The 114,372-nt window shown below is 41.4% G+C and overlaps 1 protein-coding gene across 5 annotated transcripts; it reads left to right on the top strand.

Annotated features, from left to right (window-relative positions):
• Nucleotides 1-29,020: 29,020 nt before the first annotated feature.
• Nucleotides 29,021-93,283, top strand: Zfr (zinc finger RNA binding protein). 5 transcript variants are annotated; one of them, XM_052160088.1, is made up of 21 exons: nt 29,023-29,155; nt 29,445-29,544; nt 45,631-45,654; nt 46,759-47,041; nt 48,133-48,277; nt 50,352-50,570; nt 55,965-56,212; nt 59,408-59,599; nt 60,047-60,338; nt 62,507-62,703; nt 64,186-64,305; nt 66,253-66,398; nt 69,020-69,182; nt 69,864-70,069; nt 71,389-71,539; nt 75,443-75,584; nt 80,023-80,120; nt 80,966-81,061; nt 88,996-89,107; nt 89,210-89,307; nt 91,807-93,283. In XM_052160088.1, the coding sequence occupies exons 1-21, from the start codon at nt 29,119-29,121 to the stop codon at nt 91,984-91,986; spliced, it is 3,249 nt and encodes a 1,082-aa protein (XP_052016048.1). In that variant the 5' UTR covers nt 29,023-29,118; the 3' UTR covers nt 91,987-93,283. The 5 variants fall into 5 exon arrangements, with proteins under 5 accessions (XP_052016052.1, XP_052016048.1, XP_052016049.1 ...); XM_052160089.1 differs by lacking the exon at nt 45,631-45,654; XM_052160090.1 differs by lacking the exon at nt 59,408-59,599.
• Nucleotides 93,284-114,372: the final 21,089 nt, after the last annotated feature.

Raw genomic sequence — 114,372 nt, 5'->3', positions numbered from 1 at the left:
AAGTGTTCTCAGAAGAGCTCTGGTTCCTTTTATAAAAGATTGTGTATCTTCAGATTGATAACTCTGCCATGTTCGCTTCCTGAAAGTCAGCGCTGGCTCGTGAAAAGTTTGTTAAACAAACAACATCCTCAATGTGAAATGCCCACCCTCACTCTAAGCTGCTTCTGCCTTTTCAAAGCATTGAATGAAGACTCCATTGGGTTTTATAGTGGCTTTCTGATTTTGGTAGTCTATACAAGAAGGGAATTTGGAAGTTCTTCTATATTGTTGAGTGTCTGCCCATGACCTGCCTGAAATACCGTAACTGTTTATGGAAAGTATCTTTAATAAAGCTGGTTACAGTTGGATTGGAAAAAGAGAAAAGAAAATACCTTCAGAAAACTCAGAACTCACTCACATGTCTTGATCTCTGGGATGAAGTAGAGGATTTTGTTACAAAAACAAATGTTAGCTGGAATGTGGCTTGGTGGTAAAGTGTTTGCATAGCATGTATTAAAGTCCTGGATTTTATCTCCAGTGCTTGGGAAAAAAAAAAAAAAAGGTCTGGTTCTAAAGGGAAAAGTGTGTGGTAGTAAAAAGTGCTCGGTGCACGGTCCAGATAAGACAAGAAGGACCCGATTAAGTCACTGGCTAAACTCAAAGTTTCCTGGAAGAGATGGGAAAGACAGAAAAGATGGCATTCCAGGGAAACCAACTGTTCCAGGAAAAGGCAGAAAAGTCATTCAAGACCCGAGAATCAAACGCAGGTTGCAGAGAATGTAAGCCACTGAAGCGAGCCCAGGACTGAGAGTGAGCAGATGGCGCAGGCCCAGCGTTAGCTCTGTGGACTGAGCGCTACTCCAGCTGGACTGAAGCGAGGACCGAGGGAAGTGGGCAGGTTTCCAGGACGCACGCGGGAGCAATGTCTAATGAACGCTGGTAGTGAACAGGCTAGGTGGGTTTCCTGGGCGTCTCCGCTGTGCCTCAGCCCTGCGAAGGCCTGAGCGCAGGACGGAGGGTGTCCTTGAGGCAGGCATGGCGGGCACGCCTGTAATCCCAGAATTTTCGAGCAGGAGACTCTGCTACATTGCAAGTTTGAGGCTTGCTTGGGCTATGTAAGACAGTGTCTCAAAAGACAGACAGATAGACAAGAAGGAGGGAAGGAGAGAGGGAGGGAGAAAAGAGAGAAGAAAAAGAAGGAAGGAAGGAAGGAAAGAAGGAAGGAAGGAAGGAAGGAAGGAAGGAAGGAAGGAAGGAAGGAAGGAAGGAAGGAAGGAAGGAAGGAGAAAAGAAAAGAGAAACTAACCCAAAGAAAATATAAGAGGCTATATCAAAGGACAGAGCGCCAAGTGGCCAGTAAACACACGGAGAAAGTGGGATTTAGAAGTTTGCAGGCTGAAGAGATGGCCCAGTGGCTTAAAGTGTTTGCTGTGTAATCAAGAGGACCACAGTACAGATGCCCAGCGCACCAATGCCAGATAGGGTTCCACAAACACCTGTAACCTCTGGACTGAGGCAGGTGTGGGGGGCTGGAGTTGCTGGCTGCGGGCCTAACCGAAAGGCAAGAGCTCTTGCCTCCGTGAGGCCCTGCCTCAGAGGAATAAGGCAGAGCACTAAAAAGAAGATATGTGTCATTCTGGCCTCCATGCATGCACAGGTGCATCTACCCACACATGTGTGAGCATATACCACACACACACACACACACCACATTTTCTTTTAGAGAATGGGCGTGGCTACGCTGTCTGTAACTCCGCTGCTAGGAGTTAGAGACAGGCTGATGTGGAGAGCTGGCTGGCTGGCCAGTCCAGTAAGAGACTCTGTCTTGGGAAACAAGGCAGAGGACGATAGAGAAGAAAACCTGATGTCCTGCAGCCTCTGTGGGTACACACCATGGGCCGTATGCACCGTACATACTAAGTCAATGAACAACAAACTATGACAAAGAAAGCCGGAGCCAGGTCTAGAGTGACACACTAACCCCAGCACTTGGGAGACTCAGGCCTGAGGCCATCCTGGGCTGCATGATGAGTTCCAGGCCAGCCTGGACTACAATACCTTGTCAAAAATAACAGAAGTTTAATACCGCTTGGGTGGCTCAGAAATGAACCAAAAATAAAATACAGTGACTGCAAGAAACAAGAGTGTGTCAAATGCTAACCCCCACAAGAGGAGGCCATTTTCTTCCATGTATAGTACTGTATGGCTCTCTAACTCACCTCTTAATGAAGTCGTGATTTCTGGGTGGTAGGCACGGAGTGATAGCCTTGCTTGCCCGCTCTGCTGGCCTTGGTTCCAAGCGACAGAGGTGCCAGCGAGAACCACCGCACCGCACCGGCTGAGTGAGCTACTCCCTGACAGGACTGGACACAAGGGCTTTTTCTGCCTGTCTTCCTCTCTTGTCTGCCACAGCCTTTGTCTCTGGTAATCATAACTTTTCTATATTACTACACATGGTGTACTTAGAGTCATTGTGAGGTAGCTTTGGACAAGGCAGTAACAGGAATTGTCAGTGACATCAGGGTGGGTGATGGAGACACAGCTGTATGCAGCGTGGTAGCAGAGAGAATCTCAGGGCAAGTCAGGAGAAAGCAAAGCACTTAGGAAAACAACATTATGTGCCCAGTGTGGGTGTGGGCTTCTCCAGAGAGTCCTCCAAGAGCCACACACAAGGTGGCCTCTGAAGCCACATCTTGAAGGGTTACTAAGGGACACAACTGAGGTCCCAGAAGGTCCCTGAGGTGTGTGGGATATGATTACATCTGACAAGGTGAAACCGTAGACCATGAGGGCTTTACAACAGCGTCAAAATATGTTCTTCCCTCAATAAACAAGAGTTTTTTGTTTCATTGTGGAGTTTCCAGAGATTACAGGCCTATGTCTGGGAAAAGAGCAATCACACTCAAAGATCTTCCACACTTAGGCCTTCACCACGGCCCATTGCTCCGTTAACCTTCTCATCTGAGATATCTCTAAAGTGATGTCGTCTCCGTGAAGGCTAGCTGCACAGCAGGCTCTGTTCCTTGTGATGGAATCCCTGACTGTCAGCTGGCGAGAACTTGAACCGGATTCTGCAGTAAAGGGCTCGTTCCTCCATTGCCCCTTTCTGTCTGTCCATCTTCTCTCAGCCATCACAGGGAGAATGTGGGATCCTGCTCTCTAAGTCCAGAGGTCGGGAAGCCTGAGTAGCAATGTACTGAGGATGTCCAGGGAGAAAATGGGTCCTTGAGTAGAGCACTCACGCCCACCGTCCCTGCATCTGTGTTCTCCTTAGGCACCTCAGAGGCGGGATAATGGAATAATGCCCCTCCCTCCCGAGAAGGCCATCTGCCTTCCTCAGTTTACCAATCCAAATGCTAACTTAAAAAAAAAATACTTTGGGAGCTGGAGAGATGGCTCAGAGGTTAAGAGCACTGGCTGCTCTTCCAGAGGTCCTGAGTTCAATTCCTAGAAACAACATGGTGGCTCATAGCCATCTGTAATGAGATCTGGTGCTCTCTTCTGGCCTGTAGGCATAGGTGCAGGCAAAATACTATATATATTAAATAAATAAATCTTTAAAAATATAACAACAAACAAAAACCCCTCAGTGAGACATGAAGAAAGATCCTTCAGGCTATGGGATTTTGCAGAAAGTCCCACTGCAATGATCGCCACCATCTCTAGAGTCTCCCATCTTCCAGGATAAAGCCCCAATCTGCTAAACCATCACTCTCTTCCCCTGACCCCAGCTTCCGCCAACACCAGTCCACTTTCCCACCAAGATGGCGCCTGACTTTCCTCCATACTTCACATGAGTAAGTCCGTACAGTGGTCCCTTGTGTCTGTCTCCTTTCACCCGGCTTGATTTCATCCATGCTGCCAGACTTGTCTTCCTTCCTAAAGTAATAAAACCCTCTCATGACTTTCTTCAAAATCCAGCCCAGATCCAGGTCCAATGGCACAGGCCCATAATCCTAGTCAGTAAGGAGGTGGATGGCTGGAAGATCACACGTTCAAGACCACGCATGATGTCACCAGGGAAACTGGCATTCCCTCTGTGGGTTCTTAGTCTGTCTTAGTTGGGGTTTTATGCCTGTGATGAGGCACCATGACCACAGTAACTTGTATAAAGGAAAACAGTTACAGTTTAGTCCATTGTCATCATGGAGGGAGACAAGGAGCACACAGGCAGGCATGACGTCAGAGAAGGCCCTGAGAGTTCTATTACACTCTGATCTACAGGCAGCAGAAGACTGTGAGCCACACTTGGGCGTAGCTTGAGCATGTGAGGCCTTAAGGACCACCCCTACAATGACACACTTCCTCCACCAAGGACACACCCATTCCACCAAGGCCACACCTCCTAATAGTGCCACGCCCTATGGGCCAACCATTCAAACGCATGAGTCTATGGGGGGCCATATTTATTCAAACCAGTCTATTATTAATATCTAATAATAAGTTGTCTTTTAATAAAGAATTTAGAAACAGACTTGTAATGAGGACAGTTCTATTGATTTGAGAGAGAGACAAGGCAGGCAATTTGTAAATCTCAGCAGCTCCCAGAAGGAAGGAGATGGAAAAGAGGGGGAAAAAAAGAAAGCCATGCCTTTAAGAAAACAGACAGGTTCAGTAATGGAGGCCAGCAGACAGCTACTCGGCAGACACACAGCTGCGTGGCAGAAGAGTTTCAGAAGGAAAAAGAGTGAGAAAGTCTAGAATGTCCAGGAGGGCATACCCAGGTTTTGCTTAGTATCTGGAAGAAAAAGAAGAGATGGAAGAAAAAGAGGAAGTTACACATTTCTGAGCAACTCAGGCATTGGGCAGGCTGTGGTCTTACACAATTGGCGTTCTACAAGCAGTTGCAGGGGAGAGATTACTGGGAAGGCTAGGTTTATTATATCATTAAAGGGATGATCACTCTCCCCATCTCCTTACCATGGCGTTAGGTGAACCAGCTTTCTAAAGAGTAGTCTCTTGGATGGATGACTGACAGGTCCAACTGGATTGACTCTTAAGGGAGGAGACAATAGTGTTCAGTATTCTAATCTTTGCAGCAGATCTCTCCATCAGAACTGCCTGCAGTTCCCACAGAGGCCAGAAGAGGGCACTAGGCCCACCCTCATCCCCAGGAACTGCATGGTTGTGAGCTACCATGTGGGTGTTGGAACTGAACCTAGATCCTATGGAAGAGCAGAAATGCTCTTAACTGCGGAAGCCATCTCTCTAGCCTCAAGATTCCATTCTCCTGACCTTCAATAGGACTTAGCAGAACCCTGATCCTCTGGTCTCCACGGCTACTATCAGGAATGAAATCACCAAAACAAAACTCCTTTGCTTTTTGTTTGTTTTTTAAATTTTTAAATGGTTAAAATAAACAATTTTGATACTTGAAGGAGTACATTCTTTTTTAAACTTTTAAAAATTATTTTATGAGTTCTAGGCCAGCCTTGTCTACAGAGTGAGTTCCAGGACAGCCAGGGCTATACAGAGAAACCCTGTCTCGAAAAAAACAAATCCAAATAAATAAATAAATAAATAAAAATAAATAAAAATAAATAAATGAATAAAATAAAAAATAAAAAAATAAAAAAAATATTTAATTACGTTCCAGACGTTTCCCCCTTCCGGTCTCCACACACACACACACATACAGGTCTTCATCCCATTCCTCCTCCCCTTTGCCTCTGTCAGAGTGCTCCCCCACCGCAACCCCTGTGCATCCCCGGTCCCTGGGGCCTCAAGTCTTTCCAGGATTAGGCAAGTCCTTTCCAACTGAGGCCAGATAAGGTAGTTGTCTCAGTCAGGCTTTGTATTCCTGCACAAACATGACCAAGAAGCAAGTTGGGGAGGAAAGGGTTTATTCAGCTTACACTTCCACATTGCTGTTCATCACCAAAGGAGGTCAGAACTGGAACTCAAGCAGGTCAGGAAGCAGGAGCTGATGCAGAGGCTATGGAGGGATGTTTCTTTACTGGCTTGCTTCCCCTGCTTGCTCAGCTTGCTTTCTTATAGAACCCAGACCACCAGCCCAGGGATGGCACTGCCCACAAGGGACCCTCCCCTCTTGATCACTAACTGAGAAAATGCCCCACAGGCTGTATCTCATGGAAGCACTTCTCCAACTGAAGCTCCTTTCTCTGTGATAACTCCAGCCTGTGTCAAGTTGACACACAGAACCAACCAGTACAGTAGTTAGTTCTCTGCTATCTATGTGCTGGGGGTCTCAGACTCTTGGTGGCTTAGTCTCTGGGAGGCCCCCCACCCCCGCGGGGTCCAGGTTAGTTGAGACTGATGGTCTACTTATGGGGTTGCTATCCCCTTCAGCTGAAGGAGCACATTCTTAATAGCTAGAACTATCAACTATGTCCAGTGCTCATTTCCCCTATAATATCAGGGAAAGTATTGAAATAATTCTTACATATGAAAATAAATTACCACAGAACCAGGCTTGCAAATAAAGAGCAAGAAAAAGTGTACTCCACAGTTTTCCTTCACAAAAACACCTTCAGCTGAGTGATGGCAGAAAGAAGGGATTATTTAACTCCGACTCTGGAAGGCTGACTGGCCGACGGCGCGGCGCTGGCTTTGTCCGGGGGCCTCTGGATGAACATCATGGTGGTTGGCTTCATGATGAAATAAAGAACCAGAGAAGTAGGAGCAGGGCCAGGCTTTTTCTTTCATAACGATCCTTTCTCACTAAAACCAGGTCCTAGAAGAATGACACCGGTTTTTGAAGGGCCATGACTGCCTGCCTCACATGCTCTGCCTCAGAAAGATGCTACTGTCTTTGACATCAGCCTCCATACACGGGAATCTCGGGGGACACACTGAAATCCATATCCAGAGCAGAACAAGGAAACGTCTTTGTAGTTGTATGAAAACCTGCAGCATGAATACACTTCAAGCCAAGCCTGGTTGTCTGCTGTCACGTCATTAGTGTATAGCTCTTGGGGTTAAAGCTACTGGCTCCAGAACTCTGTGCTCTGACTCTCCACCCTGCTTTCTGTAATTTCACCTTCCCAAGACTTAAATTTAGCCTGAAGGTTAAAAGAAAATGTCAAAAAGGTCCAAAGTTTAGGCTGGAGGATAAAAATCAAGACGATGTACCAAAGCGACAGTAATAAAGGAATATCTTAGGCTCCCAGCCCTCACAGTTCAGCCTCCTCCTCAATCAGGACGTCTCCATGGCAACTCACTTGTGCCTCTGAACAGTCATGAGGCACGTTGGATTACTGCTCTGCTCTCCTCCCTCCTGGCAATTGAATTATCACAGCCGTTGCCACGGGACACGTCAGGATCTCTCGCTGAGACGGGCAGAGACGTTTCGTGATCTGTTGACATTGGCTTGACGACGCAGTGTGTTTGTCAGTTGAATATTAATAGATGAGGATGTTTTTAAAGTGTTTGTCGGTTGAATATTAATAGATGAGGATGTTCTTAAGGTGTATGTATGGCTTGGCTGACGGCCTTGACGTGGGAGAGCTGTGTGGCAGCCTTGAACTGGACCCACAGCTGGAAGCAGCGCCATCACAACTGATTTGGACACTTACAGGTGGCATACACATATGCTATTAATATTGGGAGCCACTGAACGTTGCTGGTTTTGTCCACAGGTTCATTGTGGTGACACCTGACAGTCCCAGCCCCCTCCTCGGACTTAGCCCAGTGTTTATCATGATGTCCTCATGTCATTTTGACAGTCACTCCCCAACAGACGTGCACCTCCCCTCTGGTTGCACAGGTCTGTCTTTCCTGTGACTAATTCTGACCTCCCTGTCACATCGCCCTCATGTCTGTGGTCAGAGGTAAGGTGCTCTTTGCCTGCTGCTCCATTCAAACGCCTATGACCAAGTTAACCCCATGAGACCACAAGTGGGGCCACTCTGCTATCACCTAGAGCTCTTCAGTTTGACTTATAATAATAATTAGTAGTAGTAATACATTATTAGTAATAAAAATATAATAATTGTTGCTGTTCCTGTTATTTCAGTATAGAACTCTTGTGCCCAAGGGACTGAGAGCAGTCAGCTGGGTCTAAAGATCACTTGAGGTTCTCCATGGAACTATAGTCAAGCCTCTCTCCTCACTAACCCAAAACAGTACTTAAATGATAAGCATGACCTCGCTTACTGGGATGAGTTGCTTGCTTTCTAGAATACATCCGAGAAGGTTGCAACAATGTCATTGGTCTTTAGTCAAATGTGACACATATCCTCCCGGAGCCAGCTGATGATTTTTTTTTTGTGCACCAAGCCTGAGGTTCTCTTGAGAGAAGACCCTCAGAAGCTTAAGTCTACACATATGGACTCTACCGAGGGCAAGAGGCCAGTGAATAGCACTTCCATTATGATCTTCCACGATCTAGAGCTGTGGTTCCCAACCTGTGGCTCATGACCCCTTTAGGAGATCCAGGGATTGACCATTGGAAAACATAGATGCTTACATTATGATTCAAAACAGTAGCAAGATTACAGTTATGAAGTAGCAACGAAAATAATTTTATGGTTGGAGTTACCACAATGTGAGGAACTGAGTTAAGGGTCAGCATCAGGAAGGTTGAGAACCGCTGATCTGGAGAATATGAGCCTGTCTAGGCCTGGAACAGTCGATCATTAATGCATCCAACAAACGCTCAGCTATGGCACTATATACTAGAAACAGAAGGTGTCTTAGGGTTTTACTGCTGTGAACAGACACCATGACCAAGGCAGCTTTTATAAGGACAACATTTAATTGGGGCTGGCTTACAGGTTCAGAGGTTCAGTCCATTATTTTTTTTATTCAATATATTCTTTATTTACATTTCAAATGATTTCCCCTTTCCTTGATTTCCCCCCTCCCTGAAAGTCCCATAAGCCCTCTTCCCTCCCCCTCTTCCCCCATCCACCCCTTCCCACTTCGCTGTCCTGGTATTCTCCCCTACACTGCTGCACTGAGCCTTTCTAGAACCAGGAGCCACTCCTTCCTTCTTCTTGGACATCATTTGATATGTGGGTTGTGTCTTGGGTATTCCAAGCTTCTAGGCTAATACCTGCTTATCATTGAGTGCATACCATGAGTGTTCTTTTGAGACTGGATTACCTCACTTAGGATGATGTTCTCCAGCTCCATCCATTTGTCTAAGAATTTCATGAATTCATTGTTTCTAATGGCTGAATAGTACTCCATTGTGTAGATATACCACATTTCTTGTATCCATTCCTCAGTTGAGGGACATCTGGGTTCTTTCCAGCTACTGGCTGTTATAAACAGGGCTGCTATCAGTCCATTATTGTTAAGGCAGGAGCATGGCAGCATTCAGGAAGGCATGGTGCAGGAGGAGCTGAGAGTTCTATATCTTGTTACAAAGACACAGAGAAGACTGGCCTCTAAGCAACTGGGATGAGAGTCTTAAAGCCCATGCCCACTGTGACACACCTACTCCAACAAGGCCACACCTACTCATCAGGGCCACACCTCCTAACAGTGCCACTCCCTGGGCCAAGCATACACAAACCATCACAGAAGGGGAAGGGACAAAACCTGAGCCATCACAAAGCTTATGTAATGAGAAAGAGGGGAAGGAAATAGAAACTAAAGATGTAAATATATCATTTTAAGTACAATTTTTAAAAACAAGCTAAATGATTGGAAGGAAGATACCTGCGAGAAGCCAAGTTCCATCCCCAAGACCCACGCAGTGGAAGGAGAAAACTCATCTGCTCAGGTTGTCCTCTTATGAATGTCACACATCACACACACATACACACACACACATGCACACACACACATACATCACACACACATCACACACACATACACACACACATCACACACACACATCTCACACACACACACACATATACAAACATCACGCAAGCATGCACACACACATCTCACACACATCACACACACATACATCACGCAAGCATGCACACACACTCATCACACACACACACACACACACGCATGCACATGCACACATGCACACATGCACATACATACTAATAAATGTAATTTAGAAGAAAAGAACATACATGTCTATTTGTCTCAATTCTCATCTACCCTGTGGTTTAATAGACACACACAGATGAAGCACACAGAATTTTATCATTGTTTTGGCCTAGAAAACTCTGAACTCCTTCCGTTTGGTTCTGTTGTTGCTATTCTCGGTGCTGTGGTTGCTGTTGCTGCTGTTGCTGCTGTTGCTACTGTAATTGTTCTTGATGCCATTGCTATTGTTGTTTAGTTTTTGGAGATAAGGTCTCAAAGTAGCCTCCAACTCACCACAATCTCCACAGCTTAGCCTCCTAAGTGCATGGACCACCAGACCCACATCCTCTTCTCATTCTTTATAAAGAGCACAATCAACTATGTTCTCTGTACCTCTGTTCATACCTCTGTTCATGGAGGTGGGGCCTCAAGGGTCTGGGCGACCCTTCTAAGTCACACACAGGGCTGGGTGCCCTGGCTTGTGTCTGGAGCAGGAAGAGGCTCCGCTGAGGCTGTAGCTCTGAATCCAAAAGCAGCAGCCAAACCCTGGCTGGGCTACGGCCAGCGATCCAGAGGAGCTGACAATTTACTCTGTGCTGTGCATGATTTCCCACACACGCTGTGGCCAGCGGTGCCAATTATGTTGAGTGGGAACAGGAAAATGAGGGCGAATATTTCATAGCATCTGAAATTTTCTGCTCTCTTTTCAGTGAGAATCTAAGCTCTAAAATAACTCTCACTGTTGCTAGGGCAGAAATCATCACATGGAACCTAACTGTATTGAGTATATCAGACTCTATCTATATACAGGTCTCTCTCTACAAGCCCAGTCTGCCTCCAGCCCGTGATCCTCCATCTCAGCCTCCGGCCTCCTGCGTGCTGAGGTGCAAGCCTGCGCCACTATGCCTAGCTAAATCTTTTTCTCCCTCCACTTCTTTCTTTCTCTTTTCTCTCTTCTGTTTTTTTTCCCCCTCTGAGACAGGGTCTCTTGTGTCCCAGGGTGGACTCTAGCTCACTATGTAACCCAAAGATGACCTTGAACTTGATCCTCCTGCCTCCACTCAGGTGCTGGGATTACACCAAGATGATGGAACTGTACCACTATGCCTGGTTTATATGGTGCTGATGCTCAAACCCAGGATTCATATATGCTGAGCATACATCACCTGCACGACGTCCCAACCCTACCTCTATTTATAATACTTGCAATTCATCTATTTAAAAAAATGAAAAACAAAACAAAAACCAAAAGGCAAAGGGTTAAGAGATGTTGTCGTCTGTGGTTAAAAGCACTTGCTGTTTTTTCAGAGGACCCAAGTTTCGTTCCCAGCACCCACATCGGGCAGTTCCCAACCCCCTTAAACTCCAGTTCCAGTGGACTCAACGCCCTCTTGTGGTCTCGGTGGGCAACTGCACACACATGGTACACATACATGCACCCAGTACACATGCAGGCACCCATCCACATTGAGTAAATGAATGGATGGATGCAGACGATGCTGTGCAACACTGCTCTCAGAATGCAGTGATTAACACAGGAGGCTTCCGTGACCTCAGAGGTGAGAGAGTTGCTCCTTGACAGTGAGCGAGAGAACGGAAGGAGGCAGAGAGCCCCCGCCGAGTGTCCTCTAATTGTCCCACAGGTTCCAGAGCTGTCCTCCGTTCCTCTTTAGATGCCAGTTGTTGTTTTACCTGTGCTTCTGAACATCCAACTAAAAATGGGTCCCATGACGCCATCCTTGAGTTCAGTTGTTTGCTTGAGTGGCTCATGGAACTCATATGAACACTTAATTATAGTTGCAGGTTTATTAGAGAGGCAATTGCAAAGGACACAGATAAGGCTGATGGGATGGCTCAGTGAGCACTTGCTCCTGTCCCCGTGCCTGTCACCATGCCCAGGACCCACATGCTGGGAGGACAGATCCTGAAAGCTGGCCTCTGGCTCCTGCATACATACTATGGCATACACATGCCAATATATAGACACATGTTGTCTTAGTTACTATTCTATTGTTGTCCCCGCCCCCCCCCCCAAAAAAAGCATAACCAGGGCAACTTAGAAAAGAAAGCATTTAATTGAGGGCTTGCTTTACAGCTTCAGAGTTAGTCCATGATCATTATAGTGGTGACAGCGGCTATAATGGTGAGCACAGCGGCAGGCAGGCAGCAGGCAGGCAGGCATGGTGCTGGAACAGTAGTTGAGAGTTTACATCTTATCTAAAGACAGAGGGAGACTGGGTCTGGCATGGGCTTTTGAAACGTCAAAGCCCACCCACATGACACACCTCCACTGCAAGACCACACCTCCTAATCCTTCCCAAACAATTCCATTGACTGGTGACCAAATATTCAAATATATGAGCCTATGGTGTTTATCTGCATGCAAACCAACATACATACTCACATACAAAACACATAAAAATATAATTTAAAAAAATTAACTGATATGAAAGGTGAGCTTTGGGGTGAGAGGCCCCACACCCTTGCTGATACAAGCAGGCACGAGAGCTGTCCCAGGTAATATGGATGCCAAAGGGAACTTAGGTGAAGGAAGATTTACCATTCGCTATGCCCTGAGGAAAACTTCTTAGCAGGGCTGAGAGATGGCTCAAGTGGTTAAGAGCTCTGACTGCTCTTCCAGAGGTCCTGAGTTCAATTCCCAGCAACCACATGGTGGCTGATAACCATCTGTAATCCCCCTCTTCTGAGCTGTCTGAAGACAGCTATGGTATACCCATAAGTAAATCAATGTATACATGTGTGTATGTGTGTGTGTGTGTGTGTGTGTGTGTGTGTATCTTCTTAGCAAAAGAAGATTCTCCTGTGTTGGAGGCAGAATGACATAAGGGACGAAAGTTTTAGGATCAGACACTGGTTTCAGTCCCTGGGTCTTTAGCTTATTAGTTATGTGAGCCTGGGGATGTTACTTAACATCTCTGCTAAGTTTTCTCAACAGAAACTAGGGGCAACAACAGTACCTTACAGGGAACCCCCGATGCAATTCCCAGCACCCCTACTCAAAAGGATGTAGGACTCAAACACGGCTAGAATCTCAGTGGGCTGTAACATATAAACACTTGAGTTCTTTTGACAGTTTAAATATGATTCTGGGAAATGTCAGGATGTGTATGTAAGGCAAGAGTTGGTCACACTGAATACTTTCTGCTCTTTCTACAGACCATCTCACCATTTCAGAAAATTGCATCACCGCTGCCCTAATTAGCCAGTCCCTGGCCCAGTTCAGTGAGCATTTGCAACTGTTGTATCCCAGGAGAAGCTTACAAAAGGCACAAGCTCTGGTGTGGACAGTATCTTCCAGAGAATGTTCCCCCAAACACTAATATACAGGAAGGCATATGAGTTCACTAGAAAGTTTTTTCCTCTTGCCCTTTCTTTATTCTTCGACTAAGGCAGCATATTGATTTTTAATTATAAAATTACACTTTTTATTTATTTAGGTTTGTTGTGAGAGCAGGTGAGATCATTGCTTTTCTTGGGACTCTGGTTAATGTCTCACTAGATGCAACCCGAAGGGTAAGGGTTGCTTTGGGCTCACGGAGTCAGGGCATCCAGTCCATCCTAGCAGGAGAATACAGTGGCAGGTATTTCCTTGGTGAAGTCTGAGGAGCAGGGCTGGGGCTCCTTGTAGCTCAGTGGAACAAAAAGCAAAGAGGCTGGGCCGAGCTATGAACCTAAACCTTGCTCTGCCACAGTAATCCATTTCTTCTAACAACCTCTCTAGACAGGCACAGCCTCCAAAACACACCATTGAAAACCAGGCCATCAAGCCCATGAGCCTGGACAGACAATTGACACTCAATTGTAACATGTTCTAGCTGTGTAGCCCAGAATGGCCTCTAGTGTTATTAGTCATGCCCCTGTTTTCCAAGTACTGACCACATTTTTATTTTAAGAAAGGCAAAATTAGGAGCCAATAAAATTAGGAGCTCAGTAGGTAAAAGTGCTTGCTCAACAAACCTGAGGAGCTGAGGTCAATCCCCAGACCCCACAGTAGAAGGAGAAAACCAACTCCAGAGAGCTTTCCTGAGCTCCGGGACACCATGCACACCATGGCACATGCATGTCTGCACACACACACACACACACACACACACATACACACACACACCAAACAAATGGATGAATGAATAACTAAAGCTGATCTTGGAGGCACATGCAGGCAATGCCAATCCCAGGAGGACCAGGAGCACTGGACAGGAGTCAGATCAACTGCACCTACATAGGGAGACTTGAAGGAAAGAGGGAGGGAGGCGGGGAGATGGGAGGGAGGGAGAAAGAGAGAAAAGGGGAAACTTCAAACTTATACACATGAGAAAGGGGGTCAGGGAGAATGTGAGGGGGACCAGAGAGGGTAATAGGGATGAGTACAATAAAAATACATTATAGACATGTAAGACAATGTCATAATGAAACCCATTATTATGCATAATTAATATATCTAATAACAGTTACACATGCACTGTGTAAAATTATCTATAATTCAGAAGAGAATAGGATATTTTAATAAATTTGTTACAATAGAAAAAGACATAGAGCTGAGATTACTGGGTCATGTCTGTCAGCCCAGGACTTGGAGGCAGAGGCAGGAGTTCAAAGCCATCCTTGGCTACAGGGAGAGGTCAAGGGCAGCCTAAACTACATGAAACCCTGTCTCAAACACAAAGCCAGGGCTGGCATGTGGCTTGTTGGTAAAATGCTGGCCCAGCATGCACTGCGGTTGGTCCCTGCCACCATACAGAACAGGGCACAGTGACACCTGCCCGTAACCCCAGCACTTGGAATATAGAGGCAGGAGGACCAGGAGTTCAAAGTCATCCTTGGCTATATAGTCTGTTCAAGGCCAGTCTGGGCTTTATGAGCCTCTGTCTCAAAACAAAACAAAAACAAAAAAACAAAAACAAAAAACAAAGAAAATCAAAGCAAAACAGATTTAAGATTGATAGAGCACCACTGTTCTATAGAGCAATTAATATCAATTATTTCTTTAACAAAGTAACCCTTATGTTAAAGTAATGGTGCATTCAAGAATATATAAATCATGATTTAAGGGCTTTCTATGGAATACATATTTATAAATTAAATTTTATGTTACCTATGACCTTAATGGACTCTAATATTAATCAGTCCTTTCCCAATCACTTTGCACCAATTAACGAGGCTTACAACAGAGTCAGATGTTACTCATCTTCCGAACTTGATGCACACAACAGTGGAGACTCTGTACCTGTTTGGAGGTTAAAACTACATCTACGAGAGTCATCCACGGGGCAGTAGATCCTTCATCCCTGTTGCCAGCAGTCAGCCTTAGGAATAGGATTTATTTGACCATTTGACTATTAGTGAACACTTGAGTAGTGCCCAACTTGGAACTGGTTTGAGTGGTTGTCTCTGTGAACACTCTTGCGTATAGCTGTTAGTAGATATATAAGCACATTTCTCAAGTGCGTCTGGGCCACTTGTGTCCTTAAACTTTAGTGAATGGATTCCATGAAATAGTTCTCCCAAACGAGTGGAACAGCTGGCATCTCCACCAGAGTCCTGGCAGTTCTCCTTGCTGCACTCTCTCTTCTCAATATTTCAATGTTTTCTTCTAACCCCATATTGCAGAGAATAGCATCTATAGGTCTGTGAGACTTTGCTACACGAAACTAGCAAAATACTAGTGTGACCATTCTAACTAACATTCATGTCCCTTCTGAATGCATTCAGAGCACTGCTTAGGGGACAGTTGGATACCCTCAGGGTGGGCACCACTTAGGGGGACAGTTGGATACCCTCAGGGTGGGCACCACTTAGGGAGACAGTTGGATACACTCAGGGTGGGCATTGCTTAGGGCCACCACTGGCAAATCTTACAAGACAGGCCAGGGAGGCTCTCGGCCAAGCCTCCCCACTCGATCTTGTGAAATGGATGGCTTGCTCCAGACTCCTCTGGGCAGAGGAAAGGATTGTTCAGAGGCTCCTGGCCTCCTGCCCAGCTATGACTGCAGTAGGAGGAGTCTGGGGAGGCAGAGGAAGGAGAAACACGGGGGCTGCTTGACAGCTAGAAAGCAGACTCAAGGTAGGTGGGAACGAGGAAAGTCAGGGTACAAATGACTGTATTTCAAAGATGGATGCAAATCACTGTAGCAGAAGTAAGTCTTAAATTGAAAGATTAATTCATTATGTAGTGAAAACTTTGTATAGCCTCCACAAGAGCAAGTAATGGAAAAAGTACCGTCCCTTTTGCCTCTCAGATTCCCTGACCTCTGGCTCGTTCTACAAGCAGCCTGTGCCTGGGGAAGTACACACACAGGACTCTTTAGTCAGTTATTCAGTTTCTCTGTTGTCTTCCGTGGTTTGTAGACTCAGTGGTTCACCGGGAGTAGAAATGTATTGGCCCATGGTTTTGGAGGCTGTAAGTAACAAGGGGCCAGCATCTGGTAAACATCTCCTCACTGTCATTATGGGATGGAAGGATCAAGGTCCAGCATCTGGTAAACATCTCCTCACTGTCATTATGTGATGGAAGGTGAAAAGCAAGGAACTGTGTGTCCTCATGTGGCAAAAGGAAAAAAAAAAAAAAGAACTCACTTCTGCAAGCCTTCCCTATAGCTCCATTAATCGCCTTTTTTATTTCTGTAACACAATACCTGAAAGAATGAACATAAAAAGAAGAAAGGTTTGTTTTGACTTATGGTTTCAAAGTTTTAGCCCATATCCAGTTGGCCCTATCACCCTGGGACTGTAGCAAGCAGTCCATTGTGATGGGGAACTCGGCAGAGGAAGCTGTGTACATCATGGAAGTCAAGAAGCAAGAGACCAAGGAAGCAAACACTGACCCACAATCCCCTTTGAGGGCATAGCCGGACAACCTAAGATGCTAAGATGCTGCCACTAGGCATCTTGGGCTTCCAAAGCATCCAAATAGCACCAAGCTGAGCATCAACATTTTACATCTGAATTTTATCAGTGACTTCAATCCATCAGCTCTGAGCGACTCTCATTGGGTGGTACTGGGGGGGTTAAGCTCCCAACTTGTTATAGCACTGGGGTTAGGACAATATGACCTGGGCACAGTGTGCCCAGCTTCCATGTCAGTGAGACTCATGGGGGAGGGGAGAAGACACACGCAGTTTGTGCGACCTATTACACAACCTAAGCTTTCCATCCCAAACGCCCTGCAGTGCTGGTTTAGTGAGGCTGTGCTGGGATTCGGGGATCTGTTCTGATAGAGGAATCCGGAGGAGGTCCTTAGCATCAGGAAGTTGGAGGAACATTGGGTTTAGATGCTCCAACATGGAAATGTTTTTCAGTTGCCTAGGAGCACAAATGTGCTGTTGCTTTATAGAGATAAGAAGCCGGAGGCTGGCATGATGGTTCAGCAGGTAAGAGCGTCTGCGGCCCAGCCCGATGACCTGAGTTAGATTCCTGGGGCCCTCGAGGTAGAAGGAAAGAACTGGCTCTCATGAGTTCTCCTCTAGTTCATGTGTGTGTGTGGCATGCACATACATGTGCACACACAGAGACACATGCACACACAATAAATAAATGTAGTAATTTTAAAGAGAAGTTTCTGAGCAATAAAGAGGAAAGGTGATTTCATGACCACACAATATAATTATATATGATATATATATACATACATATGTATATACATATACAAACACACACACACACAGAGAGAGAGAGAGAGAGAGAGAGAGAGAGAGAGAGAGAGAGAGAGAGAGAGAGGCTGGTGAGATGTCTCAGCTGGTAAAGACACTTGCTGACAAGTCTGTCCACTTGAGTTCAGTCCCGAGGACCTACATGGTGGGGGTGAGAACCGACTCCTTACACATGTCCTCTGACTGTCACAAGTATGCTGTAACACATGTGTGTGCATACACAGGTACACAAAAGAAATAAAGAAAATGTGGCTTTAAAAACTAAAATGTATCTGCTGCTGGGCAGTGATGGTGCATGTCTTTAACTCCAGCACTCAGGAGGCAGTTCATGGATCTCTGTGAGTTTGAGGCCAGCCTGGTCTACAGGGCTAGTTTCAGGACAGCCAGGGCTTCACAGAGACACCCTGTTTCAAAACCAAAGCAAACCAACCAAGCAAAGAAAAAGCTAAAATCCCTCATTGGCCCTTAGACAGGACGTCTGTGACGGCTGGTCACTTGGTATTATTGCTTTTCCACACTCCACAGCTTTTTATTCGTAATGGGCCTTCTGATATGGATTCACAGAGGGACAGCTTTGCAAGGCACCCTGGTGAAGAGCACAGCTCAGTGGCGAGGAGAGTACGGAACTTCTCCACAGACAGGAACACAGGAGCGAGCGCCTGGAGACGGCAGCCGGATGAAAGCTTTCCTGGGGAAAGTGTCCATTCGGCTTTTGCTAAAATCCCAGCTTAGATAACACACGACACAGGCACAGGCCTAGGCTGCAAACTCAGAAAGCACTGCCGGCCTAAGGACGCCCCCCCCCACGCCCCCCACGGAAGCATGGCTCGAGCAGTTACAGACCTGACAAGCTGGTCTTACTGCCTGGATCCGTCCTTCTCCCAGGCCCGCCTCTGCGCCTCCACACACTGCTCTTCCTTGGCTTCTAGGCTTTTCTGTTTCTTGGCACGTTAGGTCAAACTATTCATGCTGAAGACGCCATCTGTTTTCTTCTAAGATCTTAACTAGTGCTGTGTAATATACCATGTGCTCCAGGAAGCAGAAGTAGAGGAATGGAATTAGCTTGCTCATGTGTGTGTGGGGGGGGTGGGGGGTGGGGGGGGTGGAGGTACACACGGCCTTCATTCTGCTCTGGAACAGGGGCATGGAGAGAACCTGGCATGGATCGGCGGCTTGGGTTGCCATACTAGGGCTGCAGAGGGCACAAAATGGAGTAAACTGGCAGCACAAGGCATTGAAAAACCAATGACTAGCCAACTAAGAAAGCAGCCATCCAGAAGGCCTTAGTGGCCATTTTAACTAAGACCCTCATTTGTGAAGTCACGGTTGCGGGAGGGGAAGGGAGGCATACCCAGAGCATAATGGTAAGGACTGCAGTGTTTCAGCGTCAGTTAAAGGCCAAATTTTGGTAAGTTTTGAAATTAGGACGCAGGTGTAAAAGGGCCCGCCATTGAATCGGGCCGTGTGGACAGGGTAGGCAGAGCTCTATCTGACCCCTTCTATACTCCCTGGGCTGCAGCTGTCCCTGGACAAGGCTTCTGTGCTGAGGCTGCTTCACAAACTAACGCCTCTTCTGGAGACCCACGTCCACCTGCACCCAAAACCATATTACCTCAAAGTACAATCCTTCGGACACATCTTAGGATTTTTGAGCCGACATAGGTTCCATTGGGATATATCCTGCTGTCTGTGGCCTGCACTACTCGCTGCCTGACCCTACCTGCCCTTGGGAGTTGAGGGTGAGTTGACACAGAGTCAATGACTCAGGCTCCAGGAGCAGGTGAGAACGCTGAAGCAAACTCCTTTAATACCCTCCACCCACGCCCCCACTGGGCCCAAGAAAGCATCTCTTCTAAACAGCAGTTCCTGATTGGCTGGCACTGTCTGCGCCAGCAATCCTTAGTCTCTCTGCCAGTCCTTAGTCAGGTCCTCAAAACTGAGCACAAAACTCTTAAGGTTTTATAGACAGACTGTGTCAGCTGCTCACCCAGGTGAGAATCTACGCCTGAGAAGGTTCTGGAGCCTGGTAGAAACTAAAGCACTGAGTCTGAAGCTCTACAGCACCCATTCTTGCTTCAATACTGTAACAAAAAACCTGAGGCAGTTAAATTTATGAAATAAAAAAATGTGTATATAGCTCACTGCTCTGGAGATTCAAGGGCAAGCACCAGCATCATCTCGTGGTGGGTGGTGGGCAGTGTCACATTGTGGAGAGCTGTGGCAGATGAGGGTGGGCAGTGCCACACTGTAGGGAGCACATGGTTGAAGAAGAGGTCACAACTCAAAGCCAGAAGCCAGAGAACCATACGCAGCATGTGCTCCTGACACTCAAGGGGCCTAAGAGAGCTACTTCCATCTCTTCCAACACAGGGAGCTAAGCATCGCCACCAGGCCCTTCCTCTTAAAGGCTCCATCTCCCAACACTGCCTGATCACCGAGGCTGAAGCTTCCAACACATGAGCCACTAGGAGGCACACTTAAACAGTAGCCAAGCCACAGCAGACATCAAGTTCCCTCAGACAAAGAGAACTGCCAACCGCAAATCAAAGATAATCTGATTTCCAGACCGCAAAACTAATGTTCAGCATTCCAGAACAGGATCTCCTGCAGACATGTAAACACACATGTGCACATATCAGGGTGGGTCAGTTCCCTAGGTGCTGAGGAGACCATGAAAAGGAAATGGCCCAGACTCTCTGAGCCTGGTGGCATAGAGCTGCTACCCCAGGTGTTCAGAAGATGGAGGCAGCAGGCTTACAAATGGAAGAGCTGCCTGCTCTAGAGTGAAGCCAAGGCCAGGCTGAGCACTTGGGTAGACCCTGTCTCAAAGGATAAAAGGGGGGTGTGTGGCTCAGTGGTAGAAGCCCATATGAAGTTCTAGATTCAGTCCTCACTACAGAAGGAAGGAAGGAAGGAAGGAAGGAAGGAAGGAAGGAAGGAAGGAAGGAAGGAAGGGAGAGGGAGAAAGATAGAGGAAAGAAAGTTCCAGAATGCCATGGTAACAGCTCCTTTTCCCTTGTACCCTCTTCTTGTAGCTATTTGTAGAACCCCATAGGGCTCCCTATAAGAAAGACAAGGAAGAAATCAAGGGCCTGAGTCAGTACTCAGTCACTTGGAAGGCTGGCAGGGGCCACTAATATCTATGACTGACCCTGCTGCTCCGCCTGGGGGCATTCTAAGGAGACACGATGTTCTAATTGTAGTGCATATGCTGCCAAAGTGAGCACCTGGAACACAGTGTCAAAGGCCGGGCTACAGGAGTGTACCTTACCATTTGCTTCCCACAGAAGGATAACAGTATCTAGTGTTTGCATGTCTGCCTATATGCAAAGTCACAGATGAACCGAACTCAGGTCCTCTGGATGACTAGCAACCATCTGTCCAGCCCCAGAAGATATTATTCCATTTGTGTAGAAGCATGCATATGTATCAAAGAAATTAGAATAAGAGAGATTTGTGTTAATAGACCTAATCGTAGCTTTGGAATATTAAAAGGAATTGAATAATGAAAAAAAGATAAGAGAAAGTTATGACAAGAAAATCCAGATACATTACAAACCTTTCAGAAAGGTCACAGGGAGTAAATAATACTCATGGCCCATGTATCTGAGGTCCCCCAAAATTTAATACACACCATTGTTCATTGCAAAAGAACTCTAAAGATATGATTAAAGTGATCCTGCATTATCCAGACAGATTCAAAGATCCCAAGTGAGGAAGACAGGAGTATTAGAGTCAGAGAATGAGTTGGAGACATTTTTGTTTTGATGATACGCTTGTAGACAATCTCTTACATGTTTGCCTCTTTCATTAACATATATACATATATACACACATACACATATATACATATAGATCTCTGTATGTGTGTGTGCACATGCATATATGTGTAGAGACCAGAAGACAGCCTGAGACACCTCTCTTTCCACTCTGTGGGGTCTTGGGGATAGAACACAGGCCATCAGACATGGCAGCAAGCATCAATACCTTGTGAGTTGTCAAATCATTAATGTGAGCCCTCATTCATTCATTGGTTAAAAGGAGTGCTTGGTGAGGAGAGAGCACACCGATGTTAAGGAACTTGACAAAGTTATGTTATCAAGACTGAGACGAAGCTCAGTGGTGGAGTACTTGAATATACAATGGCCCAATCCTTAGCAACACACACACACACACACACACACACACACACACGGTCACACACATGGTGACACAAGGTCATTGTCAGCTAGTAGTAGAACCGGGATTTGAACTTGGATCATCAGACTCCGCTACTATACTATCCCATACAGTAGCCACTAGTTACATGTAAGTCTTTACATTTAAATTAATATAGTTTCTGCAGCACTAGTTGCATGTCAAGTACTCATTAATGGCTACCAGGTTGAGCAGTTAGAGAATAATTTCATATTGAAATAAAATCCTATTGGATAGTCTTGCTCTAGAGTGTGGCTCCAGATCAATATGCCTTTTAGCATTTGCTTATTGATATGGTTACCAGTGTCTAAGTGAGAAGAGAGTGGCTGGGACTCTTCAAGCTGTATTTATTTTTATATCTTAATATATTTTTAGCAGTGCTGGGGATGGGACCCGTGTACATGTGAGTGCCACCAAGTTGAAGCTCAGCCCCTCCATGCCTTTAAATAGTTTTGCCTCATGACTGTGTGGAGTTCTTCAAGTTCTTCAAATTCTTAGGAATGTATTACCGACACAATGAAACCCTTTATAACACTAGTGTTTGGTATTGAGACTCGGCAGTGAACATGGTGAGTCAGAATGTCAAAGGAGCCAGGAGGAGAAAATTATGTTAGTATCTACTTATATGCCAGTTATCACGATGGGTGGCAGCTGGGTGGGGGGAGGCTGGAAGGTATTAACGACATATGTCTTTGATATGTTGCTGTCAAGTATTTAAGTGCCTACTTATTCTAGGCATGGTCGCAGGCATCAGAAACTCAGTGGTCAGATGTAGTTCCTGACCCTGAGGAGCTCATGTTCTTTCCTGAGAGGAAGATAGATACACAGTTAGGTATAACAAGTTTATGAGTGTCGGGAGATGAGAAGTATGGAGAGGTAACTAGGGAGACGACGATGAACGTTCCAGAAGTTCATAAGGGAGAAACAGCTGCAGGCACTGAGCCTGGGAACAAACAAAGCTGGAGACCTGCCACCAAGATCACATGTAGTGAGAGGTTCCTCTGACGTGTTTTGGGGTCACAGTGTATCTATCATAAAGGATTGGCATGCTGGAGTCAATACACAAGCCTATAAAATTTAAATTCTGCCTCTGCCGACCTTGATGGTTTTTATAAAAGAACCAATAGAGACGATATATCGTAATGTACATGGCTGTTCACAGACTGCCGTTTAAAAAAAACTTAGATTCCTTATATCTCTACAGAGATGGGTTTAGGGGATCTGACCCTTATGAAAAGATCACTAGACTGCTTAGGTCACCTTAGGCAAGACGTGCGTGAACCATGGAAGAACTGGGGCGGGGAGAGGAAGAAAAGTTTAGATATTAAAGAAAATAAACGAAGCAGAACGTGCCTGTACAAGCTTATCATTCCGGCAGTCCTCGATCTGAGGTGGGAGGACTGTGCTTTTGATGCCAGCCTAGACTACATCATGAAACCCCGTCGCAACAAGGTATACCAACATTCTCCTCCTAGATCTGAGTCAGCAGAAATGCGATATAGAGGTCATCTCAAGAACTTCCACCAAGTGCGGTGGCGCACAGCCACAGTCCCAAAACTGAGACTAAGAAAGTAAAGTCTCCAGCCTGGGCTAGAGAGCAAGACTCTCTCCGAACTTGACAATGGGGCTTCAAAACACTATGCTAAGTGAAAAGAAGTAGGCCAAAAAGTCAGATCTCCTTAGGGTCTATTCATATGTCCAAAATACACAAATCCATGGAGGTAGAAAGTACTTTTGTGGCCAGGCCTGAGGTGTACCCTGGGTTACCCTCACAGGAGACTAAGGCTGGAGGATTGTTGCCAGTCTTTGTTACATTGTAAATACCAGTCCAGGCAGGGCCACATAGTAAAGAAAAATGGGGAAGGGGGCTGGGATTCAAGGGTCTGGGTTCAACGCCTAGAATTTGAAAAACAAACAATACCCAATCAGGGGTTGGGAGAACATGAAGACACGTGGCTGCTAATGGGTATAGAATTCATTACTACAGTGACAAAAATATTCTGAAGTTAGTTGTGGGAGTTCTATACCTCGGGGAATGTGTTAAAGGTCACTGAACTAAATACGTTAAAAGAGTGATTCTCACAGTATGTGAAATTCAGCCTTTCTTTTGCGAGGGTAAGTTGAGACAGCCTCACTCTGCAGGGCGGACTGGTCTAAAACTCACCATATTTTAGCACAGGCTGGCCACGAGTCGTGCTCTTCCTCGCTCTAGTGAAGAGTTGTTACTGCTATGATAAAACGCCATATCTCAAGGCAGCATGGGGGAGGGGATATTTGATCTTACGACTCTTCAGATCATTTTCCATCACTGAGGTAACTCAGGGCAGGGACTCAAGGCAGGAACCTGGAGGCAGTAACCATGGAGGAGCACTGCTCAGCACCCTAGAAATGGCACCCCACCACCACCACCCCCAGTAAGCTGGGCCTCCTCCACATCAATCATTTATTAAGACAGAGCCCCGGACACACCTACAAGAGAATCTTCTGGAGACATTTTGTCAACTAAGATTCCCTCTTCCCAAATATGTGTAGGTTTGTGTCAAACTGACTAAAACCAACCAGCACTCACTATATATTCTTCTTGATACATAGTAGCTAATGTGACCTGCTTTCTGCTTGGTGTCAGGAAACCAGGTCTTTCAGGAAACCAGGCCCCCAAGGTACAGTTGACAACAGGCTTTCTCAAACTAGCTCCACCTTGTGGCTAACAGAACTGCCAATTAACATTTTCTAATTTGTCTTCGGATGCTAGAGGAGGTTCATAATTATAACCCCAAGAACTGTGGGAATCCAGCACTGCATTCTGACTCATCAAAGCATGATTAAGTTGTGCATCCTCTAGCTTGATCGTTCTTCAACTGCTTTCTAGTGACTTGTCACTAGGCATTCAATATTGGCACTCTGCCCTCAGAAAGATTGTCGTTTGGTGGGAGAACTACACACCCGCCAAACCATCACACAAGGAATATAAAGTTGTAGCTGTGAGGAGGCAAATACGCAAAGTTGCATCGTGCTCTGTGAACAGAACAGTCTGATCAGTTGAAGAGGTCACAGAGGGGACATCGTGAAGGGCCATAGAGGGCTGGCTGCGCTGAGTTTAGTCCTCCACACAAGAGGCACACGAAAGGCAAAGAGAAGCAAGAATTCTAGGCAAGGAGATTGTAAGATGCCCTGTGGGGGGGGAGGGGGCGGGGAAGCCATGTGAATAGGAGGTCAAGTTGTTGAAATGTTGAGAATATGGAGTTTATAGAGTATAGGTGACAAACAGGCAGAACGGCTAGACCATGTAAAGACTTTAAACTTTGAAGTCAGGTTTGTCTTGAGAAGGATGAGGACAGACCTTGGCCAGGTCTGCACTTCGAACCATTTCCTGAGGTGAAGTTCTAGATAGATGGCATGGATAGCTGCCTCCAGTCAAGCGTTCCTTTGTGTATTTGCCTATGTAGTTCCTATACATGTGCTTGGGAGCGTCTGCATACGTGTGTGTGTGTGTGTGTGTGTGTGTGTGATTGCACATAGAAGCCAGAGGTAGAGGTCAGGTGGCTTTTTTAACTGCAGCGGACGTGAGCCTTTCTGGTTGAACTGGCTAGGCAGGGAGCCCCAGGGGTCTTCCTGCAGCATCCCACTTCTGCCCTTCTCCCCTTGTCCAGAGCTGAGGCTGTGGGTGCAGGCCACAGCAGCTTTTCCTTGGGGAGCTGAGGTCCATGGGCCTCACCTCTTGCACGCATGGACCCAGCTCCCCATCTTGTTCCGTTGCTTATTCGTTGCCGATGCTGTTTTGTTTGGAAGCAGGATCTCACGTACCCCAGGTCAGGTTCAAACTTCCTATGTAGGCAAGGATGGCCTTGAACTTCCGATGTCTGGCTCCTGTCTTTCTGGCGCTGAGATTACAGGGGTCACCAATTGTGCTCAGTTTATGCGATGACTGGGCTTAAAGCCAGAGCTTCGTGGATGCCAGCCTTGGGGAGCACCCCACCAGCTCAGCTACATCCTCTGCTCCAGTCAAGGTTTGTTTTCTGTTGTTAGCCCAGGGGATTGTGTGCTGCCCTGTGGCCTGGCTGGGCATTCTGTGACAAGCTCCGTGAGCTTGAAGCCATAAAGTTCTTGGATTGTAGGTGGATATTCTGCATGGAGTATTCACTTCCTAGAAGGTTGATTTAAAAAAAGAACATCCAGCCTTGCTTGTTTGAAGTGTGTGTGTGTGTGTGTGTGTGTTATGCAAGCAGATGGATAGATAGATGGATAGATGGATGGATGGATAAATGGATGAATGGATGGATGGATGGATATAGATGGATGGAAGGATGGATAGATAGATGGATAGATAGCAGATGGATGGATAGATGGATGGATAAATGGATGGATGGATGGATAGATAGATATAGATGGATGAATGGATAGATGGATAGGTGGATACATGGATAGATGGATGAATGGATGGATGGATGGATGGATAGATAGATAGATATGGATGGATGGATAGAGATACGCTTGTGTGTATCCATGGACATATGTAGAGGTCAGAGGACAACCTTGAGGAGTCAGTTCTCTCCTTCCACCTTTCCATGAGTTTCAGCAGTCAAACTTGAGCCTCCACGTTTGCATACCAAGCACCTAAATCCTGCTGAGCCATCTCTCAGGGTCTTAGTTTTGTTTTGTTTTTAATAAGGTTAGGTGCTGCTTTACATCCGTCCCATCTAAGCCTTACCACAGCGCTCTGAAGAACACTCTTTATTATTTATTTAGTGTATATCTGTGTGTGTGTGTGTGTGTGTGTGTGTGTGTGAACACTAGCGTGAAGGGCAGAGGACATTTGGTTCCTGCCTGGGGTCATTAGGCTTAATGGCAGGCACTTCCACCCGCTGAGCCATCTCGCCGGCCCACGCGAAGAAGATGCTGTTATTCCTCTCTTAAGAGATTCCAAAAAGTTAAATAACACTTAATTGGAACATTCCATTGCTAGCTCTCCCCAAGCCCCAGATCTTGATTTCAGTCTGCTCCAAAGCATCTTTCCTAAACAAGGTGAGAGCAAGCTAAAGTACTTCACAGGCTAGCCTGCCTCTGAGAACAGTGCAGTTGCAAACAGCTGTTCACCGCTGCCACACCCCTAAGGACCATCACCGCAAAGAAGCCAGTTTCCACTTCTACTTTGAGTTTGGTGCTCTCTCCTTGAGAAGTTATCAACACTATAATTCCATCTTCTCAAGACACGCAGCCAAACAGAAAGCCAGGCTCAACAGAATTCAACAATTACCACCTGACTCTTCTCCTCCCATTTAATGCAAATAGCTTACTAGTGGTGAGGCTCCTGAACGCAGCTGAGCCGCCTGGAGGCTTCACCGGTCTGTCAAGTTCAAGGCAAGTCACTTTCAGTGCAGTTCTAATGCCCCAGTGTAGGAGGCTTTTTCCCCTTAGCAACACAATTGGGAAACGTCAGTGTTCTCAAAAACAATGACACTGATGTACACCCCCCCCCCCAGTGCTCTACATTTTCTCTTTGAAATGAGTATAAGGACAAATCAGGCAGAAGCTGTACTGTTCTAAGAGGTGTGGGGTTTGACACCAGTAAGGATTGAGGCATTGTTTCTGGGTTGAAAGAAAGGTAGACAAAGCGCCCATCTTCACGGGTGAGCTCTGAGTCACTCTGATTATTTTAAGGTTAAGGGATAAGCAGCAGGGGCTGGTGAATGGCTTAGGAGCTAGTGACAGGAGAAAGGGTAAAAGCAAGATGACAGAAATCAGTCCAGGAAAGGACTGAGTCCAGTGAGGTGACACACTCAGTGGCTGGGGTGGGGGGAGCAAGGGGGTGGAGGCTGGGGTTGTACTAGCAGAATCAGTACAGTGAGTGTCAGGTCTTCAGGCCAGGCAGCAAGACCCTGCCTAAAGAATCCATAGTAAATAGGACTGTAAGGAGAGGGGGAGGGAGGGACAGAGAGAAGGAGAGAGAGCAAGAGAAAAAGATAGCGGTAGCTCAGATCAGCTCCATCCCCAGCAGGAGAGAAGAAAACGTGGGGGAGGGGTGACTGAAAACAGCCTGTGAAAATAGGTAACAGGAGAGCATCTGTAGTGTAGACATGGCTGCATGCAATAAAGTACTATTTATAGTCTTGATCCTTACCCACAGAGGCCTGTCACTCTGTTGGCATGCAGGTAAGAGTGGATAGGTGGGTATTTTCTTTTTTGTGACAATGTCTTCCTCTGTAGTGTAAGCAGGCCTAGAACTCTCTCAGAAATCCTCCTGTCTCAGCCTCCCCAACCATGGGATTATAAGTGTGTGCCACCCCACCCAGTAAATCTGGCACTTTTGCAAGGACCTTTGAACTGGTCATTCCCTCACTCAGGTCTGGCCAGAATGACTTCAATGATACTCTAGACTTTTCCTCCATTGCCAGGTATCTATCTGGGTGGTTTTTCTCGCTTATGTCAGGTCTTTATTCCAGGGGCTGGCTCTAAGTGCATGAACTCCCCTTATCTTCATTGTCCTGTTTTTAGTCCTAAAGCTCCAATCCCACCCACCACATTTTTCTGTGGTTTTGGCTCGCTCGAGTGTCTTATAGCCCTCCAAGAAGAATTCCATGTGAACAGAGATTTTGTTTTGCTCCTACATGTCACGTTTCTAGCATCTACAATGCCCATCACCTTGTTGGGGGCCAACGTGACTCTGAAACACTGAAGGAGTCTGTGAGGTGGGGCTGGGACGTGGCAAAACGTGTGACCCCCGTGACAGGCAGGGTTCTGGACAGATGCTTGGTGCAGCACTTCCTCCGTTTCCCACCCCCACCCCCGCCTCGTTCCCCCCTCCCTTTTTCAAAGGCTAGTGACAAGCAACAGGAATTAGGCCAGCTCAAATGCTAATGGAAACTAAAGGCGAGAGGAGGGCTGAAGAGAACAAACGCAGACGCAAAAGTAAAGGAAACCGGTGAAAAAGCCAGGCGGCGAAAAGGCCAACAGACGTCACTCTCTCTGGTCACGCTCCCCGACTCCCCCGCAGCCCGGCGAGGCTCTCTTCCTCCGCCTTGTAGCCTCCCCGCAGCGGGTGCGAGTCACCATCGCTTAGGATAAGGCTGGGCACCTAGTCCCACGAGGGAACCCCACACCCGCACCCCAGAAATCTGCTTCTCGGGGGGCCCTGCGCCACCCCGGGGGTGGGGGTGGGGTTGGCGCGGGGCGTGAGGACTACATCTCCCAGGATGCATCGCACTAGCGCGCTTGCGCTGTGCGGCCGGCGGCGGCGGTCTGTTCTCCGCTGAGGAGGAGTGGGGCAGAGGAGGGAGGCAGCGGGTGAGAGTTCAGAGTTCAGCAGCAGCAGCCCGAGCCCATGATTCCCATATGCCCTGTAGTTTCTTTCACCTATGGTGAGTCTAATGTGGCCCGTGGAGGCCTCTGCCATGCCCTTCCCCGGCCCCGGGCGGCGGGTAGGCGCGGGGGTTGGGGCCAGCTCCGGGGAGGAGGCGGCGGCCGCCACCCGGGCGTGCGAGTGAGTGAGGGAGTGCGGGGTGGGAGGCGGACGGCGGTGCGGCCGCGGCCCGGCCGGCCAGGGCGGCTTCTCACGGCCCCTTTTCTCTCCCTTGCCATCCCTCGGCGCCCCGACCCCTTCACGGCTGCCCTCCCGCCATGGGACCTGACTCTCCGTGCCCGCCGCAGTGCCCAGCCGGCTGGGGGAAGATGCCAAAATGGCGACCGGCAACTACTTTGGATTCACCCACAGCGGGGCGGCGGCGGCGGCGGCTGCGGCCCAGTATAGGTAACGGCTCCCCGCCTTCTCCCTTTCCTCTCCCTCCGCGCCCCGCGGTCGGTCTCCCGCCGACGCTCCGGCCCGCGGCCGCATCCGCCCCCGCCCCCGCCGCACCGCCCTGAGCCCGGGCCCCGCGGCAGGCGCGGTCGAGCCCCGCACCCTCCCCACACCCGCCCTTCCCTGCCAGGGCGTACTCCGCGGGCCCCGCCAGCGTTGGCGAGAGGCCCCCAGAGGGGCAGAGATGGGGGAGGCATGACTACCGAGGGTTGGGGACGTGGAGGGCCGCCGGGGCCTCGGACGGCCCCGGAGGTAAAATGGCCTCCCGCGGCCTTGGAGCGGAGCCGAGCGGCCCGCTGCGGCCCCTCGTCTTCCCGGTCCCCGCCTCCGCCCTGTCAGCCCCCACCTCTTATCTTCCTTCGGTTCTGGGGATGGAGAGAGTGAGCGAAGGGGGGCCTCGCACCGAGTGCGGAGTCTCCGGCTCAGTGGCCTCGACCGCGACGCCCCGATAACACGTCTTTGTCGGTACCTACCCTGGGTCCCCGACACCCCCCGCCCCCGGCCCCTCAAATTAACTGCCACTTTGCCAGCGTCATTGCATCCATCCCATCCCCTTTTGGTTTTCTTGCTCGGAGAGATGTTAATATGCCAACCACCTGTGAATTGTTTAGCTGTTAGACTGAAAAAAAGACGTGCGAAGTTCCTAGTGCAGATGATGCCTGTCTCGTCTTTGTAACAACCATTGAGGACCGTTCCAGGTGGACCGGTGATTCTCCTTTGGGGTCTTTTCTCCCCCCCCCCCCCCCCCCGGGGAAAAGAAAATGCGAGTGGCTGTATACTGAGTCATTGTAATGCCTGGGATGGCTCCTCTACCTTCAGATGGCTGTCATTGCTGAAGTAGCTGTAATTCCTTATACGTCTTATCGCAAAAAACAAGAGACAGAACCGTGTATTGTACTGTTGTGGATCAGAGTAAGACAGTCTCTTGGCTCATGCAATAAGCGTACAGCTTTACATATGCATTATATATCGCATATCTTAGCATATTTCAGATCATCGTGATTAAATTCAGGTAGCTTTTTCATCTCATTTACCTTAGGGGAGTCAAGTATTTAAAAGGGGGGCCCATTGGAAAACAGAATTTTAGTTAACAGTATCTTGGTGATTTTTATGACATTTGGGACGTATTTTTTGAGTTTCCTCTGTAAAATGGGATACTGGCTAATATTTGAGGGCTGAAAGTTCTAAAGGAAAAAACAGTTACTTCATTTTATGCAACCCTACGATACAATTTACTTCGGAGAGGTACAGTTTTATATATTACTGATAAAAAAATCTTATCAATCAAAATAGATGAAATACCCCATTTTTTTTAAAAAAAAAGAGGTATTAAAGTTGTAAATATATTATTTTGCTGACATAGATATTTTACTGATTGTTGAAAGCCTCAATCTTAACGTGGCATCTTAAAAGTCTCTTGAGGCCAGTGCTGAGAAAAATGACTATATCACCAGAGCAAACTCGTGGGACATTTCAGACATTAACATGTCATTTGTTTTACAGACTTAGACAAGAAAGTTTTGTCAAAGGAGAAAACATAGTCAACCTAAATAATTTCTTTTTTCTGAGAAATGGCTTCTGTGCCCATAAATCTACTGCTAATGAGTAACATGTGTTCTAGAAAATGCTGTATTTAACCATTAAATTTTTCTGTTCATTTTGTACAGTATTTTTCTGTTTTCTTAGTAATCACTGAATGACAGATTTGCATTTTAACTGTTTAGGTACTGAATATTGGGAGCAGGAGTGTTGCAGTTTTTTAAAGTTTTTTTTTTCCCTAAAATGCAGGCCTGTAGATTTTAAAATAATTTTAATTCAATCAGTATTGTGAGAATGTCGAGTACCAGCTTAAGTAAGCTTGATAAATTGTGGTTACTGAATTGATTTATAATGTATGTTTTAAAAGACTAGTCTTGGGGCTGGAAAGATGGCTCAGTGGTTAAGAGCACTGATCTCTTCCTAGAGATCCTGAATTCAATTCCCAGCAAGCACATAGTGGCTCACAACCATTTGTAATGGGATCCAATGCCTTCTCCTGGTGTGTCTGAAGACAGCTACACTATACTCATATAAATAAAATCTTTAAAAAAAAAAAAAAGATTAGTCTTAATGTTAACTACATGTATTACCAGAACTAATTATTAAGATACTCTGTCATTTTACAGAAGCATGCATGAAAATCACTGGTATTTAAACACAAGAATTCATGTGCAATAATGCTAATGTTTGAGAAAGATGAATAAATAACATTAATACTAACAATGTTGTTGATTCTGGTTAGAAATAGTTAAATCAGAGGTGGAAAACCTTAGTTTAGATTTTTATTTATTTATTTATATATATGTGTGTATATATATATATATACCCACACACACACATACACACACACACATACACACATACATACGTACATATATACCTTAATTTGAAAGACCTCTCAAACATGGGGAAGTGTTTTAAGTCTTTTACATAATGATAATTTGCTTCACAGTTATCAACTATTGATAACTCAGAGTGAACATCCAAAATCTGAATTCTGGTTTTTTGTTTTGTTTTGTTTTGTTTTGTTTTTTGGTGTTTCTAGACAGGGTTCTCTCTGTGCAGCCTTGGCTATCCTAGAACTCACTCTGTAGACCAGGCTAGCCTTGAACCCAGAAATCCTCCTGCCTCTGCCTCCAAAGTGCTGGGATTAAAGGCGTGCACCACCACTGCCCGGCTGAATTCTAGTTCTTAGCTTTCCTAGCCATACCAATATACAATATATTAGACTAAATTTTCCTTAGATTCACTTTTACTCCATGCTGGAAATGGAATGCTAATTCTTCATGCTTGTTGGCAGTTGTTCTACCACAAGCCCTAGCTTTGGTATTTGTAATGATATACTAAAGAATTAGTATGACATGTTGTAAACAAGTTCCAAATTGATTATCTTCATTTGTGATAATTCCTGTAAACATTTCTGTGTTGGGTGGTTATTCAATCTTTGTGCTGCAAAGTCTGGCTTTGTTTTCCTGTTTTGTATATTTTTTAAGGACAAGGTAAACTTAGGATGCCATTTCTTTTTCCTTTTTTTTTTTTTTTTTTTTTTTTTTGAAGATTTGCTTCCAATTGAAAAAAATTTTGACTGTTCTTTGTTTCTATATTTCTGGTAAGATGCTTAGTTCATGGGTGAGGGTTACAAGACAAAGCCGGTTCTCCCCTGGAAAGTGGTAACCAAGATAGCTTCATGGCAGAAAGTGAATTCAGTTGGAGAACTCATGTTGAGAAGGTATACTGTTCTTTTAAAAAGAGAAAAAAAACTTAGGGAGGACACACTCAAAAAGCAAAGATAACATGTAGACTCTGTTAGCCTCACATCCAACCTTGAACTGTAGGTCTTTTTATTCTAGGTGTTGGGTTTTTTTAGGCATTACCAACACACCAAGCTGATTCCCTTTTGGTTTTATTCATGTTTTGTGTCCAAGTCTCATGAGTCTCAGGCTAACCTTGAGTTCATTCTGTAGCCAAAGATAACATGAAACTACTGATCTCCCAGCTTCTAATAGAGCCACACTCAGTTTAGCATAGTTCTTTTTATTATTGTCCACTGTTTCCTGTGGTTGTGTGTATATGTCCAGTGATATATGTGTCCAGCACACCTGTGGAGGTAAGGTTGCAGGTTTTCAGAAATCCAGTTTTCGCCTTCCACAGAGTCATGTGACTTGTAGGGCAAGTGCTCTTACCTACTGATCTGTCTTGCTAGGCAGCCCTAAGGTAATTTTTGATGGGGGGCAGGCAAGTTCATAACAGACTTTCTTTTACCCTCTTATTGCTAGTGAGTTGCTTATAGTACTCAAGGGATTTTATTTTTAGAGACAAGGTCTTAACCATGTTGCCCTGTCTGGCCTGGAAATCACAAAGAAACGCCTGCTTCTGCTTCTTGAGTACTGCGATTTAAGGCACGTTCCATCACTCCCAGCAGCTCTTGAGCTTTTTTAAAGGGATACAAAAATATGTGATAAGAAGGTCATTTATATTCTCAAGTGAGCAGAAATACAACCTTTTAGTGTTTTAAATAGCCATTTTATTTTCACTTATTCTTGAGAAAAACCTCAAACATTTCTTGTAATTTTCATATTTGGTCAAATACTTGTCTGGATAAGTTAAATCTTTAGCTGGTACTTAAACTAGTTTTATTTTCCTAGCTGTAACTTTTGGTATCATTGATGTCTGAATGTTACTCTACTACCTTCAATAAAGTTGCTATTTAAATAATCATTTGGAAACATTTTTACCATTCTTATCAGTATTTATTGAATTCAAAGAATGAAGATTGTATAAATGTGCAAAATAATTACTCCCCTTATTCTTAAGACTCTTAGAGACCTCCAGCCTCAGCCTCCTAAGAATCTCTGGTCAAAAGAAAGCAGCTCATCTAATGAATTTGACATGTCTTTGGGAAATGTATTTCTAAATGTCTTGGATCACCTTGCATGGGCTGATTAGCCAGTGACTTTAGCATTCTGCTTTTTCTTTTATACAGTGTATTTGAATGTGTAGAGTTAATAATACTGTCTTAAAAGTAAAAAAAAAAAAAAAAAAATCCTCAGGTGAATAGGTTTTGAAACCAGTCTTGAAGATAGAACTTTACTGGCTGTTAATTTTTTTAACTTTCCTATGTTTTCACCCTGGGATGCATATATGAGTTTGAAATGATAAAGTTGCCACCTCATCCTTCCCCTGCCTCCCCCCCCCCCCAATAAAAAGGATAGTTGCTATTAGACTTCTGGCATTTCCTGTATATTTTACTAATAGCCTTGGGAGAGAGTTGAAAGGACTGGGGTGTAGCTGGGTAAGTATTTGCATAACATGTCAGAGACCTAGAGTGTAGTCCTTAGTGGTAGTGTGTAATGGGGAAGGGAGTTATAGAGGAAGCCAGCATAGCCATGTGGCATGTATGGGTAGGCCTGCTTTACATTGCCTTTCTGTCTCAGGAAGACTTGGATTGGAGCTAATTAAACTTCTATTTGAGTCTAAGCTCCATTTCTTTAGTCTGTCAGCCAAGTCACCAGCTTCTCTAAGATCTTATTTCTTTATCCACCTTCTCATTAGGTGAAGATTATATACAATACCTCCTAGCCTAGAACATGGCTTTTAGAAAGTGTGTCTACCAATGCTGTAGATTTTTAATTTATGGATTCCCAATTTATGTCTGCCGTATGATTAGTATAAAATAGGTGTTAGTATCAGTGGTGGGTGTCAGTTTCAATTCAGTAGGGAAGGAAGAAAAAATTTTTTACAGATGGTATGATTATTTAGTTCATCACACACACAAAAATGGGAACCAGTAAGTTCAGTAAATTTTCTGTAACTAAATCATATAACAATGAACTTCTTTTTTTTTTTTTTTTTTTTTTTTTTTTGGTTTTTTGGATTTGCTTTTTTCAAGACAGGGTTTCTCTGTGCTGTCCTGGAACTCACTCTGTAGATCAGGCTGGCCTCGAACTCAGAAATCCGCCTACCTCTGCCTCCCAGAGTGCTGGGATTACAGGAGTGCGCCACCACCGCCTGGCTTAACAATGAACTTCTTGAGTTGGATATGGTGATATATATTTGTTATCCCAGTACTAGAGCTAGCCTGAGTAAATTCAAGGCCAACCTGATCTACAGAGGGAGATTTTTGTCTGAACTAAACAAAACAAATACACATTCTTGTTATAGCAATGTTTTATTAAGTTATTAAATTTCAAATAACTCTTGTTTATGCCAGTGTTCCACAACTAATCTATATCCACAGCACTGCCTATGTTTTTATATATAGTTGTAAACCCATCGAAATAAAACTAAGGAAATCTGCAGGCTCATTAAGAAAAACATACAAGCCAGGTGGTGGTGGTGCACGCCTGTAATCGCAGCACTCTGGGAGGCAGAGGCAGGTGGATTTCTGAGTGCGAGGCCAGCCTGGTCTACAGAGTGAGTTCCAGGACAGCTGGGGCTACACAGAGAAACCCTGTCTTGAAAAAAAACAAATCCAAAAAAAAAAAAAAGAAAAGAAAAACATACAAAAGAATAGTCATAAGAAAGAGGTTATGTTAATGAAAAATTTAAAAAATCAGAACCATTAAGTTAACTCTAGTACACTTGATATAATTCTAGACTTGGGATTTTTGAAAATCCCAAGATAACTTGATAGAGGGATCTTAGTAATTATATTGAAGCACTGATTATTCTAAAAGTAGTTAGGACATCTTGTAAGAAATGATTAAGAGAGACTTGGGAAAGTAAAATAAGAGGATGATAGATCATTAAAGAATTTAGAGATAGAGCCATGCTTATATAGATGAGTTAGAATGTATCATGTATAGAATGTTTAAAATAAAGGTAATTGCTTTGTCACACATCTGGCTACATTATTACTAAGAAATGATAAAGGGCGAAATAAGTTCTTGGGCTTAGAAATGCTGTAACTGGCAGTGTTAGAATTACTTATATTTTAATTTACTTAGTAAAGATTGAAGGGTCAGCACTGTCCTTATCCATAAATTGTACTTGGTACCACTGTTAGGACACAAGATTAAGGTCATCTTTCAAGTATGGCATCTTTTCATGTTTGATAAAGCCCTGTGAAGTGTAGCTTCTAATGCATAGAAATCAATAAACATTGTGGTTTTGGGTTTTTGTGGTTTTGTTTTGTTTTAATATTGTTTGTTAAAAGGCATTTGAGCCCAGCGGTGGTGGTGCATGCCTGTAATCCCAGCACTCTGGGAGGCAGAGGCAGGCAGATTTCTGAGTTCACGGACTGCCCAGGACAGAGAAACCCTGTCTCGGAAAAAAAAAAAAATTCAAAAAAACCAAAAAGCAAACAAACAAACAAAAAGCAGTTGAAAGGGTTGATACTGGTACTTGATTTTTGGAGACTTGTGCGCCAAGATAGAGACAAATGTAGCTTCATACAAAAAGCTATGCTGTGGTCACAGTCATTATTAACTCTTTAAGACGTAGAGTATATATGTGCACATCCACTGGTGTGCTGGGGCAGAGAAAGAAAGTATGAGAAAATATGAGCATGTGCCTGTGGAAAGCAGATGGACCCCTGGGAACAGGAGTTACAGGTAGTCACGAGCTGTATGATGTGGGTGCAGAAAACCAACCTGGATCCTCTTGAAGAGCACCAGGGGCTGTTAATGCTGAGCTATCTCTCAGCCACCATTCTTGACTTTTCATGAAATGCCAAAATAGGAAATTGGAAGATAGGACTTAAAGTATTACTTCATTTGGAAGCAGTTTTATTCTGTGGTCTAGGCTGGCCTGGAACTCATCATCTAGTCCAGCTGCCTATTAAGATAGTCCTGCTGCCTCAGCTTGGGGTGATCCATCATACCTGACTTTTAAAACATTCTCATGGAAGTCTACAGAGATTACTCAGCAGGTGAAACACCACAGTTCACTTCTCAGCACCCCTATCAGCTGGCTCACAACTGTCCAGGGGATCTAACACGCTATTCTGGCTTCCTAAGATACACATAACTGGGGGTGGGGGGAAGTGTGTATATATATATATATATATATTGTGTATGTGTGTAGTTATAATATGTGTGTGTGTGTGTAAATAGAGGAATGGAGAGAAGGCTGAGCAATGAAAAGTATCTGCTGCTTTTGCAAAGGGCCCTGAGTTCAGTTCCTAGAACTCACATAGTAGTGGCTTAGAACCATCCCAGACTCTAGTTCCGGGGGATCCAGTACTCTCTTCTTCTAGCTTCCTGAGGCAACACCCATACACAAATCTTTTTTTATTGTAAGTCTTAAAAAATAATAAAAATAAATCTTTAAGAATACTTTTAGATGGTGGCGCATGCCTTTAATCCCAGCACTCAGGTGGCAGAGGCAGGTGGATCTCAGAGTTCCAGGACAACCAGGGCTGCGTAGAGAAATTCAAAAACTTAAAACAAAAAGACCTGTTGAAATGTTATATATGTAAAAAAACTGCACACACATGATAATTTGGTAATCTGTCAAAATAAGTATACTTGCATGGCCCTCATTTTAAACAGAATATTATCATCCTAGGAGGCTTCTACACTCTTTTTATTTATATATTTTTATTTTACTTTGGAGATTCAATATTACTTGCGAAGAAATTCAAAATACTTATCAGTGTTAGCCATTCATTATTTCTTAGGAGTTTGCAAATGGGTTTAGGAAAGGAATGAGGGTTAGAAGTGTAAATCTGGTTAGCCTCATGTTTGGTGATCCACTGTTAAAGCAGAATATATATATATATAAAACCAGAGAAAGTGTGGTGCCTGGCATGTGAACATGTTTTGAATGACTATAACAAGAATGAGTTACAGACTTCTGAGACATTTAGTAGAGCCAGAGAAACAAGACCAAACTCTCCTTCCATCATGTTGGCCTGGGAATTGAACTCAAGTGCTCAGACTCCAGTGCCAGGGCCTTTACCTGAACACTGAGCCATCTCCCTTACAGAGGCTGCTTTTCTTTTTTCATCTGTGTGAATAGTCCTCATTCCCTGAAGAAATGTCAGTGTTTGAGAAATGGGTTTTGGTGTATTCAGTTATAAAGCACTTTATATTAACCAACAGCTTTTAGTATAACTAATCCTTTGTTTCTTTTTTGAGCTATTCACTTATTTATAGTAGTTTAAAGGGCTTCAATAAAATAACAGCTTTTTGGTTTTGGGCTGTTGTATGGTCCATAGAGTTGTTGCTGGGCACAATTGTTGTCTTCTATGATGAGTTATTTAAATTGGCCCTTCTGCCTTAGCAGTCTCTCATTCTTCATAAAGTTCACTCACACACACACACACACACACCTTGTTTTGACAGGAATGGAAAACTCTTCAATCTCTGAGCCTCTTCAGTATAATACTACCTTTAGGCTTCAGTAGTTTTCAGTCTCTTGTTAGACAATTTTCCCTGTGCCTTAAAGAACTCCTCATTGCCTTTGATGCTTCCTGTCTTTTAGGTATGTTGGTGTGAATTCTGTTGTGCTTGCTTCTTCCTGGGGATTATTAGGGCTCCTAAATCTAAACTTCTGTTCAGATTTGTAATTGCAGTAAAAAAAAGAAATACTCTGGTAATATTTCTTGTTTTACTCTATTTGTAATACCAAGTGGTTAAATTAACATTCTTTAGTTCTGTCCTCCAGGATTTTTTACTGTTAGTGTTTTGTTGTTGTTGTTGTTGTTGTTTATTTCTTTGCTTTTATATGTTCTGGATAATTGTAGGTGTTTTCCATTTCATTAATTTTTTTAGCCAACTATGTGTAGTCAGTTATGTGAACCTGGGTTTCTAATTGCATAGAACCTAGGTTCTAATTGTTTTTATGTATTGCATTTTTGAAAGTTGTGCTTGATTACTTTAAAAGTTCACTGGCCTTTGTTTGTTTGTTTGTTTATTTGTTTGTTTGTTGAGACAGTATCTTAATGACACAGCTCTCAAGACCAGCTTTGCACTCGTAATGTCCCATACTGGCCTTGAGTTTGTGGCAGTTCTCCTTCAGCCACTCAGGTCCTGAGGATTGCATAGTGCAGGGCCATACTCATCTTACTCTGTTTTGCTGTGGGGTATTGTGTTTTGTTTTGTTTTAATTCTTTAGCTTTTTGAAACAAGGTCTCTCTGTGTAGTCCTGGTTGCCCTGAAGCGTGATACATATACCACACTGGTCTCAATTCACAGAGATCCTCCTGTTTCTGCCTCCTTAGTGCTGGGATTAAAGGCGTGTGTCACCAAGCTCACCATCTGATTTATTTTTTAATTTTTTAAAAATTAAATTGAAATTATTGTTTGTATATGTGTGGAGATCAGAGGGTCTTAATGGGGCCAGGTCTTCTCTTTTAACATGGATCCCAGGGTTAGAACTCAGGCTGTCAGGCTTCGGTGGAAGATGGCACTGTGCAGTCTTACTGGCCCATCTCATTATTTTTGATCCACCTCTTACTCATTGATCTTAGATTTGATATTCTTTATTTCTTTAAATGTACTTAATAATTCAGGCAAATCCTGTTCATCATAACTTCATTATGGGAATTATGGTTCTTATAATTTATTTTTGAGCTTTCCTGTTGGTTGGAATCACAGCTGCAACATTTCTGGGAAGATAGTTTGTAGCCAATAAAATAATGGCAATATAAAATTGTATTAAGCTAACTTACTGGTTGTATTGATCTTAGTCATAAGTGATTTCCAAGGAATTTTCTTTTCTTTACCCAGAGGAATCTGCCCATTTCTGCCTATCTGGTGCTGTGATACAGGCTTATGTTACTAAACCTAGATTTTTATATAGATTCTAGAATTTTGAGCTCAGGTCCTCCTGCTTGCCTGGCAGTCACTATGAGCTAAGTCATCTCCCTGGCCTTACGTTTATTCTTAACTATTTTAGTCCTTTTGGTACTACTGTATATTTTGGCTACTACTAGCTGAGGCAAGACGATCACAAGCTCAAAGCTAATCTGGGGTATATAGTGAAACTTTGTCTCAGAAAGAAAGCACTAAAGGGGTCTGGGGAGATGACTCTAGTCCCAGAGTTCTGGTGCCCTCATCTGGCTTCCATGGACATCAGACATGAACATGACACACAGATGTAACTATAGTAAAACATTAGTATATGTGAAAAATAAGTTAAAGACTTTTTCATCTCCTAGAGACCAAAAATGTCAGTGTGTTCTACTTTATTTTGATATTTAATTTTATATTACTAAACATGTCTACTATATGTAATTTATCCTAATCAACTTTATGCAGTTTTTATCTCCTGCACTCATAGTTTTAGACATCATATGTACTTTTTATCTTAAATTCAGTGGTAGACTTCTTAGATGGTATACTACAATTCTGTTTCCCCTGAAGGCAATACCTCATTCTCTAAGATGTTTAAAACATGCCAGTAGAATTTGCTTAAGGAGACAGAGGCCAGAGGACCATGAGTCGGAGGCCAGCCTGGTCTACAGAGAAATCTTGTCTTAAAAAAAAAAATGTTGAACCATTTATGCTTTGTGTCTCTTTCCATGTAGCCTCCTCCTACATTGCAGTTCCTACTGATACTGTGTTCTCTAGTTCTGAATTGTCCTCTGTAATTTAAGTAGATACGAAAACGTAACAAAAACAAAAATGTGTCTTACTCTTAACTTTAAGAAGTAGCTACTACAGAGCTAGATACCATGCTGTAATTCTAAATCCTACTAGAGATCATTTACAGTCCTGTATCACTTAATGGAAGATCTGCGCAGTCTAAAGTTAAGGTGGAGTTGGTCAGTTGTACTTGCTGTCCAACTGTAAGATCTCATGGAATCCTCTCTTCATTATCATTGCTGTGGCCGTCATTTGTTTATGACAAGGGTCTGAAGCTCTGGCTGGCCTCAGACTTTCTGTGTAGTCAAGGATGAATTTGAACCAATTATCTTGCCTCTACCTCTTTTGTACTGTAATTATAGGCATGTGTCCCCAGGCCTAGTGATTGTATCTTACTATTTCTTTTTTTTGTTTGTTTGTTTTCTTGGCATCTTTTCTGTTAGAGGTTCTGTAATTTGTTTGATTCTAAACCCTTGATCTTACCCTGATTGCTGGCCTGCTGCATAGCTGTTGATCTAGGCTTTCATCTTTCTCTATGCTTGCAAAATCTGTTAAATTGTTTTACTTTTTTTTTTTTGGATTTGGTTTTTTTTAAAACAGGGTTTCTCTGTATAGCTCTGGCTGTCCTGGAACTCACTTTGTAGACCAGAATGGCCTCAAACTCAGAAATCCACCTGCCTCTGCTTTCCAGAGTGCTGGGATTACAGGCGTGCACCACCACCGCCTGGCTGTTGTTTTACTTTTTTAGTCCAAGTACATTTCTTGTAGCTTCCTATGAAAAGGTATATATAATGGGAGAAGTTTGTCTCAGATGTCTTTTAAAAGTACTTATTCTCCATAGTTAAGCTGGGCATAGAATTCTATTGAATAATCATCTATCCTTGAATTTTGAAGACATTACCGTATTGTCTGTGGTCCACTAGTATCTGATTGATTGTAAGCTATACTACTATTTTTCTCTCTGGAAAATTGGGCTTCGTTTGTCTTTAAAAATTGGAAAATGTTTCCAAGTTTGGTTCTTTGTTTTGGGTTTTTTTTTTTTTTTTTTTTTTGATAGTAAGTTGTGTGCTTGAATTTGAAAATATCATGTTTGCCTTTAGTAGTGGAAAGATTTCTTAATTTTCATTCACTAATTTTTTCTTTTTGTATAATTTTTTTTAGTTAGATATTGGGCCTCATTTTCTTTCACATTTTAATCTTTATGAATATTCCTCTTTATATATTCCTCTTTATCCTATGTATTATTTCATAGGATTATCTTCTGACTAGTGTAAGGTTCTTGTTTTATGATCCAAGTTAGAGGTTTTAAAAATTGTGTTATTTGGGGATATTTATTTCCTGTGCAACTTTCCTGCTTTGCAGTAGAGAATCTGCTTTCTTTAAATATTTGATAATGGATTGTCATCCCCTCTGAAGTTATTTTAATGAAGAAAGCAGCAAGGCTGCCTGAAAATCTTATTTATTTATATGTAGCCTCTCTTATATATCCCTGTCTGACCTGGGTTTCTGTGTAGACCAGAGCAAAGGTCCTGTCTCTGCCTCCTAAGTGCTGGGGATTTAAAGTGTGCACCCCTATGCCCACCTTAAAGAACTATTTCAAGGCTTCTAGCTTACTTTTTGATAAGCAGGTAATGAAAGTGTTCATTATCATCCAGAGTAAATCCAAGAATGGAGGAATTTTACAGTTTAACATTAATTCTCAGGGTGCTTTCTTATTTTACTTTTTAAAATCTTTTTGGGCAGGATCTCATATAGTCAAGAACATATAGAACTTGTACATCACTGAGAATACCCTTGAGTTCCTGATCCCTCCAGCTTCCACGTCCGAATCCTTGACAGGTGCACACTGCCTTGCCTGGCTTCTTTTCCATGTTTCAAGTAGAAGGGAGTAACCTCTTTTATGTCTATTTCTTTCTTTTTCTTTTTTTTTTTTTTTTAATTTTATGTATTTAGGTGGTTTGCTTGTATCTGTGTACTACTTATGTGCCCAGGGCCCTCCAAGGCCAGAAGAGATCCCCTGATTTTACAGATGAGTTGTGAGCCATCAGATAGATACTGGGAATCAAACGCAGGTCCTCTGGAAGAGCGAGCAACAAGGGCTCTCTTCACTGCTGAGCCATCTCTCCAGCCCCTTTTGTATTTACTCTTGTTAATGTTTGTACTTACTTTTATTAATGTTTGGGAATTTTTTGTTTGTTTTTGGAGGGCAGTATTGACAAGGTCTCTTTGTGTGGCCCTGGCTATCCCTAGAACTTGCTTCGTAGACCAGGCTGGTCTCAAACTCACAGAGATCTGACTGCTACTACCTCCTGTGGGCTGGGATTGAAAGCATGATCCACCCTACCCAACTTACATACCCAGAGTACAGAAACAATATGAATAACTTCCCTGAGACAGGAGCATGTGATCCTCTTCCCTGAGTCACATGCATTTTTAAGTGTTAGGACCATGCAGTATAATTCAAATTGCCTACCTAGTTGGCTTGTTTCAACTCTGTCCCACCTACTTTTCATCCTATAGAACAAGAAAATAATTTCTTGATTTTTCTATTTAGTTTTTCTCTGTTTAAAACAAAGCTGACAAGAGTCTATTTTTTATTCACAAGGAATAATTACTTGAAAGCTCTTGTCTTTACAGTTTGAAGTCAGTTACATTTTACATTGTAGGAAGGGAGATGGCACCTTTTATTTTACTACTATAAAATAGGTAGATCCCCTTGATTTTAACTTGTTATTTTGAACTTGGTGTTGACTTAACCTATCCTTCCTTCAGTCAAATCCCCAGTGCTTAGGGGTCAAAAGCAGGGCCTCTCTCATACCGGCCTTCACCCCTGGTCTTTGATCTGAATTTTTAAAGTAAATTTTTTGGCCTTTGTGTATTTGATTGGACTAGTATAAGCTAGTTTGATATATGTATCATAGCATATTAGGGGAGAGTGTTTGAAAGTGAATTTTCTGATGTTAAGGTATTATACAATAGTATAATACACAGTCTTTAATTTCAACAAAAGTCAGCTCAGCTACCCTCGTAATTGGGACTACATAATGCATTTGATAGTTCCAGGAGCTAGTGATGTAGCTCAGTTGATAGACTGCTTGTACCGTGGGAAAAGTGGAGTTGGGTTCCCCAGCACGCCAAGGACTGAAGCAAGAGAATAAGGAGTTGAGGGGTTCAGGGTCATCCCTAGCTACATAGTAAGTTCAAGGTCAATCTGGGATGCAGGAGCCTGTCTCAAAACAGCAACAAAAAAAGTTACAGTTTTAGTCCAGATAAAGAGTTACGGGGACCTGGATATGTGAAACTGAGCCAGGTTAGGAAGCCCTGGAATGTAGTAAGCAATATAATATTGCTTACTACCCTGTTATCATTTTTATAAAGTACTTTAGAAAGGACTTTATTATTCAGACTGAGACACTTGGAAGAGTACAGAAATGATATGAACCTAGTCAGTTGACTTGTTTCCACTCCATTCCCACCTACTTTTTATCCTATATAACAACATTTGGAACCAAGAAATGTGGGTAATTACAGTTGACTGTGTATGTACAGACTCTGCATTATGAATAAAGACTGGATGATTGTGTTTGTACTAATGAGGTATACTGTAGGTGTTTTGTTGTCATCCATTATTTCCTAAACTATAGTTATTTACATGGCATTTTCTTTAATATAAATAATATGAACATCAGATTTACAGTGTAGGATGTGATGTTTAAATTATATACACATGCTATTCCATTTTAGAAATTTATGTTTTTGTTTTGCAAAGGATTCTACCAAGGGCCTTTGTATGTGCCAGACAAGAGGCTGTACCAATGAACTATATTCCTAACTCTTGAGAACTGCACCTTTTTATGCAAGAAATTGAGCATTATTGGGTTGTTATTATTGATCATCTTATTTTGACCTGAAGCCAGCCTTCTGCAGATACCAAAGTGTAATTATATGAGAATCCAAGGCTATATCTGAATTTAAAGATAACCAATTTCTTCTTTAGACAATTTATTTTGTGTGTGTGTATAATCAAATCTTACTAGTTTAAATGTTTGATACAAATTTGATAGACTTGGTGGTTTTGTTTTAGTTTTTGTAACTACTTATGTAACCAAGAGTGACCTTGAATATCTGATTCCTGCCTTCAGTTCTCAAGTATTTGGGTTACAGTTGTATATCTCTACACCACTTTTATGTGATACTGAGTATTGAGCCTGGGTTTATAGTACATTAGATAGGCAGGCATTGTACCAACTAAGATACATTAATATTTCTCTCTCCTCTCTGTGTCTCTCTCTCTCTCTCTCTCTCTCTCTCTCACACACACACACACACACACACACACGCACACACTCTTTTCTGGTGGGGAGGCAGCACCATGAACCACAGCATGCATGTGGAAATCAGGGCACAGCTTACAGGAGTCTGTTCTCTAAAGTAGAGTATCCAATCATGGGCCATCCGGAAGATTACATTTCAGCTGACCTGAGTCAGAGACCCTGAATCCACATAAAGGTAAAAGAGAATCATGCCACAAAAATCCCTCTGACTTGTACATGTGCACAAGACAAGCCTACACGCACACACACATAATCTTTAAACTATCAAATTGAGGCTTGGAATATAGATCATTAGTAGAGACTTCACCTACCATGTGTGAAGCTCTGATTTCAATTCCCAACACTGCAGAGTAAGCAAATAAATGAATATAATAAAAAAGAATGTCATATCCATGAGATGAAATGTTAGTTTTAGACAGATTTCCTACTGTGAAAATGTGAGCTTATCTTTTGTTTTCTGTAATTGCCATATATGCAGAAGTGTTGGCTAGTTTTATATTAAAATATGGGAGCTTCATCCAATTAAAATTTGAGTTTCTTTGGACTCTAAGTTTTTTGTTTGTTTTTTGTTTTTTGTTTTCTTTTTCATATTGGACTGAATCTGGCACCCTGTAACTTCCATCTGTTGGTTCTAGTTCTGTTCTCTGGAGCAGCATGGAGTAAGTGTCTTCTTTTAGAAGGCAGCTATCACCTTTGCTAGACTCTTCCATTTTGATATGAAATAAAATCCTTGGCTATTAGATTCATATTCCCTTCGATCAAATTTTAGTTGATCAGTGTTTTTCTTAATACTGGTTAAATATGGTAGCCCAAAATCCTTAGACTTCCTATGCTGCCATGCACATCAATACAGGATACAGTATACTTTATAACCCTTGAGTCACACACTTGTAATTTATTAGTGCTGTATCAGCAGTTCACACCCCCAGCTATTCTTAACTGTTGGCTCATGCTACACCTTGTTGTCAGCCAAAACATTGCAGCTCTTGGGTGTCCCTGCTTTTGAGAAGGCCTTCCTGGTACAGCCTTAGCAAAGGAAATGAGTATGTTACTCAGAGCCTTTAATGAGAACTAAAGTGTGCTATCTTGTGATAATATCTGTATGACTTATGTAACAGAATCTCATTTTAGAAGTAACATTCCTATAAAAGTTTTAGATGAAAATTCATTTGATTACTGTTTTTGAAAAATGCTTTTGCCTTTTGAGGCTTCTAGGGGATGACTGCAAAGTTAGAACCCTTTAATCCTCTGTTAAATTATAAAAGAACCTGTGTAATGAAACGCTGTATGTAAGCAGGAAAATTTATCATATATTTCACTATAAGTTGTATAAGGTCTTTTTGTTGAGGTTTTTTAATGTATAGAATAAAATAATGAACTTTATATATAAAAATGCTTTTTTAAATTACTAATTTGGTTCAAGTTTTTCTTTTCCTAGTGCTTCATCTTTGTTACCCTTGCTTTGCAGTGTGATTCATGATCTTAAGTGTAATATATTTGAATATACATTGTGTTTAAGGAATGAACATTTAAAAGACAGTAACAAGTAACAGCATTGACTAGAAAGTGTTGAAGTCAAATACTTTGCCTTCTGTAGTCAGTAATTACATTACTTGAAAAATACGTTTTTTAATTAATCATTTTAAGGTGATTCTTTGATTTTTTTTAAATCATATTTCCGTGCTTTTTAATTGATAATTTTAAGGTGACTGCTTGATTTTAAAATTAAATTATTGTATTTATTCTTCTACTTCACAATATAGCCAGCAGCCAGCTTCGGGTGTAGCCTATTCCCATCCAACTACAGTTGCTAGCTACACTGTCCATCAGGCTCCAGTAGCTGCTCACACAGTTACTGCTGCTTACGCACCAGCAGCCGCCACAGTTGCAGTTGCCAGGCCTGCTCCAGTTGCTGTTGCAGCTGCTGCAACAGCTGCTGCTTATGGAGGCTACCCCACTGCACACACAGCAACCGACTATGGTTACACCCAGAGACAGCAAGAAGCACCGCCACCCCCACCCCCAGCTACTACACAGAACTACCAGGTAAAAAAAAAAACAAAAACAAAAAACAAAACGTCTATTTCATAAGTCTTAACATATACATTTAATGGGTTAGGTATGATAGAAGGCCAAAGCCAGTACTTCTAAATATACTTGCAGTGATGGAGATAGTTTCTTTGCAGTGGCTTTTATATGTTAATTCTCCTTTGCTAGTATATACATTTATATGTGTTTGTTTAGTTTTTAAAAATGTTTTACACAAATCACAGATAAAAATGCTTTCATTTTAACTTATGTTTTTGGAAAAAAAGAAACTACACAGGGAATGTGTCCTTTGTTTATACAAGTGGGCATTACTTGTCTATCAGAGACAGGGTAGTTTGAAGCTCATGGACATAAGAAAAATTAAATATATATTATGTTTTCTTTTTGAAACATCAAATTTTCTGGTCCTCTTGCTGATACTTTTATGCTATTATCGCCTGGTCCTATGGAAATTCTTTCTCTAATACTATAGGATTCATTTTTAAAGGCAAAAGTAAGATTTTGAGTAAAATGGGTAATTAGATTCAGTAATTTGAGTGTTTTGAAGTTCTGATTAAAGTCAAGCATACTGCTTGAAGTTCTTTTTTATTTTTAAAGTTCTTAAAAATTATTAAAACTTGATTGTATTATTTTTTATTTGATATTTACTTTATTTACATTTCCTCGTTACCCCTCCGAAAACCCCCTATCCCATCCCCCTCCCCCTGTTTGCTAATTCCCCCCTCCCACTTTCCTGACCTGACATTCCCCTACGCGGGGGGCATCGATCCTTTACATGACCAATGGCCTCTCCTCTCATTGATGTCTGAAAAGGCCATCCTCTGCTACATATGTAGCTGGAGCCATGGGTTCCTCCATGTGTACTCTTTGGTTGGTGGTTTAGTCCCGATTGTAGTATTTAGTTTATATTATTAATACTGTTTCTTATTATAAATTAATAATTGATTAGTTGTATTGAAATTATATGTTTAGACCTATATAACTATGTTTTGTTTTTCTTTGTTATATTTCTGTGTAGTAAGGATTTTTTTCCTGCCACTTAAGTCAAGCTTTTTTGGTTTTTTGTTTGTTTTATTTCTTCTCTTTAGGACTCATATTCGTATGTAAGATCCACAGCCCCTGCTGTAGCTTATGATAGTAAGCAGTACTACCAACAGCCAACAGCAACCGCTGCTGCTGTAGCTGCTGCTGCCCAGCCTCAGCCTTCTGTTGCTGAAACCTACTATCAGACAGGTGGGCTTTATGAACATAAACAGTTTTATTATAAATTATTGGAGTGTATGGTTTGTAGTAATCTAATGAAGACAAACTGCAGGGTCTATCTATAATGGTTCTATTTCTTTGTTTTTTGATTACTATAATGCCATTGAGTCACAAAGAGAGATGACTAGGAGAAAAGTTGGTACCCCTTTGCTCTAGAAGTGCATGCTGCTGGGGGTTTACAGCATAGGACTCCTCTTGCTGTAGCAGACAGCCCTTGTAATCACCGGGTACTTTTATGGACTTGTATTTTTATCTGTAATGACAGGTGGTTCTGGTACCAACCACTAATAATGAGTTTCCCTCCCCCAGTTTTTAAAGCAATTTGTTAAACAGGCCCCACAAACCTTTAACCCAGTGTACTGTTATGATTAGAGCATTGACCCAGCAACAGTCACTGAGCCTCCATAATGTTGAAGACAGTGCATGTAATAGCTCAGATGCAGAAAGTTCTTTTATCTGTGTGGAAGCCTCCGTGTTTGTAGACTTTAAAGGATGGACTTGCTATATAGAGAGACTTGAGAAACTGACCAGAAAGTTTTGTTTTAAAAATAAAGCAGCAACAAGCAAAAACATTTTTAAGGAGCTAGGAATATAGCACAGTTGGGAGAGAGTTTGCCTTGTGTTCAGTCCACAACACCAAATAAACTAGACATGCTGGCACATGTCTGTAAACCAGTACTCAGTAAGGGGAAGCAAAAGGACTGTCCTCAGCTATGTGACAGATGTGAGGCTCAGAAAAATTGAGCAATGCCTTATTTTAAAGGTGAATTAGAATCTTGGCTTTAGAAAAAAAAAAGGTCAAAGTGGTTTTATTATTATGGGCAGAAAGTAATATTCCCCCTCCATCTCTGATCTTTATATATAATCTCCTTCTACATGAAGTAGTTGCCTATGTCTCTTCAGGGTCCCTGGTTTTTTGATTTTGCATATCTCTTAAAAGTGATTGAAAACTATTTTGAAGATAGGCATCTACATACTAGGGTCCTAGCACTTGAGAAGCTGAGTTGGGATTCATGAATTTGAGGCTAGCCTGAACAATCTAGTGCCAATAAGACCCTGTTTCAGAATATATACGTGTATATGTATTTTTGGGTCTGAGTTACAGTGGCTAGCCTTTTTAGGGTCACTTTTCTGTTTATTTGTATACATAATAATCTTTAGTGAAAGATTACTCATGTTTATTACAAGCTCCTCTTTTGCTTAAGAGTGCAGAGTTATGTAAGAGTCAGAAGATATTGAGTAATTTTCAAGTTTTGACATTGACTTTTTAGTTATTTGGTTCTTGAATATTGGGTTTTTCTGTAAATGCTATTTTAATCTATATTGTTTTGAACATTAAACTCAGTAAGTTTAAATATCTTAACTGAGTATCAAATAAGTTTTACTACCATCTGGTATTTGAGCATTTCTCAGAAATGAAATTTATTAATGTGATTAATAGTAATTAATTGTTGATTCATAAGATTTTTTTTCATGTTTTGAATGTTTTCAAACACAAGTTTGAAGTTTTCAAACACAAGTAAAACATGAATAGTAGCCATTTAAGAATAGCTTTACTCAAGCTATTTGAAGAACTTGATAGGTAGTAGTAGCTTTGAGTTGGAGTTCACTGAGTAAGTCAGCAAAATACCATTGATGGTATATGAGTACGTTTCAGGAGTAAACACCGAAATTTTTAATTTTAACTAAATTTAATGAAATGCAAATTTAGCTTTTTGTTCTGTTTGGAACATTAAGCATTTCAGGTACACGGATTGATTTAAATACACACATATCCACACATTAAACAAAAACAGTCATTTATAAAAAAAATAATGCTGTTCTGGTTGCAATTCTAATGAATTGTCATGTCAGAAATATAGCGATATTTGGGGAAAGGTAGTAGATGAATTTACATGTTTATTCATATTTGTAGTAAAAAATTGTATCGTTTGCTCAGAAAAAAATGCTAGCACTCTGACAGCTCTGGCTGTTAGTTTTTAAGTATATGGTAACAGAGATTTCCTGTACTGTACTTATTCTTTTCTTTTTCTCCTGTTTTTAGCTCCAAAAGCAGGGTATAGTCAAGGTGCAACACAGTATACCCAAGCCCAGCAAGCTCGGCAGGTGACAGCCATAAAACCAGCCACACCAAGTCCAGCTACCACTACTTTTTCCATTTATCCTGTGTCCTCCACTGTACAGCCAGTGGCAGCTGCGGCAACTGTGGTACCATCCTATACACAGAGTGCTACTTACAGTACCACAGCAGTTACTTATTCTGGTAAGACTGAAAAGCTGTGTTTAGATGGATAAACAAATTGCAAAGCATTGATTAGAAACTGTCCTGATTTTCTCTGGAATTATTTTCAGAGTACTTAAGTACTCTGAAAGTAGCATGTACTGAATTAATTGATTGTTGTTAATATAAATATCTGTACATAATTTAACAAAAGGTCCATACTATAGGTGGTGGTGGTGGTGGTGGTGGTGGTGGTGGTGGTGGTGGTGGTGGAAGAGGAAGTAGAAGTCCTTAGCAGAATATACTGTCTATATGTTCTGACCTAGTCTTTCAGCTAGAAAAGTCTTCTACAGGATTATTTGTTTTCTGATAGTGAATTTGAAAACTCAACATTAACAGGCAAATCATTTATACTCTTTCTTTTGGTTCTAACTATTTCTTCCTATTTATTGTCAGAAATAGTCCCTGAAAATATTGTCAACTTTTTAAAAATATCATCCAGTGATAGGACATTCTTGTCTTAAATAACCACAACTTTTGGTTTCTGACTGAGGTAGTTAATATTGCAGATATGAGCAGTGCATGTGTGGTTTTGTGGGCTTTGTACTTCTCTACGTGTGTTGCTTGTATTCTTTAATGCCCTGTCTGTCATGTTCTTTGGAAGATCTGAGGTGGCATAGGCAGTTTGAGTTCTTATGTTTTTGCTGCTTCACTTGTATTCTGAGTATCTGAAGCCTAGCTCATGAATCTTAAAAGGCACCTGGTTTTTACCCCTATATCTGATCCCTAACTTAAGGAACACAGTGGGATTTGGCAAGGCAGTAGTTTTGGGAAGAACAGTATTTCAAGATGAGACTGTATGTGTGTGCAAAGCCTGTGTTCTTTGATGTGGTTGCTTATCGTGGCAACAGATCAGAATGAGGAAAGGGTGTTGTTGGAGAAGTCTGGCTGAATTACTGAATGGGAGGGACCCGATTTTAAAAAGTAGAGACTCATTTTTTTATTAAGAGTAAAGACATGGTCCAGGATTTTCCTTATTTAGGGAATAAATCTTTTCATATTTTAAGATACTGATATTTCTCCTCGAATAGGAGGACTTCTGGTTAAGTTTCTCTGCTTCTTTGGTTGATTAATTGCATTTGTAGCCAGGATTATTACAATAGATTATTATTGGATATCTTTTAAATATCTGCATTATCTTTAGTCTTGACTTCCTTCTTATAGGAATATGTTTTATAAAATATAATCATGAAATCTGATACTTTGCACTGAGTTCTTCACAAAGTATTTTATAAGAATATATATATTCTTTTTACAGTGTCAGGAGCTCTCAGGTTACCTGACTATACTTTAGTAGAAGGCAGCTCTCCCTTCTACCATGTAGACCACAGGGATTGAACTCAGATTATCAGATTTGGCTATAAACTCCACAGCTCCCCAGCTCAAATGATAACAACTTTTCTTTCTATTTTGCATGTTTGTAGTTTTTCAAGACTAGGCTTCTTTGACTGTCCTGGAACTCAGTCTGTAGAGCAGGCATGTGCATAGTGAGCCACAGTTTTAATAATAGGAAATCAAACATGGGCACTATCAAATATATAAATTTCTGATTACATTTGGTATTTTGTTTTGTCTTACAATTTTTTATAATAAAACTTAAAATGAGGTTGGTAAGATCTTAGTATGAGTCTGTTTCTTTCTAATGTAAACACTTTTTTGAATCATCATCCAACAATCTGAGTGGTTTGGTTTGAGACGTCATCTCAGTTTTCCTGATGACAGCATAGAATTCGAAATATAACTCAGGCAGGCTTTATATAGTCACTGTGATCTCCTGCCTTGTCCAAGTGCTGACTGAGAGTTTAGGGATTCACCATCAAACCCAGTATGGGTTTATATTTTCTTTCTTTCCTTTTTAACATTTATTTATCTGACTAAAGGGAGGGCACATGCAATGACATGTGTCAGTATTTGTTTCTTTGAATTTAGGTTCAGCCAGCCTTTTAAGTAAAGAAAAACTACTTTTGAGTATTCTTTCTGTTCAGTTGCATCAGGAGCATATAACAATAGTGCCTTTATTTCTAATCCATTATACCATCACTGATTTAGGTATTGCCTCTCAGGTATCTCCATTAATAAGATAACTTTTCTCCTTATAACTAAGTATTCAATCTATGAGCCTGTTGTCCAGCTCCTGCTGCAGGTTGTCATATTCTCGTGTGTGTGTGTGTGTGTGTGTGTGTGTGTGTGTGTGTGTGTGTGTGATTTCTTTGGTGGTTGTCTGAAATTTTTTTGTTTAACATGTTGTTCCTTAAGGATTCTACTCCACAGAGTCCCTTCCACTTCGGTACTGTAGATTCCTTTTATTATACAGTGTGTTGTAATCCATAGACTTATGTCTTTTTGGGATATTATTTTCATGAATTTGACCATTGGGGTCTTTTTATTCCTGAGTCTTTTTAACATTCCCAAATTAGTCACTGCACTTTTAAGATTTCTTTCCCTGGATTCAGCAAGCAGCCATTTCCTTAGGGATCCTTATGGTTTCTTATAAATGGACATTTAGAAACTTTCATTGTTTCATACTATTTTATTATCTGGATAATACTGTATTTTGAAGTGATTGTGGGGAGCATTTGTAATGTTTCTATGCTATTATATACAATTTTATATTTAGTGGGAGGGCAAACAGTGTACCTATGTGGATGTCACAGGACAGCTGGGAGTTGGTTTAGAGTACTTATTACTTTTACAGAGGACCCAATGGGGTTCCCAGCACCCATATCAGGTTGATACAGGCCTGCAACCGTTCCAAAAAATTCAGCACATCTGGTCTCTTCAGGCACTTGCACTAACATTGACATACATACATATATCTCGCCCCCTACACACACAGAGTTTGGCATTTTATCATGTGTACCCTGTGTAATGATCCATACCTGTCGCTTCAAACACCATTCATTTGTGTTCAAATAATCAAATACCTTTCCTCTAACTATCTTGAAATATTTTCTCTGTTATTAACCAGAATTATCCTACTATATATATTAAACATTAGAAGATATCTTCCCTGTACCTTAAATGCCACACTGTATCCCTTAAACACACTATTTTATATACTAGAATATTATACAGTAACTGTCAATCAAAAATAAAATTGATGAGCCAGCATGATACCAGCATGATGGCTCTGTGAGTAAAGATGCTTGCCACCAGGCTGTAACATAACAATTTATATTTTCAGTTGTGTCTGTACATTTGTGTCAGTTTGAGTAAGGATAGTAATACCTGTCTTGTGGATATCTTGTGGAACTGTACCGTATCTGGCACACTGCCTTCCATGTGGTAGACTCTCAGATTTAAACACAACTTGCCCCAAAGGGGTTTGTGGCTAGCTAAGTTTCACTTTTGCTATTTCTGTGAGGTCTTGGGTTCCAATACTGATTTTTTTTAAAAGATGATTTTATATCAGAATTATGCTTTTAATTAATAATAAAAGTAACTTTTCTGGTTTTGTTTTTCAGTTTATCTTTTTATATTTATTTATTTTCTGATCGTTGTTGCCCAGGCTGGCCTGAGCTCCAAGACTTAAATGTTATCCTACCTTAGTTTCCCAGGTAGTTGACATTCTGCATGTATCACCATACCTGCCAGCTAAGTTGATTTTATTCAGCAGATTTGGAGGCCAGTTGTGGTTCTGTGTGTGCCCTATGCACAGGTGTACTCTTGTCATGTGTGGAAGGCAGGGGACAGCATTTAGACGCTGGTTGTCTCCTTCCCCCATTGATTCCAGGAATTGAATTCAGTTCATCAGACATGAACAGTAAATGCAAACTTCTGGAGCCATCTTATGAGCTTTATTGTGGTTCTTTATAGTGAAATTTAAACTGATGTGCTAACTATATATTTGAAAGCAACATTTGTGCTTTTTTGTTTTAGTTTGAGTTTTTTTGTTTTGGTTTGATGAGTAGAAGATGATATTAATAGGACTGCCTAATAAAATTCATTGAACTATAGAATTTTTCTTAAAACCAATCAAGTATTCTCCTATCATGTGGTTATCACTGGAATATCTGCCTTTTTTTTTTTTTCGGTATTTTCTTCTATCACATTTTCTTATCTAAATTTCATTAGCATTTTCTAATCTGATAATTTGACAAAAATTTAAAAAGGCTTTTCTAAAAAAGTTGTCTGATTTCTTTATCTTTGATAACTTAGTTTAGAGAGTCTTAGGATTCTGGTTACAGATTCTGGTTACTTACCTATCTTAGCTCTTGTCTTCCAATTCATCTTTTTTTTCATTTTGTGTATACGTAATTGACTCAGTAGATCAGAGGTCATTTGAATATAATAGATTACCTTTTAAGAACAAAACATGATATATTCATACTCATTCTCTTCACCTACCCCAATCCCCATACTCTATCTGTACTGAAGTCCCATCTGCTGTGCCATCTAGTACTTAGCAGGAATCCCAGACCCAGTTCTCTTTAGCTTTGTGCTGGTCTGCTGCTGTCTTGGTCTTCATTTCTTGCCCACCTGTTATATATGTTTAAGGAGTTAAAGGAGTCTAGATGGTAAATAGGCAGTGCACTGGATTTTAAGAAACTGGGAAGGTTTTTAGTTTTTAAACATGCTCACATATAAGCTGAACTTCGAATTTAAAGTCTTTAGTGAATATCAATGTTTATGTATGTCAGTCCTTAGTATAATGTGTTTATTGAGTATAGACTCCCAACAGTGTATATTAACAGAATCTGTATATTAAATTCAATAACTGTACTGCTTTCATGTTTTGGAAGAAAGAACACTGTATTGGTTCTTCTTCCATGGTCTTGTAATTTGGTAACTTGTCTTATTTATTTATTTATTTATTTATTTATTTATTTATTTATTTATTTATTTTAGCTATATTATGTTGCCTCCTAAATTTACTTGCTTATTTCTTGTTTTTACCATTTGTACAATCCATAAATTGTCACTGGGACTTAATCTTGTTCTCCTTATCTGTTATTCTCTCAGTTTGTCTAATCTTGCTTCATGAAGTGCTTCTGAACTTTTCCTACTTTACATTCTTCTTCAAGTCAGTATTTTATGAAATGTGCTGAGAGGATCAGTAGGGTTCTGGAACCCACACAGTTGTCAAACCCATTCCTTCAGTTGAGCAGTAAGCATCTTTTAAGTGAAGGGCTGCATCTTCTTATACTTTCTTATACATCTTCACAACACCTGAGTGCCAAGTCAGTGCTTAATGCCTTGATGTAGAAGGCTGGTAAGTTTTGTGGCGGGGAAGGTTTCGTGAGATAAGATACATAAGTATAAATATGCACATGTAAATCTACCTTTTGGCATTTATTGACTTTAAATTTATAATTGGCATTTAACTTGTCCTTTTATAATCATATAACCTGATCTTTGTTTCGTTTTATTTGTAAGGTACATCTTATTCAGGTTATGAAGCAGCCGTATATTCAGCTGCGTCTTCCTACTACCAACAGCAGCAGCAGCAACAGAAGCAAGCTGCAGCAGCAGCTGCCGCTGCAGCAGCAACAGCTGCCTGGACAGGGACCACCTTTACTAAAAAAACACCATTCCAAAATAAACAACTGAAACCAAAACAGCCTCCCAAACCACCCCAGATTCATTATTGTGATGTTTGTAAGATCAGCTGTGCTGGACCACAGGTACTTATATTGTATATTTACCATGAGTCTCAGTGGTTATTTTTCATAATTGAGTAGGATTGATGTTCTAACTCCTGTGCCTACAAAGCACATTCACATCTGTGTATTCTACACTCAGCAACTCACCCATAGATCAAAAATATGCATGTGAAAAACTACATTGGTGTAGAGTACCCACACTTTTTTTCCCTATTACTTTCTAAACGATACAGTAAAACTGTTCAGTAGGATTTACAGCAGGTATTATAAATAATCTATAGCTTTTTTAATGTGTGCAGGTGAAATAGATTATGTAGAGATAATTTTGCTATTTTATTTAAAGAACTTGAATATGCTTGGATTTTGGTCAACAATTTCTTGCAGACACTGAGAGATGGCTGTATTTCACTAAACATTTCTTTGAAAGTTGTTTGTATTGAAACACAAAAGTAGTAATCAGGAAAATGTAAAAGTGGCTATAAATATTTGAAAAATAAGGAAATTGAGTCCTGCACCCTTTCTAGGGTGCCTCCTTTGCTTTTTATATAAAACTTTAAAAGGTTTTTTTAAATTCCAGTTAACCTATAATTTTGATTGTATTTCTAATGAGTCTATTTGTACATATTTTATAGAATGTAACTTCTATACCTTTCCCCACAAGGGGCCTGGGAACATTGGGAATGAGAACAGTGTAAGGAAGATGACCTACAGTGCTGGGGTACATGTCAGTAAAGTGAGACTCACCCCACAGCTGCAGAATCAGACACGTAGTTGCTGCTGCGTGCCTGTAATCCCAGTACTGAGAGGTAGAATCGTTGATTGTTGTCCTTGGCTATATAGTCAGTTTTAGGCCAGCTTTGGTGAGAGACTCTGTTTTCCTCTACTCACCTAAAAAAAAAAAATCAACTTATGACGAATGTGAGTCATATTTTTTTGTTGTCATAGTTCTACCAGCTATACCTTAAAATGTGTGGTGTTTTGTTTTGGTTTGGTTTGGTTTGGTTTTTTGGTTTTTTGGATTTGGTTTTTTCGAGACAGGGTTTCTCTGTGTAACCCTGGCTGTCCTGGAGCTCACTCTGTAGACCAGGCTGGCCTCGAACTCAGAAATCCGCCTGCCTCTGCCTCAAAGAGTGCTGGGATTACAGGCGTGCACCACCACCGCCCAGCTAAAATGTGTGGTTTTTAGCATGGGTCTGTTAACGAATTCATCCCTTTCTAAACTTTACCTCTTTTGACTATAAGAGAGTCTTGTTTTGTCAAGTATGGGGGTATGCACTTGTAATCCCAACAACTTGTACAGCAAAAGTAGGAAGATTTTACAAGGTCAGCCTAGACTGCAAAACAAGAGCCCATCTTCTTTTAAAATGTTATATAAAAATTTACATAAGCATTGGCTAGAAGGGTAGCTCAGTAGTTAAGAGCACTTGAGCTTGCAAAGGACTTGCTGACTTGTGTGCTGACTCACTTAACTACAGTTCCAGAGGATATGATGCCTCTCCCCTCTGAGGGTATCAGGCATGAACGTTTTTTATTTGTTTTTAAAGATTTTAGCAGCTTGGCATATAAAAAGCATGTTTGGGAAGAGTAGATCATATTTGACTCTTCACATATTTCTGTTTCTAGCTCTATTCTACCAGTATATGCCCCCTCCTTTTTGAGACAGACAGATACAGGGTCTCGCTATATAGTGCTTGGCCCATCTTCCCTCTCTACCACCAACTCACTGTGTAGACCAGGGTGGCCTTTTCTCCAGGTGCTGGGAAAGGTGATGCTCAAAAGCATGTGCCGTTATGCCTGGCTTATATATACTCTTTGAATTAGTTTTGTTTTTAATACATAATTCTGCAATATTTTTGATTTTTGGTGTTTCCTGAATTTGTTGACACCTACTTTGTATTAAAATACATGTGCTCAGTAATCCCAACACTTGGGAGGCAGAGGCAGGTGGAGGTTCGAGGCCAGCCTGGTCTACAGAGTGAGTTCCAGGACAGCCAGGGCTACACAGAGAAACCTGTCTCAAAAAACCAAAAAAAATTATATATATATATATATATATATATATATATATATATATATATATATATATATATATATATATATATATATATGCTCGTATTCATTCTTAAGGAATATGTTTAACTAGATTAAGTATTAAAATGCATTCAGATAAATTTATAAATGCATTTATAAATATAACTATGTAAAGAACTACTATCATGTAGTAGTTTTTTTCTTCCTAATATATAGGTACAGTTTCCACTTCAAATTAATTCTATGATCAGACTTTTCATGTAATGATTAGTATAAGTTATTATTTTCTGCCCAGTATTATACACAAGCAATAAAAGAAGTTCTTGAAACTACAGGCAGTCTTATAGTGTTTCCCAAATATACTTCTACATGTTTGATTCCCAGAAGTCATGTTTAAACAATGTCTCATGCTCCCTGAGCTTAGAATACTAGTGTTCATTCAGAGCACAGAGGTAGTCAGACCCCGGGCACTCCTCGGACGGTCGCAGGAAGCCCTCGCCTCCCAGAAGACTGGGGTAAGCTCTCACACAGAAACCTAGGCTGCGATTGCCCTCTCTGCTCTTCAGCACACACCTCACGCATCTGTGCCCATACAGAGAATATTGACTGTGTTCTTAAATGTTGGAGTTGTAGTTCAATAATAGAATACATGTCCCTGAATTCAGTCCTTGGCACCAAATAGCAAAGTATTGTTAAATAAACTGCAGAGAATTATATATCATCCATACAGTCTTTCCTGTTCTTAAGTGCTTTGAGAATAGCAGGTCTCATTCATACTTTCCTCATTCTCTCCCCCTTTCTTTTTTCTTTTCTTTATTTTAAGCCAATATATTATTACAAAGCTTAGGATGGCCTTGAACTCGATGATTTTCCTCCGCAGTCTGAGCACTTATATTACAGGTCTGCACCACACATTTATCAGATTCTTTCTTTTGTTCTGGGCATCTGTTTGTTTGGTTTGGTTTTTTTCTGAGACAGGGTCTCACCATGTAACTAGCTGGCCTGGAACTCACCATGTAGACCAGGCTGTCCTCAAACTCAATGCAGTTCTGTTCTGCCTCCTGAGTACTAAGATTAAAGGCATGTGCCAGTCAACTTATGATCCCATTTTTAAATGAGTGTTAGAGGTCTGAAAATTGAATAGAATGTTATAGAAAGAAAATTTGTACTTTTTGTTTAAAACAGACTTATAAAGAGCACTTAGAAGGACAGAAACATAAAAAAAAGGAAGCCGCATTGAAAGCCTCTCAAAATACCAGCAGCAGCAACAACTCAACTCGTGGGACACAAAATCAGCTACGTTGCGAGCTCTGTGATGTGTCTTGTACAGGAGCAGATGCATATGCTGCCCACATTCGTGGTGCTAAGCATCAGAAAGTAGGTGTTTTGGTCCCCCCTCCCACCCACACACAGCCTTATGTCTACTCTGCTTACTTTCACGTTTCAACAGGGGTTTGAAAAAAGTTGACTTCCATTTTTGAAACCTTTGAGTGTATTATAAACCTTGCTTAAATGTTAACATACATCAAGGTAACATCAAATAGTCATTGCTTAAAAGAGAAACACTAGAGATCTTTAAATTGAATTAAACCACTTGCTTTACAATTTGGGATTAATCCATTTGTCTTGATTAACTACAGACTGATTTGCTTGTAGACAAGTCCTTTCATCAATAAACACAGATGTTAAAATGAGTTTTGTCTGTAACTGAAAAAAACATAGCAAAGAAAATTAAGTTTTGACTTTCATTTTATAGTCTTACTCAAACTTTTTAAAAGAACAACACATTTGAGTTTCCTGACAGGTGTGCTTTTTGTTTTGTAGGTGGTTAAATTACACACAAAACTTGGTAAACCTATTCCTTCAACGGAACCAAATGTTGTTAGCCAAGCTACTTCTTCAACAGCTGTATCTGCTTCCAAACCAACTGCCTCTCCTTCAAGTATTGGAGCAAGCAATTGTACTCTGAACACGTCATCAATTGCAACTTCTTCAGTGAAAGGTCTTTCAACTACAGGAAACTCGTCTCTTAATAGTACATCCAACACTAAAGTGTCAGCGGTACCTACCAATATGGCTGCCAAGAAAACATCTACGCCCAAAATAAACTTTGTTGGCAAGTACTAAAGATTGATTCTTTGTGTTCCTCCTGTCAGAGTGGTTTTTCTTTCCATTGTGTTGCTGGCTATTGAACCCAGAGCCTTATATATGCCAGGCAAACACTGTTCTCCCTGCTTCTGTACTTCCTAAACAATTAATAGACAGTCAGATATCCTTTTCTGAAACCTATTGCAAGACTCCCCAGGTACCTAATTGCTTAGAGCCAAGCATGTCTCGTACCTATAGTATTAATACTTGGGAGGCTGAGTCAGAAGAAGAGCCGAAAGTTTGAGATCAGCCTGTATTTTGTTCCAGGCCAAATTAAGCTAATATGAGAAAAAACTGTCTCAGAAACATAACAAAACAAATAAGCAAACAAACAAAATAAAAAAGCCCAGCCCCCAACCAGATCCACTGGTCAGGTTTGGTTTCATCCTATTAACTGCTTTAACTGAAACTTGACATAATTGACTGCTATACCTTAAACCTAAAGTAAATCTTACTTTCTAGCATATATGTCCGTCCATCCATCCTGGGGGCGGGGGTAATCTTACTCATTCTCTACCTATGTTTTTATTAAATGGCATTATTCCTACAATTATGGTTCTCTGTCTCAGCTCCGTGTGCAACAGCTGCATCCCAAGGCAGTTTCATGTGTTCTAGTGTCTGCAACTGTAACATTCTGGAATCTCAAGAACCCCACCTGAGTTTGAGAATCATATTTTGGTTGCTTGCTGATCATCTAATAGATATCCCCTTCCTACTGGGTCCCATTACAAGAATACTACAAAATACTCATTAAATATGACTTTTTTTCCCCTTTTTTTTAAGGGATAGCTTCACTGACATTTCTTTTTAGTTGCCTTCTCCCTATTGCTATTTCCTTATTTATATAGTCCCTTTCCTATATTTTCAGTCTGTTCAACATAATCTGTGTTCTTGTTAGGGTGCCTTCTCTTTTAAAATCTTCATTGGCTAGCCTTTATATGTAGGATAACGTCTATTTATGACTATGTCATATAAGCCTTTATAACTGACTTGTACCTCCCTTCTTACATTTTTGTCAGCTCTACTAGGGGGAGTAGCTGATGCTATTTACTGCAGTCTTTAGTTCCATGTTACACTCTTTTATACATGCTGTACTTTCTGTTTAGACATCATTCTCTTGTATCTTGACTATTCATTCTCAATAGTCTTCTCTCAAAGCCCAGTTCAAATGAAGCCCTTTGTGAAGTCAGTTCTCCCAGACGCGGCAGAGGCTGTGACTGCCCTGCTTCATTCTTACGATACTCAGTTCCTGCTTAGCGCACAATGTCATGAATGCTTGTGTTTGCCTTGAAATTATGAGCAGCTCAGTCACAATTCTGTGTTGTTATTTCACAATTTCCTACATTTGTATAATTGCCTTATTCTTTTTGTAGCCATTTGAGGTTTAAGACTAGATCATTGAGATTATTCTCTTGAATAGTGTTAAATTTAAGTGATTAAAATGAAGCAGTGATTCGGTAGGGGGTTTTTTGTTTGTTTTGTTTTTCCATTTTTGAGGTTTTCACACTTTCAATTTAGGAAAAAAAAAAAAAAAAACCCAAACTGGAAAGACCACAGTGGGTAAAAGATACTGTCAAGCCTGATGACTCACGTTCATCCTATTTCTATGCGGCAGGAGATAGGAAAACCTGACATGTGGTTATGGCCAACAGAGACTGGATATTGAGCCCCATTGATGCTTGCCTAGCATGTGCAAAGCCCTGGCTCAATCCCCACCTACATATAAACTCCACATTTGGGAGGTAGAGAATTGCCAGAATTTTTAGGCCAGCGTGGCCTACACTGTGAATATCAGATCAGGCTTATCTACAGCCGAGTAATGCCTATGTCAAAGATGAAAAAGAAAAAAAACACTGTGGAGAGGTAGGGGTAGATAAATACTATTTATTATTAATCACAGTTTAGAGAGTTCAGAATCACTGTAAACACGGGTTATATTTAATCCCTTTTAATATTCCTTCTCTTCGGTTTGGAATCTAAATGTTAGGAGAACCAAAATGGAATACCTGTTCTGCATAAAGTTTAGCCAAAAGTAATAAAGGTAGCTTTTAAGATTCATCTTTATAGGATTATAAATTTATACAATGATAAGATTACTATATTTTTTTTTTTTTTTTTTTTTTTTTGCTTTTCTAGGTGGAAATAAGCTACAGTCAACAGGAAATAAAACTGAAGACTTAAAAGGAATTGACTGTGTTAAAAACACTCCTGCTGCCTCTGCTGTGCAGATTCCAGAAGTAAAGCAAGATACAGTGTCAGAACCAGTCACACCTGCATCCCTTGCTGCTTTGCAGAGTGATGTACAACCAGTGGGACATGACTATGTTGAAGAGGTATTGATCTGAGTAATCATTGCTCCAGAATTACACAAAGGAAAAATGTGTCCAACAGTATCCAGCTATATTTTAGATTTCAGTTACCTATAAAATTAAGGTTGATATTCTAATTTATACCATTCATTTGGTTTCTTGAGTTGATTAGGACAGTTCCTGTTTTTCAGGTCAAGTAAGTACAGTAAGTAAAGAAACAAGGGACCGTCCCAGAGGCATGAATTAATAGTTGCTATTAACAGAATGATCATATGGTAGTATAGTGTAACACTACAGTTTGGTTTTACTCTATAGGAAAGCATGTATACATTTCCAAGGAGTAATGTAGGTCTGTGAAACTGGGGTATTTGCCTAGCAAACTGTGGAAATTGAGTGGCATATTTTGAGTGGTTTTGGTAACTGACTTCCATAATCTGTCTTATCAAGAGATTACATTATATATTGAGGTCTTTGTTTATGAAAGTACACAGTAATTTGTAAATTACTATCTCTTATAAAGGTAAGAATTGGTTACTTTTTAAAACATGTTCTTTGATTTGGATCAGTTTAGAAAATTTGTTTCAAATTGTATTAATAGCACAAGTTGAACTTAATAGAAACATCTGAATCAGGTTTGTTTGGTTGTTTTGTTTTGTTTTTTTACATTGTGCAGTTAGGAAAAAAGCCTGCATCTTAATTGACTTAGTATGCATGAAAGTCTTGAGCTTTGAGAAATTTGTATATCAAAGTTGAGTTTTAAAATTATTCTCATCTCATTTGAAACAAACTATCTAAACTGATCCAAATCAAAGAAGCAGGTTGTCAGTAACTTTTGAGAATTTAAGGCATCTAACTATATTAGAGAGGCATGGTTGACTCATACAGGATCAGCTTACAATGGAACCAATAAACACCCGGTCATGGATAGTGCAGGGCCTCCTGCAGCCAGACTGCTCCTTACAGATCTGTTGACATTTGCTGATTGCTGAGAAGGAGTGAGAAGTCATTATCTTCAGTGATGTAGGCACTGGCATTGCCTGTGCCCCTGTAGATAAATCCATAGATCTGCCCATGCAGAATCTGGCAGATCATAAAACAAAAAGACATGAATTTATAAAAGCAGCTTATTTGGAGGAGGAGAGTTGGCAAAGATGGGAATAAATAATAGTAGATGGGATGTGATCAAAATATATTGTATGTGTGTATGAAATGGCCAAAGAATTAATAGAAATGTTTCAAAAAAAAAAAAAGAAATCCAAATACTTTCAGATACTGAAAAGATACAAGATACTTTACAAAGGCAAGTGTATGCTAGTATTCATTGCAGTCCCAGTATCTGTCCTTTTTAGAAAAATTTGGTCTGGACAGTCAAGAAGCAGAGATAGGTAGATCTATGTCAGTTCAAGACCAGACTGGTCTACATAGGCCAGCCAAGGCTACAGTACTGAGACAGTGTTTCAAAGATTACTTCCAAATTGATCAAAGGTTCTATTTTTCCCTAACAAGGTACGAAACGATGAAGGAAAAGTCATTCGCTTCCATTGTAAATTATGTGAATGCAGCTTTAATGACCCCAATGCTAAAGAGATGCACCTTAAAGGACGAAGACACAGACTTCAGTATAAAGTAAGTAAATGCTAACTATCGAGCTAAAAAACTTTTAAGTTTTTTAACATACATTTTTATCATTTTATGCATACGGGCGTTTTACAAGCATGCCTGTCTGTGCTTGTAATGTTTGCCTGTTGACCAGAGAGGCCAGAAGAAAATATTAGATTCCCTGGAACTGGAGTTACAGACTGGGAATCCATTACAGTTCTGAGAATCAAATCTAGGTCTTCTGGAAGAACAGCCAGAACAACATCTGAACCTCTGACCCTGCTATCTCTCCAGCCCTTGAGTTGTCCTTTTGTAAAACAAATAGCACATTCTATCTAAACACAACTCACCTATTGTATGATCTCCCATTCTAAATTTGCATGTCATATTGACTCTAGTAGTGTAACTGGCAGAAGTAGAAGATAGCAAAACTAATATATTGTTTGAGTCAACAAGTTGTTGATTCATGTTAGATGTAATAAAAAAAAAATCACTTTACCTACCTCTCTCCCTCTTTGGTTTTCTGAGGCAGGGTTTTTTTCTGTGTAGCATTGTCTGTCCTAGAACTCACTCTGTAGACCAGGTTGGCCTAGAACTCAAGAGATCCACCTGCTTCTGCCTTCAAAGTGCTGGGCTTAAAAGTGTGCACAGCCACCGCCTAACTGTCACCTACCTCCTTTATGGTGGTATATTCTCAGTGAAATAATTTGGAGCTAGTATTGGAAAATTTCTTTTATACTATGAATTCATCATTGCCAAAAGTTGCTAAAGTATGGACTGGTAGAGTGGGTGTGTGGTTTTTCTTTTACACACAGGATGGGAATATGTCATTCATGTAACTGGAGTCAGTCAATATCTTGCTTCAGCTGGATTAAGTAATAGACCCTTTAAGGCATACACTTACAATCATCTATTTAACAAGCAAAATGAAAAGTCCTGCAAGGATTTCATGGTTTCCTGTTAAGTCAGCACTAAGTTAAAGAGTTTTTATATGTTCTTAAAAATGAATAATTAAGCCTTTAACAAATGTTTTCTCTGATTCAACCTAATTATACAGGTTGTGCTCTTCAGTAGTAAGCCCAAGTCCAACTTGACTCTTGTACATGCGTCTAGTATGTAGCTCAGTCTGTACACTGCTCCGCAAGCTGGCATGCTCAGCCTCTGGGTTGCATCCCCAGCACTGCAAATGCTGGGTGTGACTGACAGTGTCTATAATCTACCATTTCACTTTGGGTAGAGGCAGACAGAACAGTTTAAGGTCATCATCTAGGTAAATACAAAACTATTTTGAAGCCAGCCTGGGTTACATGAGACCCTGTCTCACAAATACAATCAAGAAACCAATACATATCTGACACAAAATTTGTAGGGCTGGAGAGATGGCTCAGTGGTTAAAGAGCACTGACTGCTCTTCCAAAGGTCCTGAGTTCAATTTCCAGCAACCATATGGTGGCTCACAACCATCTGTAATAGGATCTGACACCCTTTTCTGGAATGTCTGAAGATAGCTATGTACTTGCATATAATAAAATAAATCTAAAAAACAAAAAACAAAAAAATATTATAAGCCTCTGGCGAGAGACTGTAATTAAAAATGGTTTGGGGCAGGTAAGGGCACTTGGAACCTTTCTGAAAACCTGAAAGTGATCCCTGAGATCCAAATGAAAGGAGATAACTTATTTATCCAAGTTATCCTCTGATCTCCACACATGCTACACATGTACAGACAAAAAATAAGTTGCCCTGGGCAGTGGTGGCGCACACCTTTAATCCCAGCACTTGGGAGGTAGAGGCAGGTAGATTTCTGACTTCAAGGCCAGCCTGGTCTACAGAGTGAGTTCCAGGACAGCCAGGGCTACACAGAGAAACCCTGTCTAGAAAACTTAAAAAAAAAAAAAAAAAAAAGTGGCTTTTAATGAATTGTTTGTTGAAGAAGCCTGCTCCTTTTTTAAAATGTATTATCGGTGTTAACAGAAAAAAGTAAATCCAGATTTGCAAGTAGAAGTGAAACCCAGTATTCGTGCAAGAAAAATTCAAGAAGAGAAAATGAGAAAGCAGATGCAGAAGGAGGAATATTGGCGGAGACGAGAAGAGGAGGAACGCTGGAGGATGGAAATAAGGTATGCTTTCAACTTGGAGTCTACAGTAGAAAAAACCTTATTGTGTGAATATGGCTCCCACACTCAGATTTATTTAACACTTTATGTGCTCTCAGTGTTCACTGAGATCCTAAGTCAAGAAAGATAGACATTGGAATGCTAAGTATACATATATTTGTTTGTTATCTGGTAATAAGGATTTTGTGGTGGTGACTCACATTTTTTAATCCCAACAAAGGAATGTGAGTTCAGGGCCATAACAAGACTGTCTCCATGAAAAAAGTGGTAAAAGGAATTATGAAGTATGTGAAGAAGTTGGGTTGTACAGGTGGCTCAGGGTTTAAGAGCACATGCCACTATTATTACCTAAGTTTTGTTTCCAACTTATCAGGTGATTGACAACTGCCTGTAATGCCAGCTCCAGGGAATGCAGACCCCACATGCACATACTCCCAACACAAACACATGTAATGTCTGAAGAAAGGCCGCACTTTGATGACTGTAACCAACAAAAACCTCATTTAAACTGAATAATTGAATTACAAGATGTTGCTGGCACGGTGGTGCACGCCTGTAATCCCAGCGCTTGGGAGGCAGAGGCAGGCAGATTTCTGAGTTCGAGGCCAGCCTGGTCTACAGCCAAGGCTACACAGAGAAACCCAGTCTTGAAAAAAACAAAACAAACAAAAAAAATTACAAGATGTTGGTATATGCACCAAGTTGTAAAGCAGTTGCCACCATCAGTTTTGGAATATTTCATCACTTCTTTAAAAAAAATAATCACAATCCCATTAACAATCATTCCCAATGTCTTCCATGTTTTCTGTCCAATGTCAGCACTATGGACCCATCTTTATAAATCTACTTATCATCTTTATAAATTCTATAGATTTTATAAATGAAATCAGTTTTAAATGATTGAAGTGTATATACAGTGGTCTTTTGTATCTGGCTTCTTTGAATTTCAGTGTTCTAGGCAAGGGAGAAAGTGAGGGTATATGTGGTATAAATAGATATTTGTATATAATATGTGTGTTTATGCCCATGCAGTCAGAAGCCCCCTCTCTCTGGCTTATTTCCTTGAGGCAGATTTCTCCCAGAACCAAGAACTAGCCTTGGTGGCCAGCAACTCCCTGTTACTCCGTCTTCACAACACTCCCCCAGTACTGTTCTTTCGGGGATACACACCCACAGTGGTTTGGGATTTTTTTTTATTATGTGTATTGATGTATGTGTTTGTTTACAGAGCCTATATGTTTTTTTTAAAAAAAAATCTCTTCATGGGTTTTGAGAGACTCAATGTATAACCTAAGCTGCTGACTTAGAACTTAAAATCTTCGACAATACTTTATTATAAAGCTAATTATTCATATTTTTATTAGACATTTGCCATTGCCCTTGCTTTTCCCTAACAATGAAATTGTCAGTTGCTACCAACAGTTCCTTTTACCAGAAAGTCTTTATAGCAGAGAAATATTTTATACTACCTATATCATAAACGGAAAACTTTACTGTTTTTAAAGAAGAGAGAGAGAACGAGAACTCAGGCTGAGAGATGGGGATTTCAATAAAGTACTTATTATACAAACTGAATCCCCAGAACCTGTGCAAAGCTGGACCTGATGGTTCATATCTGTAACCCCATGTTTATAGTGGGAGGTTGAAACTTAGAGAATTCTCGGGAACTTTTAGGCAAGCTAGCCTGGCATGTGCATTAGCAAAACACACACACACACACAAAACAAACACAATAGGATGTCTCAGGATGGAAGGAGGGGACCAGTACTACAGGTCATCCTCTGACCTGCGTGTGCATACTGTGGCATCATGCTTACAAACATGGACATGTGTACACATAAAATTTATATTAAAGACAAAAAATATTCTTTGAGGACATGAAATAAATGCCTGAACATACTGTGTTTGAAGTGGTTCTTACATATACATTATCAGTTGGACATCCTCAGTTGTAGGTATTTGGATTTACAATCATTACCGTTAACAATTAGAATAAGCTGAGGTGTCTGTTTTCTGTTACACTTTGTTCTTGAGATGTGAAATTTTATTCTCCTTTTCTCATTATTCTCTCTAGTTTTTTTTATTATTCATTTTTTTATGTATATGAATACACTGTAGCTGTCTTCAGACACATCAGAAGAGGGCATCAGATTTCATTACAGATGGTTGTGAGTCACCATGTGGTTACTGGGAATTGAACTCGGGACCTCTGGAAGAGCAGTCAGTGTTCTTAACCACTGAGTCATCTTCCAGTCCCTTGTCTCCTTTTTTTATTTACTTCTCAATGAAAATTAAATAATGGAAACAGGGTAAAGGTACTAAAGTGATTTGGGTGGACTTGTGTAGTCACATTTTTTTATTTTGTGTGTTTTTGTGCCGATATAACAATGGTTACAGGCATATGTGCCACTGTTCATGAATAGAGGTCGAAGGGCAACTTTCAGAGCATCTGTTCTTTCCTTTCATTTGGATTCCAGGGATGGAACTCAGGTCATCAAGATGGTACTAGCACCTGTTTCTGCTGAGTCAGATTGCTATACTGATTACTTTTTTTAGAATAGGTTTTTATATAGTTGTCAATGAAAGTTCTTAAGCTCTGGGGGTTGCTTGTTTTTATGCATCAGACGTTATGAAGAAGACATGTACTGGAGAAGAATGGAGGAAGAGCAGCATCACTGGGATGATCGCCGACGCATGCCTGATGGAGGCTATCCTCATGGTCCTCCGGGCCCATTAGGTCTTTTGGGAGTCCGACCAGGCATGCCTCCCCAGCCGCAGGGGCCTGCAGTGAGTGTCTGCTTTGTTTATATAAGGATGACAGTTTAAACCTTCTTTAATATTAGATGATATGTTATGAACTGAATTTTTATATTTAATAATGTCATCAGTTTTCATCTTGATTATATTTTTACTTCTCTTAAAGATTTTTAAGGCTAATGTCTTTATACATAAGGACATGGTCAAGTTTATTTACAAAATTTGCTACGGTCTGGGTGAAAACCTACTTTTGAGAAATATTTTATACATAAGAAACTTGCCTTATCTTTATTTTTTCCTTCAAGTGGAACCTATTCTTTCTCATTTGTCATTACAGTGTCTGAGCAATTGTATGTAAATTTATTACTGTTACTGAAAGCAAGGTGAGTTTCAGATCACTAGAAAGCATTTACAAAGAGAAAACGCATCAGTAGTAGAGCACTAGCATTAGGTATTCTATTTTTGAGTATAGCACTACAAACTTTAAAAGCATTTTCATAGTTTTAGTTTTTGTACATAAGTACATTTATATATATATATGTGTTGTATATAACTGCTTTAGGGACGGATGCTTGAGCTTTCATTTTATTGAAAAAAATTTTAAGTGGACAGTTTGCTTAATTGCCTTTCTTATTATAAAGCTAGCAACTATATAACTGAAAATTTATAATTTTCTTTCATTTAGAAAAATAACCTTTTCTCTCTCTCTAGCCCTTACGTCGCCCTGACTCATCTGATGATCGCTATGTAATGACAAAGCATGCCACTATTTATCCAACTGAAGAGGAGCTGCAAGCAGTTCAGAAAATTGTTTCTATTACCGAACGTGCTTTAAAGCTTGTGTCAGACAGTTTGTCTGAACATGAGAAGAGCAAGAACAAAGAGGGAGATGATAAGAAAGAGGGAGGCAAAGACAGGTGTGTTTACAAAGTACTCATTTCCTTTACATGGGCATTTGATGGTAAGGATCAGGGACTCAGCCTTTAAGCATGTCTGCTGCTCTAGTTGTCAAGTGCCTGGTTCACTCCTAGCACCCACATCAAACAGCTCACAGCCATTAGCACCTCCAGCTCCAGGAGGTCTGATGGCCTCTGGGTACCCGAACACGCATGGCTGCCACACATGTGTAAATAAGAGTTGAGGGGGAAATTGGTGTTACTCCACACATGTTAATTATACTTGTATTTTTGCTAAATGAGTAGTGTACATTTCTACTATCACCAGTTTTTATTATTGATTTTAAAAACATACTAAATGTTATTACAAAAAACATAGTGTTTCAAAGCAGCCCTTATATAATTTTCAATTTTATCTAGCTGTTCTTTTCTGGTTTTACTTCTGTTTCATCTATTGCTAATTTGTCTATATTTCAGTGACTTTGTTTGTTTGTTTGTTTGTTTGTTTGTTTTGGGATTTGGTTTTTTTGAGACAGGGTTTCTCTGTATAGCCCTGGCTGTCTTAGTTTTTTGGATTTGGTTTTTTCGAGACAGGGTTTCTCTGTATGGCCCTAGCTGTACTGGAGCTTACTCTGTAGACCAGGCTGGCCTCGAACTCAGACATCCACCTGCCTCTGCCTCCCAGAGTGCTGGGATTACAGGCGTGCGCCACCACCGCCTGGCTTTGACCATAAAGCATAAATTAGCCAAGCTTTAACATATTTCATGTTATAAAACATGGGATATTTCATGTTATATTTCATTATGATTTTCTAATTTTTCTCTTTCCCCTTTGGGAATATTTTTTGTATTAACATTTCTCTTACAATTTTAACATGTAAAATAAAACACAAGGGGCTAGCACACAGGAAGCAAAGCAAGAAGGTCACATGTTTGAAATCAGACTATGCTCTAGTAAGATCCTGTGAGGTAGACAGTATTTGTCCCTGTACAAGCTCAGACCTTGATTTGTATCTGTGTAACTATACACATGTGTGTCTATGGAGACCAGAAGAGGGCATCAGTTATATGGAGCTGGAATTGCAAGTGTTTGCAGAATACAGATTGCTATGGGGATAATGGGATTTAAAATATTGTTCTTTGGGAACAATTACTGAGCCTTCTATCAACCCTTTATTTATTTTAATATATCGTTTATTTAAATGGCATATAGTCTGTCAGTATAGTTGAAGAAAATTTTAATTGTGCAGAAGTTATTTTAGTTTACTATTATGTTTGGAGGAAATTACAGTTCTAGTTGAGGAATATCATATTTTAATATAAGTTGATTTTTGCTACAGAGCTCTGAAAGGGGTGTTGCGAGTAGGAGTATTGGCAAAAGGACTACTTCTCCGAGGAGACAGAAATGTCAACCTTGTTCTGCTGTGCTCAGAAAAACCTTCAAAGTCATTATTAAGCCGTATTGCAGAAAACCTACCCAAACAGCTTGCTGTAAGTATTATGGAAATGTTAAATTTACCCTTTGTCCAGATCAGAAGTTTTTGGGTGTACTGTGTTTCAATTTGAGTTTCAGCCAACCTTTTTAATTTTTGGCTTGGCTTTCTTTCTATAATGAAAAGGTTGGTTGGCTTGCATTGTTTTCTTGTTTGTTTGTTTGTTTGTTTTGTTTTTTATTTTTTCTCCCCCACCCCCCTTTAATTGTGTGAACTGATGAAACTGTTTTCTGCTTCCACTTTTGGAGATCTGCAGTGTTTCTAGTTTATCAGGAAGCTATCTCGCTAATTATTTTAAAATGGAAAATTTTAGTATATTTTCTGGTTTTCCAAAATGGGGCTTAAGACAAGATATAGCAGAAAATGACTTTTTGCATACTTTATTTAGTGTGTCTGCACATTTATAGTGTATGTACAACAGTCTGAGGACAAGATTTCTGAGTCAGTCCCTCCTCCCTCTGTGGGTTCCAGGGATCAAACTCAGATAATGAAGCTTGGTAGCAAGTGCTTTTTACTCACTGAGCCATCTCAACTGACAGGATTTTTCTAAAGGAAGGAAGCTCATGTATAGCAGGTTTAATTTTGTTTCTTTTAATTTATGAATCTGTTAGTTGAATGCATATTTTAATGTAATTAAAAGTATGTATTCTTTGAATTTGTCTGGTTTTATTAATACAATAGTCCCTCTGTACCCTTGGAAAGATTTCTGTAGATTTTCTGACGCCTCCAGGATGCCTAAAACCTCAGAGTATATATGTTTCCTACTCTTGCATACCAGGGATAAAGTGCTAATAAATTGGACAAATATTTATAGTTGAGCATAGCAGATAGCAACAGATTCTCCACCGTAAGAGCTGCCAACTCAGCATGTTCTCACCCCAAACCCAGGAGATGCTGTCTGTAAACCTAAGGCCTTGTGCACCCTAAATAGGTGCTATACCACCCAGCAGTATTCCCCATCCCATCTCCTCAGTTCTAGAACTTTGACCTTTTCAGTGAGGCTTCTGTTTGTTGTGGCTGAATGGCAGCATCACTCCTGCGGCTGCTGTTATTTTCGTGTAGTGACTTAACAGACTCTTATATGCACAGTGGTGCTATTAGTAACAACTCATCTAATATGTAAATCATGGACAGGTAGTAGACTGAGAAGGGATGATTCACAAAGCAGGTCAGAGAAAGCAGAAGAGCTCTAGATTTTAATTGTGCTATTGCAAACAGCATTCACTTGAAGATGTATGACTTGCTTATTTGTGTGCCTTTCCATTTAATATTTTCTGATTGTAATTGACCATAGACAGGTTAACTAAAATTAGTGAGACCATAAATATTTATGCTAGGAAATACTTTCTCTTGGCAGCAAGATGGTCGAGTAGTTAAAAGTACTTTAGAGCCTCAAGACATGGGAGTTTAATCCCATGGTGAAAGGGAGAACTAACTCCACGAACTTGTCCTCAGATATGTGCGTGCACGCACACACATGCACACACACGCACACACCCACACACTCATGCACATGCACGCATCCTGCATACACATTTACACAATAACTATTTTTTAAGTTAGTTAATTTATTGGAAGCTTGTCTCCAATAAATTGTGACGATATAATAAAACGTTCTCTTTTGGTTCTATCAGAACAAAGCTTTTTCTAAAGATGGGATTTCAGAAGCTAATATGCTAGTACATGCCTGTGACACGTGGGAAGTATAGAGGCAAGAAATCTTAAGTTCAGAGTTATATTTGACTACCTATAGAGTTTGAGTCTGGCCTGGGCCACTTGAGAACTTGTCTCAAAAAGCAAAACAAAACTTAACAAATATAAATCTATCTATCTTCCTTTATATCTGATACATATATCAGAATGACCAAGGTTTAAAGTAATTTTTCTTGAGTCACCTACAGTCTCAAAAAACATTACAGTTTAATTAGGCATCACCTACAGTCTTGTAAAACATTATAGTTTAATTAGGCATCTTAAATTTAGGGATTGGTGTTTAACTGGATTCTGTGGTAGTAATTGAGAATTGTACTTGACACAGTAGAGCAACCCAAAACAAAAGGGGCAGTGAGGTGTCCTATTGCTTAAGCCATATTGAATTTAGCATTGACACTTTTTGTTTTCTATATTAACATTGTTCGCAGAACTGAAAATGAATCTTTCCAAATAGATTATTCTCACTTTTTTCTTTGTTGATATGAGTAGAACAGCGAAAAGGGCAAGAGCAGTGATGGGTAAGCTTTAGGAGGAAAATCAGAAAATCTTAAGGAACAGCTTGATACTAATCAGACATGTATTTATATTGCAAAGAAAGAAAGTCTGTATTTTTTTTAAGTAGCCCAGGTGGCTTCATAAATAATGGTGCTTACCTTCAAAGTCTGATGACTTGAGTTTGATTCTCAGAAGCTGTGTCGCGGAGAGAGCTGACTTCTAAATTGTCTTCTGACCTTATATATGTAATGGTATATATACTCAAGTCACACACATAGAAGCACATAGAATAAAGTGTTTTACTGAGGGCCTGTTGAGATGGCTCAGCAGTTATAAACATTTATTGTTCTTACAGAGGAAGCTGAGTTTGAGTCCTAGGATCAACATATCTGCTTACAACCAGCCAGAATTTCAGTTGTAGGGCTCTAAATCCCTCTGACCTCACAATCACCAAGCACATAACCAAGCACAACACATGCAATAAAATAACTTTCTAGAAACAAAAATAATTGAAAGTATTAAATAATAATTAACATTTAATCAAAAGCAAACTAGTTTTCAAATCACTTGCTCTTTCTGTGTGTGTGCATAAACAGGTAAAAATAATCATTGTCATTAACATTTAAATAGTACTCTAAGTTCTTAAAATGCTAATGAGGGTGAGGCTGCTCAGACTTGCTGCTCTGATAGCCTGAGTTCACAGTTCACATTACTCAGGACTCCTAGATGGGAAGAAAGGACTATTGCAAGTTGTCCTCTGGCTCCGTTCCTGCACTGGGGCATATGTAAACATGCATGTGCACACACACATAATAAATGGAAATGGCTTTTTTTGGTAAGTTTCCAGCAACCCTGTATGTGTTAAGTGCAATATCACAAGTAAAGTCAGGTACAATCAAGGCTAAAGTATAACTATGTAAAATTTCATACTTCTATCTTGTTTTTAGTGGTGGGGATGGACAGGTTTTCAGGTTCAAACCCAGAGACACATACACACACACACACACACACACACACACACACGAACTGAGCTATATCTCCAGCCTCTATAATGTCTGTATAGAGGCTTCATTTGTTCATATAAACTGAAGCTGTATACATGTCTACCAAATTGAAGAAGATCCTGCTATTGACTGCTTCTGGATAAGCAATAAATGTTAAAGTCACAGAGAATGAGCTGTGGGAACAGTTGGTTAGACTCTTTGAGGTGTTCAAACTTACTTTCCTTTCTTGGGGGTTCATAAGTATGTAAGTTAAGTAATATCAGCAGCTAGTTTTTAAAGGAGACGTACGTACACATGTACAAATAACTCACATTAACAGTGATGGCATGATCAGTTTACAACACAGGATGATTCACAGCTGTCTGTGACTCCAGGGGATCCAAGCTCCCTTCTTCCCATGTGGGCACCAGACACACACATGACACACAGGCACACATGCAGACAGAGCACCCACTCATATACAGTAAAATAAGACAGCAAAAAAGTTTAAAAAGAATAGGGAATAATAGTTCCACAAAAGAATTCTGAAAATAAGAAAAGGTAAAAGATAAATGGTAAGGGTAATCTGGCATGTGTTTTTAGAGGGTAAAGAATCCATAGAGTGATTAATAAACTAAAGCCACAATAAATCTGTATTTGTCTTTTAATGCTGAAGGTTTAACTAATGTCTTATAATCTTCATTACATAGGTTATAAGTCCTGAGAAGTATGACATAAAATGTGCTGTGTCTGAGGCAGCGATAATTTTGAACTCGTGTGTGGAGCCCAAAATGCAAGTCACTATCACCCTGACATCTCCAATTATTCGAGAAGAGAACATGAGGGAAGGAGGTTGGAAAGCCAATTAAACATTCTACTTTTCTGTTAACATTTTGTTTTCCATTCACCTACCCTTTATGATGGCATTAAGCCCTAGAAGGCAACATGCTGGCATTACATATGAATTTTATAGAGTTAACTTACTCAGCAATTAATTTTGCTTTAGATCATTTCTAACAAAGTGAATGCTCTTCTTAGTGATGTACTATTATAGAAAACATTTATATCTTGTGATTGGTTTTCTTGATATATTTTTTTTCTTTCTTTTCTTGCAGACCTCAGGTTTCTGGAAAAAAAAACTTCAAAAATTGTTTTTTACATAGTTGACAGATGAAAAAATTGTAAATGCTTGTAAATAATTAGGGGCCACAATTTAACTTTTACTAAGACATTGGTCTTGCCTTGTCTTGATGAAAAAGATTTCACAAATTGGCAAATAATATCACTCACAATTATTATGTGTGTAGTCATGGCTCTGGCCTGGCCTGAAGTAACTGTTTCTAGTTCTCTGAGGCTGCTCCTGGGTTTATGTGATTTCATTAAATGCAGACCAGCTGATGCACACAGCTGTGAGCATTTGGCCTGCATGTCATGCTGGAGCTCTTAACCAGTAAAGTGACTAGATGAGGGAGTTAGAGTACAGTACAGTGTTTCTTTTTGGTTTTGGTTTGTTTGATTTTTTTTTTTAGCTGAATTTGCATTTGTAGAATGTAAAACACTACTGGTGCCAGCAATGTTGCTTTAGGGACTACTCTGTAACATTTTCAAAGCTTCCAAAGCTTTTAAGCCAAAAGCATGATCAGTGTCTGCAGTAATGTTGGTTCTCTTGTTTTATGGGTCAGATAAAATTTACTTTGTTTCCTTTCCTGTTGTTTTTATCCATCTTAAGTTGTTGAAAATGGAATTAAATTTTACACTCTTTGTAGTACAGGTTGAGGAGAAAAAGATTATCAGTTACTATTATAATTTTGTTTTCTTAAGACAAAGCAATTATTTCTAAGAAAATGGGCTTTCTATGGCCCAAGAAAAGAATATTTTAGTCAAAATTTCATTGGGAGACTTGTCTGATTTTGTATATTACATATGTGTACCATATTAGCATTTTTATGTTGTATCTTAATCTTTGCATCCTAAAAAATATTACTTCTATGTAAAGGATCATTTGTATGAACATGAATTCATCTCGAGGTCTGGCTGTCCATGTTGCTTGAAGAAGTAGTTCCTGAGTCAATTTGGCCAGGTTGTATGTAGCATATATGATCCTTTACTTCAGTTTTTAAAAATCTAGCATGATATATTATAAATTAATGTTGCTATAATTAATGTAAAATTATGCTCATGTAATCATTTAACTTTCAAAATGTTTGTGTATTTAACCTCAGTTAGTTCATTCCTAAGCCATTTTATAAGTTCATAGTGTCATATTTGTAGTAAATCCTTTAACATGCCCTTTCTAAAGGAAACAAAACTACATTTTTGTCTGACCCAGACTGAAATAGGATTACAATTCTGAATTTTATAAATATGATCATGAGGGAAATGGTCAGCTTAAAATCGAAAGATTTTGCTTCAAGACACTGAGCTGGAAAGTTGGATATACAAAAGTGTAGAAATGTTGATCCGTGTTCCTTGCTGCAGATGACTGCAGTAAACCCATGTTTTTAGCTTTATCATGAAGATTGCTTTTTTCTAGCTGCAGAATATAGGTATGTATTCTCTCTCACTGCAGCTCCCGATGCTCTGTGTCTTAAGATCACTGAAAGCCTATAGCTTGCTTTGGGGAGTTAGTACAGGATGTAAGGAAGGCTTTGCCGGAAGAGCTGTTATAAATTGTGAGACTTAACTATTATATTTCCACATAGTGTGATAGCCTCTTTAATGCGTAGTAGTCCTCTTTGATGTGAAAATTATTTAATAAAAGAAATGACTAAATTGTTGAAATAACTGTTAAACACATAACAGATCTCTTTCCTGGTACTGTGTTTGACAGTTAACATGAAGTAAGCATTTAATTGAATTTAGCTTGAAATGTTCAGAATGCTCTAACCATTGCTACAGAGTCTTTTCTGCAGCAAATCAAGTATTATGTGTGTTTTTTTCTACCTGTAGCTTATCAGGCCCGGTCCAAAGCCTTCTAGCAGAAGGGATTGATTCCTGTCAGGGGTTGCTGCCAAGACATCGGAAGGATTTTTGACCAAGGTTTTCAAAAGCTCAGTGTCACATCTGCCATTTGGTTAAGGGGGATTTTGGATGCAGAGTCTGGCATTTTTTGTCTTTTGTGTGGCTATTTTGTTTGTCTTTTGTCTCTTCTAGAATTGAGCAGTGTTCACACTAGTTTTTAAATAGTTGAGTGAATTATATTTTACATAACCATGTTAATTGAAATTAATATATTCCCATTAACTTTTAATCATAAAATAGTGTGGACACAGCATGTCTTCTAATTGGTGATTAACCCCTTATAATTCATGAAATACATTCATGTAGGAAAAGAATTTGTATTTTGTTTTTATAAATTAACGGATTTTTGTTTTGACTGTTAGGGAACAAGTATGATTTAGCACAATGTATCTAAGGGGTTAATCTACTTAGAACATTAAAATGGGTACAAAAATCCACACTCTAAATTTAATAAAAATGTCCTACTTATAGCTCTTATTTGTTTTTAACTTGGAATAGGTGTTCTGTCATCATTGAATTTGTATTGTAGATTAAAATTTCAAAAGTTACGCTTTTGTATGAAAATTTTCTGCATATTGGCAGAATTTGTAAAATTCTGAGACACAGTACAGAGTGCTTCTGGCTTTAACAGTACTGTAAATAAGAGCAGTAGTCAGAGACCCTGTCCCGGACCCTGCGTGCTTTGGAGAGTGGAAGTCGGGTGGACTTTGTTCTTTCTCAGGCTAGTTAGCTATCCTTTGTGTCCTTTTTCCTTATCTCATTTATAGGTACCTTTTCATATCTCATCTTCTCAGAATAATGACAACTTATCTTTTAAGATTTCTAAATTCTTGAGCTGGAGAGATGGCTTATTAAGAGCACTTGCTGCTCTTGGAGAGAACCCCAGTTCACTTCCCAGCACCCATGGTCAGGCAGCCCACAACCATCTATACTCCTGCCCCAGGGGATCCCATAGCTTCTGGATTCTAGGCACCCACAAAGATGCATAAATAAAAATAAATTTTAATAAAATCAGTTTCTAAATGTATAAAAGAGAAATTTTCAAGTGCTTTACCCAGACTTCAAGTACTCTCATTTTTTATATTTCTTCTTTGTCCCTCCTAGTCATTTGAAATACTCAATAAATTATTGTATCCTAAATGTGTTATGGTTTTTAGTGTTCTCTAGCTACTGTTTATATTCAACAGATTGCTTTTTATAATTTTCTTGAATTTAAAAAATACACTATAAGCAGGCATGATCCTCACACTCTTAATCCCAGCTTTCAGATGCTGAGGGAGGAGGACAAGGCCAGCCTGAGCGTCAGGCACCTTGTTTCAAATGCCAGAAGCAAAACATACTGTAAAGTTGATGACAACTATCAATTAGGTTGTTGAAATATTTGTTGTTTAGTTATATAATAGTTTGACCAGCAAACTTATATTTTATATAAACATGTAGCTGGACTTTGGATTTTCACTTTGGTGAATGACTTATTAATATAAACTAGCCCTTATTAATATAAACTTAATTTCTTGTCCTGATTTTCTATTTTCTCAAGCTTTCTGTAACACATTTTAACCACCTTAAAAGACCCTACATATTTACCATCAAAGCGTTGTGCTTACAGCTGCCTCTCTGTGCCTCATGTATTTAACTGTGCTAGTTCCCATAGCCTTTCTCTGCCTCACTCGTTGTTTCTCTTTGCTTCCTGTTTGGAATACTCTTAATGACAACTTTTCATTTTAGAAGGTATTTTCTATTCCCTTATAACTTAGTAAAGTTCTACTGAACATCAAAAACTGTTTTCTCAGAAATAAACTTCATTTTGGTCCTTTGTTCTTTTTTCCCCCTTGTAATTGTTGTATTGATCATTCCATATTTATTTAAGTTCTTTCTTATATGAGCCCCAGAATAATCTAGGATACTTTACCAACTTGGTAGTTTATTGTACATTCCCATTTAAGGTGGATTTTTGTGTTCCCTTTTGTCTTTGTCGTCTTTGTGCTGGTGCGCTGTGTCCAATAATCTTTCCTTTAGATTTCATTTTGGTGAGTAAGGCTTCTATTTCCAGAAAATTATTGTATCACTGAAGAGTTTATCTTAATTCTCCTTTTGTTCTTTATATTATACATATTTTGTAAATTTGTTAAAAGTTACTCCCTGGATGAATTTAACTGAAAAGCTCTCAAATGGCTCACGTGACACTGATGCTGCTTTAAGGAAGTGTCTTGCTCACCTGGTCAAACACCCATTCCTCACTGCATTTTGCCAATTCAATCCATTTTAGATGTAACCTCGGGTATGGTGAAAGACCCACCGGACGTCTTGGACAGGCAAAAATGCCTTGACGCTCTGGCTGCTCTACGCCACGCTAAGTGGTTCCAGGTTCGGAACATCATTTTACTTTTTTCTTGTAGCCTTATGAGAGAGTAGTTCAGTACAACATGTTTAACTATGCTTAAACATTTCAAACAATCGCCTAAACAACACTATTTTAAATTAAAACTCAGAAAATTAGTTATCATAGAAAGCCGAGTATAACGATCTGCATTTTGCGGTTACTATTAATTTGACAATAAACAGGTTTGGGGGTGTTTGTAGCCTGGGTTTTTTATTTTTAGTGGCTATATTTAAAGTTGACTTGTTTAGGAACATCACATGTTTTGTATATATATTATATTCCATAAGGCTGCAGATTAACTTTGCTTTAAATAATGGAATATGTGTTTAAAGCTTTGTGTATAGTTTTAAGATTTTTCCCTCTTTCTCTTAAGTTAATAAGTGTAGGGAATGAAAGGTGAGGGGCAGCTGCTTGGTTTAGTGCCTGTGCAGACATGCAAAGGCACGCGGAGGAAACCAAACAGATTCCTTCACCTCTCAGGCCCTAGACAAACTTTTTAGCTCTTTTACTTTTCCTTTTTATTTCTAATTTAGGCAGATTTTTTTTTTCAGTTTACTGTTTTGTATGAAAACAGGTCAAGGTTCACAGGGGATCAAGAAATATTATTCTTGTATGATCTGTTTACTTTGACCTAAATACTAGCTATTAAATACTAACTCTGGCATAAAATACTGCTGTAAATGGCAGCTCATTGAAACCAATTTAAATGTAATTATTTTTATTTTTAATCTGAGCTTCCATTGAACAGTGGTATTTTAACTTTTTTTCACCAAGGGATATTTTTAATATTTCTAAGATTAATTCAGTTGGTTTTTGTGTTGCCCTCAAGGCTAGAGCTAATGGCCTACAGTCCTGTGTGATTATCATACGTATTCTCCGAGACCTTTGTCAACGAGTTCCAACGTGGTCTGATTTTCCTAGCTGGGTAAGTAGCCGGTGACAGCACAGTGTAAAAAATGTGTATTTAGAAAGTTCTCCTCTGGTCGTCTTTGTTCTCTGATTTCATTTGTCCTATGTTTTCATTTATATGTTATATTTTTCTGTCTGATGACAAATCCGGGAGAGTTTATACTTTCTTGGGATTTACTAATTTAAAAGTTATGTTTGTGGTGGTAAAACACTTTAGTGGGCAAGCATTTGCTACCTAGCCTGAGTTTCATCTATCCCTGTGGTAGAAGAGAACTAACTTCTAAAACTTGTCCTTTGACCTTCATGTGCACACCATGGTGCACAGAGGCGTGGGGCAGCACCCTTGGAGAGCTGTATGAGTGAAGGAATGATAGCTTAAAAAAATTCTGAGGGTGGTTTGCTCATTTAAAAAATAAAAGGAGGGCTGGAGAAATGACTCAGTGGTTAAGAGCACCAACTGCTCTTCCAGAGGTCCTGAGTTCAATTCCCAGCAACCACATGGTAGCTTACTCTCAACCATCTGTAATGAGATCTGATGCCCTCTCCTGGGGTGTCTGAAGAGAGCAATGGTGTATTCATATACATAAATAAATCTTTAAAAAGATAATAATAAAGGAAAGAAAGAATTGTAATGGGTTGTGTACCAGCTTGCGGGCCTAAGTCCCCAGAACTCACACATCAAATAATAAAATCCTGGTATTTGTAAGAGGAGTGGGAGGAAGAAGTAAGATAAAGAGCTATAGTGCTTTCTTTTTATTGAGGACGGAATCATGTTCGTTACTTGTGTGGCTGAATTATCTATGAGTAGAATTCTGGTATTCTTAACACATACCTCTGACCTCAGCACTGGGAAGCTTGAGGCAGGAAGGTATGAGGCCATTGTTTGAAAGACCCTATGTCCAAAAGCCAGATTAGCAAAAACATATAAATGAATCAAAGATAAATGCTATGTACTTTCTGAGACACTTTTTGTCTTGCAATTTTTTTTTCCTTTTTACCCAGTGAAGTTTTTTTTTTGTTATTTCTGATTAATATGATCTCTATATAGAGACAATTATCCTATTCATCAGTTTAACTTTATCTGACATAACTACTGACTTTTCTGTTAATTGTTTTCATCTTTCGCCTCTTTACTATGTACACAGAATTTGAAGACTAAATTTTGTTTTCACCTTTTCCTATTCTTTGCTGTTTATTATTCATTTATTAATTGCTTTGCTATTGTTGCAAAAGGGCAGCATGACTGGGGCAACTTGTAGAAAGAAAGATTACTGGGGTCTCAGGCGCACCTTCAGAGGGTTAATCAAGATCATGGCAGGGAGGCAAGCATCACACTAGACACTAGCTGAGAGCTTTCTTGTTGACAGCAACCAACAGTCAGAGGAAGCTAACTGGTGCTGTCTCAGTTAGTTAGGGTTTTACCACTGTGAACAGACACTGTGATGAAGGCAACTTTGATAAGGACAACATTTGATTGGGGTTGGCTTACAGATTCAGAGCCTTAGTCCATATCATCAAGGCAGGAGCATGACAGCATCTAGGCAGGCAGAGCTGAGAGTTCTATATCTTTATCCGAAGGCTGCTAGTGGAAGATTGACTTCCAGGGTGAGGGTCTTATAGCTAACGCCCACAGTGACAAACGTACTCCAACAGGGCCACACCTTCTAATAGTGCCACTCCCTGGACTGAGCACATCTCAGGTGGGCTTTTAAAACCTCAAAACCCACCCTCAATGACATATCTCCTCCAATAAGGCCACACCTTTTAATCCTTTCCAAAGCATGCTACCAAATATAATAAGCCTGTATGGACCATTCTCACTCAAACTACCACATTCTACTCCCTGCCCCAAAGGAATGTAGCTATATCATAAAGCAAAATTAGTTTAGTCTAACTTCAAAAGTCCCCAGATTGCTTTAGTCTCAACAGTTTTAAACATTTAAAGTCTCTTTTGAGATTCATCTCAGTCTCTTAGTTGTAACTCCTGCAAAAACAAAACTAAAAAGCAAGTTATATATTAGCAAGTTATATTCTAGCAATATACAATGGCATGGAATATACAGTACCTTTCCAAACTGTTGGAAAAGGGGCATAATGAGCAACTGTGATGTCAAAGGGCTTAGAGTGCTGCTTCTTCTTGCAGTTTTGCTGGCTGCCACAGACCTATCTCGCAACCTGGTTCCACCCCTTGCACTCAGGCTGCTGCACTTCTTGGTAGACATCTCAGAGCTCTGGTGCCTCCAGGATCCTGGTATCTCCACACATCCACCTTCACTTTCACAGCTTTATGCCGTGTCTTTTCTGGGCCTTCATGCAAGGATTCCGCTGCCACACACTTGGACTCAGTGGCTTTCATTAGCTGAGAAAGAAGATTCCACAATCCAGTACTATTATGTCCTTCATGGTTCTGAAGCCAGAACAATGTGATGATGCTGCCAAGTTCTTTTGCCTGCTTGGGATGGAATCTGGTCCCCTCCTTGAATTACATTTGCGTAAACTTTCCTTTGTTGTTTCTCATTTAGAACAGATAATTCCTTAGTTCAGTGAATTCCAATCTGTGGGTTAAGGCCCCTTTGGAGGTCTGAATGGCCCTTTCACTGGTTGTACTTCAGATAGCCTACATATCATACATTTACATTGCAATTCATAATAGTAGCAAAATTTCAGTTAGGATGTATGAGGCAGTATGAAGTAAAATTATAGTTAAGCAATGAAAATGTGGTAGGGAGTCACCTACCACAACATGAGAAACTATAATATGTATAAAGAGTCACAACATTAGTAAGGATGAGAATCGCTGACTTAGGCCATTTCTTTTCACAAATTACAGGATTATAGCTTGATGGGGTCTGACTTTAAGGGCACTACTCAATTCTGTTTCTCCTTATGTTTGAGCACAAACTAAGACTTCAACATCAGATTTCCTGGTGCTCTTTTTCACTGTAGAACTGCTTAAGAGTGGTTACTAATAATCACATGACAGAGTTAACAGACTATTTTGAAATCTCCTCTGCCATTTGAAATTAGTCCTTAATTCTTCAATTTAGTCTTAGGCTGTTTCTTGAAATGAGCAAAAGCCAGACACATAATTTGCCAAAACATCACAAGAATGGTCTCTAACTGCTGATACTGTTTCCATTCAAAGTTGTCTGTGAGCTAGGCCTCTAGTCCACATGACTCTCAGCACTGTTGTCTTCCAGGCCCCTACTAGGATGCAGCACTATTAAGCCCTGTTTATACTGTTCTTCTGCTTTCCTAGTCCAAAGTCTTCTACATTGCTCCAAAAACAGAAAGATTGCACAACAATCTTTTACACAACACTAGCCTACTCTCTGTACCAACTCTGGTAACTTCTTTGTTGCTGTGAAGAAAGACTGTGACTGAGACAAGTGGCAGAAGAATTTATGGGAACTCAAGATTTCAGAGGTTAGATTCCATGACCATCATGGTGGGGAGCCTGGTAGCAGGCTGGCGCGACACTGGAGCAGTGCTAAGAGTTTAAATCTGATCCATACACAAGAGGATAGAGCTAATTGGAAATGGCATGAGCTTTTGAAACCTCAAAGCCCACCTCAGTGACCCACCTCTTCCAATGAGGCCACACCTACTAACCCTTTTCGGTTCCACCAATAGAGGACAAGCATTCAAATTAAGAGTGTGGGGGTCATTTTCATTCCAACCATCATAGTTCCATAATGTTTTGGGTTTTAGCTTGGCATATAGTAAGTAGCCTTGGGATCTTCCTAGCGATCTCAACTTTGACTTCATTTTGGCTTCATGTAGTCATTGAGTTCTCTTATAATCAATTTTAGATTGTGTTATAATTCTTATAAGTTAGACTCATCCAAACAGATTTTTTTAATGTTTTGTTAGCTTTTACTTTGGCAGCAGCTTTGTTCACAGAAATACTGATTGAAAAGAGTTCTCATAAATCTTTTGCCCTTGCATGAGCACAGCCCCACATCAGCATCTGTACCAGGGGTTTACATTTATTATTAATTAACTATATTAATGAATAATTGCCATGCAAAGTCTGTGCAAGATAGACTTTTCATATTATTCTTCACATGAGTGCAAGATGTCAAACGAATTTGTTCCTATCTACTTTTGATATTTATGCTAAATGGACCATTTCAGGACATTCATATAATGTGCAATGATTGGGTCAAGTCACTGGCATCAGCTTATTTGTTCTGAGAACATTTAGTCTTCTAACGGCTACTTGAAATAAAAGAGCTAGAGATGCTCTTCGTGTTAGGGCATTTGCCAAGAATATGCAAGATTCTGGGTTTGATCCTCAGTACCTAACACATACATATCCCTCCAAAAAGGTTTGTTTTGGTTTTGTTTTTTTTTTTAAGATTTATTTATGAGAGTATATATTGTAGCTGTCTTCAGACACACCAGAAGAGAGGACAACTGATCCCATTACAGATGGTTGTGAGCTACCATGTGGTTGCTGGGAATTGGAATTCGGGACCTTTGGAAGATCAGTCAGTGTTCTTAACCTCTGAGCCATCTCTCCAGTACCCCAAAAAGGTTTACGACTGCTGGTTAAGCATTGCCATCCTGTTATGTTACAGAACATAGAGTAGTCTGCTTTTCCTTTTTTTTTTTTTTTTTATTTTAACAATATGGCCATTAGCTGTCTTACCACCACCTCCTCCACGGACATCCCAGACTCTGCCACATTCTGTTTATGGGAACAGAGTACTTATGCACGGCTTATTTCACAGTGTGGTGACTGGTAGGTTTTGGTCTGTGCTGTTGGAAATGACAGACTAGCATTATTTATCGGGACTTAATTCCACAGTTTATATGTCCCACTTTTTTTGTTTTGTTTTGTTTTTCCAGATAGGGTTTCTCTGTGTACCCCTGCCTGTCCTGGAACTCACTCTATAGACCAGGCTGGCCTCGAACCCAGAAATCTGCCTGCCTCTGCCTCCCAAATGCTGGGATTACAGGCATGTGCCACCACACCCGGCTTGTCCCACAGTTTTTATTAGTCAAGTGTTGATGAACCTTTTAAAAATATCTGTCCTTTTTCTTTCCCTGTAAGTGATGCGTTTATGGACTGCTTGTGGAAAGAAGTTCAAGCTGAAAGGTTATTTATTATTGTTAGATCATCAAATGTGACTATAGTGTCCATAGCCTTGTATCCAAAGGCTGGTTTCCAAAGGGCCTCAGGATTAGAAATTCTCTGCTCCCACCTCTGGGAAGGTGAAGATGGTCAGAACAGGTCTCGGTTTTTAGGAAAATGTCCTATAGTGTTGTAACTCAACAGACCCTTCAGGGTCTGAGCTCAGGCGCACAACCCCTCAGCACACAGCTTGATGAAAGATTGATGCAAGAGCATAAAGTTTATTCTTCCACGTACGTGGGGTCACTCATCCTCGCAGGCAGAGTCAACCCCGAACACAGAAAGCATACAACTTTTATACCCTCTTTGCAAGGGGGATGGATTACTACGAGTAATATATTTTTAAATTTACAGGTCAAGAGGGATTTTTGCAATAAGATTGTTGACAGTTTGTGGCCTTCCCTGGGACCCAGTAGCAGGAGGGGCGGGGGGGGGTGATTCAGGGAGCTGTTACTTTTATTTTTGTCTTGTCTTGGTCAGAACAGTCAGAACAGCTTGGTCACTTTGTACCTTAAAACTTTGTTGCCGGGCTGTGGTGGCGTATGCCTGTAATCCCAGCACTCTGGGAGGCAGAGTCAGGCGGATTTCTGAGTTCGAGGCCAGCCTGGTCTTCAGAGTGAGTTCCAGGACAGCCAGGGCTACACAAAGAAACTCTGTCTCGAAAAAACCAAAAACCAAATCCAAAAAACAGACAAACAAACAAAACACACTACCATAGACTCTAGTTGTAACTAATGTACTACATACTAAAATACCAAAAAGTCAACAGAGTAAATGAACTGAAGGGCATATGGGAATCCTATGTATACCAAAAAACAAAAACACCCCAAAATTTTGTTTATGTTCTTGGAAACCTCTGCTCTCCTATAGCTACCAGCGAAGGCCAGGAGCCTGTCAGCTCCTCAGCCAGGCTGATCTCTATTTCCTAAAGGGGAAGCTACAGGTTAGGCCTTCAGCAGCTCCTCACAGAGGGGCACTGTAACAGAGAAGGAGTCTTGCCTTCCACAGGAGCACAATCAGTTCTTCCCCAGCGTGGCGCTTTGTGTGGAGTGGTGCAGCTTTTGTTGACTCCCTTGCCAGTCCCACTCCCCAAACCCACTCCCACTCCCCAGTTCCATTCCCCAGTCCCACTCCCCAGTCCCACGTGGTGATGCAGGAAGGCCTGCTTGAGCATCATCACTGTTGCTTGTGGAGGCCATTACAGTCCTCTCCTGTCTGGTACTGGTCACTACATTTTTGCTGAGAGACAGTAAGGAGCATGTGCATTGTTACATTTTTTTATTATGTTTTGGAGGAGCAGAGATCTTGATAATTCTGTACCTTAAGATTGGTCTGACACAGTCTTGCTTCTGGCTTTTATTTTATGTGTATGAATGTCTTATCTGCATGTGTGTATTCATCATGTGTGTACCTGAGGTCAGAATGTGGTGTTAGAGCCCTTGGCCTAGAGTTAGCTAGCTGGGAACCACCATGTGGGCAGTGGGGATGAAGCATGTGTCTTCTGCAGGAGTACTAGATGTTCTTAACCATGGAGCCATTTCTCAGCCCCTACCAGTGTCTCTTTTTTATTTCTGTTATATAATTGAACATAAGTTTTTCCGCTTTCTAAATCATTTTAGAATTTCATTGTAATAGCAAATTGTCTGGTCTCTTTGAATTGTTTTTGAGCTCCTATCTATTGCACTCCTGTGTTCGGTTTGTGTATTTTGAGCAGTGTGTGTGTGTGTGTGTGTGTGTGTGTGTGTGTGTGTGTGTGTGTATGTGTGTGTAAACTAGAGAACAGTTTGCAGGAGTGTGTTCTGTCCTCAACTGTGAGTCCAGGAATCAAACTCAGGCTCTCAGGCTTGCCGAGTCATGTGATAGGCCCTGTAATTCCCATTTAAATTTTAAATAAAAGCTACAATGGGCACTGGAGAGATCACCTAACAGTTAATTGACATGAATTCAGTTCCCAGCACCTACCTCTAACAATTCACAATTGTCTATTAACTCTTAACTCCAAAGGGGTCCCACACACACTTTGGCCTTGGTGGGCACTTCAGACATGTGGCAGACACCCAACATAAATACACATGAGTAAAAATTTTAAAAAAGCAATTTTTTTCCTAAAGCTATACTGAGTAAATCCAAAGCTTTGTACTAGATGGAAGATAGCTTCTTTTTTTTTTTTTTAGAGATTTATTTATTTATCATATGTGAATATACTGTAGCTGTCTTCAGACACTCCAGACAAGGGCATGTCAGATCTCGTTACGGATGGTTGTGAGCCACCATGTGGTTGCTGTGATTTGAACTCAGGACCTTTGGAAGAGCAGTCAGTGCTCTTAACCGCTGAGCCACCTCTCCAGTTCGGAAGATAAGATAGCCTTCAACTGGTTTAATGTCAGGAGGAGATAACGAGAGGCATGAAACCTGATACTTTTATTTATTTAATTTGAATATTTTCATATTATAAAAATTACTGTTTTACATTTGTGTGTGTGTGTGTGTGTGAGAGAGAGAGAGAGAGAGAGAGAGAGAGAGAGAGAGAGAGAGAGAGAGAGAGAGAGAGAGAGATGATTGAAACAACTTATAGAAATCAGTTCCACCAGGGATTGTCTGCCTCAGGGACACTCGGAGCAGTCAGTTCTCCACTGTGGCGGTCCCATGAGGTTCATCAGCTCTTTACCTGCCGAGCCATCTCACTGACAGGCTCACTACCTTAGTTTATCTTTAAAACCTTAGAAATGCTTAAGAATGTACCTATCTTTCTGATGGTGTTTGAAAATGGTCTTTAAGCTGTTGGACATATTTTATGTGTTTAACTTTAGGCTATGGAGTTACTGGTAGAGAAAGCAATTAGCAGTGCTTCTAGTCCTCAAAGCCCTGGAGATGCCCTGAGAAGAGTATTTGAATGCATTTCTTCAGGGATTATTCTCAAAGGTAAGTGTTTTTATTAAGTAAAATTAAGTTTCTTTATTGAATAAGAGGCTTTCCCAAATAGATAATGCTACTAACACTTTTATCTCTTTACAATGATTATAGGCAGCCCTGGACTTCTGGATCCTTGTGAGAAGGATCCCTTTGATACTTTGGCAACAATGACTGAGCAACAACGTGAAGACATTACATCCAGTGCACAGGTAATTGAGTTCTTGTTGGATTACTGTCCCTAAGCCTGGGGGTTTTGTAATTGTTTCTTTATATGTAATAACTTTACTAGTCATTTTGTGATACTTAATTGGGAAGTATACCTTTAAAGAGGTTATTAAAAACATTTACTGCTGGGTGGTGGTGGTACAGGCCTTCAATCCCAGCACTCAGGAAGCAGAGGCAGGCATACCTCTTGAGTTAAGGATAGCCAAGGCTACACTGAAAACCCTTCTCTGGAAAAAAACAAAACAAAACAAACAAAAAAAAGATTTACCTTGCCAGAAGTGGTAGGGCTCACTCATTTAATCCCAATGCTCAGGAGATGGAGCCAATTAGGTCTGTCTAAATATTTACTTATGTGAATGAATCTGATTATTGTATAATTTTGTGTTTGTCTTTATATGCCATGAAAAAAATTAAACACTTCAGTAATTACCTAATCAAGGTAGCATTTACAAAGCTAATCTCTTCCTCCCTAGCCACTCCACTCCAAAGAGGAAATAGGGTCATTCATTCAGTGATCCTTAAGTGGGGACAGATACATGTGGCTCGATGGTAATATCTTGCCTAACATACACAAAGTACCCTCCTCCCCAGGCTCTGTCCCAGCACTGCAAAAATAAACATTTTGTATTTGGTGGTGTCAGTTCCAAGGCTGAGGCTAGAGGGACGGCTCGCACTTTAGAGCATTTGCTCTCCCTGCAGATGGTGCAGACTTGCTTCCTAGCATCTGCACCACCGCTCACAGCCATTCGTAACTGCCCCTAGGGGACCCAGCATCCCCTTTTGCTTTCCTTTGGCATCAGGCAAGCACTCACCATGCTCAGATATATTTTTTTTAAATTCCAAAATTTTAGGAATAATTGGTGTGAATCCTCTTAATTATATTTGCTGCTAATATCCACTTATGGCAGAATTCTCTAATGAACCACTTTAGAAATGAATCCAAACCAAGGTAGTATGTTGCTCAGTGACAAGCTTGCTAGATAATTAAAGACCTTGGATGGTATACCCCAAATCTGCCTGCCCAGATTGGGGAGAGGCATTCTAGGGATTGTAACTGAGTAAAATCTGAACAGTTGGAGCACAGGAAGCTACAACGCTGTAATGGAAGCTACCATTTACCATTGGGTTAGGAAATCTCTAGAAAGTTGTTTGGTTGGTTTGGGGTTTTGGGAGGGGGGGATTGTCTGTCTTGTCTGTCTGTCTGTCTGTCTGTCTGTCTGTCTGTCTTTTGAGCCAGGGTCTCATTATGCAGCTCTTAGATGGATCTCTGTGCTTTCAAGGCCAGCCTGGTCTACATTCTTGAGTTCTACCAGTCAGGACTACATAGTCATATGTGAATATAAGGATATGTAAGAGAATTTATATGTAATAAACCTCATTCTTAAGTGAAAAAGGGCAAATCATCAACAATAACTGATTTTGCTGTTAAAAATTAGATATGTATGTGAGTTAAATGACTTAAACATACATCAAAAGACTAAGAAGTGCTCTTAACATTAAAAAAATGGGCTTTTTTTTTTCTTTTACATTAGAGTTAAAGGTAAGGATTATATAATGAGAATATTGTATAAACTCTTTAAGGCCATTGAGTCACTAAAGAGTGCTGTTAGTTATGAATAGCCAGGCATTGGTGGCGCACGTCTTTAAGCCCAGCACTTGGGAGGCAGAGGCAGGGGGATTTCTGAGTTCGAGGACAGCCAGGGCTACACAGAGAAACCCTGTCTTGAAAAACCAAAAAAAAAAAAAAAAAAAAAAAAAATTACAAGTAAGAATTGGGTATTTTTTGCCAGGTGGTGGTGGCTCACGCCTGTAATCCCAGCACTTGGGAGGCAGAGGCAGGTGGATTTCTGAGTTCGAGGCCAGCCTGGTCTACAGAGTGAGTTCCAGGACAGCCAAGGGCTATACAGAGAAACCCTGTCTCAAAAAAAAAAAACCAAATCCAAAAAAAAAAAAAAGAATTGGGTATTTTTTCCTTTGAGGGTGGGAGATTTGAGACAGGGTTTCTCCTTATAGCTCTGGCTTTCCTAGAACAGGAGCCCGGCTCCACTGTAGGAGCAACAAGTTGTTTTAACCACTGACATCTTTCCACCGCTCCCACCACAGGCTAAATTCATTTAAAGACTGGTTTCTTCTAGCTAAGTTATTTGGAAAGCAAATAACTGGAAGCACACAGAAACAATCCCCCCACCCCCAAATAAAAGCCTCTCAGGACATAGTTATGTCCCTTCTGATTAATCACTGGTGGTGAAACAACCCATTCTGGTGTTTACTTCCATAACGTTTTCCCTCATATTGTCGTATGGAGAAGCAAACGTAGTAAGAATTGATGTGCTTCTGTGCCAGTGAGATAGCTCTGCAGGGAGAAGGGAGAGTGATGCCAACTTGTGCTCTGACAATGGCATTCAAGTAAATAAATGAATAAATAGAAAGTTCAGGGCTTACTTTGACTTTAAATTAATTCTATATTCTAACTCTGTTTGCAGTTTGCATTGAGACTCCTCGCATTCCGTCAGATACACAAAGTTCTGGGAATGGATCCATTACCACAAATGAATCAACGCTTTAACATCCACAACAACCGGAAACGAAGAAGGGATAGTGATGGAGTGGATGGATTTGAAGCTGAGGGGAAGAAGGACAAAAAGGATTATGATAACTTTTAAAAAGTTTGTATAAATCTTCAGTGTTACAATAGTGCCGGTTTATTGACTGTTTTCCATTCATAATAATGTCTACTTTAAAAGTTTATCAAGAGTATAAAGAGTTTCATGGAAGAACCAAGTTTTTCTATGATATTAAAAACTTATTGTATAGTGTCAGGTATTATATGGATGGAAAGAAATAAATTTGAATAGGGAAATATAGTGGTCCCCCCCTTCATTATTTTGATTTTATTGACTGGTTGCCCTTGCTCCCTGTATTTTTGTGTCTTTTATTAACTAATGCATTGTGTTATTAAATCTTTACTGTATTTAATGCAGGATTTGTGCTTCAGTTGCTCTGTGTATTTTGATACTTTTATTTAGAATTTTGTTTGCTTTGACACTAGTTGTAAGTTACCTTGTGTTATAGATATCCTTTACCCCTTAATACTTTATAGCAGTACGTTTTTTTGTAACGTGAAACTGCAGGATTTTTTTCCTTTGTTCTGTATGTGAAGGATTACAATATAAAAAGCTACCCTGCCATTTAAGTGCTCAGAACTAGGTGTTTCTGCAGATCTTGTGGCATTTGTCTATCTAGTGTGATATAAAAAGGTGTAATTAAGACAAATTCGTTAATCTAATCAAGTTTGCTGTTAGTTGTGCATTAGCAGTATAAAAGCTAATATATATTATATGGTCTTGCAACAGTTTTAAAGCCTCTGCATAATTGATAATATAATGCATGACATTTTTGTTTTTAATAGACATTTAAAGTAATTTTAGGTTTAACACGTAGATCTTTGTACAGTTGACTTTTTGACATAGCAAGGCCAAAAATAACTTTCTGAATACTTTTTCTTCTGTACAAGTGGAAAGAGAATTTTTCACATATAATGGGCTATTGTTTTCAAAAGAACTTTATCATTGTGCATCTAACAATAACTAGCCCTGATTATGTGACAGACAGTTCCTTACTGACGTGTGTCAATACTCTAGCAGCAGCTACAGTAGAACTCAGTTGAATGATTCCCACACAGCCTGTCACCCACCCAGGTCAGTTATAGGTCTATTAACTGTGAGATTGATAAAGTATTACTGATTTAAAAAAAATAAGATTATCTAAGGAAAAAACAAAACAGAAAATTATTTGGTGTGGCCATCCTACATGCTTATGTCTTATACAGAATGCTACTACCCCTAGCAGTGGTGTAATAAGAAGTTACATCTTACTGTGATATGTGTGTGCTCTGGTGCACAGATGTCGTTTTGTTGTCACAGCACTACAGTGAGATACAGAAATAAAAACTTAAATTCATGTAATGACTGACTTGTGTTATGTAGTAGGCTTGATGGTTACAACTTTTGCTTGATATACTACTTATGCTTCAGTAAAACTGTATTCATATGTACTATGTATATATGTGTTACTCCTGACAAGCGCGTGTTGGTTGATGACATAATTCTAAAAGTTTTTAGGTTTCACTACCATATTGGTTCATTTATCTAAGGTTGGAACCCTTCCCCAGATGAAAGAATACAAGACTGGCACTTTTGCAGATCTGTCTATATTATCTGTTGTGTTTATAAAAAGAGAAAGAGGGGGGGGAATATGTTTTGGTGGGTGTGTAGTCAGGTGTGGGAGGAGGGGGTGCCTCCACAGGCCCATGCGGAGCCATCCCTTCCTCCTGAGTGGCCAGCCACATGATAGTATAGTATAGAGTTTAGTCAGGGCCTGGGGAGGGGAGCTGAGAGCGTAGTAGAGGCAGAGAAGACAGAGAGAGTAGAGGAGTAGGGGCCGGCCATGATTGTGGGGGGTGATGGGGAGAGAAGGGGAAGGGATGAGAGGACAGAGAGAAACAAAGGCAAGAGAGCAGAGGGAGGCAAACAGCCCCTTTTATAGTGAGTCAGGAACACCTGGCCATTGCCAGGTAACTGTGGGGCGGGACTTAAAACAAAATGTTAAATTACCTGTATGACTTGAGCAAGCCTTTATTTTTATGGTTTACATTTTTACTATGAGGTTTTTTAATACATTTTTTTTTTTTTGAGACAGGGTTTCTCTGTGTAGCCCTGGCTGTCCTGGAACTCACTCTGTAGACCTGGCTGGCCTCAAACTCAGAAATCTGCCTGCCTCTGCCTCCCAAGTGCTGTGATTAAAGGCGTGTGCCACCACCGCCCAGCTTAATACATTTTCTTTAGAAGAGAAAGTATTTTACCTCAAGATTTGAGGTCCAACAGTCTCAGAGTATGGGCTCTTCATCATAATACATCACCCCAAATATTTTTTAAATTTTTCCATAAAATAAAAAGGGAAGGAACCATACCTATCAATTTCTGTGATACCAATATTGTTACCTAAGATACTCAAACCGAGAAAACAAATACACAGAAAAAAATTTCCTGATGAGTTTAAGATATAAAAATTCTCGGCCGGGCGGTAGTAGTGCATGCCTGTAATCCCAGCATTTGGAAGGCAGAGGCAGGCGATTTCTGATTCAAGGCCAGCCTAGTCTAAGAGTGAGTTCCAGGACAGCCAGGGCTACACAGAGAAACCCTGTCTCGAAAAATAAAAAAATTAAAAAAAATTTAAAAAAATCTCAACAATATATTTGCAATCTGAAATTAAAACTGAAAAAGATCATAATCAAGTTGGCTTTATCTGGTGGTACAGGGATGGTTCGATATATGTAAATATAAATTATATAAGTGGACTCAAGGGCAGAAGTCATATGATCAACTCCATAGAAACAGAAAAGGACTTTTGACAAAATCCCAATTCCATGTTAAAAGTTCTAAAAGAGCCAGACAATAGTGGTGTGCAGATTAAAGACTTATTACCTACAGGAAATATTTTAAATGGGAAGGAACTCTAAAGCATTTGAACTACAATTGGGAATAATAGCTACGTTCTACACTCTTGGTATTCAAACCTAGATGGCATGACCCTATTACTAAAGATACAACAGTTGGGTGGCAGAAGAGCAGATAATCAAATCACAACCGATGTAAAACTTCTCCCTTAGCCGGGCAGTGGTGGCGCACGCCTGTAATCCCAGCACTTGGGAGGCAGAGGCAGGCGGATTTCTGAGTTCAAGGACAGCCTGGGCTACACAGAGAAACCCTGTCAAAAAAAAAAAAAAAAAAACCTCCTCCCTTGCTGGAGGTGTCTTTCAAGTCTGCAAGGTGGTATTCAGGCTTCTGAGTGAGAGAAGCCACTGGTGACATCACCCTGCAGAAACCCTACATGTTACAGTACCATCCTCGCAGGCACAGTGTGTCCACTGGTAAGCTAGTGGCAGGAATGCTTTGCGAATATTTTTAGGCTGTTTAGGACTGAACTCGAGACACGTTCCACAAAAGTGAACACATGCTTGGTTATATAAAATCTGACCAAAAGCTCATGGCTTAGGAAGTCACAGGCCCAAAATGGGAACCTATTGCCATCGTCTCAATAAAGAGATATGCTATTAAACTTACGTTTGTTCACACAGCCTAGTGCTGGCCGCAACACTGGGGAGGCGACCTCTCTGCAGTGGTCAGCTGTTAATGTGAGGACAGCATACCTGGTCCAAGTGCTGAGAATAAGTGGTTATTTAATATACAGCCCTAAATGAGCCATCTGAATCTATTTCCTTCTGAAGACTTAGAAAACACTAAGAAGAGACCAAAAGAATAGTAGGGTCATGAGGGTGGGAAGGAGTATTGTAGAATATTCTCTTCTGGACATGACCTGACCATTGAACTGGAGCTCACTACAGCTTTGGATGCCTACCTGCACAGGATCTGTCAACAAGATCAGCATTCTAGAAGGCAGCACAAGTTACACTCAGTAAGCTATAAAAAGGGACTCGTGATTAAAGGGATATGTTATCCGGAGAAGAATCAGAAGAGTAATTACAACATGATATGCCAAAGAACTGGTATTACTCATTGAAATAAAATTCCACTAAAACCATTTTAAAAAGAAGTACTAAGTGTGGTTAGTAGTATTGAATAAGACTCTCCTCCATAGGCCCCTATCTTTAACCTGCTTGGATATCAGAGAATGGTATTACTTGAGAGGGATTAGGAGTTGTGGAGGTGTTGGAGTGGATACGGCTTTATTGGAGGAAGAGTACTTACCACTGGGGTGGGCTGTCAGATTTTCAATGCCAAAGTCAGCCCATTGTCTCTGTTGCCTGGAAGGCCTGAACGTAGAGCCCGTAGTACCATGTCTGCGTGCACACTGCCGAGATCTGCTATAAGCATAATGGACTAAAGCCCTGAAACTGTTACTAAGAGTCCTACCCAGAGAAGACTGCTCAGATGTGAGTTTAAGCCAACAGAAAGTCTTCATGACACTAAACTGGGTGTTCAGGATCCCAGTTGTAGCAGCAGTCTTTCAGTGAGCTTTTAAGCACAAAAACCATATCCTGGGTTGACATACATACTGTGAACAAGCACAGGTAGCCAGAAGTAGAACTACAGAAGCCAGAAAGCAAGGCTAGTTCGTGTAGACTTTTCCCAGGTCTATGAACTTCGATGAATTAGACAAATAAACTAACATTTGTTTTAGTTTTGGCTGGTGATGCTGTCTACACCCTGAATGGCACTTTTACCATGGAGTCAGTTGTGCTAAGGGCTGGGGCCCTGGTCCACTGCCTCCAGCATTCTGCCTCACAGTCTACAGTCCCATTCTCTCAGCCCCTGCCCACAGAGGCCCCTTCCTAGTTCTCTGGCTTCCATTTATGCTCCAAGTCAAACACAGAAACCAAAATATATGAAGATAAGATAGATGGGAAAACATAAGAGTTTTTGTGGTTCTGAGCCTGAGTTGCATCACTCAGTATAATTCTTGCCGGTCCATCTGTTTACCTGCAGATGTCACGGTTTCCCTTTTCCATTCAACTGAGTACATTTTAGTTGTATGTATATACCACATCTTATCCATTGGCTGCTGATAGACATCTAGGTCGAGTTCATCTCCTAGCTGTTATAGATTCGCAGTGAACATGGATGTGCAAGTCTCCTGGTCGAAATGTGTAGAGTGCAGAGGCGCTATCGCTGGATTAGATGAGGGCTCTAGTCTTAGTTTTGTGAGAAACTCCATCCCAGCTCCGCAGTGACTGCACCCATTCACCTTTTCACCAGCATCAAACAAACGCTTGACTTCCCCTCCATCTTTGCCAGTGTTCCTTATCATTTGCTTTCTTTCTTTTTTTAATTGAATATTATTTATTTATTTTTACATCCTGACCTCAGTTTTCTCTCCCTCTTCTCTCAGTCTCACCCCCTCGTCTACTCGTCAGTTTCTCTTCAGAAAAGGGGAGGCCTCCCATGGATGTCAGCCAACCCTGGCATATCAAATTAAGTACTTCCTATCATATTGAGACTAGAGGAGGCAGCCCAGGAGAAAGAAGGGGTCCCGAAGACAGACAATGGAGACCGAGGCATCCCCTCACCCCTCTTAGGCGTCGCACATGGAGACCCAGGCCACAGCACTGCCGCATGTGTACTGAGGACCTACGTCAGTTCCCTGCAAGCTCCCTGGTTGGTGCTTAGTCTCTGAGCCCCTATGGATCCAGTTGACTTTGTGGGCCGCGTTCTTGGGATGTCCTTGACCACTCTGGCCCCTACAATCCTCCTTCCCCATCCTTTGCCAAGCTCTGCCTAATGTTGGCTGTAGGTCTCTGCATCTGTTTTGGTTTTTTGTTTTGTTTTTGTTGTTGTTGCTGCTGTTGTTGGTTTTACAAGACAGGGTTTCTCTGTGTAGCCCTGGCAGTCTTAGAACTCATTCTGTAGACTAGGCTAGCCTCGAATTTAGAGCCACTTGCTTCTGTCTACCAAGCTCTGATCTTTTTTTTTTTGTTTAAGATTTATTTATTTTATGTATGTGAATGCACAGTCACTGTCTTCAGACACACCAGAAGAGAGCATCAGATCCCATTACAGATGGTTGTAAGCCACCATGTGGTTGCTGGGAATTGAACTCGGGACTTCAGGAAGAGCCAACAGTGCTCTTAACCACTGAGTCATCTCTCTAGCCCATCATTTGTTTTCTTAATCATAATCATTTTGACTTGAGTGAGTTGGAGTCTTAAAGTCATTTTAATTTGCATTTCTCTGATGGCTAAAACATCTTTTAAAATGTTTTCTATCCATTTGCATTGTTTTAAGGATTTTCTGGGATCAGACGCCATAGCTTGTTTTCAATTCCAACACTTGGGAGGCAGAAGCAAGTAGATCTCTGAGAGTTTGAAGCTAGCCTGGGCTGCACAGAGAAACCTTGTCTCAAAAAAAATCAGTAAGAAGGGGGAGAAGAAAGAAAGAAGAGAGAAGAGGAGGCTTACCAAGTGTATGAGGTGGGGCTGAAGATCGGCTCAGTGGTTAGGAGCACTTGTTCTTGCAAAGGCCCTGAGCTCGACTCTCAGCACCCCGTGGAGGCTCACCGCTTCTTAGGTGTCTGTCACACATGCATGTGGTGCATAGACATGCATGCAAACAAAGCATCCATACACACGAAATCAAAATATGAAAAATCTTAAAATGCTCTGTTCTGTTCCATAGCCCATTCCTTAAATCGGGTTGCTTATTTTCTTAGTGTTTAATGGTTGTTTTCATTTTTTATATTCTAGATATTCATCCTCTGCTGGGTGAACAGTAGTAATCACTCTCATGGGCCACCTCTCTAGCTAAATTCTTTTAGTTGTGTATGTGTATGTGTGCGCGCGCGCACGCGTGTGTGTGTACGTGTGTGTGTGTGTGTGTGTGTGTGTGTGTGTGTGTGTGTTCATGAGCCCTAGAATGTATACAATGTCAGAGGTGGGAAAATTCTCCTTCAACCTTAGATGACCCTGGAAACTGAACTCCGGTGGACAGGCTTGGGGGTAGGTGCCTTTTCCTGCTGAGCCATCTTGAGGACCCCCACTGTTTTTTCTCTTAGTCTTCACAGTTTCGCTCACAGTCTCCTGCTTCTGACTCTCTTCTCAGTGTATTTCCTCTCAGCTTCACTTGGGCCACAGGCAGTGGAGCCAAGGACCATGGGCTGAGAACACAAAACAAGTAATTCCTCCCTTTAAGCTGTTTTTGTTCCATTTTTGTCCCAGAAGTAAAGCATTAACACAGACCCCCATCTCAAAAGAGTGGGATTGGCAATATAATGTTTATGTGTCCAGGTAATCCTCAAAAGAAATATAAACGGGCCTGGCAGCGGCATTTATTTGGGATTAAGGCAGAGGTAGGCGGATTTCTGAGTTCGAGGCCAGCCTGGTCTACAAAATGAGTTCCAGGACAGGCAGGACTATACAGGGAAACCCTGTCGTGAAAAAATAAATTAAAAAAAAAAAAAATGAAACCAACCTTTTAACCTGACTAAATCAACTAAATGCACAAAATTTTAAAGACAATAGAATGCTCCTCAATCTGACTGACAAAATACATAAAAATTGAGACAGTGGGGTCTGAGCTTGTCAGTGCCAAGACAAAGCCGCAGAGTACCAGCTCAGTCTTCCTCGGCGTCGCCACTGTCATCATCATCGTCTTCGTCTCCAGTGCAGAAGACTGCGGTGGGGCTTTTTTGTTTTTTTTCCGAGACAGGGTTTCTCTGTGTAGCCCTGGCTGTCCTGGAACTCACTCTGTAGACCAGGCTGGCCTTGAACTCAGAAATCTGCCTGCCTCTGCCTCCCAGAGTGCTGGGATTACAGGCGTGCGCCACCGCCACCACCACCATCAGGCTGACTGTGGTGTTTTAGACAGTCTCGCTATTGTGCAGAATGAAATGGAACCTGTTTGTGGCCTCAAACTTAGGATCTTCAGTCCTCAGCCTTCTGAGTACTGTCAGGTGCTACCATATTTAGCTTCAGTCAGCATCTTGATGGTGCTTTTTAAAAACACATGGGCTGGAGAGGCGGCTCAGTGGATAAGAGCACTGACTGCTCTTCCAGAGGTCCTGAGTTAGATTCCCAACAACCACATGGTGGCTCACAACCATCTGTAATGGGATCTGATGCCCTCTTATGGTATACCTGAAGACAGCTACAGTGTACTCATATATATTAAATAAATATTAAAAAAACATACATATTGAGAGCCTTTGACTCAGCAACTGTACATCAAAGATTTTGTCCTAAAGAATCAAATACATTTAAAAAGGTAAACAGTTATATATTCCTTAAATTTGTATGTGTGTGCGTGTGTGTGCGCACGCGCATTGTGTGTGTACATGCACACTCGCGTGCGCGTTTTGTGTGTGTGTGTGTGTGCGCACATGTGCCCTCCTGTCCTGTGCCTGTGAAGGTCAGAGAACAGTTTTGTGGAGTCAGAGGTAAGGGGTTCGGTAGTGACTGACTCTTGTCTCCCACTGGGCTCATGTCTTGCCGTCTCCAAGAACAGGTGAACAATGAGGCATGCAGCCTAGGACTAACAACTGTGGAGTGGGATAAAGCCATTTAAAACAGGTTGCCATGCTGCCGACTTAAACAGGCCCGAACTCTCAGTAGCAGTGGGATGCTCTCAGGGGCCATTACAGCTCTATAAAATGTTACAGCTCCAGGAATGTTAGAATTCCAGCTGCCAGCCATGCTTAGTTTCTCTCAGATAAAGTCTACAGGTCTGAGCAGGGTCAGAACTCTCCCACGCCCAGGTTTTCTTTTTTTTTTTTTTCTTTTTTTGATTTGTTTTTCTTCGAGACAGGGTTTCTCTGTGTAGCCCTGGCTGTCCTGGAACTCACTCTGTAGACCAGGCTGGCCTCGAACTCAGAAATCCGCCTGACTCTGCCTCCCAAGTGCTGGGATCAAAGGCGTACGCCACCACCACCCGGCCACACCCAGGTTTTCTTATATAATATTCCAAGACTTATAGATATGACTCCAATGCACCCTTCCATCTGTATCTCCCAGAACACCAGGTGTTCAAACCCTCAAGTGACCTCCAGAGTCAAGTCCTTGTCGTCAGCTCCCTACACACTTGCTCTCTCTCGTGGTTGGGCCTGTGTGAAATTGTGAGCTGCTTCTTTGGGGGGAGGGGTGTGCAGTGGTGATTTCCCGTTCTAAATCTCAAATAACTGACACAAAGACCTATTAAGTTATACAAGCTTTATGACTGGACTAGTCTAATCCTCTAAATGATCCATTTTCCAGCCACGTGATCACTCCACCTGTGTCCTCAAGACAAATTCCTTGGTGACCTGCTCATCACAACTCCTGGACCCTCTGCCTCATGGTCACCTCTACACGATCTCTCCCCTTGGGACCTCTCCCTGGGATCAGAAGTCCTTTTCTGCCCAGCCATAGGCTGATTGGGTCTCTATTAACCAATTAGAGATAGTTGGGGAACACTTTTTTTTAAAGATTATTTATTTATTATATATTATATATAAGCACACTATAACTGTCTTCAGACACACCAGAAGAGGACATCAGCTCCTATTACAGATGGTTGTGAGCCACCATGTGGATACTAGGAATTGAACTCAGGACCTCTGGAAGAGCAGTTAGTGCTCCTAACTGCTGAGCCATCTCTCCAGGCCCCAGGGGAACACTCTTTACACAACACTGATACAGGGGATGGTTCAAAAAACATGACGATGCTATCATCCAGATTGTAGCCACATCTCTGGGCACAGAAATCAGCAACTGAATATACAGTGCAAAAGACCAACCCCGCCAGGCGGTGGTGGTGCACGCCTTTAATCCCAGCACTTGGGAGGCAGAGGCAGGCGGATTTCTGAGTTCGAGGCCCGCCTGGTCTACAGAGTGAGTTCCAGGACAGCCAGGACTACACAGAGAAACCCTGTCTCGAAAAACCAAAAAATAAAAAAAAAAAAATTTAAAAAAAAAAAGACCAACCCCCAGTAGTGGGGTTGCAAAATGTCTTGCCTTTGAATTAGGGAAAGTTGAAAGGCGCCTCCTTATTGCTATGAGCAGAGCCAAACAAAGCAGAACACAGACCCTTCTTTTCTACAAGCAAGCAGATTACTCCCCTCGTGCCATGAGCTTTCAGACTGTTTCTGTGGATATTTTCTCTCCAGCTGATTCCTCATAGGGACTGGAAAACTGCCCACCACTTCTGGGTCCGCACTCAGCCCAACTGGAACATTTCTGTTCTGATTTCCCAGGCCTGTGTGAAATATTTGCAGAGTCCTGTGCTGCCTGCTTTACTTGGCTGCCCCTGAGAATGTATTCCTGAGGCCAGGTGAATGAATGGTGAATAGACTCCAGTGTTCTGCAGAAGGTACGGCGCCTGGAAATGACTGATCATTAACAGGCTCCAGCAGAAAAAACAAAAAAACAAAAAAAAACCCTACTGGGTTAAAAACCCAGAGGTGTTGCGTGGTTGCTCAGTGATTCTTGGTGTTCTCTGCTTGCCTTTGGATAAAACATACTTATTTTCAATTGCTAAACATTGCCTTTTTATAACCTTGGGGTATATGACTCTTTCTAACATGAAATGGGGGTGCGAGGGTGTCCCCAACCTCTGGGTTCTTCTGCAGCTCCCTGAACAATAAGCCTATCAGGTTTGCAGATGTGGAATGCTAAGCCAAGCTCCAAACAGGCCTGACTGCATTCTGAGCAAAGATGGAATATCCTCGTCAGAGACGTTTATTAGAGAAGGTTCTCCTGACCCTACAGTTGCCAAGGCTTCCTGAGGTCTTTAAACTCCCAGCCTCTTCCACGGCTCCTGGACATCTTCAAGCCAGTTATCTAGCCTCAAACAAAGCATGAGGGAGGAAACAGATTCACTGGGTGTCAGCTCTGTCAAATCAGAGAAGAGACAGTACAACTTTGACATCACATTTATATATATCTATATATATATCTATATCTATATCTATATATATAGATATATATATATAGTGGTTTTTTCGAGACAGGGTTTCTTTGTGTAGTCCTGGCTGTCCTGGAACTCACTCTGTAGACAGGCTGGCCTCAAACTCAGAAATCCACCTGCCTCTGCCTCCCAAATACTGGGATTAAAAGCGTGTGCCACCACCGCCCGGGTTTTGGGGGTTTATTTATTTATTTATTTATTTTTAGATATTTTCTTTATTTACATTTCAAATGCAACCTTTCCTGGTTTCTCCAAAAATTCCCTATCCCATCCCCCCTCCCCTTGCTCACCAACCCACCCACTCCCCCTTCCCTGTCCTGACACTCCCATGGATACTTTGGTCCTTCTCAGAAGGGGGGAACAAAATACCCATGGGAGGAGATACAGAGACAAAGTATGGAGCAGAGACTGAAGGAAAGACCACCCAGAGACTGCCCCACCTGGGGATCCATCCCATATACAGTCACCAAACACAGACACTATTGTGGATGCCAACAAGTGCTTGCTGACAAGAACCTGATATGGCTGTCTCCTGAGAGGCTCTGCCAGAGTCTAACAAATACAGAGGTAGATGTTCTCAGCCAACCACTGGACTGAGCACAAGGTTCCCAATGGAGAAGCTAGAGAAAGGACTGAAGGAGCTGAAGGGGTTTGCAGCCCCATAGGCAGAACAATATGAACACACGTTATCTTTATGTCGTGATATACAGCAGTCACGTAATTGGATGACATATACAAGCATTCTATTGTGTGACTCTTCATTTGAGACAGCAGTAAGCCCCTCCTCCTTCCTGGTGACCATCGCTGAAATAGATGCCAGGTCTTGAATTCTGTTATTCTGGAATGAGTCACGAGACATTCAAGTGGGGGGGGGGGAGCTACTGGATTCGTTTTTTCTGGGTGCTGCCTCCCGCCCACTCTAGGCATGCGCGCACACAGAGAGGGCGGGGCACTGTCCCTGCCACTTGCCCCACAGCTTTCCCCACGACGGGGGTGGGGGGCAGTTGAGAGAAGAGAGGGCCTGCCCCCAGCACCTCTGTGCGGGAGTTTGCGTGGGCAGCGGAGGATTTGGAAGGATGGCATGACTTTTTCAGTTACTTGTTTCTGTGTCTTCTGAGTTTTCTCCTGGCTCAAGTGAGCAGAGAAAGGCTGTCAGGGAAGGGAGCCGCCATGCCCCGCGAAGGAAATACACACAGTCGCTCAAGGAAACAACCTGAGGCCAGAGATGAAGGCTCGCCCGCTCGTCCCTCGGCATGCTCACCAAGCATGTGGAACTCACAGGACCAGGAGAGAGTGACAGGGACCCCAGTGAATACCCTGAGCACAGGGCACCTTCCCTTCTGGGTGACAGGCAAGTCCCTAGGTCTCCTCATGCTCTCATAGCTAAACTTCCATTCTTCCAGTCCCGGGAGCTGGAGGGGGATGAAGAAAACAGAGAAGTTAAACCTGGACTCACAGTCCCGGTCTTTGCTCCGATCCCATAGCACGTCTTCAAATAGCTCCCGAGCTGGCCCTGACTTTCAGTGTGATTCTGGGAGGGTTGCTTTGATCATGTTTGTGTACCTTTTTAAAAGTAAATTGAGAACTAAAGTATGCCCAGGAGATTTTAAGAAGAAATTTCTTGGGGCTGGAGAGATGGCTCAGTGGTTAAGAGCACTGACTGCTCTTCCAGAGGTCCTGAGTTCAAATCCCAGCAATCACATAGTGGCTCACAACCATCTGTAATGGGATCTGACGCCCTCTTCTGGTGTGTCTGAAGACAGCTACAGTGTACTGTACTTATTTATAATAAATAAATAAATAAATCTTTTGAAAAAAATTATTTCTTACATGGGCAATGGTAGCACATACCTTTAATCCCTGCACTGGGAAGGCAGAGGCAGGCTGATCTCTGGGAAATCGAGAGCAATCTCGATTGCTACAAATCAAGTCCAGGACAGGCAGGGCTATACAAAGAAGCACCCTGTCTCGAAAAACAGAAAACAAAAAACAAAATAAACAAATAAATGATTTTTTTAAAGTATCCATTTATTCATGTGTATATATGCATATGTATTCATGCATATGCCAAAAGGCTTTGGGATTCTCTCTCTCTCTCTCTCTCTCTCTCTCTCTCTCTCTCTCTCTCTCTCTCTCTCTCTCGTTTTTTGAAACAGGAATTCTCTGTGTAGTCCTGGCTGTCCTGGAACTCTGTAGACCAGGCTAGCCTCAAACTTAGAGATCCACCTGCCTCTGCCTCTGCCTCCCCGGTGCTGGGCTCAAAGGTATGCACCACCGCCACCTGGCTGGGATATCCTTTTCTATTAATCTCCCCTGTTCCTTTTGGAGGAGGGAGGGTCTATCGTGGAACCCAGCGCCAGGTTTTCTCAGCTGAGTTGGAAGCAGCAAGTCCCGGTGATCCTCCTGTCTCCTCTGCCGTGGTCCCTTATGTAGGTGCTAGGGCATGACGCCATCTCTCAGGATTGTGCGCCAAGCGCTCCTTACCTCTAAGCTATCTCGTCAGCTTCTGTGTTTGAGGCAAGGTCTTGCGTAAGCCAGGTGACCTCAAACCTCGAGCTAATCTGGCTTACACCAGCACACCTGCTTTAGGCGGTCCTAGGCATCACAGCCAGGACTTTGTGCCGACTGAGCTACATCCCCAAACTTTGTGACACCCCTCTTTGAAAGCTGCATTTGGAGACTGTTAAATTCTGTAACTCCTGGGGGTGGGGGAGGAGGTGCCCTGAAGGTGACCGAGGCTCAGTTTGTTCTTGCTTGTGACACAGATGTGTCTAGAGGAGGTATTGCAGGACAAAGGGAGCAGGGTGAGAGTTGGGGTGGACAAGCGACAAGGACCTGGTCCAGTCTATCGGACTTAGCATACTACTTTTTATACACCCCTGTAGAGGGCGCAGTTTCCTCATCCCTGAAGCGCCCACAGGTCCTTGTTCCGAAAGCATCCCACGGAATATTCTATCAAACCAAGGACTGTGTTGGAGGATACTGATCTAGAAGCCCCGCAGGGCAGCAAGCCGGAAGCTGAGGCAGGAGGGTGGTCTGCAAGTTCGAGGCTAGCTAGTCTACAAGGGTACATTCGAGGCCATCCAAGACTACATAGCAAGACCGGGCTGAATGAAGAAAAGGAGGGGTGGGAAGGGGAAGGAGAGGGAGAAGAAGGAGGGAGGGAGGAGGGAGAAGGAGGGAGGAAGAAAACGGGAGCACCACCAACCCTGAACAGCTCCTGGCTCAGCCCTGAGAGGATGAAAGGACTTGTCTAGATACTCAGACATATTCAGGAGGATAGGACGAGGCGCTGGCTGTGCAGCTCAGAAGTGCTTAGAAATTCAGAGTCTACCTCTTCCCTGGTCCCTAAGGAAGCGGTCAAGAGTTGTTGACGCTAGGAATAGATTTATTGGGTCGGATGATTAGGGAACCTTTGCCAAGACAGGCAGAGGCAGACGGTGGCGTTGTTTATTTGGTTGACTGATTGGAGGGGACACTGTTTCAGGACACTGATCCAGACTGGCTGGAACTCACTATGTAGCCAAGGAACCTTGACCCGCCTGATTTTCCTACCTTAATCTGCTACGTTAATGTGTACCGAGTGCAAGTGCTCACAACAAGGCGCTTGGTTTTTATTTTAATCCAAGCTATTTGAATCACTCAGTTTAAAATGTCCAATATTGTGTGACAGTCACCCTTTTATTAAAAATACATATTTTTTCATACAATACATTCTGATTATGTTTTCCCTTCCAAAAACTACCTCCAGATCCTCCCCAACTCCCCACCCTCCCAAATCTACACTCTGTTCTGCTCTCTCCAGTTAGAAAAGGAACAGGGATCTTTTCTAAAAAGAAAAGAGGAAAAGAAAAGAGAAGAGAAGAGAAGAGAAAAGAAATGAAAAGGCTAAAACAAAAGCTTACAAACATGAATAGGACAAAACAGATGAGTGAACAGAGAAGAAAAAGACAGAAAAATCACAAGAAGCACACACAGACACAGAGACACACATGTGCACACACATAAAGACACAAAATTAGAAGCTATAATAGGCAAAAGACCTGTAGGGGAAGGGAAAAAAAAAAAGCTCAGACAAAGCATTGTGAGACAAAAAACAAAAACAAAAACAAAAACAAAAACAAAAACTACCATTGAATTTGTTGGCCATCTACTGCTGGGCGTGAGGCCTGCCCTTAACTGTGGTTTGTATATCCAGTGAAACTGTCACCCTTTTTAAAAGGTATGTTGAAATAGTACAATAATTTATTTTTTAAAGATTTATTTAATATGTATATGAGTATGCAGATAGATGGTTGTGAGCTATCATGTGGTTTCTGGGAATTAAACCCAGGACCTCTGCTCACTCCAGCCCAAAGATTTATTTATTATTATATGTGAGTACACTGTAGCTGTCTTCATACACCCCGGAAGAGGGCATCAGATCTCATTATGGATGGTTGTGAGCCACCATTTGGTTGCTGGGATTTGAACTCAGGATCTCTGAAGAATAATCAGTGCTCTTAGCCACCAAGCCATCTCTCCAGCCCCGTACAATAACTTAACATAGAAAATAATCATCAAGTTCAAGTCCCCAGCACCCACATGGTGGCTCACAACCATCTATAATGAGATCTGGTGCACTCTTCTGATGTGCAGGCAGAACACTGTATAAATAATAAGTACATCTTTGAAAAGAAAAAAAGTGCTTTCTCTAATGTTTTTAGAAAGTTTCCCTTTCTAAAGTTTCCCTTTCTAAAAACAACCCGTGCGGTAATCCCCTTTGTATCTATCTGAAAAGGTGGCTATATCTATTCATACAGGAAGAGGTAGGTCCCGCAGCACTCTTTGGTTATCCTACCTCTGAAGAGGTGGAGACGTGAGGGTTCCAAGTTCAAGGCCAGACTGAACTCCACGCGATCACAGCCAGGTTGGGTGCACAGTGCAGTACTCTCTCAGAGGCAGGCTCACACACACAGGTAGAGTTTGCAGCCAGGCTGTCTGACTCCTGAGTGGTTTGCCTTTATCTACCAAACTGCATAGCTGCTACCTAAAATGCATCCTCATTCTGTTTTTCCTGTGGCTGTAATTTTATGACTGTATCAAATTATATGGCTGCCCTGTAATTTTCTTGATCTATTCCTATTAGTGAGCATTTATGATATTTCTAACTCAATATTACACACATCCAAAAAAAATGCAGTTAGTAGATGGGTGTGGTGGTCCAGGCTGTAATCCCAGAACTTGGGAAGTGGAGGCAGGAGGTTAGCCCTCAGACCTGGGTTATTTGAGACCCTGTCTCAAACCAACCAGAACATAACAAAATCTCAACCAAAAAATTGATTTTGGTAAGCATGCTTATATGTCATTTTAAACATGTGAGATACATTGATTATTTATTTAAGGCAAATTTTTAGAATTCAATTTTTCTGAGACAATTTTTAAAAAGTGTGTATGTGTGAGTGTATAGATGTCAGCATCTATACATTTATTTGCACAGGTGTATACAAATGCCCATGGAAGCTAAAAAAAAAGGTGTTGAAGTTCTTTTTGCTGTTGTTTTGTTGTTGATTTTTCAAGACAGGGTTTCTCTGTGTATCCCAGGCTGTCCTGGAACTTACTCTGTAGACCAGGCTGGCCTCAAACTCAGAAATCTTCCTGCCTCTGCCTCCCAAGTGCTGGGATTAAAGGCGTGCGCCACCACTGCCTGGCTGGTGTTGAAGTTCTTGAGGCTGGAGTTGTAGGTTATTGTGAGCTGCCCTACACAGTCGCTGGGAACCAAACCGTGGCTCTCTACAGCAGTATAAGTCAGTTGCTGAGCCATGTCTCCCACTTTTCAAGACAAATTTTTTAAAAAGTTTATTTATGTATATGAATGTTCTACCATACTTCCTGCATGTCAGAGATCAAATCTAATAGATGGTTGTGAGCCCACTGTGTGGGTGCTGGGAATTGAACACGGGACCTCTGGAAGGACAGCCAGAGGTTGTTAAGACCTCTTAACCACTGAGCTCTCTCTCCAGCCTCCTCGCCACAATTTTTTTGTTTGTTTGTTTGTTTTTCTGAGACAGGGTTTCTCTGTGTAGCCCTGGCTGTCCTGGAACTCACTCTGTAGACCAGGCTAGCCTTGAATTCAGAAATCCGCCTGCCTCTGCCTCCCAGAGTGTTGGGATTACAGGCGTGTGCCACCACCGCCCGGCTCCACACAATTTTTAATATGATTGTAAAATTGTCATCTCCCTGCCTCTCACTTCCACCCTCACATCCATGACAAGAGAGAATCCTGGTGCCCCTGAATCGTTGCTGTGGACTTGACTAGCAGTGTAGCACAATGGTTAGTGTTGTTCTGGTCGTGAAGGAGACTGAGACCATACTGTTCTTAAGAACATTCTGGACTGGACAGGCTGGAGTGAGTCACCATGGACCACTGGATGACCTTTATTTAATGAGTAAACCAAGCAAGGCACTTGAATGGAAGAAGGCAGAGTCCAAGGAGAAGGCTCGCTAGGCTTCTAATCATGTGACCGGCTCAGGGCTGTGTATTTTGTGAGAGTAAAACTAAATAAACAAGCTTGAGTGTGCTGGTCCCTGATTTGGGTTCTACAGAATTTGGTGGCTTAAGCCAAGGAGTTTGCGGTCAGCCTGGACAATGGCATGGGAAACATTAAAAAAATCAAAATTTCCAGCAGGCTGTTCTGCTACAATACATCTAGAAGAAAAAAACAGATGCTTCTTAGGCTCTATTTCTTGTCATCTCTAGAGGGGAGTAGAAAGACAGTTGTAGCAAGAGACCAATCCCTGCCCCAACTCTGTGTGTGTGTTTGTCTGTCTGTCTCACTATGTAACACAGATGCCTTCAAATTCGCATTCTCGTGTATCTTAGTCAGGGTTTCTATTCCTGCACAAACATCATGACCACCAAGAAACAAGTTGGGGAGAAAAGGGTTTATTGAGCTTACACTTCCACGTTGTAGTTCATCACTAAAGGAAGTCAGGACTGGAACTCAAGCAGGTCAGGAAGCAGGAGCTGATGCAGAGGCTGTGGAGGGATGTTGCTTACTGGCTTGCTTCCCCTGGCTTCCTCAGCCTGCTCACTTATAGAACCCAAGAGCACCAGCCCAAAGGTGGTACCACCCACAAGGGGCCCTTACCACTTGATCACTAATTGGGAAAATGCCCCACAGCTGGATCTCATGGAGGCACTTCCCCAATTGAAACTCCTTTCTCTGTGATAACTCCAGCATGTGTCAGGTTGACACACAAAACTAGCCAGTACAATTGACCCCTTGTCAATTAACATCACTATTAAGCCTCAACCCTTACTTTCTTATTCATCCCCAAGATCTCAATTACTTTAAAAGTCCTACAGTCTTTACATATTAAAAGTTCAATCACCTTAAAATGTCCAATATCTTTAAAATTCAAAGTCTTTTAAAAGTTCAAAGTCTTTTAACCGTGGGCTCCACTAAAATACTTTCTTTCTTCAAGAGGGAAACATATCAGGGCACAGTCAGTCCAATGTCTAGGATCCAACTCACGATCTTCTGGGCTCCTCCAAGGGCTTGGGTCACTTCTTCAGTCCTGCCCTTTGTAGCACACAGCTTGTCTTCTAGGATCCAGCTGCCTGTACTCCACTGCTGCTGCTGTTCTTGGTGGTCATCATATGGTACTGGCATCTCCAAAACACTGTTGACTTCTACTGTAATTAGGCTTCACCAATAGCCTCTCATAGGCTCTCTTCATGGTGACAAGCCTCTGCTCCTATGCATGACCCCTTCAAGTCCTGGGCCATCATTGCAACTGAGACTGCACCTTCACCAATGGCCTTCCATGGCCTCTCACTGTGCCAAGAGCCTCAGCTGCTCTTCATGACCCCTTCATGCCTTCAAAACCAGTACCATCTGGGTGACTCTTACACAGTACCAAGTCCAGCCACAGCACAAAATACAACTGTGGCTATCTCTGGAACACATTCTCTGTGCTCTCAGAAAACACTTCCAAGAAGATTTCATCTCAGTGATGCTGGTCTCTTCTTAATCATTGCTAATTTCTTAGCTCCAGCTAACCAGCATCAATAGTCCCAGTAACACAAAGGTTTGATTTAGTGGTTCTGGTATCTTGTTACTTACAGCTGATTTTTCAGCCTCAGCTAACCAAAACCACAGAATCTTCACAATCAAAACATGGCCACTTTAAGAGTGTTTAATCTTCCCTCTGAAATTTCACAAGCCAGGCCTCCATCTTCTGCACTGCACGTAACATTATCTTCCAAGCTCCTACAGAACTTTCCACAGCTTTTCTAGCTCAGTGTTCCAAAGTCCTTCCACAATCCTCCCCAAAACATGGTCAGGTTGTCACAGGAATACCCCACTACACTGGTACCAATTTATCTTAGTCAGGGTTTCTATTCCTGCACAAACATCATGACCAAAAAGCAAGTTGGGGAGGAAAGGGTTTATTGAGCTTACACTTCCACATTGCAGTTCATCACTAAAGGAAGTCAGGACTGGAACTCAAGCAGGTCAGGAAGCAGGAGCTGATGCAGAGGCCATGGAGGGATGTTTCTTACTGGCTTGCTTCCCCTGGCTTGCTCAGCCTGTTCTCTTATAGAATCCAAGAGCACCAGCCCAAAGGTGGTACCACCCACAAGGGGCCATCACCACTTGATCACTAATTGAGAAAATGCCCCACAGCTGGATCTCATGGAGGCACTTCCCCAACTGAAGCTCCTTTCTCTGTGATAACTCCAGCATGTGTCAAGTTGACACACAAAACTAGCCAGTACATCGTGCTTCAGCCTTCCAGTCTAAAGAAGAAAGAAGTCTGAAGAATTAGACTACTTGGTAGAGCTGAAATGCAGATAGAACAAAGAACATAGACACAGGCTGGGAAGTTAGTTTAGTTGGGGAAGTTATTGCTAAGGAAACAAAAAAACTCAAACAACGAAGCCAGGTTTTGTGGTGCGCAGCTGTGATTTCAGTGCTGAGGAGGTGGTGACAGCTGGCCTAGCCCACTTGGCAAGATGCAGCTAGGGATAGACACTGTATAAACAAGGGGGACAGTGTCGCACAGATGGCACCCAGGAATGACTAAGTGTGAGGTACCTGTTAGGTCAAGATGAGCAAGGCACCCACATGAGGTACATTGCTAGCTAAGTAAACTGCTAGGTAAGCCACGATCTGTTCCTGTTTAGAATTTGCTGAGAAATTAAGACAATGTTAAGCAAAAGGGTTAACCTTTTACCTCTTCTAGGTAGACTGAAATATACCTCCTGTGTGTTTTTCTTCTTCCTCCTATTCCTCCTCCTCTTCCTCCTCCTCTTCTTCCTCCTCTTCTTCCTCTTCTTCTTCCGCTTCCTCTTCCTCCTCTTCTTCTTCCTCTTTTTCCTCTTCCTTCTTCTTTTCTTTGTTTTTGGAGACAGGGTTTCCCTGTATAGCCCTGGAACTCATTCTGTAGACCAGGCTGGCCTTGAACTCAGAAATCCACCTGCCTCTACCTCCCAAGTGCTGGGATTAAAGGCATGCGCCACCCACCTTTGTGTGTTCTTCTAAAAAAGTTATTTTATATGATTGCCTTGGTATTTATGGATACCAGAAATGAGTCTGGGTTTGATGAAGCCAGAAAATGGAATTGGATCCCCTGGGACTGGAGTTCTAGGTGGTTGTGAGATGCCATAGTAGTGCTGCAAGTAAAACCTGGGACCTCTGGAAGAGCAGCCAGGGTTCTTAACTGATGCGCCATCTCTCCAGCCCCATCTGTTTACTAATAGAGAATAGTTTGACTTCGGTAAGATGGCTTTTCCAGTCATCTGGGAATAACTCTTCTCATGAGATCTGACCCACATCCTAAAGGTCAGATCGAAGCTAGTAGCTGGAAAACCATGAGGGCAAGGCAGAACCTGTTTCCTCTCTGCATTCCCTTTCTTACAATCCCTTAATGAAGGAAAGTGTGTGGCCAGGCTGGTAGCACAAGGTGGGAGGCAGGCAGATCTCTGAGTTTGAGGCAAACATGGTCTATAGAGCAAGTTCAGGGTAGCCAGGGCTACACAGAGAAACCTTGTCTAAAAAACAACAAAAAGGACCAAAAAAACCCCCAATAAATAAAGAGAATTTATTAAGAAGGCCATCTCATATGGGCCGTGTAGTCTTAGCAATGATTGTGTGAGCTGGGCGGTGGTGGTGCACACCTTTGGTCCCAGCACTTGGGAGGCAGAGGCAGGCGGATTTCTCAGTTCAAGACCAGCCTGGTCTACAGAGTGCGTACCAGGACAGCCAGGGCTACACAGGGAAACCCTGTCTCGAAAAAAAAAAAAAAAACAAAAAAACAAAACCAAAAACCAAACCAAACCAAACCAAAAACAGTGGCTGTCTGTATACCTGAGAGCCGGAGAGCTGCTCGGAGAAGTTGATGCTTTAGTAGTCCCAGTGAGGTGCTGAAGGCATAGGAGATTCCTGGACAGTCAGCACGGGTCTGATGTTAGTGAAGGGGACAACAGTTGCAGCAATGTGGCGAGGTACACCGTCCAGCCCGAACCCAGACGGGTAAAGGACGTTCACTGAAGGTCTCTGATCTGTTGCTATCTGGGCCACCCACTGGGAGGTGCAGCCTCCTCTGGAGGAGTGTCTTCTCCTCTGTTAATCCTTCCTCAAAATGCTCTTGTAGACCTGCCCATAGGTGTGTCTTTAGTTCATTCCAGAGTCCATCAAAGTTGGTAATCGAGATTATCCACCAGCTGGAGGGACGGCTTCGGAGTTAAGAGTACTTCCTCTTAACCTGAATTTGTTTCTCGGCACCTACGTGGGGGAATTACCCTTGCCCGTAACTACAGCTTCAAGGAATATGAGACAGCTGCTGTGGGCACCCCCGGCTAACAGATATAGACACGCACGGCACGTAAAAATAAAAGAAATCTTTAAAAAGTGTTTCTCAGTGAGTGAAATCTGATTGTAGAAGCATGTATGAGTCCACCTGCTGCTGTGACAGAATACCTTACAGCTGATCACTTATACAGAATAGAAAATTGCTTCTTGCTGTTCCAGAGTCTAGGGAATTCCAGAACAAGACATCAGTAGATTCCACATTGGGAAGGGTGGCCCATTCAACGGTGACACATTCTTGCTGAGTTCTCTAGTGGGGGAGGGCAAGCCAGAACCCTCTGATCTCACAAGGGCATTCCTTTAAGACTTAATAATCTCCTCCAAGCCCATTTCTTCTTCACAGTATCACACGGTGGGAAGGGGAGGGGGAGGGACACATTCAGAAGACAGTGGCAAACCAGCTGGCTTTTTGGTATTTAAAACCTTGTTGGCTCCAATTCCTGGGAAGTGTACAGATCGAGAGACAGTGTCAAGTTTCCAGAGTCATATTACAACCGGGTGTGACCAATGACAGATGTTAAAGACCGGGGTGATCTAGTAATACTTAACCCAAGATGGCCCAAAGAAAGCGCCTTTGGCTTGGTGAATTTCTATCAAAAGCCAGTATTTCTGTTAAAGGGTTGGGTCAGATGCCGGAAACAAAAGCAACAGAATCTGACATATCTGAATGGGGTGGGGTGGGGGTGTCACGTCTCCTTCCTGGGAACCAACCTGGAGGAGCTGAAATAATTGTTTGCTGGGT

Source organism: Apodemus sylvaticus, chromosome 16 (genome assembly GCF_947179515.1).
Source record: "Apodemus sylvaticus chromosome 16, mApoSyl1.1, whole genome shotgun sequence".
In the NCBI taxonomy this organism is placed as follows: domain Eukaryota; kingdom Metazoa; phylum Chordata; class Mammalia; order Rodentia; family Muridae; genus Apodemus; species Apodemus sylvaticus.
Note: the sequence above shows the minus strand (reverse complement) of the source record. Positions and strands in the feature narration are given on the sequence as shown.

Excerpts from the sequence above, each read along its gene's own strand:
- Zfr (XM_052160088.1), top strand. The coding sequence starts at position 29,119 with ATGATTCCCATATGCCCTGTAGTTTCTTTCACCTATG. Across the intron at positions 89,108-89,209 it reads TTCAGGGATTATTCTCAAAG|GCAGCCCTGGACTTCTGGAT; the intron begins GTAAGTGTTTTT and ends CAATGATTATAG. Across the intron at positions 89,308-91,806 it reads ACATTACATCCAGTGCACAG|TTTGCATTGAGACTCCTCGC; the intron begins GTAATTGAGTTC and ends CTCTGTTTGCAG.